Here is a 121,896-nt window from a genome sequence, read left to right as displayed (position 1 = left end):
TTCTAACAACAAACTTTGATTACTTTCAAATTATTTAAAAAATAAGACTACTATCAAAATTGTACTACAACGGATGAAAAAAAATTCATGTCCAAAGGCTTCAGAACCTAAACCTGGATGAATTAGCTTCCACTCTGTTCCACAACCTTAGACTAACCCGAGAATGCTGGGCCCCTTTTTTCTCCGTTAATTTACTTTCTTAATTTAAGAAATTTAGATTTAAGTTCCCACATTAATTTTTAACATCACTGAAAAAGTTGATCAACAAATGAGACAAAAATCAGGAGATAATATTCCTTTATTACATATATGACATATAAAAACAAATTAACAAAGCAATATATATATATTTTTTTGCAAGTCCACAGGACCTCAGGAAACATAAGTTCTGTATGTGAATTTAATCTTATGGCACTGTGAGTGTTCATGTATACTCAAATACAGAAGTAACTGTATGTATAGTTGTTATGTGTGGGTACAGAAGATGAAAATCAATGAAAAATGGTAATTTGGTAAATTATCACATACATTGTATTAAAAAATAATAGGTAAATACAGTGACCTTACACTGTTAATAAAGAGAAGGAGCAAAACTATTTCAACATTCAGGTTTAAATACTAAACACAAAAATAGAACAAATTCTGTGTCTACAATAACTTTGAAGTGTACACAAGTGCATCACAAGGAGGTGAGATTTTGTTTTGTTTTGTTTTTTGCTGGTCCTGGGGCTTGAATTCAGGGTCCAGGTGCTGTCCCTGTGCTTCTTTTGCTCAATGCCTGCACTCTACCACTTGAGCCACAGCACTGCTCCCAGCTCTTTCTGTTTATGTGGTACTAAGGAATTAAACCCAGGGCTTCATGCATGCTAGACAAGCACTCTACCACTAAGCCACCTTCCCACCCAATAGGTGAGATTTTTAAAACTTAAGTTCACTTCCCCTTTATGCAAACATATTTCTACACTTCTGATTTTTTCTCTTATTTTAAGGTCTTATTCTATTTAATTTTCAAGCATTTTATCATGGTCACTATGTTGGAATCTAACCTCTAGCCCAAAGCTAGGCTTCATGTCAATATACTCTTCTTTTATATTGTTTCTATACATAGTTTCTCCAGGTGTTCAGAGTTAAATCATACAATTTCATTTAGATCGTCCCTTTGTCCACTGTTTTAGTAGGGTGTTCATCCACACCTTCTTTTCTTCCGTCAACAGCAGTCTCCAACCATTTACAACACAAGTTGTAGGTAGTAAAGTGCTTTATACAAGAGAATACTATATACATATGGAGAGTCTCCATTCAACATTCTACAGACCAAAGTACATACACAACAGACAAGAGAAGGCTCTTTTTAAGAAACGCCTTTCCGGATAGTAGGGTTGGGGATTCTTTAAAAGGACTTTAATTACTTTAAGTAGCATCAAATGTAAGTAATATACCTGAAGCTGAGAGGAATCCTTATTAGAGATACTGCTCCCAGTGGATTACTAGGTATCATACTGCTATTAAAATATGTCACTAGTTATGTCTTTCATTTCCATAGAAAACAGATCTCAAGATTTGCCATGCCTCTTTATGAAACAAAACTAATTTAAACATGGATCCAAGAGAGACAGGTTGAGCAAGTTCCATTCATTGGAACATTTCTCTACGTTTTGGCACTTAAAATCCCAGTATCAGTTTTGAGGTCTCTTTTAAATTACATTTTGTGTTTTATACACAGAGAAACTCTAGTACTGTATACCTTTATGGATACTTGCACTCTCTTTTTAAAATATCCATGACTTTTCTTCCAAGAGATGGTTTCCAGAGCTGGACAAAACTTTTCATATTCACGACTAATTTACCTGTTCTTACATCTTCGTGTCCGGCTACAAGGTACTCCAAACCTAACAGAGAACAGAATTAGGAGCTACATAGTATTTTATGTTTTATTCAAGGGAGGGGTAAGACCATCAGTTTCATATATTTGTAATTCATAGTTTTATATAGTTTGGTTAAAACAGAGGAAGAACACAATTTCCTGGACAATTTTAGTGAGACTCTTCCGCAAAATAAAATAAACAGGGTGAGGGATGTACTTTAGTGGTAGAATGCTTGCCTAGCATTCTACCCTTACCCTGGCCCTTAGTTCATCGTTTAGTACTACCAAAAATAAATACATAGATAAATAAAAAGTATATGTGCACGTACATATGCAATAGTTTTGGCATATAATCTAATATCTAAAACAATAATCTTTTAAAAATACAATAAAGTTTTTGAAAATTAAGTCTAATTAAAAAATTTATTGTAAAGATGTGATGTACAGAGGAGTGTTTACAGTTTCATAAGTCAGGTATTGAGTACATTTCTTTTTCTTTTTCTTTTCTTTTTTTTTTTTTGCCAGTCCTGGGCCTTGGGCTCAGGGCCTGAGCACTGTCCCTGTCTTCTTTTTGCTCAAGGCTAGCACTCTACCACTAGAGCCACAGCGCCACTTCTGGCCGTTTTCTATATATGTGGTGCTAGGGAATTGAACCCAGGGCTTCATGTATACGAGGCGAGCACTCTACCACTAGGCCATATTCCCAGCCCCAGTACATTTCTTTTTGAACAGTGTCACCACTTCCCTCATTTTCTCCTTGATTTTTCCCTTTCATTTCCCCTCCCCCCTAATATTTTAAATGAATTTACTGTGAAACTATCAACAGAACAAATACTACAGGAATTTACCATGAATTTAAGGTATAAATGTAAATGGTAATTAATAAATCCATAAGTTACAGTGCAACTTTATAACAAATAGCATACAAAACAATTGCATACTGGGGCTTGAACTCAGAGTCTGGAGCTTGCTAGGCAGGCACTCTACCAGTTGAACCACATCTCCAGCCTATATTTTACATCTCTTATTGTTACATTACATTTTTCTATCTTTATGCTTTGACATCTACTTTTCTATCCATTTGAGGATACAAAGTTTTATTTTGTACATATAGAAAAGGAAAAATATACTTTAGTGCTAGTGCTGGTATTATAAAATATGAATGATAAGTGAATGTTCTCATGAATTAAGAGAGCAGTCTCTCTTTGCAAGGATACATAGTTAGATTGCTCCTTTTTTATAGTAGCAAAGGAAGCAAGTTGAGGTATAAGGTTTCAGAGTTCTTATCAGCTTTCTTTCTTTGGCCTTAGCTATTGAACTTGTGAAAATAGAAAGAAAAAAAACCAAACCCAAAGCAAAATGAAAGAGTGTCTGGTTTTGCTTTGGCAGGTTCCAATCTTCTCTTCAAAGCAAGTAAACATGTTTTCAAGCATTCTTTGAATAATTGGGCTTATGTTTTCAATTGTGATGAACTCAGTTGATTCTTTGACTCTGGCAGAAACCTGATTAGGAAATATAGTTCACTTCCTGGAGGGTGGCTCAGATAGTCAAACTTTTGTTTTTAATATCTTATTGAAAAACCACGCAGATTTTTTTTTCTTCTTCTGCCAAGACAATAGTAGAGTACTCATAAGGAAAGCCCCTAAGCACAGATCATTGGGAAATAGAACTTAAATTAATGATTCTTAGTTTCTTGTATTAAAAATCCAAGATTCCTGTTATCGCAGCTTATTTTCTGGAACTACATATTTTTATGATTTAAATGTCTTTTCTCCTTTCTTAATGTTAAATAAGAGCATAAGAAGTAGACAAGAGTGAAGGAAATATTATTTAACAGTTGAGAAAACATTAAAACTTCTCTATTATTTAGATTGCTTGGGGGGTATATTTCATCATTGCTAGTCTTTCTCTTCTTTCTCTGTACTTTGTTTCTTAAAATGTATCAATGACTGCAAAAACTTCTGATTAACATAACTGTGGTTTCCTGGCTTATAAAAGAAGAAATTAGATCCAGAACTTAAATTATGCACCTGTTTCAACAGTACTCTTAAGACATAGATGATGACTATATAAACAAGAAAAAAAACAGACTATAATACATAAACTAGGAAATAGAGGGCTTGAAATTATTTGTTTGTCTGTAACCTACTCTGTCAGAATTTCACTGCCATTTTCTGAGTGCTGAGAGCAGGTAACTGGGGATGCTAAGGTCAAAAACTTAAATCCTGTACTCGATTTGAAATAAATAGTCTACAACACAGTTTGAAGAGTGTTCATATGCTTGTAGAGTGTAGAGGCAGCTGTTTTTCACCTCTGCCATACATTTTAAGGTTCAAACAAAATTTTGTTCCATTGCAAGTTTCCCTAAAATGTATTCATTTCTTTTCTGCTGTTTCTAATTTAAAACGAGAATGATCACTTAATGAAAAATAATATGATGAGAACTTGAGAGTTCTTTTCTATCCAAGAGAAACAGAAGCTTCTCATGCGACAGTAAAATTAATTCAATATTATTTGTACAGATGGGATTTTACATTTGAGGTTCCTTGGGGAACAGGTTCTAATGTAATAGGACTTAGCTCTCAGATAACAAGCTAGTGGCAGATAAACTCATGAAAGTGATTTCTATGCAGTTGACCTGGAACCAATCTGCGACTACTCTTTTAGGACAGACGTATTAAATTGCTGGATTTTAAAAATATTTTACTACTATAGAGCACATACAAGAGAATTTTTTTATGTCAATTCCAAGAACTCCATTTGAATTTTACCAAGAATTCAGATGGTGGAAAGGAGAGATGCCTGTAATGAATTTGCTTTGTGGCCCAGAGAATGTAAGACAAACAGCAAATTGGTGAGACTAGGTAAGTATTAAGAAAGTCAAATGCTTACCAGGATTGAGGATTGGACAAGTGCAGCCTCTGTTTGTCCATGATTCTGGATATAATGTTCGCTTTCCTCGTAAGATCTTTAGTTTGGAGGATTTTAAGACTTTCTTAATCTTCACATTGACCTCAGCATGAGAACCTTTATCATGAGCTGATAAAATCTTTATTTTCAGCACTGTAACAACATAATTCAAAAAGTCAAAACACATATATTTCACCTTACTTTCTGAAATTTGGACAACTTAAATATTAATTCATTTCTCTGAAGTGAAAAATGCTTTCTTCTAGGTTTTTAAAAAATATTCAGTATGGGGCTGGGAATATAGCCTAGTGGCAAGAGTGCTTGCCTCCTACACATAAGGCTCTCGGTTTGATTCCCCAGCTACACATATATGGAAAACGGCCAGAAGGGGCGCTGTGGCTCAGGTGGCAGAGTGCTGGCCTTGAGCGGGAAGAGGCCAGGGACAGTGCTCAGGCCCTGAGTCCAAGGCCCAGAACTGGCAAAAAAAAAAAAATAAAAAAATAAAAAAATAAAAAAATAAAAAAATATATATATTCAGTATAATATATTATCATTGTAGAACTTCAGTATTCTGCTTAACTTGTGATTCCGTCATTCTCTTCCACCTATGGAATAGATGTAGCTGAAGATTTAGTAATAAGATTAAGCAATAAATTAAAGTGGGGAAAAAGACCACTAGAACTCTAGGAAACTACAACACTAGGAATCTAGAACACTAGGAAACAATTTTTCATATCATTAGGTAAGTATAGAAGATTGTGCGAGAATCCTTTCTTTTTCCCTTCCCTTCCCCTTCTCTTTCTTTCATTCACCCTTCCTTTATTTTTCCTTCATTCGTTTTTCTTCCTTTCCCTTTCTTTTTTTCCTTTTCTTTGTTTAGTTCTCTCTCTTTCCTTCCTTCCTTTCTCCCTCCCTCTCTCCCCCACCCCTCTCTCTTCCTTTTTTTGAGACCAGGATCCAATTTGGTAACCGATGGTTTCACTCATTGGCTGGCTGGCTCTACAACCTGAGCTACACCTCCAACCCCAAGAACGCTCTCTGGCTTGATCTCATATTTGGAGAATCAGGTTGTATTCTCAGAATTTATCAAATGTTTAGACTTGTAAGAAGTCTTAAGTATTATTCATCTTTTATATTTTAAGAAATTAAGTGAACAGGTCAAGTTCACTTGAGCAGTAAGATGGTTAGAGGTAGAGTTTGGATGAGATGAACATGTGAAGGGAATACAGCATAGAGCCTGGCCCATGTCTGATGCTCATTAAATGTTCAACCATGATTATCTCACCATCCTATAAGCTCAAAAACACAGAGCCTTGTTGGTTCATAACTATCACACAATAAATATTTTATAAAGGAAAAAACAAATCAGATGTTTTTTTCCATAAACTGAAAGATTGGACAGGGAAAAAAACATTTTTTGCAAAGAAATGTATATTAAAAATAGAAGAGTTTTGCTGGGTGCCGGTGGCTCATTCTTGTAATTCTAGATACTCAGGAAGATCACAATTCAAAGCCAGTTCAGGCAGGAAAGTCCAGGAGACTCTTATCTCCAATTAACCACCAGAACACTGGAGTGGTGCTGTGGATAAAGTGGTAGAGCTGAAGAGCTCAGAGACAGTGCCCACGCCCAGAGTTCAAGCTCCACAAGTGACAAAAAAAAAAAAAGACATGAGTTTTATTACATCTTTTAGAATGGGCAAATTATCTAAAGTAGAAAATTAATACAGCTAATTAAAAGACTGACCAGTTATGGGAGCATCTAATGTGGTATTAAAAACCAATGGACATTTTTCACTGAGCAAACTGACTTTAGACTAAATTGTCCTTTTTCTGGCTTTCAGAAGTTATCAAAAGTGAATGCTATTCCCTGTGAACTGCCTTCCCTTTATTGGGCACTATACATTTCAAAAGCTTTCTTCTATTGTTTAGCCAATTATGGAAGAGAGGGAAATGTTTATGTAACTTTAGATAGGATTTATATGGTTCTTGCCACTTTTTGATCTTTTATGAGATTAAATACAATGTTATCAGGAACATAAATATAGTACTTGGTTTCAGAAATCTCTACTTAAAATTTTTCTCTTTATTCTAATGCATATTTCAGGCCATATGAACAATGGTGCGATAAAAAGTTTCCAGTACTGATTAAGAATGTGTTAGCAAGATAATGCATCTTGATATATTTAATAGGAAATATAAATCCATTTAGAATTTGAAGAAATAGTCTTTACTTCAGGCTGTTCCATTTCCCTTTTTCTATATGATGTATTACCTGTCGTTTTGAAAAGTCCAAATCATTCAAAGAAGTTGGGGAAGAGAACTGGTCATCACAAACATTTAGTATCTTCTTCTGCCATTTCCTAAGTATCTAGTGTGTGCTAAGTAAGGTGGTAATACCATCAGCCAGGCCACCCATTTCCTTCAAATTCTGTACTTCATTTGAACAGATACAGAGAAGCATTTGAAGACTTCAGACTCACCATATGAATATTTCATTCCACAGAATGTCTTGGAGTTTCCTAGCACTTGTTCTTTACATTCACATTTACCTATGGAAAACAAATGGAAAAGTGTAAATTATTTAGGAAAAAAAAGGGAAAGAGGAAAAGAACAACAACAACAAAAAAGGAAAACAAAAGATCAGCAAGTAAATCCAGATAATACCCTTTAAACCTTGAAGGATCCCTACAAATAAGCAACCATGAAAGTCATTCAAAAGCAGTCGCTGTCTGAATTGAATTAGTTATCATCTGATAAAGTACTGACCTAATGGAATTATAGAAAGTAGTAACAATGCCACACCTTCAGTGCTTAGAATTGATGTTATAGTAAATGCAATCAAGTGTTAACATTCCATGTTGATGAATGGGAACAAGAAAAGTTAAAAATTAGTGTTCATGATGACAAAAGTCAAATAAAACAACTAGATGGTCCATTGAAGGTAACTGACTGGTAAAATAGAGTTGTATCAAGTTGGAGAAGTATTTGCTTAGCATCTGTGATATTCAAGACAAGAGTATAGAGATGAACAAGATACAATTCTTGCCTAAGCCTTACAATTTAGTAAGATGAATAAAGTGAGTATATAAAAGTGACAAGTGGCCTAAGGGAGGAACAACATGCTTGTGTGAGGGAAGATGGGAAAAGGCTTCCTAGATATGAAGAAGGATTTGAAATGGACTTTTAAGAAAAAACAGGAGTCAGACCCAAAGAAACATGGGCCCTATGGTCTCCCTCATAGGGAATAATTAGCACAGGTTTAGGCTAGTCACATCAGAGGATCACAAGAGCCCAATAGCTATACCCTTATGAACACAAAAGATGATGCTAAGTGAAATGAACACCATGTTATGGAAACGACTGTTAAATCACTGTTGTAATTACTTTCAACATGTGATGTGAAACCGTAGCTTCTATTATTGATGACCCTCTTGAATCCCCTTCCTGTGGTTGTACCTGCACTATCTCTGTATCTTATCTGAGTACATTGGAAACCGTGTATACTGGTATTAGAACTAGGAAACTGAAAGGGAATACCAAAATCGAGAGACACAGGGTAAAAATACAAAAGACTACAAAAGCAATACTTGCAAAACTGTTTGGTGTAAATCAACTGAACGACTCATGGGGGGGAAAGGGAAAGGGGGAGGGGAGGGGGAAGGGGAGAATGAGGGAGGAGGTAACAAACAGTACAAGAAATGTATCCAATGCCTAACGTATGAAACTGTAACCTCTCTGTACATAACTTTGACAATAAAAATTAAGAAAAAAAAACAGGGTATTTCCTCCCAATAGTTGAGATTGTATATTACAATTAATATCTGTGAGAGGTCTTCCAGGCCTTACAGAACAGCTTCAAAATACTTTTCTATGTAGACTATATATGGCATTTTCATTCTGTTCTGTATGAGTTTACTCTCGAAAATGTTCCTTGAGTATCGTGGCTAGAATTCATTTTTATATTCATAAAGTCTAGAATATATATCATCTCCATTTTTCCTGATCTGAAAATCAGATGTAAGTGCCCCTTTACTCTCCTCTCCCCACTGCATATCATAGTGCTCAATGGTGACAGTATGTCAGGGATTTTAACATTATTTTCTTCACAGTGTTGGGGATCAAATACAGGGCTTAGTGCACTCTGGATAAGTGCTGTAGTACTGAACCACATCTCTAGCCTTTTCAGGTACTATTTAACATATTTCACTCATTTATGAGTTTAACAAGTAGAAGTTTGATTAAGAGTAAGCAAAAAAATTAAGAGTGAAAGGTCAGAGTTTATGGAAGTGTCAGTGGTCCAGGTATTGGCTGAGAGTTAGTGGTCTAGAAACTGAGAGTCAACCATCTAGATACTTAACTGAGAGTTGCTATAGGTACTGGCTGAAAGTGAGCAGTTCAGGTACTGACTGAGTCAGGGTCCAGGTACTTACTGGGTTGAGAAGAATAATAGAGGGTATGAAGGGGAAACCTTTGTTGTTTTACTATTAGGGCTTGGCTTCAGTTTGTAAGCTAAGGAGATGGTCAAGCTGGGCACTAGAGGCTCAGGCCTGTAATCCTAGTTACTTAGGAGGCTGAAATCTCAGAATTGCATTTCAAAGCCAGGCCTGGCAGGTGAGTCTGTAAGACTCTTATCTCTGATTGATCACCAGAAAACCAGAAGTGGTGTTGTCGCTCAAAGTAGTAGAGCACTAGCATTGAGCGAGAGAGCTCAGAGACCACACTGAGGTCCTGAGTTCAAGCTCCATGGCCAACAACAACAAAAGAGATTTTCAAAGGTATCAGTTTGAAGAGGCTACATGAAATAAGAATTACATATCTGTGAAAATTAATCTGGCATTCATGTATCAAAATATTGGAAGGAGAGGAAAAGGAGGCAGGGATCAATTAGGAGTTAGTGAATTCAGTTATTACAAAATAACAAAAACTAACTTGAGTGACAAAATATAAGCCATGAAATATATGAAGAACTTTACTCATATTATCTTATTTAATATTTATGACAACTTTTTGAGATAAATGATAGGAATATTATTTATAGTTCTGTGGTAGAGTTCAGTTAAAGCCAGTTGTTTGCTATTTAGGAAGTAAAATTTCACATCTGATGTTTTCTATCTCACAAGAAATGGTAGTAGTTAGGACATTAAAAGGATGGGTGTAGAGTTAGAGTCTTTGCCTAGCAAGCGCAAGGCCCTGGATGCCAACCTAGCATTAAAAAAAAGTAAGGGAAGCCAGGTGCTCATGGCTCACACCTGTAATCCTAGCTACTCAGTAGGCTGAGATCTGAGGATTGCTGTTCAAAACCATCCTGGGCAGAAAAGTCCCAATTAACCAGCAGAAAACTGAAAGTAGAGCAATGGCTCAAAGTGATAGAGTGCTACCCTTGAGCAAAAGAGCGCAGGGACAGTGCCCAGGCCCTGAGTTCAAGCCTCACAAATGACAAAAAAAAGTTAAGTAAAGAAGAAAGGAGGGAGGAAGAGAAAGAAAAAAGGAAAGAAAGAAGGGAAGAAGGAAGGGAGGAAAGAGAGAGAGGGGAAAAAGGAGAAGGAAGGAAAAAAGAAAGAAGATACATTAAGGGTATCTTATTAGTACAATGCTTGTATTTGTATTTATTATTGTACTTGTATTTTATTAGTGTATTTGAAAAAAATTGTCTTTTCTTTTCTTTTTTTGGCCAGTCCTGGGCCTTGGACTCAGGGCCTGAGCACTGTCCCTGGCTTCTTCCCGCTCAAGGCTAGCACTCTGCCACTTGAGCCACAGCGCCGCTTCTGGCCGTTTTTTGTATATGTGGTGCTGGGGAATCGAACCTAGGGCCTCGTGTATCTGAGGCAGGCACTCTTGCCACTAGGCTATATCCCCAGCCCCTGTCTTTTCTTTTTTGGTACTGGGGATTAAGCCCAGAACATTGAAATTGCTAGGCAAGTGCTTTGTCACTAAGCTACATCCCAGCCCTTGAAAGATTTATTTTTAATAGAAACTGACTGTAGATCAAGAGATATGTAGTCACCTAGATTAGAGGATATGCTTGCTTTTGAACATGCTTCAGAAATTTATCATCAAAGCACCCAGGAACACTATCTTATACCCAAAAGGAACCTTGTTGTTCAGCAGGAAACTAAACAAAGTCTTCCTCTTTCTGGAGCTCATCCACATGAATCTCATAGGCTCCCGGGGGACATCACAGACCTAGCAGCTGTTATGGATGTGAGAGCCTGAGTCGTTCCTTCTGGTCCAGCACGTCACTTGCTGTGTGCTGCCAGTTCCCTTAAAACATGGCTGATGGGCTTAGTGAAGTCTTACAGTCCTCACAATCAAGTCTAGCATGTAACATGAGGGACTTGCAAAGAGTCATTGTTTCAACTAAGGATGAGAAACCTTTCAAAGTTAATTTTTTTTTAATTCAGACTAAGTAGCATTAAGGGAAATAAAAGGTAAAGATTTGTTTTCTTTTTCAAATGCCTAAAAGATAAATATGACAACTTCATATTACTTCCCCGCCCCCCTTCTTTCCTGGGCTAAAATGACCAATGGGTCACTGGTGGCTCATGCCTGTAACCCTAGCTACTTAGGAGACTGAGATATGATGATCACAGTTCAAAGTCAGCCTGGGCGGGAAAGTCCATGAGACTTTTATCTCCAATTAACAACCAGAAAAACAGAAGTGGCTCTGTAGCTCAAAGTGGTAGAGCCCTAGCCTTGAGCAAAAGAGCTCAGGGACAGAGCCCAGGCTCTGAGTTCAAGCCCCATGAGTGACCAAGTAAAGAAAAAAATGACATTAAACCATTGGGACACTTACCATATGATTTTATCATGTGATTATGTTAAGTGAAGAAACAGAATGGTAAATATACTGTTTCTCAAAGGTGGGTCTATGATTTTTGAAGGGCTACACATTCTCTAAGGGAATATAGTTAAAGGATGGTTTCTTCCTGATCTAAAGATTAGTGGATGGCTATAACTGGTGGCAGATATATGATATGTAATTCAAAACTTTTCTGTACATCTGAAGTACTTCATAATTCAATACTGGGAAAAAGCATTTTAGAAAAGTAGCAGATGCATAACATAGGTATTCAATAAATGTTGATTAGATGAATGAATTTATTTAAAAAAATCTACAAATTAGTAAGTAAATTATATATAGAAAAACTAACAGGAAAGGAAACCTCAATGGTCAAGAATTAAAAGAAAAAGACATATAACCACATAATCATTTAAATTATGACAATTTTAAAGGGTAAAACCCATTGTTACAGCAAATAGATTACAAACCATAGAAAAACAAGTGGCAAGCCAGATTGTGCTTGTGGCCCATACTTGATCAGTCCCAGTGGGGATCTCCTCAAGAGTATAAGGGCACATATAGGAGAAAACTTATGGTAAGCTGAGTGTCAGTGGCTCATGCCTATAATCCTAGCTATTCAATAGGCTGAGATCTGAGGATCGCAGTTGGAAGCTAGCCTGGGCAGAAAAGTCCTTGTGGAGACTCATATCTCCAATTAACCATTCAACCTGGAAGTGGCATTGTGGCTCAAGTGGTAGAGCATTAGCTTTGAGCACAGAGGCTCAGGAACAGCACCTAGGCACTGAATTCAAACCCCACAATCAACAAAAAATTCAAAAAAACCAAAAACAACTTATGGTGAGCATTATTTGTAGTGGCAGAAATTTAGAAATATCCTGAATGGGAAACAACAGGAGAATAAAAATGGTATATGCATTTAATAGAATAGGCAAATCTAAAACAAAACACATACTGAGATCAAAATTATTTTAAAGGGTAGTTAAGTTATAAAATAAGCAATAAAATAGTTAAAACTTGAAAACAAGTAATGACTACCAAGTTTATGAGTTTAGTTATTCTCAGGAAGAAGGAAGACTAGTGAGACATTGGTTTGGTACACTCAAATATATCTTTAACATCTGGTAATTCAGATGAAAGTTGGAAGAAAATATGGCAAAATGTGAGATCTGATAATACTTTAAATGTGTTTCTTATATAACTCTGTAGCTGTTTGTAAATGTTCCATAACACTACCTTTAAAGTTTAATTTGTACTTTTTGGTGATCCCCAAGTAAGATTTCATGCCCACATTTGTTGTTGTTTTGTATTGCTGACCATGAGGCTTGAACTCAGGGCTAGGCACTGCACCTGAATGCTTTTGCTCAAAGCTAGCACTCTACCACTTTGAGCCACAGCACCACTTTTGTGGTTTTTTGTTCTTTTTTTAGATAAAGGTCTCATGGACTTTCCTGCCCAGGCTAGCTTTGAACTGTGATCCTCAGATCTCAGCCTCCTAAGTAGCTAGGATTATTGCTGTAATCCACAAGTGCCAGGCTTCATGCTTACATATGAGTTTGTATTACAGAGCATCTTGGTTCATTTGGAGTAAGGCTCAAGTGGTAGAACATCTACCTAGCAAATGCAAGGACCATGTCCAATCCGCAGCACTTTTAAAGAGGTCTGGGGAGAACAATGTAGCTTCTTTCTATAAGAAAAGTATGGTCAGGTTCAATATGAAATATCTATACCAATATCATAGCATGTTCATCCAAAGAGGTAATAAGATAATGGAGTCAGAGGAAACTACAGATTTGGAAAACTCAAAGAGCTAGATTTATATTCTGAACAGTATTTCCTATTCAACTAATTTTGATAATTTGAATTGTGCTTATTTTGCTGCTTGGCTTGTATTTTATAAAGTTACTTTGTTTTATAGTTATACAAAAGTTATCAAGATGAATTCACAGTAGCTTTTGCCTTGTAGCTATTAATTTCCACTAAGTCTTGTAAGAATATGTTTCTTTTTAAAATGAATCTGTACAAACTTGATATATTTAGTCAGCTGTGTAATGAGTGAGTTTTAGAGAGAAGGTAATGTGCTGAAGTATTAACAGTAGGAAAACTAGATTTAAGGCAATTTTTTTCTTTCATGTGAGGTTTTGTATTTTCCAAATTTTCTGTACTAATGACTTATATTACCATAATAATCAGAAAATAGACAAAAGTGTGTTAGAATACCTTTAGGTTATATTTCAGTTTCATATTCATGGGGCTATTACTTTAACGAACAAATACAAATAGAGGTACCCCCAATAAAATCCTAAAACACACCTTCTAGTTTGTCACATTTACTCAAGACCAGGCATGGAAATTTAATATTGAATTTCATTTGTCTTACCTGAGTGTCGAAGTGCAGAAAATCCTTGCTCATCCTCCCATTCCCAGGTTGGTTCACTCTTATTGTGTATGGAATGGAAGTCAGGAATTTCCTGATACCAGTCTATGTCTGTGTTACTAATAAGATAGAAATGATTATTATTATTATTATTAGGAAGATGTGTTTATTTTGTAGCCATGTTAAATTTACCATGTGAAATCTGGTGGGGTGGAACAGCATATTTTCAATCATCTCCTCTAAATGCTTGAGATCATAAACACTGAGCTTCTAGAATGTGCTTCTCTTACAGTTGATGATGCCCCATTTTCCACATATGGCTACCAATAGGAGCAAGAGGCAAGGCCATATTGGTGTGTACCTTTTATTGTTGTCACCCAACACTATAGTGAAGATTTCTTTTCCAGTTTCATTTTCCACATGAATGGACTATTAAGTAAGGAACAGAAGTAACTGCCAGGAAATTTTTGTTGGCCTCCATCTGTATATATGTCTATTTGGAAGTTGAAGTTGCCTAGGACATCATTTCATTTGCTTCACCTCTAAATGATGATTTTATTAGGGAACATTTTTTTTTTTTGGCCAGTCCTGGGTTTTTGGACTCAGGGCCTGAGCACTGTCCCTGGCTTCTTCCCGCTCAAGGCTAGCACTCTGCCACTTGAGCCACAGCACCGCTTCTGGCCGTTTTCTGTATATGTGGTGCTGGGGAATCGAACCTAGGGCCTCGTGTATCCGAGGCAGGCACTCTTGCCACTAGGCTATATCCCCAGCCCTATTAGGGAACATTTTTGAACTTATGTGGTTTTGAATCTATTCATAGAGACTCAAACCTTGTCATCTACCTTCCAATACGTTCACCTTCCAGAAAGCAGTAATTTTTTAAGAAATTATTGTGACAGATAGTTTACTTTGCAAAATGCACCAGATGACCTTCAGAATCTTGGAGGAATCGTTTACTTGGCTCTGCAAACTGACAAAAAAATCTTCAGAGATGTGCAAATACTGTCTTTTCCAATCACTTGTGAATTTTCAAAAGAATCTGTGCTATACATAGATGAGAGTAAAAGGCATGCATGCTTACCTACTGATGCAGTCTCCTGTGAGAGGGTCGCAGCTCCCTGCACAATCACATGGTCTGCAGCCGTAGTCTCCAAAGCCCCAATAGCCCACCATACACCTGTCACAATGTGGTCCTGCCACCCCAGGCTTACAAGGGCAGTCACCATTGCTGGGGTCACAGAAGGTCACTGAGCTGAAAGGAAGGACAGCAGATCCAACTGGATGGCAGGAACACACTACAATGGAAAGGAGGCAAGAATGGATTGTAGATCATTGGTGTGGAGATTAGGCCTGGCAATCCCCAAATGGCTTTTCTTCATCACACACCTTTCTTCTGAGACTCCTGTTAGCCAGTTGGTGTATGCTCATGGTATGAAAGTCACCTAAATTACAGTAAGTTAAAACAGTCTGCTACACAAAGAACCACATAACTTATTAACTATTAATGGTGTTTGGTTGAGGTGATGAACGTGACCCAGTGAAGAAAACAGAAGAAGAAACTGTCATTGAGGAAAGAAAGAAATCAAACGAAGGAAGTTTTAAGGAAGAAGACAACATAGACTGTGTCAGATAGGTATTGACAGGGAAAAGAAAGTGGAGAATGAAAATGGTTTCCTGCATTTAACAACTGGAAGGCCACTGGTGTCCCTGAAGAACAATTTCAGTACAGTAGTTAGCAGAAGTATAAATGAGAGCTCAATTGAGAATGGGAGTAGAGGAGTTTATGCTGAGATATCTTCTGGTACAGAAAGGAGGTAATAACTTCACCTGGATGGGGATATGAACTCAAGTGAAGATTTGGATTTTTTTTTTTTTTGCCAGCTGTGTAGCTTGAACTTGGGGCCTGGGCACTGTCCCTGAGCTTTTTTTGCTCAAGGCTAGCACCAGCCTTTTCTGTTTATGTGGTAATGAGGAATTGAACCCAGGGCCTCATGCATGCTAGGCAAACACTCTACCACTAAGCCACATTCCCAGCCCCAAGATTTGGAATTTTGCATTGTCTTAAGATGGAAGAAATCGTAACAATTTTGATGTTGATGGTTGATGGGAATGATCCAGGAAAAGGAGAGAGGGTTAGTGGCCAAAAGAGAGAGGAGGGAATTACTGGAGGGTTACTTGAATATCCTTGGGTAGGGAAGGGGTGATGGAATCTGGTACAGAAGAAGTAGAGGTCTTAGGTAGGAGCATGACCAGGCCACACTGACAGGACAGGAGGCAGGGCCAGTGGACACAGATGCAGGTAATTGGGTAAATGCAGCATGAAAGGAAGCTAGCAGGATTTGTCTTCCAATTGCTTGCATTTTTTAAAAAATGAAATCTTGATACTTCTCAAAGGATCAAGTGAAAAATGCTGGCAAGATCTTGGTTCATATCCTTGTCTCTTATTAGGCCTTTGATTCTTTTTTTTTTCAGTTAAGATATTTCATTTCTTTAATTGTACTCATTTATTTTATTGTTAGTACAGATGCAATATACAGCGGGATTACATTTACATGCATCAAGTAATAAGTACATTTGTCATCTGTTCCCTCATTCTCTCCCACTCCCTCCCTCCCATCTCCACCCATGAATTGTATAGTTCACTTTTATCAATGCCCAGTGAGCTCCACTGCTGCACTTTTCACCCCTTTTCCTCAGATTCTGTGCCCTCCCCCCACCTTCCAACAGATATGCTAGTAAATATACTGTGAAGAATACAGAATTATCAGCAAAAGTAAAAACAAAGTAAGAATAGTCCTTTGTTTCCATATTGCTGGTGTTCATTTCGGCATGTGTATACGTTTGAAGAGGCACTTGGGTATTGAACCTTTTCCCTCCTAAGGTTACCTTCTTTTGGTCTAAGTATATGTACCTAGAATCCTGTATAACTTGTCATATCCCAGTGCAGTTTAGATCTAATTTCCACATATCACAGAGAATATGTAGGCCTTTGATTCTTTTTTGTTTTTTTTTTGGCCAGTCCTGGGCCTTGGACTCAGGGCCTGAGCACTGTCCCAGGCTTCTTTTTGCTCAAGGCTAGCATTCTGCCACTTGAGCCATAGCACCACTTCTGGCCGTTTTCTACATATGTGGTGCTGGGAAATCGAACCCAGGGCCTCATGTATACGAGTCAAGCACTCTTGCCACTAGGCCATATTCCCAGCCCGGCCTTTGGTTCTTTTTTTTTTTTTTTGCCAGTCCTGGGCCTTGGACTCAGGGCCTGAGCACTGTCCCTGGCTTCTTCCCGCTCAAGGCTAGCACTCTGCCACTTGAGCCACAGCGCCGCTTCTGGCCGTTTTCTGTATATGTGGTGCTGGGGAATCGAACCTAGGGCCTCGTGTATCCGAGGCAGGCACTCTTGCCACTAGGCTATATCCCCAGCCCGGCCTTTGATTCTTGAACCATGTTTTTGTTTTGTTTTACTGCAAAATCTGCAGCTTGTGATTGTTGTTTTTTTTTAATGTGTATATTAGTACATGTTGATTTTTTTAATTAATTAATTAATTAATTAATTTGCCAGTCCTGGGCTTGGACTCAGGGCCTGGGCACTGTCCTTGGCTTCTTTTTGCTCAAGACTAGCACTCTGCCACTTGAGCCACAGTGCCACTTCTGGCCATTTTCTATATATGTGGTGCTGGGGAATCGAACCCAGGGCTTCATGTATATGAGGCAAGCACTCTTGCCACTAGGCCATATTCCCAGCCCCTTGTGATGGTTTTTTTTTTTTTTTTTTTTTTTTTTTTGGCCAGTCCTGGGGCTTGGACTCAGGGCCTGAGCACTGTCCCTGGCTTCTTCCTGCTCAAGGCTAGCCCTCTGCCACTTGAGCCACAGTGCCACTTCTGGCCATTTTCTGTATATGTGGTGCTGAGGAATCGAACCCAGGGCCTCATGTATACGAGTCAAGCACTCTTGCCACTAGGCCATATTCCCAGCCCCAATGGTCTAGGCAGAAGTGATTTTTGTTTGTTTTGTTTGTTTTTTGCCAGTCCTGGGACTTGAACTCAGGGCCTGAGCACTGTCCCTGTCTTTTTGCTCAAGGCTAGCACTCTACCCCTTGAGCCACAGTGCCACTTCCCTTGTGATGGTTTTTTAAGGGCAGTTTTCTTTCTTTTCTTTTCTTAATTTACTTTATTGTTACTAGAGAGGTGATGCATAGAGGAATTACAATTACATGAGTCAGGAAATGAGTATATTTCCTTTCATACAGTGTCTTCTGTTCCCTCATTCTCTTCCAGTTCAGTCCCTTCCCTCCCATCTCTACCCACAAGTTGTATAGTTCACTTTCATCAATGTCCAGTGAGCTCCACTACTGTACTTTTCACCGTTTTTCTCTAGAGTTGTGTGCTCTTCCCCCAACCCTTCCAAAGACATTATACATAAGATAAAGAAGATAGAATCATCAAAAACTAAAAACTGGGGGAAAAAAGAAAGGGAAAAAGTGAAAGAAAACGAAGTCTGTTTTCATATCTTGGAGTAATTTCAGCATGTATATTATTTTATATAAATATGCAGAGGCATTGCATCTTTGTGTTTTCCCCAAAGAATATCCGCTTTTGGTTTCACTGTGTGTGAGTATCTAGAATCCGGTGTAATTTATCATATCCCAGTGCATTTAGATCTCATTTCCACCTATCAGAGAGAACATGTACTGTTTGTCTCTCTGAGCTTGTCTTACTTCACTTAACATGGTTTGTTCTAGTTCCTGCTATTTCCCTGCAAATGACATTATTTTATTCTTTCTAATGGCTATATAAAATTCCATTGTGTATAGGTACCACAGTTGTTGGATCCACTCATCTATAATAGGGCATCTGGGCTATTTCTATATCTTGGCTATTGTGAATAGTGCAGCAATGCACATGGATGTGCAGGTATCCTTATCATATCTTGGCTCATGATGTTCAGGGTAGATGCCTAGGAGTGGCATGGCTGGGTCATAGGAAAGGTCTATGTTTAGTTTTTGAGGAACCTCCAGACTGCTGCCCAGAGTGGTTGTACATTCCCACCAACAGTGCAGTAGGGTTCCTTTCCCCCACAGCCCTGCCAACATTTCTTGTTGTTTGAATTCACAATGTTGGCCAATCTTACTGGGTGAGATGGAATCTTAGAGTTGTTTTGATTTGCACTTCCTTTATGGCCAGGGATGATGAGCATTTTCAAGGTCAGTTATTTGAAATGAAACTCTAGCAAGGCATAAAACACAGATATAGAATAGGCCAGTTTTCCCTGCCATGTGTTATCCATTCTCTCACTTTTCCTCCTCAAAACTTTACTGATTATTTTGTCTTTAAACTCAATGTGGCTTCACATCTCCACTTCTCAACGGTGTGGCCCTTCAGCAAGATAACCACCGGTCATTTCAAGTCCTTTGTCTCTAAAAATGGAAATAAGAGCATACTTACCATACTTAGGGATAGGATGAAATAAGACAATATATGAAAAGCTGTTTGTGTCTGGTACATAGTTTATTAATAGTAAATTAATTAATGAATAATGCAACTAAAAATCTTATATAGGTATAGGTTCTATGCACGAGAATGGAATTCATAGCCTTGGAAGGGAAATGGGAGTAAACAGAAGATTCCACACAATGTAATGTGCTTGTTAGAGAGATATATAGAGATCCATGGCTGTTCCAAGGAAGGTGAAAGAGACCTAGGCTGGGAGAACTGCAAAGCCCTCACAAAGGAGGCTTGTCTTGGATATGAGACAGCTTGACAAGTTGACAAGGATGGGAAGGTAAGCACTTCACATCCAGGTTGGTTTTAAGATACTCCCTTCATTGTATTTTGAAAAATAAGTTTGCATTTTAAATTATGGTGAAAGTACCATAAAACTTAGCATGTCGACTACTTTTGGATGTATGATACACTCCCGCTGCAGTTTTTGTTCCTGTATCACATGGAATCTCTTACTTCTTTGTGGAAATGCTAGGTTCCTTCCTTCCTTGGTGCTCATGGTGATGCCTGCACTGCCTTCCCCATCTTGTCTTTTCTTCTACTTCCTCCAGTTCGCCACTCTCCTCTACCTTCTCTCTGTTCTCTCTGTATTTCATGTATCGCAGTGCATTACTTTCTGTTTATTTACTAGTCTCCCTTACTCATTGACAGAAGGAGCTTTATCTTACTTGTTGTTTTGGAGGCCTCAGAGTAGTGTCTGGTACATAGTAGATGCCCAAATAAGCACTTGTGGAATTGATTTGAAGGACATTCCAGGCTGTGGGAATCATGTAAGAAAGGAAATGACCTATTTGAGGAATGTGAAGAGAATGGAAAGCAGCTGAAGGGAGATGAGGCAGAATAAAAACTTGTAAAGTTGGGCGAGACTGTTTGTGAGTCCAGATTGTGGAAGGGCCCATTTCAAGAAGGTAAATTTTGTTTTGTGGGTATATTGGACAATAAGAAATTTTCAAGCAACTCAAGGCCTGGGCACTGTCCCTGAGCCTCTTTGAGCTCAAGGCTTTTTCTGGGTAGTTTATTGGAGGTAAGAGTCTCATGGACTTTTCTGTCCAGGCTGGCTTCAATTCGTGATCCTCAAATCTCAACCTCCCAAGTAGCTAGGATTATAAGTATGAGCCACTGGTACCCAGCTACACTTTAATTTTCATGGACACTTTGGTGGCAGGTGTAGATTAGACTTGTTTTAGAGAAATCAAAGAAATGAGAGCTAACACAGTCATGACAAAGGCAGTAAGTACAACTGGGAATGGAATAAAAGTTGGTATACGAATTTTTTTAAAAGATAGTGTTGGGAAGTTTGATGGTACATGCCTGTAATTCTAGTACTTAGGAGTTTGAAGCTATTGGTTCTTAAGCTAGAATTAGGATGAAGTTTGCAAAAACTCTTTACTACATGTAACCTCCCATCCTCAAACCTATATGCTTCCTTAGTTGGAAACAAGTCTAAAAGCAGCAAATGTTGCTTTTTCAGTTAAAGGTATAAATTATACTCTTGGGAAGAATCTCATACTCTTCCTTCCATCTACTAGAAAATGATAGTTATTAATGATAACTCTAATGTTTAAAAGTACCTGTAGTTTAAAAGATGTAGTCATTCCTTACCCAAGGGCTTCATAATATGGCCCCAGCCTACTTCTCTAGTTTACCTTTCATAACTCTTTTGCTTATAGCTTTTATTCCAATTAAATGATAATATTTGTGGACACACCCCATTTTTTCCATTTCTGTGTCTATATTAATTTCGGGAAATCCTTTTTCCCACATATCTTTCAAACTTATTCCCATTCAAGATATATCTCAAATGTCGGCCCTGAGCATTGTTCTAGTTCATCCATTTGGGGTGGTAAGGGTGCTCAAGTATGAGTTCTGTTGAGCAATATCTTGTTAGTGACAGAACATTTCTTTACTTTGGCAATATTGGAGTTTGAACTCAAGGCCTTGTGCTTTCTAGGCAGATGCCATACCCCTTAAGCCATACCTCCTCCCCAGCAAAACAGGACTTTGAAATTCACATGTAATGATAACTAGAAGAGAAAAATAGAGAGTAGCACTCTTCAGCCTCTCCCACCTCCCCAGATGAGAGCCCAGGGAAGCCACTCCAGATGCCTATCAAAGGGACAGATTTACCTTCTTTAGAAGTCATTCTTCTAACTGATTTTGGTACCCTGGATATTGTATATACATGTATTGGAACTAGAGAAGGAAAGGGGAATATCAAAATGGAGAGACAAAGGACAAAAGACAAACCAATGCAACAGCAATACTTATATAACTATATGCTGTAAACCAACTGTACAAGTCATGGGGTGGGGGATGGGGAAAGGGGAAGGTGGGGGAAAATTGAGGGAAGAGGTAGCAAGTTGTATAAAAAATGTATGCACTGCCTTGCACAAATAATTTTGATCACCAAGAAATAAGAAAAAGAACTTGAAAAGAAAAAAGAAGTCGGGGCTGGGGATATGGCCTAGTGGCAAGAGTGCTTGCCTTGTATACATGAAGCCCTGGGTTCAATTCCCCAGCACCACATATATAGAAAACGGCCAGAAGTGGCGCTGTGGCTCAAGTGGCAGAGTGCTAGCCTTGAGCAAAAAGAAGCCAGGGAGAGTGCTCAGGCCCTGAGTCCAAGCCCCAGGACTGGCAAAAAAATAAAATAAAATATAAAAATAAATAATAATAATAATAAAAAAAAGAAGTCATTCTTCATTCTAACACAACATAATATAATCCTGTCCTTTCTTTGGAACCTTCAGAGCTTTAAAAATAATACTTCTTCTTATAGCTGTGATGATGTTCCATTTTGCATTGCAGAATTTGGGTGCTTTCCCTCTCACCCTCTATCAAGCCATTGATAAGCTCCAACATGGGTCACTCTCACCTCTTCTCTGCTGTATTTAGTTTGTATATTTATAAGCCCACAGTATAGAAATGACTTTAATACCACTGTTTTGTTTGTTCTTTACTTCTGAGCTTAGTCATTTTTTTCATTTTTAATATTGTCATTATCATTTGTGGTACTGGATTTGATCTCAGGACCTTGTGCTTGGTAGAGGCATGTCTCCAGAAATGACTTCAGATGAAATCACGTAAAAAAGTTTTATGATTTTTGAGATGACTAACCAATAGTTATTATATCCTTTGTTAAGTCAGTTTGTTTCTTTTTTTTTTTTTTTTTTTTGGCCAGTCCTGGGCCTTGGACTCAGGGCCTGAGCACTGTTCCTGGCTTCTTCCCGCTCAAGGCTAGCACTCTGCCACTTGAGCCATAGCGCCGCTTCTGGCCGTTTTCTGTATATGTGGTGCTGGGGAATCGAACCTAGGGCCTCGTGTATCCGAGGCAGGCACTCTTGCCACTAGGCTATATCCCCAGCCCATCAGTTTGTTTCTTGATAGCAGCTAGGGAAGATTGAGTCAGAGGAGAGATACTATAGAACCTTATCAATGATAGTATAATGGCATCCTGTTACCATATTTTTTACTAATGGAAAATTGAGTGTTTCTAGGAGTTGACCTCTCTGTAAGACTCTGTATTTTAAAACTTACACACATTTCAGGAATGGCCAGAGAAGAATGTGATTCTATCACATGTGCTGGTGGATTTCTGTCAATGTGACTTTTTTGCATAATTACAAGATAAAAATACCAATGGGAAACTATGCAGAACTAGCTCTGGGCAGAAGGCCCAACACCTTTCAGCCAGCACAGTAAGACTTGCCTTGCATACTAAGTCCTGAAGTTTGCTAGCAGTCAATATCTGATGGCAGTTCTTATTTTCTTCTTGCTTGAGCGGAAGGCTTTTCTTAAGTTCTGGCTCAGTTTTGAGTCCAGCATATAATTCGTACTGCTTGTTGATTCAAACTACAACTAGAGCATGCACTTTTCATGAGGAATATCAGTTATGACTCAAAATGACATAAATCCTTGACTTCAGCTTTGCCTTCTTGTTATAGATATGAGCCCCATAAGTAAAGATTGAGCTATTACCTATCATTCTGAACCTTATTCTTTTTGTTATAATTTTCAGTGTTGGGAAAATGTCCTTAGAAGTTGAAATTGTGCTTTCCGGTGCAACCAAATATACTTAGGAGCTGTGTGGCCTATCCAAGCAGCAAATCATTCAATGTTTGAGTTACCATTTTCCCTTACCACAGACACTATTCTCACAAGCATATTTTTGAAAACACAAATGACCTATTCTGAATAGTTCATTTTACTAGGAGGTCCTATGGAAAGAATACCTAAAGGAATAATAAAAGTTCAAGGCAGATGAGATAGAGGAAAAGAAAAGTAGGGTGTGATCTGTGGTTCTGCTGTGTGCAAGGTGCTACATTATAGATCAGTGGTTCACAATGAATTTGTATCATTTGCTGATTCAAATTCTATCTTCAGATAGTTTGCATTAATACATCTATGCTGTAGAGTACTGCCTCTCTTTGGAGCATTTCCATACAGGAAAATGGACACAAAGCTGCTCTGAGGATCTTCAATCAAACAGCATATGAACACATTTTTTTTTTTTTTTTTTTTTGGCCAGTCCTGGGCCTTGGACTCAGGGCCTGAGCACTGTCCCTGGCTTCTTCCCGCTCAAGGCTAGCACTCTGCCACTTGAGCCACAGCGCCGCTTCTGGCCGTTTTCTGTATATGTGGTGCTGGGGAATCGAACCTAGGGCCTCGTTTATCCGAGGCAGGCACTCTTGCCACCAGGCTATATCCCCAGCCCCGTATGAACACATTTTTATACAACCATCTATAGCCATAGGCGGCAAAGCTAATATTTGTTCCAAACACAAGGGATAGTAATAAATACAGCGGTTTGGAAATTGCTTATAAGATCTCTTAAGAAGACAGAAAACAAAATAGAGGCAATATAATAATCTTAGTACGAGCAAACGCTTATGAGTCAGACCAGGTGAGTTCATGTTTTGAGGCTTATTTCATTATAAGACTTAATGAAACCTGATAATTCTCAATTTTCTCACTAATGATTTAAGAATAATGATACTTTTGCCACAGGGTGCTTTGAGGATTAAATAAGAAGTGTATTTGGCAATGTATTAGGCATTTAGCGGTAGGAAATGATAATTATTTGGGTCAAAGAATTATTATTTACTGTTGTTGTGCCAGTATGGTTGAACTCAAGCCCTGAGTTCTTACTTGGTTTTAAATTCAAGGCTGATGTTTTCCCTGGTTAACTGGAGATATGAACCTCTGTCTTTTCTGCCTGGGCTGGCTTCTGTGATCTTCAGATCTCAGCTTCCTGAGTAGATAGGATTATAGGTGTGAGCCATCAGCTCTTGGCTTGAAACAGTTATTTTAAAAATGCCATCTACTCATCCATCCTTCTATTAACTCACCTACTTGTAACTTTACCAGGGTTCTATTTTCCTTCTTTTTTGTTCTTTCTCTCTTTCTTTCCTTTCTTTTTGTTCTTTCTCTTTCTCTCTGAAGTTTTTCAAACAGTTCTTGAACTTTAGTTTGACTATAAACTGTGTTAGAAACTAAGGATACAAAGACAAATACCAAGACTAAAATCTCTTCAGTAAGAAGAAAGATGTAGGGGCTGGGAATGTGGTTTAGTGGTACAGTATAGCTTGCCTAGCCTGCATGAAGCCCTGGGTTTGATTTCTGAAAACCACATGAACAGAAAAGCCAGAAGTGATGCTGTGGCTCAAGTGGTAGAGTGCTAACCCTGAGCAAAAGGAAGCCAGGGACAGTGCTCAGTCCCTGAGTTCAAGCCTCAGGACTGGCATTAAAAAAAAGAAGAAGAAAGATGTACAAATAAGTAAAGGGCACTAAATGTCGTAACAGTCTAGTGTGGCTGAGAACACAGAGGAAAGAGCAATAACTAACTGCCTCATTGCAGATGTGGAGTATTGTCTTTTTAAAGGAAATAAATGACTGAACTGGCTTTTCAAATATCGTGCTTGCTTTATACCTGGGAGGAATGTGCTGGGAAACAGGAGCACACATTTTTTGACTACTCCTAAGTCCTTCAGAGTTAATTTACATGTTCCTTTCCTGGGATAGAATATATCAACCTACTATTACTCATTTTGTAGGCCAGTCTATGATGAGAAAAAGTAGGGTATGATCTGCGGTTCTGCTGTGTGCAAGGTGCTATACTATAGATCAGTGTTCTTCAGGACAAAAATGACAGCTTTTTACCTGCAGGGTAATAGTAAGTATGTAAATTCAAGGACAAAATGCCAGGAACCTTTATGACTCCATTGATTCGGATGGAATTGCTAATGCCTTCAGCGAGGAGGAAACCATTGCTGCCACTCCATCTTTATTCCCACATTCAGTGGAACTCTACTTGTTATCTAGTTGTTTTCCACTCTTTATACCAAACTTGTTGTAAGACCAGCCCTTTGGGTTTGGCATATTACCCCTAAACTCTCAGGACTCCTCAGTATTACCTGATGGCTCTAACTTTTGCTCCTCTGTTAGTAAAAGCTACATTGGGAGCAAAATACCCTGAAAGTATTTGCTACTGATTTAGCCTTTCTAAAAACAGAACTCAAAGTTCAAGGCCCTGAGCTGGGAAAGAGACCTTTCACCACCACCCTGTGGCCACTCCTTCAGCAGCGCCTCCCAGTCTCCCAACATCGTTCTCTCCTGAAAAGGCCAAGGCTCTACAAAACTTCTGATGGGAGAATTTTTAATAACAAAATTCATTTCAAAAGCTACCCAGCTGCTGGCTGAGGTTCTTAGAGAAACTATAACTGAACGGAGATGAGTACGAGATGCAGCTCCAAGCAGAGAGAAGACAGTATGAACTGTTACAAATATATTAAGTGTGAAGTAAAAGAGTAGATAAAAGGAGTCTTCTCTTTTTTTGTACTATTTACTCCTTTCCTTTTACTATCAACAACTCCTGCTAGAAGATGAATAGCCAGAAAAAATGATAAATGAACCTCACTCTGTGAAAGTTCCCACAGAACATCTTTCTATTGATCCTGGAAATGTTACATAGTATTCAGTGATAGTTAGTTCTGTAATAGTCAAGGTATATTTAATTTTGACTAAAATTATGCCTGAATAGCCTTACAAGGAAGTAGTAATCTAAATAAAGATTTTTGTTTCATTAACTGAAAATCTAATTAGTTGTCCATCTCACAAAAAAGAGGCAGATCCATTTATGCATAAGATCTGCATGAATCTTATTGAATGCTTTTTAAAAAGGTAAGGCAGAGCAACATTTCCTCGCTGTTTAAAATTTTGAATATATAATGCAGATAAATACTAAAGTCATACTCTTTATCTGTAGTTCTTTACTAAGTGACTGCTACTCAGACCCTCTATTTGATTTTTGTGTCATTCCTTTCCTGTTTACTGGTTGTAACTGGGCCAGTTACTATTTATTCCTGGGTCTATCTAAGAGATCTTATGCAGTTAAAGACAAACACAGTTTTATACTTTTGGTTTGCTTCTTAATTTCAGCTAAAGAAAGAATTTTTGAATATACAGACAAATGTTATTGCTGGAAAACTTTGGATATAACTGCGGACACTATTTTGAAGAATTTGGTTATATCATGTCTGTTCATGTTATTATTATTGAAGAAATACTACAGCCTCAGCCTTCTATGTTCTAAATCTACTTAGGCATCCCCTAACCACACATCCAGCTAGGGTCATTCCTAACTTTTTTCCTTAGGAGAAACAAATCTTATTGATTGTATTTACAAATCTCTATTAACTTCATTGATCTTAGCTCTCCCACTTTGAACTGATATGGTTAGTCCCTGCTAGAATATTCATGGTACCTCTTCTATTACTTATTATGGTCTTCAATTACTTATTTGCTTGGGGAAAATTTAGCTGTAATCTACTTCCATGGGGGTAGGGACTCCATTTTATTTTATGTTCAGTGATTAGAATTGACCTGGCACGTTCTAGGCACTAAATAGGTTTAGTTTTTTTTTTTTTTTAAATGACTGGAGACTAGAGTGCTTGCCTAGAATGCATGAAGCCCTGGGTTTGATTCCTCAGTACCACATAAACAGAAAAAGCTGCAAGTGGCATTTGTGGCTAAAAAGACGCTCAGGGAAATTGTCCAGGCTCTGACTTCAAGCCCCAGGACTGGCAACACAACCAATCAACCAAACAACAACGACAAAAACAAACACGAACAAATGTGTCACTTAGTAAATATATTTAAAAAAATTTTTTTAAACTAGCCTACATTGGTTGGACAAAGGGAATTTTGTTGTGATAGTTCCACCCAGGAGCGTAATGTATCTTAATCATCCTTTACCCCAGCATCACTCTCCTCTATCTTACTTCCCCTTCTTAAAACAATTTCAGCAGGTCTCATTGTTCTATTTTCATATATGCAAATAAGCTACCTTGACCATATTCATCTTCATTTACCTTCTTCATTAGCCCTCCCTGATCTTATTTGTATACCCCCATCAGAGCCTGATTTTACTTTTTAGTCATTCATTTTAAAAATAAATATTTCTTAAAATTTTAAGAAATTGATGTTCTTTGGTCTTCAGCTATCTCTTCAAAATTTTTGTCTCATTTCCATCTCTGTACGGTAAGGCCAAGAAGGTAGAAGCCACATCTTTACCTGTATATATCTGCAAAACCCTAGGACCATACCTGACCCATATGACCAACTCAGTCTTTGTGGAATGAATGAATGAACCTCTTAATAAGCCACAACTGTGATGTTTTGGTAAGCCTCTTAGAGACCCGACCTTCTATACGCTTTTAGTTTCTTTGCATCACAGCTCACAATACCAAGGTAATAGAAGCAGAAAACTTACACACAAAAACCTTTAGAAAGCAGAAATGGTCAAAACACAATAGATGATTTTTGAATCACTAGGTCATGATTTTCCTGCCTTTAATGTTTAACTCAGTCAGTTCAGTTTTATTTTTTCATATCTGGAATAAAAGCTCTGTATTTTAACTCCTCAGGAGACATTCTCCACCTGTACATGCCTCTCACTGAGAAAAATTTTGTTTCCTTTTGTTATTCAAGCTGAAATTTCGTTTTTTTCTCCTTCATGTAATTATATCTAATATAACTGTTTGAAGGTAGTAGATTTTGTTTTTGCCACCCTTCTGCATGCTCTCATCCCTTTAGAGTGTCTGTAGAAAACTTCTGTCTTCTCCCCTGAGAAGTTTCTTAGCTAATTGAGTATATTTATCTTTTCCCACAGTTCATTAGTATCTCTGTTTTCATTGGTGTATTGGGAATACTTTAGTCATCTCCTTTCTTTCTTTCTTTCTTTTTTTTTTTTTTTGTACTAAGATTCCTGAGGATGTATACAGTTCTTCAGAGTTGGATTTTTTTTTTTTTTTTAATGCTAGTCCTGGGGCTTGAACTCAAGGCCTGGGCACCCTGAACTTTAGTGTTTACAGTTAATACTCTATCACTTGAGCCACAGTTCGACGTCCAGTTTTCTGGTGGTTAGAGATAAGAGTCTCACAGACTTTCCTGCCCTGGCTGGCTCTGAACTGCAATCCTCAGATCTCAGCCATCTAAGTAGCTAGGATTACAGGTGTGAGCCACTAGCACCCAAGTGGATCAAGTTCTTTTGGTCAAACAAATCTGGGTTGCCACTGACTAGCTGTATGAACTTGAATAATCTTTGCTATCAAGTTGAACCTTGCTATCTTTATCTGTAAATTAAAAAGACACTTGTAACTCATGGACTGCTAAGAGAGATAACTTATGTAAATTGCTAGCAGAGTGCCTGCCTATAGTGGTCAATCAACAAATGCTAGTATTTGTTTTTACACCTTTACTAATTTGTCTGATTTTCTGAAGGCTTTGATGTTTTCCAATTCTTAATTAGTTAATGCTTGTTCTCACCAGATATAGAATGGCATATTATTTACTTATTCAATAAATCACATTTTCTGTTTGGAAATCATTGCAGAGAAGTTTATAACTTGCCCCACTTTTCTTCTCAACCTTGACTTTCATTATTTATCAATTTGAAAAGGTTTTCCTTTTTGTTTTTTTTTGTTTTTTTCTTTTTGCCAGTCTTGGGGCTTGGACTCAGGGCCTGAGCACTGCCACTGGCTTTTTGCTCAAGGCTAGCACTCTGCCACTTGAGCCACAGCACCACTTCTGGCCTTTTCTATATATGTGGTACTGAGGAATCGAACCTAGGGCTTCCTGTATACAAGGCAAGCACTCTTGCCACTAGGCCATATTCCCAGCCCCAAAGGTTCTCCTTTTGAAGGGTGAATTTTAGTATGTGTTTTAAATTATTTTTTCAGTACTAGAGATTGAAGCCAGAGCCTCACATTACTAGTGGAATCACTGGAGTCACACTCCTCTCTGTCCTCTCTCCCCCTGGTCCTTTTATGCTAGTCCTGGGGCTTGAACTCAGAGTCTGAGCACTGTCTCTGAGCTTCATTTTGCTCAAGGCTAGCACTCTACCTCTTGAACCACAGAGCCACTTCTATGTGGTGCTGAGGAATGGAACCCAGGGCTTTGTGCATACTAGGCAAGCACTCTACCACTAAGCCACATTCACAGCCCTTCCCCTGGTCTTTCTGTAGGTTTTTTTTTTAAGTGTGTGTGTTTTAAATATTTTTGAAAGAGTCTTACTATCTTTGTTAGGATGGCCTTAAACTCAAGATGCTCCTGCCTCCACCTCCACAGTAGCTAAGATTAAGGCATATATCACCATACCCATCTTATTTATTGTTTTAAAATGATTATTATAATTATCACATTACAGTAGGTCTATTTTCTCTATTCTTTTCACTTTTTTTTTTTTTTTTTTGGCCAGTCCTGGGCCTTGGACTCAGGGCCTGAGCACTGTCCCTGGCTTCTTCCCGCTCAAGGCTAGCACTCTGCCACTTGAGCCACAGCGCCGCTTCTGCCATTTTCTGTATATGTGGTGCTGGGGAATCGAACCTAGGGCCTCGTGTATCTGAGGCGGGCACTCTTGCCACTAGGCTATATCCCCAGCCCCTTCTTTTCACTTCTTAACTCTGTTTTGGTTTCTTAGTTTAAAAGAAAAAGCTAAGATTAAGGTTTTCCAACTACTGCTGTCACCTCACTGATTCTATTTAAAGTTTGCCTTTCCAAAACAGTTACTTCATATTGATTCTATGCTGGAGTCACTCACAGTTGTTTTGAATATAAACCAAAGACAGCCATACTGTTTATATAATACAAAATGAACTCATGTGGCGTTGCCAAAACTACAGTTTGAAAAAGAAAACCCACTGAGTTACTATGTGAAGGGACCTCTGCGAGTCCTAGGAAAAGATGAACTGGACACAGACACAAGAGTAAAAAATAGAAAGTACCTATGAGTTCCTAGATGTGTTGTTATGGTAAGGCATTCTGGATATAAAATTTACTTGTACGAAATTGAGAGGAAAGATTCACTGTACTACAGGGAAAACGAATAATTGTTGGATAGAAATATGAGTCAACAGAGAAAAGTAGAAATTCTTCCTGAGAACTTTGTGAGAAAGTACCCATGAGTAGACTGTGAATGATGAAAAGATAGTTCCCATTCAGGTACTTTCATTTCTATCAGTTGAGAAGTTTTCACCTAAGCCAGAAAGGAGAAAAGAAGACAAAAGGCAAAAGCGATTTGGATGATAGATTTTTTTCTTCACAATGATACTAAACAGTTAGGGTAACCATAACCAAGTAATAACTGATATCTTGGTAGATTTTTACAATATTTAAAAATTACGAAGCTGAGCACTGGTAGCTCATGCTTATCCTCCTAGCTACTCAGGAGGCTGAGCTCTAAGGATTGTAGTTCAAAGCCAGCCCAAGCAAGGAAGTCTGTGAGACTGATCTCTATTAACCATCAGAAAACCAGAAGTGAAGCTGTGGCTCAAAGTGGTACAGCACTAGTCTTGAGCACAAAAGCTGAGAGTCAGTGCCCAGATGCTGAGTTCAAGCCTGGTGACCCACGTTGACATAGAAATCAAGGACACAGCTAATTGGCTGTATACTAAAGAGAGAGTTAATTCTGTTCTGAAAAGCATTTCTTCAATCATGTTTCAAACATGTTCTACTAAAGGGAAATTTTCTATAGAACACTGTCAATGGAATAGTTATCAATATTCTACTCAATCAATTTCCCATCCATTTAGCATTTAACATATCCTTGGTACTAAAATGGAGAGATGGGGAAGGAGAGACTTCGTGATCAATGAAATCTCAATGAATATTAAAATACCAATGCCATAACATACCTACAAGAAGTTTATTGCTACATTCTAAAGTATGTCAGTATGGAAATCAAATAAAATGTCATTGTAGTAGTCAACTAATTTTATTACACTACAATAATTCAGTTTAAATTATAAGGTATTTATGAAAAAATACATTTATGCATTATGAGTAACAGGGAGTTCTCCAGTTAGAATTTCCAGGTATTTATTTTGAAATGGTTACATAGAAAACAGACATCTTGGGCTGGGGATATGGCCTAGTGGCAAGAAAACAGACATCTTAAAATTTCTGCCAGAAATGTTCTTGGAGAAAAAGAGAGGTTCTATATCAGACATTGTTGAGTTGGAGAAGATAACACATGAATGCTAAGCAGTATTTATGCTTATCAGTGTGTCAGAATAAAATTGTTTAGCCAGAGTTTCAGTAATCCTTTAGAATTTTCTGCCAGAGATATGGCTAATTCAGTGGTAGGTTAAGTTACAGATGATTGTTAGCTCACAACCTCTTATCCAAGGATGAAAATGAACAGTGCTCTCCCCCCAAAATAGATCTGGCATATGCATTTGTTCTCAGATGCCAGCCAGGAAACCAAAAGGCAAAATTGGAAATCACTAATCATGCTTGTAAAGATGGGAAGATTTCCAGCCCGAAGCTCTACTACAGGTTCTGAGTCAGGAGATCTAGGTCAGGGCTAAAGAATCTCTGTGTTTAGTAAGTGCTCCCAAATGATTCTGATCCACATCCAGATTTGCGAGCCAATGGTCACAGGGAGTAATGAGAAGTGCTTAAGTTTAGAGAAGTGGGCTATGAAAGTGGAGGTTAAGCCTGGTACAAAGGAAAGAAACCATTTCACTTGTACCTTATGAGGCTATCTGCCTTCCTAATGAAAAATAAAAAGGCCTAGTATTTTAAAATTGACCATGGTGGAAATAGTTAATCCATAGAAATTGGCAAATGTTACAAATTACCTCCCATCCCCCATCCCAAACACTGAAAATCACTATACCACTGTTTGGTTAGGTTATTCTTTTGTTTTTAATATGCCTGCCACAGAAAAATCTAGTAGATTATATGATACCAAGGTCTTTCAAATGAGTTCTGCTAAAAGAGATTATGCTGCTTCAAAACAGGGAGATAATACTGCTTGAAGTACTTCAGAACTAGATTGCCTTTGATCCTTTAACAGTTAGCTAGTTTAAGCCTCCATTTCTGTTCTCAGCTCTTGTTTCAGCTGAAGAGATTCATGTTTTCCCTTGTGTTTGCAGACCTTAAATGCACTGTCCTTTAATACATTTCTTTCCCCTTGAGTTGTAGAAATAAGTTCAGTTTCAATGATCTCTACTTGTCTTACAAAAACAAACAACATCTCTGGAATCCTCAGAAGTGATATCTTGGCATGAAAATGTGTAGTTGATTGTCCAGTCCCACAGTAGACTCTGCTCACGGTTGAAATAAAGCGGAAATCAGAACAAAGATGATTTAATTGCTCCCAGGAATAAATTTATTGGCCAGTAGATTTTGTTCAGGGCCTTGTTTATTCAGGTTTGATGAATTTATGATCACTAACTTGTACGCATAAGGGCCATCACATTTAGCACAGTACTTATCAGGAAAGTAAGAGAGAAAAACACTCTAGACTATTAATGGGACCAACACGTTTTTGGCTTATTTGGTGGGAAACTACCTAAAACTGATTCCCAAGATGAATATCATTGTAGTTATATCTGTTGAACACATTAATGGGCCTAGATAAAATGTATCATTACTTCATTTAATTTTATAGATCAACTGATTAAAAGCAACAAAATCACTTAGTTTGAAAAGCTGAACAGGCTTTATGTTTCAGTACTTTTAGGCACAAAAAAATATAAAAGCATCTATCAAAGAAATATTTGGGAGATTTCCTCAAGGAAGTCTTCCTTAAACTGTCCCACCCATACTCTCTCAAAGGTACTCTATCTTGTCAGTATACTGTCTTTCTGTGGAGTGGGGATCACAATAATTCTTATATCAAAGCACTCAGCAAAACTGAAATGAATTAATTTATACACTGTCCTTTGGACATTGAAAGAAAACAATATTCATTTGGCAAATGTGTTCTATTATAATACTTCATCATCACCACCACCTTATTGCACTGAAATGATCTATAATTGTCAAGTTCTCCCCATGTAGAATGTAAGATCTTTTAGGGAAGACCTTATCATTTGAACAGACATGATGTGTACCTCAGTGTCTGATAAAAAGGAGACACTCTATAAATGTTTTCTAAATTAAAATGAGCTGTAATGTATACTTTGAATACATTTTTCTGGGCTGCTTCTTCAGATTTTCAGTAGTTCCAACTTGAGATGATACAAACTGGAGATTGCCCAGGGCTCGTAATATTATGCTTGTCATTATTTTATTGTCAGAAATGTAAGATTTATCAATGTCCTTATTATAAGACTGTAGCTTCTAACACATGGATATTAGAAATCAATATGCAGAATCATCTAGAATGTGTTTCTTCAAATGAGATCTTCATATAAGTATGGTCACAAAATGAGACTTATGATGACTATCAACAAATTAGGCCCTGAGAAATCCTGACTTTAAAAAAACAACTTTGATTAATTCATCATTTCCTAAATTTGGAGGCTATTGAAAAATATTCCTTATGTAATTGCTACCAAACTCTGTTGGATACCTGGTTAAATGTGGTGTTCTAGTGAACAAATTAGTTAGTTTAAACAATTTAATTCTAGAAAACATACTAAAATACTTTCTTTTCTTTTTTAAATGTGCTGGTCCTAGGGCTTGGTTTGAACTCAGGGATTGGGCAATGTCCATGAGTTTTTGTACTTGAGGGTACCACTGTACCACTTAAGTCATGGCTCTAGTATTCTGGTGCTTAATTAGAGATAAGGGTTTTGACTTTCCTTCCCAGGCTGGCTTTGAACTACGATCCTAAGATCTCAGCCACCTAAATAGCAAGGATTATTGGCATGAGCCACCATACCTGGCTCAAATGCTTTTAATCTTTGTTGAAAAGCAGTCTACAGCATTCTCAACATTGGAGATGGGAGTTTTGTTAAGGTGCATTGTACATTTCTAATCAGCAATCAGATATACCAGTGAGGCTAGTCTGGACAGAACACGGAGGAGTAGTTACTTTTCTGCCCTGTTAAGCACAGTAGAACAAATATAATAAAATTATTATTTTAAATAACATTGTGCATGTTGTTGAAGGAACCACATGCTGAAATAGTTTAATTATTTTTTTTTTTTTGCCATTCCTGCTGCTTGGACTTAGGCTCTGAGCACTGTCTCTGGCTTCTTTTTGCTCAAGGCTAGCACTCTACCTCTTCTGCCTTTTTCTGTTTATGTGGTGCTGAGGAATTGAACTCAGGGCTTTATGCATGCCAGGCAAGCACTGCTAAGCCATGTTCCCAGCCCTGAAGGTTTTTTAATGTTCACTTTCCATTGTATCGCTTCCTTCCTGTCCTGATTTTGGGGTTAGAACATGGTGTCCTTGATAGGAAAAAGGAAGAGCATGATAATCAATCTCTATTTGTACTCCTGAGTTGTTTCTGTTGTCTCATAATTTCCCAGTGGCTAGGCATGTAAATACCAATGTAGTTATTTGAGCTGTTTATCCATTCGACATTCGTCAACCTCTGCATGCACTCTTCATAGTCATGTGTCACAGGCCGTGCCACACAACTTAGGTAGATCCCTTGAAATTCGTTCTTTTTAAAAATAAACTTTTTCTTGGAGTTATGCCAACATAGAAGCTGTACCCATTCTACAAGAGTTTAGTGTTTGTAGGGAGGGCATGAAATTATTGTTAGGTTCCAAATTAGTTAAACCACAGGGATGCATAGGAGCAGTGCCAACCGAAGTGCATTCATAATGAAACCAAAACCTGGGTGGGGTTTTTAATATGGCCAAGTTCCCCAGAGAGAATAATGGTAGGATAACCAAGTTGTATATAACTACTCTTTATTTTATTAATTCCAGTCCATATATTATCTAACCTTTATTCCATATATTATCTAATTTTTATTTCATTAGTCTTCAGATCCTCTTGAAACTTTCTCTCTTCCTCCCTCTCATTTCCTCTTCCTCCCACCCTTTCCCCCTCCCTTCCCCCTTTCTCTGTTTGTCTTTCTCTCTTTGCTGGACTTGGGCTCAGGGCCTGGGTGCTATCCCTGAACTTCTTTTGCTCAAGGCTAGTACTCTACTACTTGAGCCACAGTATCCCTTTTTTTTTCCCTAAGTAGTTTATTGGAGATAAGAGTCTCATAGATTTTCCTGCCTGGGTTGGCTTCGAACTACGATCCTCAGATCTCAGCCTCCTAAGTAGCTAGGGTGACAGGTGTGAACTACTGGTGCCTGGCTTCTTTTTTCTCTTTTATTCAACATCTTGTTTCCCCAAATGTGATGCCATAAGAAATGATTTTACTTCATGGAGAATGTGAAAGGAAACTATTTTTATGAATATTATACTGTTTTTGCCTAATTGTGTTGAAAGAAAATTCTTATCCTTTATCAATGAAGAAATTAAATTGATAGTCCGAAGTCTCTGTTGTTTGAGAATTTCACGACCTCTCTCCTGTGGACCAGGAAAGTGAAGGAGGGAATGACTCATCTCTTTTGTACAAAACACCCTTTATTCTAGGCCTCATGAGCTCACGTACCTTTGCAAGCATCTGGAGCAGAGAAGGGTCTTCGGAGGTCACGGTAGAAACCCGGCTTACAGCGCTGGCAATGCTGGCCTTCCGTGTTGTGCTGGCAGTTGTTGCAGACACCCCCGCTGCGATTCCCTGATGCCTCCCACACACTGATGTCAAAATGACAGGTATCAGCATGCCCATTGCATTTGCAGGCTGCAGAAAAGAAGCAAAGGAAAAACACAAGGAATTAAAAAATAGGATAATCAACCTTATCCTACTAATCATATTTCTAGCTTGTGAACAATATATACAGCACAGGAATAAAAATGTAAAAAGGAACACATTGAGAAGTCTAGCTTCACCATACCCATTATCTTATTTCCCCTTTCCTTCTGTAGATTATTACTCAATAGGGTAAAAAGTTAGTTTAGGATATCCAGGGAAGTCAAGGAAGTATAATTTGTCTATAAGTTAGTCTGGTTGTCTTGAAACTGTATTTTGGAAATACTGTGAGTGAGTAGCCGCCATGTCTATTTCCTTTTCTTTTTCTTTTTGGTTGTAGAGCTTGAACTCAGGGCATGGACACTGTCCCTGGGCTCTTTTGTTCAAGGCTAGTGTTCTATCACTTTGAGCTCCACTTCTGGTGTTTGAGTAGTTAATTGGAGATAAGAGTCTCATAGAGACTTTTCTGCCTGGGGTTGGCTTTGAACTGTAATCCTCAAATCTCTGCTTCCTGCATACCTAGGATTACAGGCATGAGCCACCAATACTTGGTGCTATTCCCCTTTTTGATGGTAACATTTCACCATTTTTAGTCTTGCTACTTCCCAAGGGTCATCACTATAGATCTCCTGACCTTGCCAAGAAAAGCCAAGGTTGTCTGTTATCATTTGAAAATGACAAGTTATGGCAGATCCAAGGCAGAGTTCATGTTCACTCAAGAGTCTGGAAACTTCTGGTGGGCAGGCATGAGAACCACTGACTAATCTTCCATGGAGTACTGTACCCCAGCTGTGCTCATTTTGGTGACTGAAAGACAATTAGCTCTAGACACCTTACTCACTACAGAAGAGGCTTGTTGTGTTATATAATGATTGCTCAATGGCATTGTTTTTTGGTTTGTTTGTACAGGTCCTGGGGCTTGAACTCAGGGCCTGGGTGCTGGCCCTGAGCTTCTTTGGGGGTTAGTGCTCCACCACTTTAGCCACAGTACCGCTTTCAGCCTTTTCTGAGTAGTTTATTGGAGATAAGAGTCTGATGGACTTTCCTGTCTGGACTGGCTTTGAACCATGATCCTCAGATCTCAGTCTCCTGAGTAGCTAGGATTACAGGTGTGAGCCACTAGCTCCTGGTGCAACATGGCATTTCTAAGATCATCAGTCAGTAGCAGCAAATGATTAGTCTTTTTGTTCTATGCATATTTAGATATGCAGTGGACTTCTGAGGAAAGGACCAGAATATCACTCCAGGAATTTATGAGGAATACTTTAGATTCTCTTGATGAGTGATTTATAATAAAAATCTAGATTTTTTTTTTGTGGATGTCAACTGTATTTGAAAATATTTATGCTATTGTTTTTCATTGTTTTCTTGATGTGTTATGGTATTTTGACCAGATTCATATTTTTTTAAAGTGTATTGCAAGATAATTTAAGATTCATGTTTTGAGGAAATCCTTTACATTTCCTAGAAATACAATAAATCAATTTGACTTGAAATTATGGACAGGAAGAAACTTCTTACAACTTTACCCATGGTACTTGTCTTTAAAAGTCTTTGTAAAAAATGAGGACATTATTAAGGACATGTGAATTTCAGCATTTAAAATTGCAAATAGAAAAGTAGTTTGTGTTCCCATGGTTTTTACTCTCCTATCTAATCTCCAATCTCAAACCTAGAATTAGTCCTACTAAAAAAACCCCAAAAACTCATCCTCGACTTAGTGATTTAACTTCAAATATGATCCGTCGTTGCATGTATAGTAAGCCAAAAGAAAATATGATGATATTATGGGAAAGCTATCTAATTGGAGTCTTAAGGCTTGGGATCAACAATCCCTGACTCTTTATTTATTAACTTTGGCAAGGCACTTAATGGGCTTCAGTTTCCAGGTCTCAAAAATGGGATGAACACCACTTGCTTCATTGACTTTGTTTTGAGAACTGAATTCAAAAGAGCCATTTTCATTAGAGTCCCACAACTCAGCTTTGAGAGTATAGCCCCGCTATAATCCTCAGTTGCTCTTACGTCTCTCATGTTTCCATTGTCTCCAGTTCTCAGGGAGAGTATTTAGGTCTCACAAAGTATCTGAGCCAATATGCAACATATTCTTAGCAAATCAGTCCTATTAGCATCTTTGCAAACTAGCGAATCCCAATGCTTGAAGTCATAATGGGTGGTGACTGTGTGGGTTATATAGTCTCTGACACTCACTACTTCCTATTTTGTTTCTAGAGATAACAAGGGGTTCATAGATAAGTTTGTTCTACAAAAAGACATTTGAGTATATGGTCTTGGTACTTACTTCTGCACTCATTAGGAGCCCCTGTTCTGCCATCAGCTGCCTCCCAGGGCCTGTCATTGTATAGGGGTGCGCAGTGCTGGCAGTTGCTGCCTGCTGTGTTGTGCTTACACATGCACTTCCCATGGACCTGCAAACAACATCAAGAGCTGTGAGACAAATAGGCCAGGAAGGGCATTTTTCCCACAATCTCATCCTATTGGCTGGCTTTAGCATTGACATTTGTTCACTTTCCTGAAGAAGTTAGCTAGCAGGAGAACAGATCCCCTCGCTAGTTTGTCTTGTGATTAATTAAAAAGATAAGTAATATTTTTTCTTGGCTATAGGACACACTATGCTAAGGAAGGGAAGGGAAAGGAAAGGAAGAGAAAGGGGGAAGGAAATAGGAAGGGGAGGGGGAGGGAAAAAAGGAAAGGAAAGAGTTTTGTTAAGAAGTATTAAGTGAATATGCTAAAGAAAATGGTCAATAAGTGCCTCATATAGAAAACAGTGTCGTCTCTGAGGCTGTGTCATGATGGGTAAGATAAGAAGGTAAGAACACCAAAGGAATATTCTAAGGACAGTCAGTAAATCAGGTGCATGCATTGAAGAGGTAGGTTCTGTCCAGATCTCTAAACTTCAGTCTAAAGAGGCCAAAATTTATCTTGTAGATGATGTAGATCTATTGAAGAGTTTTGAATATGGGAATGAACAAAAGGTACATTAGATTTACTGTTTTCTTCACTCCAAAGCAAAATTCATTCTACTTTTCTCCTATCCTGCCTATTATGATCTACCTTTCCTTTCCCCTTTTATTGTTTCTTCTCCACATCTCCCTTTTCCAACTTGTGCCCTCCAATAGTAGATGGCATCCACCTGTATTTTTTAAATAACATTCAGAATTTCAAAAGGTTGTTTGTTAATTATTGTTTGCTGCCCTCTTCTATCTGTTCTACTTTTAGCTACCATTTATTGAGGGCTATATGAAGACAGATGTTGAAAAATATTGTTAGTTTTCTTAGTCCCTTGTTAGGGACTCAACTGTTGTAACAGCTTCAATTTATTAGGTTTGGTCTGAGGTTGTCCAAGGCCTGTTAGTAATTTCATTCCACTCATAGGTTCATCTTGTCCCACAAATTCCAGGCCTCAAGAGGTCACAGGTATTTGGAGTAACACCATCAAACATTTGCATGTATCACAAGATAATGTGGAAGAGGTCGGTTCCCTTTTGAGAAAGGATTTTAGAGTATTCCCTTGCTCCCTCATTCCAAGAATTGGGATGAACCTCCCAGGGTCTGAAAGATGCTAATCCAGCAAATTTTTTTGCACACAGAAAAATTCAAGGAGCTGTCATTTTGAGAATTACCCAAAATAGCTGTAAATCATTACCTACACAGTTTGAAACAAGAAATCCTTCCTCAGCGATACAACTGTTGCTGTTCAAGCTTGAAAGATCACCTACTATTTGATTCTCGTGAAAAATGTGCAAGTAAAACTAGGACTTCATTGAAAAAAAAAAGAAACTTAGTAAGAAGTTAAACATAGTGAGCTCTTGTTGGGTACACAAACAAAAACTGGGAAAGAACAGGAAAATGGGGTCATATGATTAAGGTGTAGTTGGAGAAGAGTAGTATCTGGTTGTCTAATTGGAAAATTAAGAAGCTAACAATAAAACTACAAGTATGAATTACCTAAGATGTATGTATTATGGATATTGAAATAGTTCCAGAAACCTCTCTATTAATTCTAAGAATTCTTTTCTGTTTTGATGTCAAATTTTCATACTCACATTTAGTTGAGTTTATTTGCTACTGATATTACTCTATTTTGCTGGACTTTTGTAGTACATTTATCTTCTAGTATGGGTCTCTTACAAGCTTTGAGAGTAAGAAATTACTGAAACAGTATGTTAACTTAGATCCATGCTGCTGTGTCAGAACTTTATTATATGTTCAAGCAAAATAGAGATAGAAGGAAAATACTATTTCTTCATATTTGAAGCCATTGACATAAGAATTTAAGGGGGAAAGATGAAGTAATCATTATATTTTATATCCATCAATGGAAGACATACAGGACTTGCCTATAAAAGTTTTTATTGTTCCTTTCAAGACAGAGACTTTTAGTAGTTAGATATCATGTAGTTGAGGAAATTGGCTATGAAAGGAGTTTGTGGGAATGTGGTTACAGACAGCATTAAGCTTGTAGGATAGATAGTCACTTATCAGGATGTTGTAGAATATTTAAATATTAGATGGATGGTTGGCTTAGGCAACATTCATGGTCCTTGTTATTTTAAGGAGTGTTTTCATGTACTGTAGATGCTGTTATGTTACAGCCAATTATCTACAATTTTTTGTACTAGAGAAGATGTGAATAACATAGATGGCTCCTCTTGCTTTTTCAGCAGTGCAGAATGTTCCAGAATTATCTGACATCAAACAAGGGAGGGTCACACAATGTTTCTTCTTTCTTTCCCAATGTGACACAAACAGAAAGGTAAATAAATATTAATAGTTTCTGAAGACACTTTCATTTGTCTCTATATTGGTAATACTTAAACTAAAATTAAACTTCACTTACTTTTTTCTCTTTCTGCTTTCTTTCCTACTTCATTTTTCTCATTGTTTGTGGCTAACCTCAGACTAAATATTATTCTAGTTCCTCTTCACAGAAAGATGTACTTCATCATCTGGTGATGATGCTCCCCCCAGATATTCACCACAATGGAATTTCAAAGCAGAAAAGCAAGAGGGTTAAAGTATTGGCAGATTCATGTTAGCTAAATTCTATAAGGTATATCTGGTAAAAATTCAATTTCCGGTTGCTTTCCAAGAAAGATGGCCACAGCTAGTGTTTGGCTCTCTTGTTGTTTAGGTCTTACTAAAAAAAATGATAATGAAAATAGCTGGAAAAAGATTTTTTTATAGCTGAGCATTCAGAAATTCATGGATTTTATAAGTGAAATGATCACCTTGTATCACTATTGTTCACATGTACTTGGCTATATTTATTTTCATTCCTTATCATGCAACTTGGAATTCCAATGGAAAACAAATATTCTTTCTCTCTCTCATTGAAACTTTAAAGAAGTTTTATAAAAACAGAATACACACAGTGTTTGCTCTATGAGGCAGGAAAAAGGGCCAAAATGGAGACAGCAGCAATTCATGGGTCTCTGTTTAGCTATAAAAATTATTTAGAAAGTACAACAATGCTATGTGGCAATTTAAGACCAATGTAAAGGCAAAAACAGATTTCTAAGGAGATAGTAAGTTCCCTTTAGAGAAAAAGGATTAACTTCTAAAAGAATGAATTTCTTATACATGATAAGAGATAAAATCTAATAACAGGCTACCATGTTAGAACTTGCTCTTCTTGTTCAGGACCAAAACATGCACAACAATGCTACCTCAAAAATGTATGAATAGAAAGCATTGTGAGGAAAACATGTCTTTTCATTAATGAATAAAATATGGCCTTTTCCCATCAAATGCTATGTGTTTTATTTTTGTTGTTGTTGTTGGTCCTGGAGCTTGAACTCAGGGTGTCCCTGTGAGACTCACTGTGCTCAAGGCTAGTTAGTACCACAGCACCACTTCCAGTTTTTTCAGTTTATATGGTACTGAGGAATCGAACCCAAGGCTTCATGAAGCATGCTTGGCAAGCACTCTACCACTAAGCCACATTCCCAGCCCCGTGTGTTTTAATTTAACCAAAGTAAAAGTTCTGTTAGCGAAGATAAAGCATAATTGAGTTTGATGAAAATGGGGCCTGAAACATTGTCAGAATCAGGCAAAACAGATTAAAGGTCAAATATTTCAACTCCCTGCCTGATGATCTAGATAAGAAGAAGGCAAGCAAAAATTAAACCCTCTGAAATTTATTCTTTGGTCGATACTGGAACACTAGCTTGTATCAGAAAGCGTGGTCAGCCTGGTGGCTCATGGATGTAATTGTAGCTACTCAGGAGGCTGAGATGTGAGGATCATGGTTCGAAGCCAATCCAGGCAAGAAAGTCTATGAGACTCTTATCTCCAATTAACCACCAGAAAACCAGAAGTGGAGCTTCGGCTCAAAGTGGTATAGCACTAGCCTTGAGCAAAACAGTGCAAGACTAGTGTTTAGGCCCTGAATTCAAGCCCCATTACCACCACCACCACCACCACCACCACCAACAACAACAACACAAAAAAAAAGGAAAGGAAGAAAGAAAGAAAAAAGAAAGTCTGGTCAGTAAAATAAACATAGGTGTAGGGCAAAAGCAATTATGACTACAGAATAAAAATTGGCCAGCAACAGGTAACCGGAAATTCTTTTTGTAACAATTCCTTTCTTTAGCTCCAATAATGTTTCTTCAGGAGCTGTTCACAAAAATGTACTTACCCTCAGGTGGGGCATAAAACATATCAGCAGCCATTATCACCTTCTGTTCTCAGTCCTACAACTGGACTCAGAATAGTCTGGAGGAGGAAGGGACTTGCTGGCATAGACAAAGGGAATGTCCTAAGGCAGAGAGGAAGGAGCCAAAGACAAACTATGGCTACTTCACTAATTTGCCAAGAGCCTGCTCTGACTGACAGATCTGGAAAAAAAGCATGAATGGGGCCAATGCAAATTTTGTAAGAAAGTGTTAAGCTTTCAGCATTCTGTATGAGAATAAAATGCTTATCTGCCTCTCTCAGCTGGATTGTAAATTCTTTCAGGGAAGAAATTTCAATTTCTTTGAATTCCCGGTAACTGACATATAGTAGAGTTTCAGTAAATATATGCTAGTTTTTCATTCTGTTGATATATACTTAATGGGGCTTTGAGAATTTAAGTTACTGAGATTAGTCCCATTTTTAAAAACTGCTAAGAAGGCCACCAACTAGTTATGCATGTGAAGTGTGAACAAGATCCTTTCAATCATTTATCACATTCAGCTTTGTTCATAGTACTTCCTGTATAGGATGTATTAGCTCATATCTGGTATCTCTGGAAATTCACTGGAAGTCTGAGGGATATAAGGGCCATGGAGATGATGAGAAATAATAATGATAGTAATAGTAATACAGCATTGCTATCTGTGGCACTGTTCTAGGCCTTGTATAAACACTAACTCATTTGTTCACACACACAAAAATCTTATAAGGTATATATAATTACTGTTAGCCACTTTCACAAATGAATAAACTGAGGCACAAAGGCCTTAGTCATTTTCCCAAGGTCACAAAATCTACCAGTTTGACTCTAGAGTCCTTCAATTAGTCAATGAACTATCCTTTTATATGATATTGAAGTGTGAATTTGAGGGGCCCTTTTGACCAAGTCTCATTAGGGGGACACTAAATGAAATGATGAATATATCACAAACCAACTTGTCCTTCAAATGCTTGTCAGAATAGAAGGTAGTTCAGGGAGAAGCCAGGCAGTTCTGAGGGTAAACAATATGGGAAGATTGGTCCCAATTTCCCTCTGCTGATATGAATGAACAGCAAGTAGGGAAGCAATATCCTTTGCTTCCATGTAAAACTTTCCTGTCTGTGCACTGGAAATTCTGATGCCTCCTAGGGGAGTTTTCATGCCATTGCAGGCATGAATAAGTCATGGGAACCTACAGAATAAATGTACAGAGATGGCAAAAAGAACTTAATTGACGTTCTGCTAAAGTATGTTCTGGGGTTAGAGATTTAGCTCAACAGAAGAGCACGTGCCTGGAAAGTGCAAGGCCCTGAGTACCTCAGCTCTGGGGAAAAAAAAGTATGTTCTAAAGATAGCACCTCTTTTATATTACTACTCTCTCTGTCTGGAAAGGGATAGTAATATCATATAGGGTGATGATTTTACAGTCAATTTTAATTGAGGTATTGAAGAATAATAAACAAGATTGGAACTGGTGCTTAAAACTGCATTTGCTGAAAAACATTGGCTATTTACTTTGGCCCATAAATTAAAATCAAAAGTAAAGCTAAGCATCACAACTTCCTTCATTTTGTATTTATGTCCTTGGTCCTGAGACATTCTTTTCTGCAGTTACTTTAGAACCATTTTTTTTGGCCAGTCCCGGGCCTTGAACTCAGGGCCTGAGCACTCTCCCTGGCTTCTTTTTGCTCAAGGCTAGCACTCTGCCACTTGAGCCACAGCGCCACTTCTGGCCGTTTTCTATATATGTGGTGCTGAGGAATTGAACCCAGGGCTTCATGTATACAATGCAAGCACTCTTGCCGCTAGGCCATATTCCTAGCCCCTGGAACCATCTTAGAAGCCAGGCAAGAGCAGTAGAAGGTTGGACCACTTGTCCAGAATCAATGACTCTTAGTGTAATAAGGCCCCACTTGGCCAATCCTGAGATAATGGACTATGAGACCATCTGCTGCTACCTCTGACCACCAGAACAAATTTGTGACTGAGACTGCTTAACTATGTATACTTTTTGCTCCCTACCCCTAATTCTTTGTCTCCTTAAACCTGTAGCTCAGATCTATACCCCAATAGTACTTCAATCCCCTGAAGATGGACTGTTCTGTGGTTGCCTATGCTACATACTCTTTCTTTGCCCTTCATCGTGTCTCCTGATTTGACAGAGGGAGAGAGTGGCTGGACCTGACATGTGGAGCAACTGGAGTTTGGGTGTGAGGTCTGAAACTGCAGTTTTAAGAACTCAGTGCAAAGCTAATGTTTCAGGTGCATTTTTAAGATGAGGATTGCTGGCTTATTTCCATTTTTGCATAAATACATTTTGCATGTAATAAATTTTTATTTTATCTAGTTGAAAGTATCCATTTCATTGACTATGCTCTTTACTACTAAGAAAAAGAACATAGGAAATGAAGGGATACTTAGAAGCACACACACACACACACACACACACACACACACACACACGCTGTGTGCACTCCAAATTGTAGGCATTGATTCCAAATCAGTATGGTCTAGAAGAGTCTTATTTTATAGTATCACAGCTAGAACTCATTAGAATGGTAATTCTTTTTAAAGCCAACTGACCCAGACATTGGTGTCTCATGCCTATAATCCTACCTACCCAGGAGGCTGAAATTTGATGACTACAGTTAAAAGCCAGCCCAGGGGGGCTGGGGATATGGCCTAGTGGCAAGAGAGCTTGCCTCGTATACATGAGGCCCTGGGTTCGATTCCCCAGCACCACATATACAGAAAACGGCCAGAAGTGGCGCTGTGGCTCAAGTGGCAGAGTGCTAGCCTTGAGCAAAAGGAAGCCAGGGACAGTGCTCAGGCCCTGAGTCCAAGGCCCAGGACTGGCAAAAAAAAAAAAAAAAGCCAGCCCAGGGAAGTAAAATATATGAGCCAGGTAAGTGCATGGGATTCTTATCTCCAATTAACCACCAAAAAAACAAAACCAGAAATGAAGTTTTGGCTCAAGTAGTAGACTGCTAGCTTTGAACACAAAAGCTTAGTAACAGTAGTGTCCAGGCCTTGAGTTCAAACCCCAAGACTGACACAAACAAAATGCCAACCAAGAGATGTTAAAGTGTTCTCATTGTTTTGAAATGCAGAATTTGCTCAATAGTATCTTTTTTTTTTTTTTTTTTGCGAGTGAACAGTGCAGTTCCTGAGTAGTTTTAGGGAGGGATTTTCTTACCCTTTAGTTAAATTATTTCTTAGAACAAAACAAATTTTTCCTTTTGTGAGGCCAGGGATAAAGACCATTTTTTTTTATAACTATGGACTTATTAAGAGGTTCAAATATAGCACTTGTTTGGGAAATTTCATAACCAGAATGAACCTTTTTTTTTTTTTTGCATGGTTCCTTAATTAACACAGTATTTCTACTGCTAAGAAAAACTGTGAAATACTCTTGAAATGGGCAGAGGTATACATTTGAAGGCTATCTCTGTCTCTTATTATCATTGACTTACATTACATCTACGTTATAGTAAACTATATGGTAATACAAATAATTCTTGGCAAACTCACATCAGTTGTGTTTGATAGAATGCACATTGCCCCTCATACTGTCCTGATTCACAATTATTTATAAATACATTTCAGCAGCATTTATTTGCTTATGCATGTGTGATTCTTTGAATTTTTATTTGAATTGGTTGCAATAGTTTACTGATCCTTTAGTAATAGATTAAATGTCTGTTTAATATCCGTTTACTCTATCAGCGAGAGTTATGAATTTTTCTTTTAAAATTTTATCCATACTCATTTGTTTGTTTGAAACAGGGTCTGGCTATGAAACCCAGGCTGGACTTGAACTTAGTGATATTCCTCTTCAGCCTCAGGGATACTAGCATTACAGACATGAACCACCATGCCTGGCTTTGAAATTTTATTCTTCAACACTGCCATTTATTATCCTCCCTATGCTACCTGAAGTTTTGTTTCATTTTTTTTTGTTTTTAAATAAAAAAGTAAGTGAAAATTTACTTCTAGACATGGAATTTTAACATGCTTTACATAGGCAAATAGGTTTTGAAAACTTAGGTGTTCTGAAGATTGATATTATTAGTTTCCTCCTTTCTTTACCATCATGTACTTTAGCTTCTTTCTGGGAAATCATTTCTGCCATAAAAATACAAATAACAGTGAACTAAAAACTATAGTGCCATGAGGCTCATGAAGATGATATGTAGATAAGAGAGTATGATGACTAATTTGGGAGCTTGTTTCCCTCCTTACCACTACTTCATTGCATAGAACTCTTTCTCATTTGTTCTTGATTTCCAGTGTGTATCTGTGTGTGTGTGCGTGTGTGTGTGTATCCATAGGCACACACACGCACTCAAGGCTAGAGCTCTACCACTTGAGTCACAGCACCACTTTTGGCTTTTTGTTGTTATATAATTAGAGCTAAGAGTCCCATGTACTTTCTTGACTGAGCTGGCTTTGAACTATGATCCTCAGATCTCAATTTCCTGAGCAGCTAGGATTACAGGTGTGAGCCATCCATGCCTGGCTTCCAGTGAGTTTTAAAAATTATTCTGACTACTGGGCTTTAAAAATAATTTGGGTCCAATAGGTAATTTATTTGATTACAAATGAATTGGGTGAATGTATATACATAATTTGGTTTCAGATTTACATGTATTATCAATATAATAAAGTACAATTTTGCTATTTATTTATTTATTGCTGGTCCTAGGGCTTGAACTCAGGGCTTGAGCACTCTCCCTGAGCCTCATTGTGCTCAAAGCTAGCGCTCTACCACTTTGAGCTACAGTGCCACCTCTGGCTTTTTCTGAGTAGTTTATTGGAGATAAGAGTCTCATGAAATTTCCTGCCCAAGCTGGCTTGAACTGTGATCCTCAGATCTCAGCCTGCTGGGTAGCTTGGATTACAGGCATGAGCCACAGGCACCCAGCAGCATAATGTTTGTTAAGACATTTATTTCAGTGAAACAGTGATATGTGACAAGGCAGACACATGTTTCTATGCTTCTCACTGGCTGTGAGCAGCCATCTGTGGTATTGATAATTTTGTAAGACTCAAAGGTGATATTATGGATACCTAAATGGCCCCTGACAGAAAAAAGGATCCTTATCTTTGTAAGATAAGAACATCAAACTGACTCCCTCCCTACTAACAGCCAGGTTTCTCCAACTACAAATATCCATAGACTTTCTACAGTTCTAGTCCATAGGCAATTTTTTGAGTCTCGTGCATTTCTGAGTTTCCTGCCTTAGTACACAGCTAAGTGATTTGAAATTTCTTTTATGCCAAATTGCTGCCTGATTAACTAGGCTCAGTTATAAGGACAGCTGCAACAAGGCCATGCAGTTTGCTCCAACGCTGCTCATTCATTTGACCCCAGTTAGTTTTGTTTTCATAGTTTTACTTTGCACTTTTCTTTTTATACATCAGCTTGTCCAAGGTCACATAGAAAATCAGTGGCAGAACAGAGAACAGAACTCCCAAGAGATTCCTAAAATATTATATGCTCCATCTTAGAATAATGATGTCATCAAGGGAATTTTTAAAATTCTTCCCACAAATACCTAAAATAATTTCTTATAATATAATCTCATTGAGGGGAAAAAGGGACTGTCAAGTTTAATTTATCAATACCTGTTTAATTTTAATCATTTTAGTAAAAAATAGTAAACATGGATTAACAATATTTAACTGTTAAAAATCTTAATATGTTACTAGGCAAGAACATGGGAAAGTGGGTAAAAGCAAGAGCAAATAGACTCATTCTGTAAGCAATTTATCTGTTAAGCAGGGTTTGACATGAGAATGAAGGAAGGTTTTGTGAGGCCTTGTTCTATGTCTTTTAGGATTTAGATGAGTTTTTATAATGAGTTGGGGGCCAGGTAAATTCTATTAGAATTACTGTGGGGGTAGTTAAGTACTTTTCACCCCATTCACATCGCTTGCTCAATGTGTTCACATGGCTTTTGCTTATTTTGAAGGAAAATTCCTTTGCAAACTACTTTGCATTCTCTTTACAAAGTTTTTTTTTTTTTAGATTCATTCTAGTTCTCATTTCCAACTGTTTTCCTTCTCTCCTGACAGCTCAGTGTGACTGTCACTCAGTATTCTACCCAGTGTAGAGGGTATTACAAAAGTTGACTTGTTTAAGATAAATGAGCTCCTGATTGTAGTACAAGAAGCAAGTTGCTAGTACATACTTTCTTCCACAATTTTTTTGTTGTTGAGTTAATTCATTCAGATGATCCTCTTCATATTGGAAAATTGCCTGTTTCTAGGTGAGTTTTGTAAAACACAGGCTTTATCACTGAGCAGCTGATAGGAAAGATCAAAGTGGAAATAACTAATTTATCAAAAATGGGGATGGAGGCATGGCTCAGATCATAGAGCTCTAGCCAATGAGCAAAAGCAAGCATAAGATACTGAGTTTGCCTGGTCTCAGTTTGAATCCCAGTCTCAGACCAAAAAAAAAAAAAAATCTGCTGTTTAGCAACTCTTATCAGAGTAGACAGCCATTAAGAAATCTGTGATAATGTGTTATTTGGTCAGAAACAGCTATCACAATCATTGAAAACGTTGATCTTCTTCAAAGCCCATGTAGCTAAAGATAATGATTTTAAAACAGTTTCATGACCAGGACTTGAAAAGAAATAAGTATACTGATTCTTTAAAATTCTTATATAAACAGGTTTTTTGGTTTGGTTTTGTTTGGTTCATTGTTATTGTTTTTCAAGCTTCATACTTTCTTGTTGAGATAACATTCACATAACAAAAAATTCATCATTTTAATGTTTAAGTATATGACTCACTGATTTCTCAGTATATTTACTTTTGGGTCAATTATTGCCAGAATGTAGAAACACAGCTGATTTTTGTATTTTGAATGTATACCCTACAACTTTATTAAACTTGCTTATAAGATCTAATAATTCTTAGAGGTTTTTTTTTCTCTCTATAAAAGATATGTCATCTGTTAATAAAGACTTTGTTTCTTCTCCTCTAAGCTAGATGCATTTTATTTCTTTTTCTTTCTTAGCTGCCATGGTTAGAATTTCCAGTACAAAACTGAATATATGGTGCGACTAGGCATCCCTCTGCTTGTTCCTGATTATAGCATGTGGGGGGAAGCATTTGGTCTTGAACCATTAAATAGCACATTCTATGGATGACCTTTAGAATCTTGAGAGAATTCTCTTCTATTTCTAGTTTCCTCAGTAATTTTTTTTTTCATTTTTTACAAAAGAAGTTGGGTTTTGTCAAATTCTTTATCTGCTTCTCTTGAGAAGATCAAGTGCCTTTTTTCTTATTTATTATGATGACATCAACATTGATTTATTTTCTGATGCGAAACCTACCACAAATTCAAAATATATAGACATCTATATTTTCCTTGGATATTTATAGTCAAGGATATAATACTCTCTTCTTAGTAGGAAGTATAATTACTCTTTCTAATAATTAGAAAAATAGTGAATAAAATGTATTAGTCATGACTAGCTTAGTAATGACTATGTAAAATAAAAATATTTTAACAATTTGTTATCTTAACAAAAAGGCCTAATTCTATAGAATGACAATGTCAGAGAATATTTTTTAAAAACTTGTGGGAATCTAATATAATAAACTGGAAAAAAGTATAATTTATTATGTTGAGGGAATATCTGATGTATTTGAGTCAATCTATGTCTTACATCATTCATCATTCTGTCTCTTTCAAATTCTACAACTTACATAAAGTGGTTCTACCAGGTATTAGAATATGATGATAACTTAAAAAAATACTTTTGTGCTATCATAGGTTTTTGGTTTCTGAGCATTCTGTACAATACTGTATTTGAGTGAAATAATTTATTCCTAAAAATAGAACATTGTAAACTTTATCATTACCGCTATTTAACATCTCAAGCACAAAGAGTAGGCTCATGATTCTCTAGATCTCTGTTGCACATTAGCAGTTTAACTCTCTGGCAAGGCTGTTTCTATCTCAGTTCTGAACCTGAGAATAATACACAGTGGAAGGACTCAAATAAATTAAGAATACATAATCTCACACTGAGGCAAATTGGCAGGTCTTGTGTTTTGTTCATATTATGAATGTATTGTGTCACCGTTGGTGATAGATTAACATATCTTCAGAGCCTAATGGGAAAAGTGTTGCTGCTGCTGAAGCAAAACCCCAAAATGTTCTCTTGGTATAATAAAGCCAAATATATCCATTACCCATCCCCCAAAAGACATCCACTTTTAAATTAGTTACGTGCAGATTATCTAAAGTGATTGTTTTCATTCTTTCTTGTTTTCTTTCCTTTGGGAAATCCACTAATTATTGAATGAAGGACAAGAGAAAATTAATGCTAACTTCTCGGTCCATACTAAAATGTGGATGGTGTGATTATATTGTCCATTCCTGTAAGAAGAGGCTTTAGTAAGTTTTTTTCTTGGTAGCCTACTGGGGTGAAAGTAGAAGTAGAGTAGTAAGAAATATGAGTGTGAATAATTTCCCTATTACTATGTCTTTAGATAACCAAACTAACCTCTCTGTACTTTGATTTCTTTTATCATCAGAATAGGTATAAAATATGTTTCTCCCAAGTTATGGTAAATATGCAGTTTGTAGGTGGGTGCACATCCCAGCTATAATTCCCAGGAATTGGATGGTAATTCAAGACCAGCCTGGGCTACATAGAGATATCTTGTCTCAAAAAACCAAACCAACAATCAAAACAACACAAAACCTGTAATAAAAGATAGAGCAGCTAAATTTTGGTGATAAGAATTGTCTTTGCTCTCTTGCATCCTTACATTAGATAAAATGGTCCTTCATGACAATCACTTCCTAGACCCTTTCCCCTTCCCCTCCCTCGCTCTTGGCATAATGTAGATCCTTGTCTAGCACTACAATAAGAAAATGGATTTTGGTGTCTGTCACCAAAACATGGCTCTACCCTTTATTCGATTTTAGGAAGTCAGTTAACATTTTCAAGCTTAAGTTCCTCATCTATGGAAGAAAGTTGTGATACTTTATATAGTTATTGCAAAGAATAAAACCAACAACCTGGGCTGGAAATATGGCCTAGTGGCAAGAGTGCTTGCCTCATATACATGAAGCCCTGGATTTGATTCCTCAGCACCACATATACAGAAAAGGCCAGAAGTGGCGCTGTGGCTCAAGTGGTAGAGTGCTAACCTTGAGTAAAAAGAAGCCAGGGACAGTGCTCAGGCCCTGAGTTCAAGGCCAAGGACTGGCAAAACAACAACAACAACAAAAACCCAACAACATTTTCAGCGTGTGCACATAAGACCTGGCACAGTAAGTGATTAATTATAATTATTAGTATTTGTAACATGTGGCAGTTAAAAATTTCAAATCTATGAATGTAGTCAAACTAATTTATAGATGTTCATTTCCAAACATTAATGTATATTTTACTGTAGAGAAATATTAAATTTTTTATTTAATGATCTTACTTAATAACCTATTCATTATCTTACAATCTTCTGTTCTTTTCCTTAAAATTGTGAAGATTATCCAGGTATAAGTTACACATCCTTATAATCCTAGCTACTCAGGAGAGTGAGATCTGAGGATAGCAGTTCAAAGCTAGTACAGGCAGGGAAGTCTGTGAGACTCTTATCTCCAATTAATCATTAGAAAACTGGAAATGGAGCTGTGGCTCTAGGTGTGAGAGCTCTGGCCTTGAGAAAAAAAGATGAGGGGCAGCACCCAGGCCTTGAGTTCAAGCACCACAATTGGCACTAAAAAAAAAGATTATGAAGATTAAAGAGAGTTCTAAGTATACTTTTGGTTTATTCACAAAATAGTAACATTTTGTTTTTTGTGTGTGTGTATGTGTGTGTGTGTGTGTGTGTGTGTGTGTGTGTATGTGTGTGTGTGTGTGTTAGTCCTAGAGCTATAACTCAGAGCCTGGGCCCTGTCCCTGAGCTTTTGTGCTTAAGGCTAGTGCTGTACCACTCGAGCCACAGTACCACTTCTAGCTTTTTGGTGGTTAATTGTAGATAAGAGTTTCATGCTCCTTACTGCTCAAGCTGGCTTTGAACCATGACCCTCAGATCTCAGATTCCTGAGTAGCTAGGATTACAGGCTTCCAACTTAATGAATTTTTTTTAAAAAAGAAGATGAAAATTATGGTCTTAAATATGTTCTGAATTTATATGATGCAAGAAATGTGTAAACACTAATACATGAATAAGCATACTCAGATTCAGTTGGTAAAAAATTTTGGAATAAGACAATATGAATAATTCCAAAACCCGCCTTACGTAGCCAGATGACTAAATAACATTATTGTTAAATTCCACTAACATGGTTTCACAGGTCTCAGTGTTGACACTTAGATATAGAACACTTAGTCATAATATTGACTGTTTGCTAATGAGTTTCTGATAACAAAAGAAAGGCCACCTTCAGAAGTGTAGCTCAAGGCACTTAAATGTCAAATGGTACTGTGAGACATCTGTGTTAGCCAATGGATGATATTTTAGTAAAACTCCAGAATGTTCCACTTCCTTCTTATTACCATCCATTATCCAACAGCTGTAACATCACCAGCTGTTAAGAAACAGTTCTCCACAGCTGCAAGGAGAAAAAAGCTTAAAGTCTTCTCTTCACATAATTTCTGGGATCTCAGCAGGCTGGAGTCAAAGGAGAATTTTTCTTGCCACAACCTCCCTAGTCCTATATGTCAAGCAGCACACAACCTAACATTTAATATTTCACAATATAAGTTTCCTTTACCATAACCTGGCCATTATATTATTTATTTATTTGTTTGTTTTTATGTTGATCCTGAGGCTTAAACTCATGGTCTGGGTGCTATCTCTTAGCTTGTTTTCTCAAGGCTTTCTACCACTTGAGTCACACCTCCATTTTCCAACTTTTTGGTGGTTAATTAGAGGTAAGAGTCTCATGAATTTTCCTGCCTAGGCTGGCTTTGAATTGTGATCCTCAGATCTCAGCTTCCTAGCAAGGATCCCAGGCCTAAGCCACCAGCATATGGCTTGCCAGCATCTGTTTGAATCCTCATAGTAACTATAGAAGTACATATCCTTAGTTCAGAAATCTGTGACTCAGTGACATGGAGTGTTTTAGTAAATGCTGGCTGAGTCACATTCAGGTCTGTGTGACTTCAGTGCTAGGATCTTAAGCATTGCATTCTTCTTTCTAGCAAGATAAACAGAAGAGTGGAACTGGGAAAAGCTAGAAGGAATGATCTGGGAGGAAGGAGGGGTCATGGAAAAGGCAGTATTATTTTAATTGATTATTATTATTTAAAAAGACACAGGAGGCTGTCAATTTGTATATCTCTCTTCTGTTTCCCAAAGGAGCTGAGCCTAAAATCTCAGATAGCTTTAGAAATAAGCCAAGCATCATTTCCACTAACTTCCTTAACTATGATCAGCCATGAAAACGTCTAGCCCCTTATATATCAGATTTTTTTAAGTAATTACCCATCCCAGTAACAGTGTGAGCTACAGATGAACCAGCACAGGGTTCTCAAATGTAAGCAAGCATCTGAGCCATCTGAAGACCTTTGAAAATAGATTCCTAGCCACTTCAACCATACTCTTTGATTCTGTAGGTCTGAGTAGATGTTGAGAACCTTTTTTTTTTTTTTTTACAAGCTGCCAGATAATGCTAAACAACTTGGGGTGAGTCAGGAAATGAGGTTTTCTTTCAATGGAGACCTCTCACTCTAACTTCCTTCTGAAATGGAAAAACACTACATAATCCCCTTTACTTGGCTATTCAGTTCCTCCTTATAGGCTGATTTGATTGTTGACAGAAGATTGTATAGAATAATTTTATTTTAAGGCTTCTACACAAAGTCTGCTGAGTCTTGAGTGAGTAATTATGCCTTACTGAAATTTACAGAATAAGGAGAAATTTCTGGCATTCTTCCCCTTAGGAAGTATTGACAAGCCTTTGAAAGTTTACATTCAGAGGATTTATTAATTTTTTAAAAAGAAATGACGTTTTAAATGGATGCTTATGAGTGTTTCATAAAGCTTTTGATGATGCTGGCAATTTAGTTCAGTTGATCAAAGCTTTCCAGGTTGTCTCATAGGTCATTCACTCTACAAATATTTATGCTCTGCCTACTTTCTGCTACATTATGGGGTCTCTAGGATTGACTCTGTCCTTTTGCTCAGCACTCTACTTTGCCGTGGTCTTTGCTTGGATGATAAGAGACAGTTCAGGAAACAAAAGGCCTGTGTGCTGTACTTTCATTAATTCACTAGACATAATGGTGGAAATTTATGAGCAGACTACTTGACAAAAGCTTTTTAGTTTACAGACAGTGTAGTAGATTGATGTTTGCAGAACACATATGGGCTATTTTGAATTTGTACCATACCCGAATGAATCAAGATATACCAAAAGTATTCCATACTTTATGTGAGGCACTATTTCAAAGGTCCTTGTGTTTAGAAACCAGGAGGTATTTATTGCATGAAAGATGCATTCTTTTCAACTTCAGGAGCCTGAAATTCACTTCTAGAAGAAATAGATTATTTCTCTCTTTGTTCTTCATTACTTGCCTGCCTCCCCCTGAGACCATGACCTTTCTGAGGACAGAGATTGTATGATTTTTGCATCCTCAGGATTTAATTGTCCTATTCATCTGAGTTACCCCACTGATGCTAGTGATTCAGCCCAGCCAGCACACATTGTCATGCTAGCTAATTGATCCTTAGCTCCTTGTAGTTCAGCCTATATCGGGCTGGGAAAAATAAGAATATGGAATCTACCCTTTAGCAATTCAGTAAGGGTACTCTGAGGCCTTTTTACTTTTTTGTGTGTGGGTTTCTTTGCTCAGAAATGTCTGAACAATATATGAAATTAAAGGATTAGAGTGTTATCTTACCTGTCTTCCCCTTGCTTAATCCTCATAGATAGCTCTAAATGTGTCCCAACAAGACACTTGGTATCTGAGACCCTCGGTTTCTTTTCTGGAAGTTGATGAAGTGTGGACAAATAAATGATGATACTAACTTTTTATCATCTTCCTATTTCTCTGATGCTATCATTCAGACACTTACTGACCACCTACTTCTGGCTCAGCTATCATATTAAATCCTGAGGATGCAAAAATCACACCGGCCCTGTCCTCAGAAAGGTCATGGTCTCAGGGGGAGGAGGCAGGCAAGTGCAAATTCAGAGGAAAGCACAAAAGACAGAGAGGTTAACTGTGCCTTCAAGTTCAGGGAACTGGGGGCTCTTCACAGAGGATCCTTCTTATTCATTCTACTAGCTAGAAAGCAAAGAGACCAGGCATTAAGTTGATGCTCTCCCCCCCACCCCACACTTCAAAATCTACTCAACAATAGTCTCTATTTACTGCCAAAGCCAGCTGCAGTGCAGTAATGCCACTAGTATGATTATGCAAGCCTCTTGGTACTGCTCACCTTACACTTCCTATCTCAAGGCCACAGTACTAAAAACTGCTATGGATGTTTTCCAAGGAATGTAGTTATCATGCTTGACTATGATTCTAAAATTGAAGATTCAAAAACAAGTTATGAGGTGCTTTACAGGATGATTGTGGCATTGGAGAAGAGAAAGAAACAAGAACACTATGTTGGCATATACCTACATTCAGGAAATTTAGACAACCAATGCCCCAACCCGAAGGTAATTTGTGGTTTCTTTTTCATAGATGAAGACCTGTTTTACCCACCACATGGAATGTTCCTGGGGCCTTGACGGGTCTGAAGCCATCAACAGGTACACACTGATCGGCGTGGCCATTGCAGAAACAGCTGCCCTTGACAATGAAATCATAGATTGCATAGTGTGTAAAATGCTGAGGCTTTGCATTCAGGTCATTTCGGTGGCAGGGACAAGACTGTCGTTTTAGCAGCTGCACGCGGAGGTTAGTGATCTTCAGCTGCTCCTGTACTTTGGCACTATAAGGGTTCTCCACATCATATGGTGGTGACAAAGCTCTGAAAATAACCTGTAAAGAGAAAGAAAATACCATGTATACATAGGACTGTATGCAAACCCCAAACTGTTTGCCCAGTGTACTCCCAGTTTAATTTATATGTCTCATTATCTGTGAGTGATGAGATAACATAGGCCATGGTCACACCCTCTTATTCTAAGGAACAGATGTGTGGCCTGTCTAGATAAAGAATAAGTACACATTTAAGTAGCCAGCAGAGATCTGACTCCTGAGATGAAGGCAGCCATGTATAGATTAAGGGAAAACATTTTTAGCAGAAGGAACAGCAAAATTAAATGCCCTGCAACATACTTGAGCTTGACTTGTTCCAAAAAGAACAAACAAGATCAGTGTGAAACAAGGTGTGGTGGTGCTCTCATGTAGTCCCAGACACTCGGGAGATAAACAAGGGAAGATCACTTGAGCCTGGAAATATGAGACCAGACTGGGTAACATAGAGAGAGACTCAATCTTAAAACAAAAACGAACAAACTCACTGTGACTTGAGATGGAGGGGCAAGAGAAAAGTGGCTGGAAAAGACAGAAATCAGCTGCGAGGCAACATAAAGCCAACACTTTAGTGGCTAAAGTTAGAGATCTTCAAACTAGTAGAAGCCATTGGAAGGCTGTAGGCAGAGAAGATATCAAATCTGAACCGTTACTTTTGCTGGAGAAGACTGGATTCTAAAAAGAAAAAACTAAGGGTGCTCAGTGGTAGAGCATATGCTTAGCATGCATGTGGCCCTAGGTCCAATCCCCAGTACCTAAATAAATAAGTAAAGAATTTAAACAGGAAGACTAATTAAGGAGCAATTGCAACATTACCCTTAGAAACTTACATTTTTAAATGAAATCTGATCAGTTATTGATCCAGGCTACTATTTCTACAAACACTTTAAGGTTACCCTTTTCTAGAACTGTCTTTGAAGCTTGTAGCACATTTTTTGCTTCATATCCTTACTTGTAGTAAAAATAGTTCCCTTGAGTATAGCTTTGATTTCTGAAATAGTCGAAATCCTAAAGTGTCAGGAGAAAAGTGACCGATCAAGTTGGCTAGCAGCACTTAAAGAAGGTTGATGAAGTATGCTTGTTCTGTAGTTTATAGACTCTGGAGGCAATTTAAAACTGGCTCTGAGAAGGTAACTGGACGGTTACTGGGCAGCTTTGGGGCATGTGTGAATTAATATCTTACAGGAGGGTCACACAGAGGCTCTGGGTTGAGTGGCACAAAACTCTCTAATGGATCTGTTAGCTGGGGAGCAAGGGCTGGTGAAATAGGAAATATTTTGATAAGCAAGTAGTATGAACATAGAGTAATTATCAAATATAGGAAAGTTTATTTTGAAAAACTCCCACTTAGGAAGAAGGGACCCCAAAGTACCTTTATAGAAAAAAATGTTTTAGGAATAACTTGGGTATAAAAAATGGGTCACATAAATTTTTTTCTACACAAAAAGCATTGAAAAGGCAAATAAAGTAAAGAGAGAGAGAGAAAGAGAGAAAGAGAGAATGAATGAATGTAGAATCATAACTTCCAGATCTAGAGGTAACAAAATTGTCCTCAGCAAAACATCATTGCAGGAGGCGGTAATGCAAGGTACTCCAGCCTCTGTGAATCGCCAGAATGATTCTCTAGAAACAATAGCTGGATCACTGCACTCACTTGCCTACTCTCCACCTCCATCCAACACCCCATTTTCTTCAGAGTAAAATACCACATCTTCAATGATTCTGCCTGATTTTTACTCCTAGTAGTATCACTTGACATTTTATATGTAGTTGTTTATTTATGTATTGTCTTTCCAGTGTACAATTTCATTTCTTAGGGGCAATCACTGTGGTGTCCCAGGTTAGTCCTTGACACACAGCAGATACTTAATACATTTTTGGTAAGTGACTTAGTTACAAAATTATTCTTTCCACTTGGGTAATATATGAGGATTCCAAATAAAACATCTTTATATCCTACATAGATTGGCACACAAGTTTCATATTATAGCATCAGAAGGTGAGAGGTAAAAACTTGTTTTATGTAAACAGTGCAATAATTAACCCTTGTTTGTATTTGTATTTTTCTTTAGCTAGAAACATGTAAAACTTATTTTAAAAGCTGCTTCTTAAATAATATTTATCACACCTACTTACAAGTGATGTGGTAGAAATCAACATATTTGGGAATAAATTTTTCCAGCAAAATAATATGTCATCTATTTGAGAGCCGGTGTAGAAATAAATAGTACTTTTTCCTTGTAAAGGTAGGAAGCAGAACATGATTTCATGTTTTCATATTTTGAAAGACCAAAAACTCTTAAGGCACTATGGGCTTAAATGGGACTTATTTTAAGATGTCATTGCAAACACTACCATTTTTGTCAGATGTTCATGAAGAACTCTTGCTCTAAATAGTATAAATGATATGGCTACCCTACTGTTTTACCAATCATAGTAACACAAGAACAAAGGAAAGAATAACCCAGTGCTGACCAAAGAAGTATTCTGCTAAAAAGTCTATGGTACACTTCTGTATGTTGTCTGCCCACCCTTTCCTTTTCCTGAACATTAGTGGCAGCTGTTTGGTCTCTTGGTTCCGGTCACATATTTACCCTTGACATTTACCCTAGCGCTCTCTCCCTCTCCCTTCCCTCCCATCCCTCTCTGTCTCTGGGAGTTGTTCAGTAAAAGCAAAGCTGGAGGAAGATCTCTCTCAAGGTTTGGGGCAGTTGAGAAGCCCTTTTTGCTTCCTGATCTCAGCCTGTGGAGGCTGAATGGTGGCTCTGTTTGGGCGTGCATGACAACACAGTTGGCACGCTGCTATCAGTAGGGAAGGGACATCATGACCCCGGAGGCTGCCTGCTGGAAGGGAGACAGCAGAGTGCCACAGACACAAAAGTCAACGGGAATTTAAACCATGAAATCTATTTTTTTCCAGAAAGGAGACGCCTTAATCTGATACCCTGGGAAGTGGATCTAGCCTGGATCAGGAAACAAAGAAGCTCCTGGCAAGTCGCCTGTTGGGTCCCACCCAGATTTTCTCCACATGTCCCCAGAAGAAACCTGTGGGGCACTACTGAAATGAAGAAAGACAAAATTTAGACATCCCTCCATCTCACCTCAGTCTTTTCTGGGTTTTGTCACCGTGAGGACCAGGATGTATCTATGGGTCTCTGTCTCGGATTGCTTCTGAACATACACCCCAAACAAGGTATGTTTTTAAAAGCCAAGATCAAGGTTTTCTGACTAGGATCAAGCATAGTTTGACGCTTTTGGCCTGTCCATGCTATTGGCCAAGACCTCACAATCCTGTCTCCTTAAGTAATTTTATTATATTTTATTAGTTACTGTTACTTCTCAGTGGGGAAAAAAATCTGTCATTTGAAATGTACAAAACAGTAGATAACCTAACAAGATGATCCATCCCAGAAACAACCAGCAATTCTAGGAACTCAGTAACCTTTCCACCTAAATGTCCACATCCTATATACACACCTAGTTAGTATCATATCAGCTGCTCTGTATACCTTGTGAATATTCTTTCAAGTTGATAGACACATCTCTACATCCGTGGTTCTCGCAGTGTGGCCCTCAGACCAGCAGCATTCCTAGGGAACTTGTTAAGCAATACACATTTTTGGCTCCTATCCTAGGTTAACTGAATCAGAAACTGCAGGACTGGCCTATCCAACTGTGTGTTAAAAAGCCCTCCAGGTGGGCTGGGGATATAGCCTAGTGGCAAGAGTGCCTGCCTCGGATACACGAGGCCCTAGGTTCAATTCCCCAGCACCACATATACAGAAAACGGCCAGAAGCAGCGCTGTGGCTCAAGTGGCAGAGTGCTAGCCTTGAGCAAAAAGAAGCCAGGGACAGTGCTCAGGCCCTGAGTCCAAGGCCCAGGACTGGCAAAAAAATAAATAAATAAATAAAAAAGCCCTCCAGGTGATTCTGATGTACAGTAAAGTTTACTACTACCCTTGATATTAGCTAAAAGTGCTGGAAGCTGAAAGAAAGTCTGAGAAACAACGTTACGTAATTTTTGACATACACTTAGAAAACCAGTGCATGGAAATGACATCATTTATTTAGCCAGGCTGCAATTGTTAGGCAATAGAAGTAAGTTCTTGCCTACTTCTCAGGGTAACAAACTCTGAGGAACTAAACAATGTTTAGCTCGAATATGGACTCACATCATAATTTCCTAAAGCTAAAGTTCCAAATGTGAAATCAGTGTATCAAAGATAACACATTTAAAAATAATCAGTTTTCTGAATGAATCATGGACCCTTTTTGCTGCTTTGTCTGTGGAATCTTCACATTTTCCTGGTATTCCTGACTTCTCTGAGCCTAGGGTCCGTCAAATTTCACCTAAGGATGTACATTCTTGGCTCAGGTTCTACCATTTCTAATGCCCTGCTTTAATGAAGCCATCCTTTGAAAGTCCTAAATAGGTTAAAAATACTTAGGTTAACTTTCATTTGTAGAATTTACACACACACACACACACACACACAGCTTTTTAATGTCCTTTTAATACTCTAAGAGGAAATTTAAACAGTATCAGCCCATTAAGGACAGAGTAAAGAGTAAATATCAGGCTAGAGGCATGGTTTAAGTAGTAGAGTGCCTACCTAGCAAGCATAAGGTCCTGAGTTCAAACCCCAGTACTGTAAAAAAAAAGTCAAATAGTAAATATTAGATACACAGAATCTAAGAGAGTTCATATCTAAAATTTTATTGCCTATGCTGGATCATAATAATCAAAGAAACATGGAGTTGGGGATTATATCTCAGTGGTAGAATACATGCTTTACATGTGCCAGGCTCTGGGCTCAATCCCCAGCACAGAAACAATACAATTTTTAAAAAAAAAGAAAGAAGAGAAAACTACACAAACTGTAGTTGTCATATAAAGAGTTCCTTTTTGCTACTAGCTTGCAGAGCAGTTCAGGTGGATTATCCATTCTGTGGATGCCTTTGGAGTTGTGTTTTCCATGCTAGCACCTGCACACTCATCTATTGTGAGCTCCTCTTTACTTGTCTGTGTCTCTCAGTGTTCAGAGGGCAGGGATCTTGCTTGGTTGGCAGCTGTATCTTCAGCAGGTCTCATAGTTTCTGCACATGGTAGCATTTCATAATCACTATTGGATGCATAAAATGTATAGCTTTTCCTCAGATTTCATTTAAAAGAAGCAAAATAGAGAAAAGAGTTAGAAGAACTAAGAAAGCAAGATGCTCTTATCACAAATCCTGCACTTTGAATCAGAAAAGCTTACAAGCCTATGTGAAAATAGGTGATGTATCTCAAAACAGCTCCATGGATTCCTTGTGTTCTTTTTTTTTTTTTGCCAGTCCTGGGCCTTGGACTCAGGGTCTGAGCACTGTCCCTGGCTTCTTTTTGATCAAGGCTAGCACTTTGCCACTTGATTCACAGTGCCACTTCTGGCCATTTTCTGTATATGTGGTACTAGGGAATCGAACCCAGGGCTTCAAGTATACGAGGCAAGCGCTCTTGCCACTAGGCCATATCCCCAGCCCCCTTGTGTTCTTAAGAAGGATCAGATAGGTATGAGCAAACCCCCAAATAAATATTAACCTTTCATCTTTCCCATGTCTTCTGGACTCAGTTTCTTATTTACCAAAAATGGGGCTTTGGGAACAAAACGGTATTTGTTCTTTTGCTGCTTTTTTATTTACTCTCTTCTGCTTACTTTGGATTCTTATGACCAGTTTCTTGAAATGGAGCCTTAGATCACTGATATGAGACCTTTCTTTTCCCCTAAGTCATTTTTCAGTTGCATTCCGCAACTTTTGTTGTTTTGTCGTTGTCGTTGTTGTCCTCCTCCTCCTCCCCCCTCCTCCCCCTATAGGTTACTCAAAAATATGCTAATTTCCAAACATCTAGGGATTTGCTATTACCTTCTTGTTATTGATTTCTTTTTCTTTTTTTTTTTTTTTTTTTTGGCCAGTCCTGGGCCTTGGACTCAGGGCCTGAGCACTGTCCCTGGCTTCTTTTTTTTTTTGCTCAAGGCTAGCACTCTACCACTTGAGCCACAGCACCACTTCTGGCCGTTTTCTATATATGTGGTGCTGAGGAATTGAACCCAGGGCTTCATGTATACAAGGCAAGCACTCTCGCCACTAGGCCATATTCCCAGCCCCTTGTTATTGACTTCTAATTTAAAGAAAATACTTTGTGTGATATGGATCATTTCACACTTATTGGTACTTGTTTTATGACCCAGTTATTATCAATCTTAATAAATGTTCCCTGTGCCCTAGGAAATGTACTGAAATCTCCAGTTATAATAACCAACTTATATATTTCTTCTTGAACCTTTTGCTTCATTTATTTTGCAACTCTTGATTGGGTGCCTAAACATTTAATGTCATCTTGATGAGTTGACCCTATCAGTATGGAGTGTCCTTTATTGCTCGTAATTGTCTTTGTTCTAAAGTCAACTTTAAATGAGTCAGATAACCACTAATGTTTTCTTTTGACATGTCTGTGGATGGTAACTTACACCATCATTTCAATTTAGGCATGCAATTATATTTAATGGGTATTTCTTGTAGATAGCACAGTTAATCCTTTAAAACATTTAGTAATCTGATAATCTGTTCCTTTGACTGGAGTGGGGTTTTTTTGTGTGTTTGTTTGCTTTTTTTAAATCGGTTGTGGGGTTTGAATTCAGGCACCTGGTCACAGTCCCTGAGCTCTTTTGCTCAAAGCTAGCTCTACTGCTTTGAGCACCACTTCAGTTTTCTGGTGGTTAACTGGAGATAAGAATCTTATAGACTTTTTCTGCCTGGGCTAGCCTTGAACTGTGATCTGCAGATCTCAGCTTCCTGAGTAGCTAGAATTACAGATGTGAGCCACCAGTGCTTGGCATTGGACTGTTTATGTCTTTTATATTTAATGTGATTGTTGATGTGGTTATGTTTAACTATGTTATATTTTCTTCATGTCTTCCTTTATTTTTCTGTCTTCTTTTGGACATTGTGTGTGTGTGCGTGTGTGTGCATGTGTATGTGTGCGTGTGTGTGCATGTGTGTGTTACAAGGGTTTAAAATTGAAATCTCATGCTCACTTAGCTTGCTTGCTCAGCTGGTGCTCTCTAACTTTCCTTTAGTTATATATTTTAAATGATCCTTAAGAAGATGTACAAAGGGTTTACTATTCACAGCTTCATTTTTCCTACCATGTTCCAAGCTAGGTTTCTGCTTTCCTGGCTAGGTAGTCTTTTGAAAGGTGTCTGAGGTTTCAGGTGTTCTTAAGCCATTGCATACAGTGGGGATCCCAATTTCAAGGAAGGAGAAGGCTGGATAAGGAGAAGACACAATTGACATGTGGGCGTTCTGCAGTGGAGCAGCTGGTGGATTTAATTTTAGAACAGATGTCCTTGACTGTACCACTTTAAGTGAAGCACCTACTTGTCTTGGAGAAGTGTGTCTGTCTTTTGGGCTGCATGGTAATCCTTTTGCTCACACTCCATGGCCTTAGGCACCCTGCTTCATCAGATAGCCCACCTTTGAAAGTGGGGGAGTCTTATCTCCTGAGATAGGACAGTATGACCCACTAAGGCTCTCAACAGAGCAGGCTGAGGAATGCAGTGCACTCAAGTGACTTACTTGTACGATAATAACCTCAACTTGTAAGTACACAAAAGCCTCTTTGCATGTTTCAAGGGCATATTTACAGTTTTAAACTGATGAAAAGGCTGTTTCTTAAATATCTTCAAAGGGAAGAAGAATGACAGAAGTGCAAGGAGGAACAAGAAACAGTAGAAGACCAAAGTAAAATTAAAATGGAGCTAAAAATAAAATTTAAAAGAATTACCCCAAATGTATGAAATCCTAATATTTCCTTTGCCCTCAGCCCTTGGCGTCAAAGGACATGAGTGTCAGCGATCCGGTAATCAGTGATCCAGACCAACTAGGGGGAAACTGAGGCACAGAATGATTAAAGTAACCTGCCAAAAGCCAACCAACAGGTGGGTGACAGAGGTAAAATGGAATCTAGAAACTTCCAATGGTTTTTTCCATCCTATCACACATCTACTTTACAGCTAGTTATTCCTAATTCTTGGTCCAAATGAAATTTAAAACACTGGATTAAAGAAAATATCACATATGGTTCATCCTACCTGTACTTGTCATACTAATAAATGCATGAGTTTAACTATATCCTTTGAAAACATACTGATTCATACGAATCATACTGATTCGTTCTTGGCAAACAAAGTTGGAGAAAGAAATTTTAAAAACAAATCACTGAAAATCTGAATAATAAATAAATTGGTTGGTGTGTAGCCTTTACCTGGGCACATGAATTGTTCTCACTTTCTTTGGGATGCAGCCCAATCACTGAATTGAGCCTTGGGGCTGAATTCATTGATAGGCCTCTTAGATGCTGATTATCTACCTGGGTAACATCCGGGTACTGATGACTTTGATTTTTTTCATCAATGTGCTTGGCCACATCTTGGATAACTGGTATCTTCTGTTTGCCTGCTCTATTTTGGAAATTACATAAATGATCTCCCTATTTTACCTGCCAATTCCTTCCTGCTTTTATCCTCCCTCTCTGTACCCAACTTCTCACTCTGACCACAATGAATCTCTCCTTGTTCTTAGAAACCTGCTGATGCTCCCTTCCCAGCCATTGTCCTCCAAATGCCCTTGGCCTGGAACACATTTCACACCATTGGCCTTCTGGGTGTCATCTTAGATGTCACTTTATTCAAATTTTACTCATCATCCCTCTTCATCACAGTCTAGATTAGATTCTTCTCCATGTGTTAGTTCAAGCACCTACACCTGATATTTCTTCCAAACTTAGAATGTACCATGTCTACTTTTGTTTAATTGCTTTTATTCCTCTCTAGACTACAAACTCCTACAAATGCAGATGACATTGTCTGCTTGCCCACCAGTGCATAGGCAATACTCAGCACCTATAAGAAACACAGATTAGTTGAAAACTTACAGTCACATTTAATAGTGACTTTAGTTGTCAAGCTTATTTTTGTTTAGCATTATTCCTTCTCATCTTTCATGTACAGAAACTCTGAGATGTTAATTTATTTAAGATCATCTAACAAGTAAATTGCAGAGCTAATATTTGAACAAAGGTTATTGGAGTCCAAGTTCAGAGCTATTATTGTACATCATAGTTGACTTTGTTCAGTTACAGAATATTTGAAGAAGTGCAGGTGGTCAGGGAAATGAAAGTCTAGGCGGTTCCCTTCTAGAGCATCAACATGGGAAAGAGGAGAGCCTGACTCACGGGAAGGCAGTGCAGGCAAAGAGAAGTAGTGCTAAGGGGAATAGCTCATATGAAAGGCCAAGCAAGCAATATGGGAACAAAAGCTAACATGAAAAGCCACACTTGGAGGTCCACCATGGTGAGATGTCAGAAGGGAGAAGAGCCTGAAAAACTACAAGAAAGGATCAGTACGCAATGTAAGAAAATAAATTTCATTATCATAGAAGCCCAAAAAAGAAGAATGTAAAGAAAGAAATGTAATGTGCAATTACGAAGAAAAGACAGAAGAATGTGAAAACCTTACTGAGTTTGGGTGGATAGAGATAGCTTTGGGAGGTTGGAGAGACTGAGGGACAATTCGTGAAGGTTTCAGAAAAGCACATGGGACAAGAGAGGCAACCATTCAAGAAGTGAGAGATTAGCCAGGCACCGGTGGCTCATGCCCATAATCCTAGCTTCTCAGAAGGCTGAGTTTGAAGCCAACTCAGGGCAAGAAAGGGAGACTCTTATCTCCAATAAACTACCAAAATATTAGGAAGTGAAGCTGTGGCTTCAGTGGTAGAGTACTAGCCTTGAGCAAAAGAAGATAGGAACAGCCCTCATACCCTCAGTTCAAGATCCAGGAATGGGGGAGAAAAATGAAAAAAAATGAAGTGAGAGATGACATTTTGGCAGCTTATTCATTAGTTGAGAGATATTTGAGTTGTTTATAGATTTGGGCTATTGTGAATGAAAGTAGAAAGAACATTCACAGCGGAGCCATTTTGAGAATGTAAACAATCACTTTACATGGGTACTAAGGAAATGAAGCACTAGGTATTCTGTAAGTAAAGGTTGGTAAGAAGCTGCCAGACTTTTCTCCCCTAAAGTTGTGTGCTGTATTGTATTTCTATTAATGGTGTATAAAGATAGTTCTAGTTGTTACACATCGTCACCATCATTTAGTAATACCAGTCTTCTTAACCCTAGCCTTGATAGTAAATGTGAAGAGTATCTCATTGTGATTTTAATCTGCATTTCCTTGTTGACTGATGGTGTTGAGCTTTTTTCCAAGTGTTTTTTTCTAACTCAGGTATAATTTTTTAAAGAAATTACTATATATAAATATATGTTAGGCATGGTTTGTAAATGTTTTATCCCAGTCTGAGGCCTTAAAAAAATCCTAGCAGTAAAAAAAAAATCTTAACTGTTTTTTAAAATGGTTTAATTTTTATGAAGCTGTTTATCAGTATTTACCTTTTAATGGTTTGTTTCTTGTGTCCCGTGTATGAACTTTTTGCTTGACTCAAAATCATATCTACTTTCAAGAGCTTTACAGATGGTAGCTCTTACATTAAGTCTAAAACCCAGTTTGAATTAATTTTTCTGCATGTGTAAATTATCTATTGAGGATTTTTTAAAATTCACATGTGATTGTCTAATTTATTCTAGTGTCATTTGTTTTCAAAGCTAATCGTTCTTTGAATTCCCTTGGCAACTTTGATATGCATTTCCTTCTGCTTCTTTTGTTTGAGCTTCTTTTTTTTCTTTCTCCAATTTGTTTTTTACCTCTCCTCTGATTACATGGATATTAGAACACTGAATATTGTTCTACAGATCCCTGATGATTTTACTGAACTCTCTCTTTGTGCTTCTCTTAGAATGTCTATTGGTATGTCTTCAAGTTCCCCAACTTTTCTTCTTTTTCTGCACTGTCTAACCTGCTGTCAACCTCTTGTGCTATACTTTCATTTCAGATATTGTATTGTCATACTTTTCATTTCTAGAAGTTCTATTCCTTTTTTGTGTTTTCTTTTTTTTTTTTTTTTTTTTTTTTTGCCAGTCCTGGGCCTTGGACTCAGGGCCTGAGCACTGTCCCTGGCTTCTTTTTGCTCAAGGCTAGCACTCTGCCACTTGAGCCACAGCGCCACTTCTGGCCATTTTCTATATATGTGGTGCTGGGGAATCGAACCTAGGGCTTCATGTATACGAGGCAAACACTCTTGCCACTAGGCCATATTCCCAGCCCGTGTTTTCATTTTTTAACATGTTTGTGTTGAACACATGGAACATACTTACAATAGCTGCTTGAATGCCCTTATATGCTAATTCTACTAGTTGTGTCATTTCTGGTAGTTTCTATTCATTGACTTCCAGTTTCGTAACCAGAAATTGCTGGGTATGGTGACATTTGTCTATATTTCCAGATATTTATGGTATGGAGATTTGAAGGATCATGATTTGAGATCAGCCCAAGGGGGGAAAAAAAACTCCTGAAACTACATCTCAACAAACAAGCTGATGTGATAATGTATTCTTGTAATCCCATCTATGAGGGTGGTGTAAGTAGAAGAATCCTAGTCCAAGGACAGCCCAGGCAAAAAGCTCCAGACTTTATCCAAAAATTTCGAGCAAAAGGGTTGGTGGTTTGGATCAAGTAGTAGAGCCCTTTTGCCCAGCAAGCATGATGCTGTGGGCATTAGGCACTGTGAATGGGTAGGTTCTTGCTCACTAGATCTTTTAAAAATATTTCTTTAAGAAGAATTACACTGTCTTCTGACATGCAATTGATTTCCTTAGGATAGATTGATCCCTTTGAGTACTGTTTTTAGAGGGGTGTGTGTGTGTGTGTGTGTGTGTGTGTGTGTGTGTGTGTGTGTGTGGTGTGTGCCTCTCATGTTTGTGATGTAACTGTTTCACAAGGCATGTGCTGTAAAAATCCTGACCATCTCTGGACAAGATAGGATACCTTTGCCAGTTTTTTTTTTTTTTTGGGGGGGGGCAGTCCTGGGGCTTGAACTCAGGGCCTGAGCACTGTCCATGGCTTCTTCTTCATCTTCTTTTTTTTTTTTTTTTTTGCTCAAGGCTAGCACTCTGCCACTTGAGCTACAGTGCCACTTCTGGCCTTTTCTACATATGTGGTGCTGAGGAGGAATCAAACTTAGGGCTTCATGTAAATGAGGCAAGCACTCTTGCCACTAGGCCATATACCCAGCCCCCTACTTTTGCCAGATTTTTTAATGTTTATTATGATGAATCAATCCAGTGTATCCTTTACTCTAGAGTAATTTTACGGTGAGGCCTTTTGACATCCTTCATGAGAACATTGCTGAATGCTTGTGACTTAAAAGGGCCTTTCCAGTATGGTGGGAAAATGAGCTATTTCGAGCCTATGGGAACACTAGAAATTATTCAACTATTACTTTCTGGGGACTCTTCTTCCAATCTTGTAGTTTTAGCTCACACACATAGTCAGCTTGCTATTCAGCCAAAAATTTGAGAAGACCTTTTGTACAGACCTCTGGAGTTGTCTCTTTAGGCAGCCTCCCTCCTCTCCAGTGTTCTAGTGTCTTTTAACTGTCTGGGCTTCCTTCAGCACCCATCTCTGTATGCTCAACTCAGTGGACCACTGAAAATGGTTTATTGGCTTGGAACTGTCCCATTCACAAGCAGAGGCAATAATAGAGTTCGCCATGTCTCTTTCTTCTTTCTCAAAACAATCTTTTTTTTTAAATCATAAAAGTACCTCTATTTCCAGATGTCCTATTCTTTTTTTTTAATTAAACTCTTTTCTTTATTGTCAAAGTGTGGTACAGCGGGGTTACAGATTCATATGTAAGGCAGTGAGTACATTTCTTGTTCAACTTGTTACCTCCTTGCTCATTTCCCCACTGCCTCCCCCTTTCCCTTTCCCCTCAAGAGTTGTGCAGTTGATTTACACCAAATGGTTTTGTAAGTATTGCTTTTGGAATGGTTTGTCTTATTGTCTTTTGTCTTTCCAATAATTAAAAACCAATTATATTATAGAAGTTGTCTTACTTTCTAGTTTTAAATTGTGGAAATACAAATCCTATAGCAGTATTTTCTCATGAGAAGATACAAAAATCCATTTAAAATCTATCATTTTTAAGATGGTACAACTTATAAAATATCAGGAACGAATCAAAAGATATATTTGAATACAAACATGTAATTTTTCTTTCTTTTCCTGCCCATCTTCTACTTCCCTTTCCTCCATAAAATATTGTGGTAGTTGATCTTGAAAGCCAACTTGATTGGATTGAGAAGCACCAAGGAGATTATAAAGCTACTTCTGATTGTCTTTGCAAAAGTATTTCCAGCCACGATGAAGGGGGAAGATCTGTCCTGCAAGCAAGCAGCAGCAGCCCATAGGCTGGGGCCCTGGGTAGAATAAAACAGGGGAAAAAAAAAAAAAGAAAGCACAAACACTGTGTCTTTCTAATTTCCTGCTGCCACAATGCAAGCTGCTCTGCCTTGCCACTCTCTACCTGCTATGATGGATGGAAACATCTGCAATAGTGAGCCAAAGTAACTCATTCCTTTCTTTAAGGTATTAACTCAGATGTTTGTTCACTGAAACAAAGAAATGACTAGCATAGAAAAATGGTACTAAAGCTGGGTGCTGGTGGCTCATGCCTGTAATCCTAGCTACTAAAGAGGCTGAGATCTGAGGATCAAGGTTCAAAGCCAAAATGGGCAGAAAACTCCTGATGAGACACTTATCTCCAATTCATCACTCAAAAAATGGAAGTGTGCTGTGGCTCAAGTGGTAGAGCACTAGCCTTGAGCAAAAGAGGCTCAGGGACAGCACTCAGGCCCTGAGTTCAAGCCCCACAATCAACAACAAAAAAAAAAAGGAAAAGGAAAAAAAAGAAAAATGGTACCGTGTTTAGATGCCTTTGGGATTGTTTCATAGGAAGAGTTTAACAAAGTTTAGAGAAGAGGGCAAGAGGAGCCCTAGAATGTTGTGAGCAGATCATGAATTATTCTGGTGGGAGCTCACAAGACCACAATGAGGATTGGAATGTAGACATTAAAGATTCTCTTTATAAGGTCTCATGTGAAAACAAGGACTCCACTGGGAATTGGACTTGAGGCTATTTGTGTTCATTGTGGCAAATAACTTGCCTACATCTTGTCCATGTCCTGAGACTTTGTGGCAACTTGAGTTTAAAGGTGACAGACTAGGTAGTAGGGCAGAGGAAATTTCAAGGCAGCCCAGCATTTAGGCTGTAGCATATGTTTACTGGCTTTTAGTCAAGTTTACAATGAGAATTATGACCAAATTTTACAAGAAGTGCTTTTACGTTGAAGCCCAGGCCAGTGTGGCTACTGAAGAAGTCAGATCCATTAAATAGAAGCCATGTATTAAGGCTCAGGAATTGGCCATTTTCCTCTCCCTCCCTCCCCCCTCCCCCGGACCAGGGACACAGGGCACATTTAAGGATGTAAAGAGGCCACACTACAGGTGTGGCCCAAGGGGGACCTGATTTCTGCTCAAGTTGGCATCAGACCTTGGTGTTATCTACATGATGCTAGTTATACAGGCATACAGAAACCAAGAGTTACAAGAGGTTTTTCAGAGGGTTTTTTTTTTTTACCCAGACTTCTAAGGAAAGGCTAAGGCCAGGCAATGTGTGTGAGAGTCAGAATACCTGCAGGCTTCCTCCGAGAGGGCAACGTGTAAAGCTGGGAGAGGGAAGATGAAGACATAGTGGAAACTCCAGGATGTCAGACATGCCACGAAAGAGGAACATCTGCTGAGGAAAGCTGCAGGCAATGCACAGCCCAGGCCAAGAGCGAGGCCCTGTGGCTGCAAACAGCACAGCCAGAGAGCAGGGGCTGCCTAAGACCCTTTGGTGCTCACATCATGACACCACATGCTCTTGATACTGGACACAGATTTCATATTTGCCTTGCTGGGTTTTGATGTTGATTCGGCCTCATTTTTCCTTTCTCCTGCCCTCGCCCTCCTTTTTGGAATGTAATGTCTATGCCATTGAGTGGAGAATGTAACTTGTTTCCAGATTTTTTGTAGGTATTCACAGTTAAGAGTTGGCTTTCAGCCTCAGAGGAAAATTTTGGACTTGGGCTTTTAGACAGTGTTGGAATTGTTAAAACTCAGTACTCTTGGAGAGAGACTGAATGTAGTTTGCATTCTGAGAAGGCCATGGCCTTTTGGGAGCCAGGAGTTTAATGTTATGGCTTGAGGAGATGTGTTTGGGTATCAAGTTAAGAAGTGTACTTGTGGTGCTTTATCTTGATTGGTGAGAAGATTAGTGAAGCATACCTCGAGTACAGTATGTCTATGATGGTATTTCTCAACAGGATTAAGCAAGAGTGGAAACCCTGCCTTGAATGTGGGAGGCGCCATCTTGTAGTCTGGGGGGAATAAATGGGAATAAAGGGGGAAAAGGAGAAAACCAGGTCATGTCCTGCCCTGCTTCCTTGCCACCACAATGGGAGTTGCTCTGTTCCACACCTCACCATCACAGGCTGAAACCTCTGAAATCATTTGACAAAGTAAGTCTTTTCTAACTCTCAGTCTTTTCTCAGGTTATATGTTACCATGATGGAAAAGTCTAACCCAAATGTAGAGTATTCTATTTGTGATTTTTTTTCTCTTGTGCAAAATATAGTTGCAGGCATTGTTTTCTATATAATTTGTTGTATTAGGACACATACTTGACATCTAAATAGCAGGAAGTAGAGTGTTGGAGATATCCTTTTTCCCTGAAGTAGAGGAAAACTACAACCGTTTCTTGAATGTAAAGTTCCTAGGCTTTCATTTTGGCCTCACTGTCATTCAACATGACCTGAAAAAGCTATTTATACTCTTCTTTGCCTCAGCCATGTAATTGTTACATTGACATATCTTAATGAAGAAAGTAAAACTAAGCATGTAGTAAAAGCAAAATTTGCTGAGACAGGGCAATGGAGATATCCTTTTAAATGAAGTGTATTAAGAGTCAACCTTGGGGCTGGGAATGTGGCGTAGTGGTAGAGTGCTTGCCTATCATGCAGGAAGCCCTGGGTTCAATTCCTCAGTACCACATAAACAGAAAAATCTGGAAGTGGCACTGTGGTTCAAGTGGTAGAGCGCTGGTCTTGAGCACAGAGAGGCTCGGGGACAGAGCCTAGGCCCTGAATTCAAGCCCCAGGACTGGCAAAAAAAAAAAAAAAAAAAAAAGCCAACCTTGTTTTTTATACATATATAATGTTGAAAAAAATTTTCCAGAGTACTACAGAAAATCACAGTTGGCCTTAATTTGATATTAAAAGTACCTTTCCTGTTGAACATAGGTTGTGCCTTTTGGGGATTTCCATAATGCAAACTTATACTAGAATGTGATTTCAATTTTTATACAAGAGACTTTATCAAGAGCAAACAAATGTCTTGATTAGGGGTTTTGTTTTCTTTTCTTCCTTTTTTTTTAAAAAATTTCTTTTCTAAGAATTAAACACTATGGAGAGATCCTGCTACCAAACAAATAGACTTCAAAGGGACCTCCCACCTTGCACTAAGCCGCAGACAAATATTTGCTGTTACTGTAGTACACGGGTAGGCTAGGGCCACTCTGCCCTTCACTTGTAGGAGACCTTGAGTAGCAGTATTAATTACCACCATGAAAAGTTTTCCCAGTAGAGATTAATCTCACATATCTTTCCCATTAAGCTTCAGTCTGAGGTATGAGGATTTGTTTCAGGAGTTGAATTAAGGAGAACTGAGAGCTGAATCAGGAAGAAAGACGTGCAAATAAAGCCTAGCAATTGGTCTTTGAAAGACAGTAGCACATAACCTCTGTTTTACTTACATGTAGAAGACACCCATGAAAATATTTTTCTAGACATTTTGCCCTCCACAATGTTAAGCAGCTTCTGACCTCTATTTCTGAACATATCTCTTTCCAATTATATCCCTTTTGACTCAAATGCATTTCAGAAGTTTTTCTATAACCTAAGCAATATTCAGATTTAAATGTCATAGTCTTCCAGTACAGTTAACATAGCTGATTAAGCGTAGTGGGAACAGAGACACAAGAAAGGAAAATGTCTTGTTTTTGACTCTTTGATGTAGCCTCTTACATAGTCATCTCTACTGTGGGTAAAAGGATGAAAGACTGAAGGTCCAGTGTCATTATATGGGGAGGTGAGCGGGGAAGGAAGAGTCACTTTATATCTGAAATACACTGTAATGATATCATCTGCACTCTATTATTTACATCATGAGAAAATAGTATTTGTGGTTGCAATGCAACTAAATGGATAGGGAGACTGGCAGGTAAACAGGTTAAGCTGAGGTAATCAAGGAGTGGAGAGGTGAAGAAGCCACAGAAGTCTCAATACCTGGTAGTTACTTGTGAAACAGACATGGTGCTCCCTGTTCCCTAAGAGCAGTTGGGCTGAACAATGACCAGAAGGTTTACATGGCCTTTGAGGATGACAGTACCAGGTGCAGCTGCATACACCACAGCATCAGCTGGACCATTCAGAATCAGCTAAATGAGTTACTAAGTGGGTTTTTAAGAGAGGACAGCTAAAAAGAAGCAGAAATAACATATCTCTGAACTGTAAATTATCATGGCTGTAAATTTCCACATGTGCTTGGTATATGCTTTATCAACTCCTTGGAAAACAGGTGTGTTTGAGTTCTGGCTACAGTATTTCAAATTGATGATTCTTTAAACATATTGTAAGTCCCCAACTTGAATAGGACCTTAAGAAAGATTTTGAAAAGCATATATGTTCAGTTTGTTCATCTTAGCAACAAACCTGTTATATAAAATCACATAAAAAATCCTTAACAAATGAATAAAGGCAAGTCTAGAGGGAACCTGGAGAAAAGAAATGCCAGATACCTCGCTCCTTGCTCACTCTAAATTTACTACAGATCAACCTCTCAGCAGAGTCACTTGGAAATTCCTTTATGAGTCTGAAATGCCAGCAAGGTGTAGGTGGATGCATTTCTTTCAGTTTTGATAAGATATTTTATTTTAAACTCAGGCTTTTATCTTACCATAACACTGCCATCTAAAAATATCTTTAAAGACTCAGCTCCTTATCTTGTACTTAACATCCATAGTACAATTTTAAAATAATTCGCAAACTCACAATGCATATAACTAAATACAGAGACACAAATTGTCCTTTTTTATTAAATTTAATCATTTGTCTCCAAATCTAACACTTCCTGCTCTGTTCTTGCTTGTTTAGGAAGATGGTTGGGCCACTGTTTTAATAAGATGTATGCAATTCTTTATGTTGGTTGACTCTGCTATTAAGTGACCAGTCTCAATGTTTTTTCTCTAGCTAAATGTCTGTCTGAAAGCACTGAGTAAAAATGGCAGAACGTTGATATTGGGTAACACTGACAGCAGAACACAGTGCAGGAACTTAACTTAGAATTTACAACCCTTACAACTGGCTTGTTTCTCAAAACGTACTTGTGGGTCAATTGCCTAGCTATTAGAACCACTAGCAATCAGAACATGTCTGTTCTCTACAGTAACCCTGGAGTCTCAGAGAATGCTAGATGCATAGTAAGCCCCAATATCTACTGAATGACCAAATGAATTCTCCCAAAGTTTCTATTTCAGTGATAATGCAACATTATATTATTAGTAGTTAGAAGTTATACAGTGCTTAGCCATTTCTAAAACACACTTCCCTATGCCTCATTTTAGTCTTTCAACACTGACCTAACTTACAAACGAAGAGTCTAAGATCCTTACAGTAATTTCAACCACTTAGGCTACTTGGTGGCTCAAATGTGCCAGAGAGCTGGAACTACAGTAGTGTAGGGGAGGTGGGGAACCAACCAAGAGATAGAACTGCCAGAACCTGGTGATCAACACATGTGGGAGTCTAACTCCTGTACTCATACTGTCATGTAGCATCTGGCACTATTAGAAAATACAGATAAAAGGGAGGCGATGACCCACATTTGTAACTCCAGTGAAAGGCATAGGTAGGAGGATTTCAGTCTGAGGCTAGTCCTGGGAAAAAATAAGAGACCCTACCTGAAAAATAGGTATGGCATGGCTCAAGTGGTACAGTGACTTCCTAGCTAGTGCAGGGCCTGAGTTTAAACCCTAGTACTGTGAAAAAGAAACAAATACTTATACTTTCATCATTCAATTCAAAGTGCTCAGAAAACCGCAATTCATTTTCTTTTTATTTCTGCCTTCCCTTTCTATAGCAGTTAACTGACTTCCTTATGCCTAATGGTGAAGAAGAATGAAGGTTGGCATGGTGGTGTACACTTAGAATCTCAGTATTAGAAAGGTACAGGCAGGAGGGTCAAGATTTTGAGGCTAGCCTGGGCTATACACTGAAACAATGCTTAAAAACAACAACAAAACTTAGCTCCTTTTGCAGTAAGAAAAAAGATCTCCCCCAAATAGTTACTCCAAAATTAAAGATGCTTGCCTTGCTAACAGGAAGACTAATTGATCTAGCAGTGGTACTGCTTGACCTAAGTCCTCTGCTATGAGAAAATGAACATAAAAGATTGTCTTTATTGTGGTGTTTGAACTCAGTGTCTTGAGCTTGCTAAGCAAGTGTTCTGCCACTTGAGCCTCACCTCCAGTCCAAGGATTCTCTTAAGTCATAATTTGTATATTCAGAGTTGGGTGAGACCTTAAAGGACTCTGGGAGAGACCTCTGCTTTTACACATGAATCCTCTAAAATATTTCCCAAAGTAAAGTCTCCAGATTTTGCTGAAATATATCATAGGATGAGAAATGGAAGAGTGCTCACTTTGTCTTTGGATACATTGAGCTTTTAGAAAGTCTTTCTTTGGTCCTACTCTGGCCTTCTGAAAGCATCAGAGTCCATTTAATCCCTCCTCAAACATCTGAAGAATGCTAGCAATTCTTGGACATCCATAAATCCTCTCTCATAGGGGAAATATCCTGAGTTAATTGTTAATTACATAACAAAGTTTCTAATTGATCTCACCAGTTCTGCTCAGCTCTCTCTAAACAGGAATATCTTGACCTGAGCATGACATTCTTGCTATGCTTTAACTAGAGAAGAGGACAGAAAGACTATTCTCTCCATTGTTTAGAAAATTGTTCATCCACTCATGTGTTCTAAGGCCACAGTAGCTTTTTCTAGGCAGTCATGGTAAGTTGTTGACTCACAATGAAATCACGGTCCACTAAAATGTTCAGGTCTTTTCCACACATGCAGCAGTAGGTCACATCTCTCTGATGGTAACACAGCGGATATTTGAAAGGGATACTTTGTATGTATTGCTGTCAGGCTTATGCTCATAAGTTCTGCTTCAAGATCTTTCACATGTGCTATTATGTTATCCTACCCAGTTGTGCTGATAGATCTTTCAACACTACCCACAAGGCCAAAGTACTTGGCCTGCAGGGCCAGCCTCATCACCATCTCCTCCCATAGCCTCTTCCCCCAGTGCTCACCACACGATACTCTAACCCTTCTGCAGATTAACATTCTTATTCATGGACACTTTCCTTTCTATTTTTTGTTTTTGTTAGTAGCAGGGTTTGAACTCGGGGCCTTGTGCTTCCTCAGTTTGCTTGCTTGCTTGGCTGGTGTGCTACCATTTAAGCCCTGATTTTTTGCTGCTTAATTGGAGATGGAGTCTTTTAGAATTTTCTGCTTGAGCTGAATTGGAATTACCCCTACTACACTAGTGGTGTGAGCCATTAGTGTCTATCCTAACGCACATCTCTATGGAATTCCCTTCTCCACCTTTCAGTTATCATCCATGTTTTAGGAGAGAGCAATTTAGAAGTCTTAACAGATCAAATTCCTTAAAGACAGAAATATACTGCAATGAAGTACAGCTAATAAGGAAGATAAACAGCTTAGAAGTTTTTTTAAAAAAAATTGGCAAGAAAATGTTAGTTTGCCTTTTCAAGAAAATGCTTTATGCTGCTTTCTTAAAAAAAAATCCTCTTCAAACAAGTTTCCCCTCCTTGCTCTAGAAAAGCAGGTGAGTTGGAGTTGATTTACTTAAAAGAGCAGTTCTTTGGGAGAGAGAATAACTAGCTTGTTAACTTATCTGATTGAACCAAATAACCACACAGGCTGTTCAGAGACAGTGTCACAAAGCAACTGTGTCACAAAACAAAACCACCCTTGGGTCACCATGGGGCTGTGACAGGAGCCCAGCTGGCAGTACGATGGAATATGAGCATGAGACATTCTTCTCAATCACTTGCAATGACATTGATGAAAAATTGAACAAAATCCTAACCAACCTCTACAGGCACCACACATTGTTTTATCTGAGAGGTGGTGATAGGGGCGGACCTTTCTTTGTTCCAGGCTTCTGCTGATTAGCAACAGAGCCTGTGATTGGAATTTGCAATGGAATGGAACCCATGACATCATCATTGTTGAAAAACTATACTTGACAATTGTCTGCCTGAGGATCTGTCATCCTAAATGGCTAACTTAGGAGACACTTGGCGAATTGTCTGTCAATACACACTTTTAGTGTGCCTATACACCCCATCCTCTGCCATAAGTGATATGAATCACAAAAGCAATGATAAGACGTCATCCATAATATTAACCACATTGCCTCAAAGTTCATTTATTTGATAGCCATGTATTTAATATACCAGATAGCAAGTTAGATGCTAAGGTAATGTTCTCAAGGTGTGGTCTACACTTCCTTGAGGAGCTCACATAAGAATGTGATGACTACTGGGTAGAGGTGAAACTATGGATACACATCTATGAGGCACCAGTATAGTGCACCTAACCCAGAATTTTGGCAGTGGATGAGGCTTAAGAAAATTTATTAAGCAACAGGCAAAGGCCTAATATCCGTCATCTACAGAGAACTCAAAAAACTAACCCCCTCTAAGCCCAGTAAACCAATTATTAAATGGGCAGAGGAGCTAACGAGAGACTTCACAAGAGAAGAGATAAAAATGGCAAAGAAACATATGAGAAAATGTTCAACATCCCTGGCAGTAAAGGAAATACAAATAAAAACAACCCTGAGATACCACCTCACTCCAGTTAGAATGGCCTATACTCTGAACTCAGGCAACAACAAATGCTGGAGGGGGTGCGGGGAAAGAGGAACCCTTCTCCACTGTTGGTGGGAGTGCAAATTAGTACAACCACTTTGGAGAATAGCATGGAGGTTCCTCAAAAAGCTCAACATAGACCTACCCTATGACCCAGCCATACCACTCCTAGGCATCTATCCTGAACAACAGGTCTCAGGATATCAAAAAGACATCTGCACATCCATGTTTATCACTGTACAATTCACAGTAGCCAAAATATGGAAACAACCCAGATGCCCCTCTACAGATGAATGGATCAAAAAAATGTGGTACATATACACAATGGAATACTACATAGAAATTATAAAATATTGGTATTCGCAGGGAAATGGTCAGAACTTGAACAAATAATGTTGAGCGAGACAAGCCTAGAACACAAAACAAAGGGGCATGATCTCCTTGATTTATGACTGTTAAGGTGGGGGTGTGGGGGGCAGGACACCAGAGACCAGGTCTGCGAAACAAAAAAATTCTTGTCAAATGGTATTTCCCACAGGTTTGGGACAGCTACCTTACATTATGTAACTAAAACCAAACAACTACTAAACATAAAAAGGTCTAAAATAGACCTCTCAGTGGATCACAGTAGCTCAAAAGCTATGTATGTATGATTATATAAGACAAGGATAAGAAAACTCTATTATTGATGTTATATTTAAAGTTCTAGGTGAATTTCCTTTGGCATATGCCACGTAGCTATATGTTTTTGGTACACTGGGTGTATATATGCCTACCTGATCTAGGAAAGGGAAAGAAAAATGAGGGTGTAAGATATCACAAGAAATGTACTCACTGCCCTATTATGTAACTGTACCCCCTTTGCACAATACCTTGTCAACAAAATTTAATTAATAAAAAAAGAAAATTAATTAAGGATGAATAGGACATATCTATGGATTTATCCATCCATCCATCCATCCACCCACCCACCCACCTGAGTGACACCTACATGAAAAAGAGGAACTAGTGGGAAGGAAGAAGCTTGAAAGCCAAGGACACATGAGTCAGAGGCCAAGAAAGGCCATGACACCTAGAAATGATACAAATAATTCTACAGACACACTGGAGGCTAAAGCATGAAGAAGAGATAGGAGACTATAGATTTAAAAAAAAAAACAACTTCTCTCTCCAAAAGCACCCCTCAGTGGACTTCCATTCTGAGACTCCTCAACGCTGATAGTCCTCAGAGAGGGAGCTGTTGGTTTTATTCACCCACACGTATATTGGGATGGAAACAAAATAATGGTTCTGGAGAATGAAGTGTCTGGCTTTCCTGAAACAGCCATTGTTTGATGTGTCCACATTTACCTTTGTCTTTGTTTGGTGCTGGAGATTGAACACAGGTTGAGCTCTTCCACTGAGCTACAAGTCCCAGCCTATCTTTATTTGTGTGTGTGTGTGTGTGTGTGTGTGTGTGTGTGTGTGTGTGTGTGTGTGTGTGTGTGTCTGTACTGGAGCTTGAACTCAGGGCCTAGGTGCTGTCCCTGAGCTTTTTTACTCAAAGCTGGCACTCTATGGCTTCAGCCATACTTTCTACTTCTAGCTTTTTGCTAGTTAATTGGAGATAAGAGTTTCTTGGGACTTTCTTGCTTGGGCTGGCCTCAAACTGAGATCCTCAGTTCCCAGCCTCATGAGTAGTTAGAATTACAGTCATGAGCCACTGGCCTCTGGCTCTCAGCCTATCTTTAGTTTTTATTTGGAGGCAACAGGGAAAATCAGAAGGCTATTCATTGGGACATAAGCTATGAGATAAATGTAAGTATCAGGAAAGCAGACTAAACAATAAAGGAGAATAATCACAGTTTTCTTTCTTCAGAGAAAGCTTTTTCAGAAGCAACCAAAAAAACTAATGAATATGATGTCATGTAGAAAGTACTAGAATATTTTTCATAATTATTTTTTGACACACGAACTGTGATTACCAAGTATAAAATAACATCAACGAACATAAGCTGAGGCCTGGGAGATTTCTGCTCCTTTGCCAGTGCAAAAGAACAAGGAAGAGAAAAAAATATGATCTAGAAAGAAGGGCATTGTTTTGCTTTTTCTGCTCATTAGCTAGAGAAGACATCAAGGAAATAATTTGTGTCTTAGAGATAAAATGAGAGGCGCACAAAAAAAGCACATACAGCGGCACATTCCTCTAACTGTCTCTAAGTGTTGGTTTTCTATTAAACGTTAAAAAGTTGGTTTTTAAAAAATTATGTACACAAAGTGAAGCTGGGAAAATGTAAACATTTTTTCTTAAATTATATTGTCTAGCCCTCTGCTTTAAGTAGCTGCTTTCCAGCAGATCAAATTTCCTAACATGCTAGCCTGGAAATGGTAGCTTACACCTGTAATCCTAGCTACTCATGAAGCTGAGATCTGAAGATGGTGACTTGTAGCTAGCTACAGCAGCAAAGTCCATGAGACTCTTATCTCAAGTTAACCACCACAAAGCCAGAAGTGGAGCTGAGGTTCAAGTTGTAGAGAGCTAGCCTTGAGCACAGAAGCTCAGAAACAGCACCCAGGTCCTGAGTTCAAGTCCCAGGATTAGCACGTGTGCACACACAGAATTTCCTAACATACTAAATAAAAATGTGAGCAATGCTATGCTTTAGCTTTGTTTCCCAAACTGTGATTGTTCCAGAGGTATTCCCCAAAATTGCTACCATAGCTGCAGTTTTGAGAGTCATAAAGAGATGAAAAGTTGGATAATTTCAAATGAAACAGTCAGTTATGGCAGTGCATGCCACCATCCTGAGTCCAAAATGTGAGACCAGCCTGGGCAGCCATAGACAGACTCTAATGGAGCAGAAGAAATATCAGCCATACCACTTCTAGGCCTCTATCCTGAACAATAGGAACCAGGATATTACAAAGACACTTGCACCTCCATGTTCATTGCTGTACTATTCACATTAGCCAAGATATGGAAACAACCCAGAAGCCCCACTACAGATGAATGGATTAAAAAACGGTGGTACCTTTATACCTGGAATCTTACACTGCCACCAGGAAAGGCAAAATAATGGCATTCTCTGGAAAATGGGTGGAACTGAAAAAATCATGCTGAGTGAAACAATCCAAGAGCAGAGAGACAAATGGCATATGGTCTCCCTGATATGTAGGTGTCAGAATTAAAATGCAAAGAGATAGAGCAAACCAAACAGGTCTCAAGATACCAAAACGTAGTAAAAATTAGCAAAGGGTACACAGAATGAGTGGAAAGTGTGTGAGAATAGTAACAATAATAACAACAGTAAAATAGCAGAGGGAACCATCGCTATATTGGACACTGAGAAAAGAGAATCAAGTATCTCATGGGTGGGATTGGGAAGGAAAGAATGAGTGAAAGAGGGAACGGATGTTGCTAAACAAAAGAAATGTAAAGCATATATCACCTGAAATGGAGAAAGTGTCTGTATTGTTAAAGATCATAGACTTCCTATGTAGAGTAGAACGACAATTTTCATCATTGTAAATGTCAAGATGTTTACTGTGAAATATATGTAATAACTTAACCCCCCCAAAAAAGAAAAAAATGTAAAAAAAAAGAAAGAAATGTACTTGCCTTACATATGAAACTGTACTTTGGCAATAAAGAAGAAAAAAATTAACAAAAAATTTAAAAAAAAAATAAGCAGAAGAAGGAAGAGAAGGAAGTGGAGGAAGGAGGCCATTAAAATCTCTTAAGTCCCTAAAAATCAACATTCCTCTTTCAGCATGGCATTTTCAAAGATGTTTTTCTCCTCTAATATAATTACTTTTGAACTATTCTTTTCTTTCCCCTCATCAATGATAGTATTTTTTTTTCTTCACTTGTTCTGGTTCCTCTTTAGAGAACTTTAAAAGTTGCCACTCCTAACTTCCCCTCTTCTTTGCCATTTTAGAATTTATACCTATTCTGAATTTTTCTCATTGTACTAACTCAATGGCATTTAATTCATGTTGTTGTTTAGTCACTGGGCCTAAACTTAGATTGGCTCTTGTGTATGCTTTAGGATTTTAAATGTTTCCAGTAATGGCAGCATCAATGGACAAAGTTTAATCCTCAAGGCTCAGTGTCTTGACCTTCCTCTTTTCTACACCCACTCCCTGGATGATCTCATCCAATTTCGTGGCTTTAAATATCATCTCTTGACAAGGCCACAGTGATACTCACTAAACACCATATTGGAAATGAACTTTACAACTGGTCGGGGGCGGGGGAAGGGGGAGAAAATAAGGAAGGGGGTAACACTGTTCAAAAGAAATGTACTCATTACCTTACTTAGGTAACTGTAACCCCTCTGTACATCATCTTTACAGTGACATTTTTAAATAAATAAATATCTTTTTACACCAGGCACTTGTGGCTCATGCCTTTAATTCAAGCTTCTCAGAAGGCTGGGATTTGAGGATCACGGTTCAAAGTCAGGCTATGCAGGAAAGTTCAGGAGACTCTGACCTATTAACCACTAGAAAACTGAAAGTGGTGCTGTGGCTCAAAGTGGTAGAGTGCTAGCCTTCAGCAAAGGAGCCCAGAGACAGCAGTAAGGCCCTGAGTTCAAGCCCCAGGACCAACAAAAAGAAAAAACATCATCTCTTCCCCATTGACTCCCATATTTATGTATTTGGTCCAGATTTTTCTAATCTCACAGATCAATTTGTGTTCTCAGTATCTCCACTTGGGTGTGTAATAAGGAACTGATAATTCTCTGGTATTTCATGTCAAACCTGTTCTCCCCATAGTCTTTCCCATCTGTGCAAAGGGGTATTCCATCCACCAGGTCCTCAAGGTGCAAACCTCCTTACTTCTTTCTCTTATATCCTATATCCAACCTATCCACAAATGTGGTGGCTCTTTCTAGAAAAGAGATCCAGGATTCAACTATTTTCCTCATTTTCATTTTGCTATCTCTATCAGATCTAGCCTGAGTTATTGCAACAGCATTCTTCCTAGTCATTCTGCTTCCTGGCTTGCCCTCCCTACCTCTTTGGTCTGAATACACAAGGCAGTTATCCTGTTAAAAACAATTACAGCACTACTCTGTTTAATATATCCAGTAGCTTCCATACTACTACTCAGAAGAAAAATAATGACATTACAAGTATTTCTGAAACCAGTTTATACCCTAAATTGGAACTTTCTTAAGTGGGAAAGAGTACCAGGTGCCAGTGGCTCATGCCTGTAGTCCTAACTACTCAATGAGGATCACGGTTCAGAGCCAATCCAGACAGAAAACTACATGAGACTCGTATCTCCAATTACCACCAAAAAATCTAGAAGTGAAGCTGTGGCTCAAGTGTTAGCCTTGAGCCAAAAAAAACTCAGGGACAGTGCCCAGGCTCTGAATTCAAGCCTCAGGATGGGGGGAGGGTGGGTGGTGCAGGGAGAGGAGTAAAAGAGGATGTTAAAAAATAACTAACTGACTTTAATTGATCTAGCAACAAATTTGTCCCATCCTGGCGCATCTTGAAATTTTGTCCCCATCACCTCTCCAATCTCACCTATTCTTCTGTATCTTCTTCCTCCCCACTGCTTCAGAACCAGCTGCTTCACTTCCTGGGGCTACCTGTGGGCTCTTTCCCCACACATGCCTATAACTCATTGATTTTCTTTGGAACTTTATTCTAAATTCTTGAGAATTTCCTTGGAAGCTCTACTTTAACATTAAATTATCCCTCCTTCCCATATCTATCTTCTTTCCACTACCCAATTGTATACATATTTTACTTGGTTAGGACCATGCATTGTAGAAAGTAAGCCGAGGGCAGGAATTTTTCACTTTTTGTTTTGTATCCCCAACTCATGGCACAGAGGAAACACTTCACAAATATTTATTTAAAAAATGAGTGACTCATGACTTCTTTGAAAGGACCAGCATTTAGTCTCCAACACCATCAGTATTCACAGTATTATTATTTTACAGTTATCTTCATATAATTCAGTTCAACAATGTCTTATGGGCATTTGTTCCTTATAGGAATCTGTGCTGGGTGCAGTGGTTGTGGAGCTAGAAGCCCTAGACTAAATCCAGTGATAACAGGGACAATCAAATGCTAAGCAGACTTTTTAAAGTAGTTAGCAAGAATATTCATTTGGAGAGGGAAAAAAATCTACCCTTTGGAATCAATAAATCAAATTGATTGGACATTTGGGCATTTACTGTGTAGCTCCTGTAAATAATTATAATGATAACTGCTCTGTGAGTTTTCTCTCTTTTTTTAAAATTTAATTTTATCGTCAAGGTGATGTACAGAGTGGTTACAGTTACAGACATAAGGTAGTGAGTACATTTCTTGTCAAATTTGTTATCCCCTCCCTCATTTTTCTCCCTGTGAGTTTTATTTAAATGAAAGGCATTTTTTAAAAAACAAAAGCATGCTGCTATAAATCTCTAGCTGTGTCCCCCAGAGGAAGAGAGAAGTTCAAGGCTGGGTGTAATCACACTACTGTATGTAAATATACACAGCATTTGATTTTCAAGGAAGTTCAACAAACATAGCTGAGCATGTTCTTTAAGATGATGTACTAATACATTAGATGAATAACTTAAAAGTAATAAAATCAATGGTGAAATAAAAGTATATTCTCTTTCCCTCAAAAAACAAATCAGTCAAAAAGGCATGTGAAACTAGGAAACTTGATGAGATGGGTGGGAATAAGATAAGTGTGCGTGGGAGAAAATGATGGAAAGGGTGATTCTGATCAATATGCATTGTACACATAAGTGGGCATGTTCAATCAAAACCCCCTGCACAACTGTTTGAAGATAACAAAAAAGGAGAAAATGATGTGAAATGGCATTAAAGAATCATACTTATTCCTATATAGCTTACTTTAAAGGATAATAGATAATGTTAAGTACAAATAGTCTTCACTTGTTACAGGTAAGTTTTTCTTCTTAATGTAAGAAAATACTAACTTTTATGCAAAGTATATACAATCTTCTATGAATCATCCATTAGGCTGTAATATGCATACAATTCCTAACAATTATCAGAGCAATTTGGTTTTAATTTTCATTTTTCTAATTTGCATTTTGAAGTTATAATAAAGCCTAATCATATGAATAATTTTAAAACAAGTTAAATTATCCCAGTATACACTTAGCTCATCATCTGTTTGGTTCTGACCAAGTTATTTTGATTTACCAAATCTCCACTTCTGTGTCTCTAAAATGGAGTTCATCTTTCCTAACCAATGAGGTTCTTGTGACAATAAGGGATACGGTACCCTTACAGAGTGAATGGCACCTGGGAAAGATTCAGAGATATTAGCTGCTGCTGAAGAGGTACTCATGAGCAGAAGTCAGTCATGGAGGAAAACAAGTAGTTAACAAATGAATAGTGCTTACAAAGCATTGTACTCATATTACTTTGTTTTATCTTTTAAGTTAAAAAATTCTAAGTGTAAGCTGGGTGCGGTGACTCAAGCCTGTAATCCTAGCTACTTGTGAGGCAGGCCAGGGGTGTGGTGAGGATCAAGGTTTCTTTGTCATTCTGGAGGGAAAAAAAAAGTTCACCAGATTCTCATGTCAACTGATGCCCCGGACACAGTGGTGTCATCCCAGCAAGTCTGGGAAGCACAAATAAGTGGATCACAGTCCAGGGCAGCTGAGGTGTCAAGTGAGACTCTGTCTCCAAAAACAAACAAACAAAAAACCCCAAAAACAATGCAAAAGGGGCTGGAGATGTGGTTCAAGTTTTTGAACTCAAGCACCTCCCCCCTGCCAAATACCCTCTAAGTATAGCGTAATATATAAATGCCTATGAAAACCTGATTGATTTAGCATTTTCTATATGCTTATGTTAGTTACATTGACTTTATCACTGAGTCTCAAAACTAAATCTTTTAATGGACCGAGGAGACGAATAAATGCTTAGATCTTGAAAGGCATATTTTACTCACAACGTATTTGGGGGTGATGATTGTATGCTGCCTCCTATTATTTAAGGAATCAGTCCATAAATGATCACATTAACTGTCTTACCAGTAGACTGTAAGGACCATGAAGGAAAGGAACATACAGTTTTTGTGTCTTTCACACTACCTGCCTTGGCACAAGGCAATTTGAACCTAGTATACTTAGTGCAAATAGCACTGGGCTAGAAGCACAGCTTTTAGCTATGCTGTTGTAGACAAGTCACTTAAACTCTATTTAGGCTTCAGATCACCCATGGATAATCTTTTCCATCCATAGCATTAAGATTACTTTTCAGTTGTGCATAGGTGGCTTGTGCCTGCAATCCTAGCTGTCTGTGGAGACCTTTTCTCAAGATGGACACAGTGGCACTTGTCTGACATCTCAAGCTATGTGGGAGGCTAAGATTGAGAGGACTGCAGCGTCAGGCCAACCTGGGCAGAAAATTCTGTCCATGTGGCTGTCTTCACAGAAGAGAGCTAGAGACTGGTCCATGCCTACGATCCCAGCTATAATGAGAAGCCTAAAACTTCCGGTTTCCAAGGTGACCTTTAATTATAGACATTGTTCATCCATGAACACTTGTCACTAACTCAGTCCTTTTTCTGTCCATTCTGAAAATCACAAATCCTGTAATATATTTTAAAAATAGCAAACCCCTCTGTTGGTCTTCTCCATCCCCTAACCTCTTCTTTGTTGTTATTGTTGTTGTTACTATTTGTTACATTCTAACACATGGCATGTTTTACTTATATCCACTCCAGTAGGAGTGTAAGCTTAGTGAGGACTGATATTTTTATGTTTGGTTCACTGCTATATCTCTAGAACATGAAATGGATTCTGACACATAGCAATTCAAAACTTATTTGAGTGAACTGTTTAAAATTGTTTAGAATTCCTTATTGTCCTTCCCCAACCATAACTTCTCTCATGTTTCTATCAACTCAGCTTCTCTATATTAACTGGGCCTTCTACTCCCTTCCTTAGGCTTATTCATTTTTCCCTCTCTGACATGTAAGGGTATTCTCCTACCCTTTTCCGGTAGGTTATACCATCCATTCATTCATTCACTTTCAGATTTATGCGATCTAAGCTGTGTGCTAAATTCTGGGAGCACAGAGACAAGGCTGACACAATCCCTACCTTCCTTGTCCATTCAAGGATTGCTTGGAAATCCTTGAGGTACTGTACTCCCTCTGTTCTTGGCTTCTCTTACCACAGCTCCTGAGTTTACTTTGACACTGTGATTACTTTGGTTGCTATCCCGTTTTGAGTCAAACTCTTTTAATAGCAAGTTAATAGAGCAAAGAGCAAGGGATGTTCACTTTCAATGAGACCATATCTGCATCACTTTCATGTTGCTTTTGAGCCCATGGAACAGGTGCTCATCCTGAACAGTGATAGTCAAACTTCTTGATCCATCAGGCCTGACTGTGTGGGACCTAAGAATGACAACTTTTAATGGACAAACTCTGTTTTGTTTTTGTTTTTGCAGTACTGGGGTTTGAACTGAGGGCCTCACCCCTATTAGGCTGTTATGACTGCTGAACCACACCTCACTGGAAGTTTTCACTGGTTATTTTTAGGATAGGTTCTCCTTTCTTGTTTGGGTGTGCCCCAGAGCTGCACTCTGACTACTTTAGGCTTCCTGTCATTTCCTGGATCGCAGGCATGTGCCTCTGAGTCCAACTTTCTTCTGTAGAAATGAAATTTCTTGGGCTTTTCTGCCTGGGGTAGTTTGGTACCACAATGCTTGCAATCTCAGCCTCTTGAGTAGATAGTGATGACAAGAGCCAGCCACTGAGTCCAGCTATGGGTTAAGAAGGAGCCTCATGAGCTCTTCTGGCTTCAAACTTTCATTCTCTCATTCTCATCCTCCCAAGTAGCTAGGATTATAGACATGTGCCCCTGGCACTAGGCTCACAGAGCATCTTGAAGTCATGCCAAGCTCTTGGTTTGTCTGTACCTTTCACCAGACATTTGGGAGTACTTAGTTCCTGCACCCAAGAATTTTCCCCATTATGCTCTGTGGATCTTGAGATTCCTAAAGATAGTCACCTGGAGTTCTGCAAAGGGAAAATCCAGTAGCCTAATACCGTGAGGAACGTCATATCCTATTTCTCCCTCTTGATGATACAAGGTATATCATCTAAAGTAATGATGTGATTGCAAATATTTAACTTTGTTATATCCAGTTGCCATAGTTTGAATGTGTCTCTCAAAAGTTTATGTAGTTCTCTTCCAGCAGTTCTGGAGGGGATGGTCAATAACAGAGAGAAAGCATAATTTTATGGAACAAATACAGACTTCAGTAGATCATAAGACTAGTGACTTAGTCCTCCTGTCACATAACTTAGCCACCGGAAACAAACTGTGCCTGATATATCTTTATGTTAGCCTGAATAGTAGGATAATATCTACATAAGTTATAAGCAGTCTTATATAGAATGCAGCAAAATCAAGTCTCTGATTTGTTCTGTTTTGTTTTGTTTTGCCAGTCCCGGGCTTGGACTCAGGGCCTGAGCACTGTCCCTGGCTTCTTTTTGCTCAAGGCTAGCACTCTACCTCTTGAGCCACAGCACCACTTCTGGCTTTTTCTATATATGTGGTGTTGAGGAATCGAATCCAGGGCTTCGTGCATGCAAGGCAAACACTGTACCACTAAGCCATATTCCCAGCCCACAAGTATCTGATTTATAAGTAAATAATAAATGAAATTTGTGACTTTGGTCCTTAGTTTGAGCCCAGGGCCTGTTTTTTGCTCAGCTTACTTGCTCTGCTGGCACTCTACCACGTGACCCACAACTCCTGTTTCAACCTGGGATCCTCCCGATACCAGGCTCCTGAGTAGCTAGATTACAGGCACAAGACACCAGCCACCAGTGAGATTTGAGACTTCATATTTGAAATGAGATTAATAGTCTTATGTTTTGGAGCACTCAACTTCCAGAGATACAGATGGATGATGCCAGAGTTTTATCTGATAATTTAATTTGCTGCTCAACACTAATTTCGATCCTAAAGTGTCAGAATAGAGGCAAGTTAGCAACATTTCAGGGAGACTTCTGTGGTCCTTATCTTGAAGGGAGATTCTCTTCTGATCAACTGAGAAAGGAAAGATTCGTTCCCAAACTTATCCTATGAAGGGATGGAATTCTGCGATGTCTTAAGGTACGCTTATGGGGGGAACTAAGTGGCACTGGATATTATTCTTACCATTAAAATATAAGTCTGGCCCCAATGCTGGTGACTCATGCCTGTAATCTTAGCCACCTGAGAGCTGAGGATCCAGGTTCAAAGCCAGCTTAGGCAGAGAAGTCCATAGGACTCATACCTCCAATTAACCAGGAAAATAATGGAAATGGAGCTGTGGCTCAAGTGGTAGAGTCAGCCTTGAGCAAAAAGTAAGCTAAGGGACAGTGCTCAGGTCCCGAGTTCAAGCACAAGTGCCAACACACAAACACACACACACACACACACACACACACACACACGGTGAATCTGTTGCATTAGCAATTACAATGAAAAACATTTATAAATGGGATAAAAGAGTATGTAGAGATAACTAACAAATTTCAGTCTCTGTCTTCTTGGAATCTGATATAAGCACTAATGGCAAGAAGTCACCAATGGCTTTAAAGGACACAGAGTTTGCTTCCAATAGGTTAGATAACTGTTACTTTATTCATCGTTAAGTAGCTATTGGACCGTTATGATCAGTTCAATGTGATATCTCTAAGTGAGCATGCTTGCCATCTGTTTTTCAAAACTGTGTTTTTGCTGCTTCACCAATGCACACTGCCCAGTAGCACTGAGACGTGAAAAAGCCAATATGCATTTGTGGATCAATTCCAAAGCAATTTGAGAATTCTAGCCACTCACTTGTTTTCCACACAAACTGTTCTCCACTTAAGAAAACAATGGCTCTAACTTACTGTTTCTTTTCTGTCCTGGTCTCTTTAAAAAAAATGTCCATCATGACAGGGGACAGAAATTGGCTCTCAATATTAAGCAAACAAGGGCCAGGAGAAAGTGGCAACCTTCAGTGAGCAGCTTGTGTGGCTATGCAGTAGCAAAAATCCAATTTTGGCAACCACATTGCAGGCATGCTCACTTAGCAGATAGCTCATGGATTATATACAAGTCCAGCAGCTACTTACAGATGACTAAAGTGGAAGCAAAACCTGCCTTCTTTAAAGCCAAACTACCTACTGTCATCACATTCCAAGAGGACAAAAAGCTAACATCTGTGTCCTTTCTTGGTTTTGGTGCCAGCAGCATTGTTCTTGGTAGCGTTGTCAGGGTGCACACAGAGGTACAGGTAGCCTGTTCAAGTCTCTATGTGTTCATGAGAGAAGAAGTAAGAAGTTCCCAAAGCAATCTTTTCAGCGGGTCTCTGGCAAGCAGTGCTGCCCCACAACCCAAGGCAGAATTAACACAGAACACAGTGCCTGACACATACCAGGAATTCAACAAATGTTTAGTAATGACAGCCATCCGGGAAGTTTGTGAATAGTTAGTTATATAAATGACTGCTAGAAGAGTGCTTATCTTAGTGTCTGTAGCCACTGTAATTTGTGTATTGGACGTATGCCTAATGCTTAGTCCAGGCTTCGCAATCAAAGCACTATTGCCATTTGGGGCTAGATAATTCCTTGTTAGAGATACTGTCTTGCTAAACCTTGCCTAAGGTTTAGCAGCAGCAAGGTTTAGCAGCATCCTTGGTTTCCACCCACTGGATGCTCATTTTCTACCCCTCCCTCCCCCCTCCAGAACAAAAACATCTCCAAACCTTGCCAAATGCCCCCAATGTCTGGGTATGCGTGTTGAGCTCACACACCTAGTTAAGAACTACTTATTAATCTGTATATTAATGACATACCAGGATTAGAAAGAATATTGCCTCTTCTTTTTTCTGAATCACTATTTTTTGGTCTGTTTACTAAAAGTATTAGAGTCTGTTAATCTGCTTTCATCTACTTTCCTCTGAATGTAATCATATATCTGGGGTGGGGGGAGCCTTTTTAGGCACCTCCATTTATGTTATGAAAAAGGAGGGGGGCTGGGAATGTGGCTTAGTGGTAGAGTGCTCTCCTAGCATGCATGAAGCCCTGGGTTCCATTCCTCAGCACCACATAAACAGAAAAAGCCAGAAGGAGCACTGTGGCTCAAGGGGTAGAGTGCTAGCCTTGACCAAAAAGAAGCCAGGGACAGTGCTCAGGCCCCGAGTCTCAAACCCCAGGACTGGCAAAAACAAACAAATAAATAAATAAAATAAAAAGGAGGGGCCTCACTAGGCACTGGTGAATCCTAGCTACTCAGGAGGCTGAGGTCTGAGGATCCTGGTTCAAAGTCTTCAACTAACTACCAGAAAACCAGAAGTGATGCTGTGGCTCAAGTGGTAGAATACTAGCCTTGAGCTGAAGAGCTCTGGGACAGTGCTCAGGCCCCGAGTTCAAGCCCCACGACCGACAGAAAAAAAAAGGGGGTGGGTGGGCATTTACCCCTTAGGAAAAGGAATAATATTAAGCAAAGAAAAAAAATGCTTACAGATGATTACAGTTTTGCAAAATGACTACGGACTACATTGTGGTCCAGGATAGACCCAAGTCCTTTTTATGTTGGGACCCATGTGTAGGTGAATCCAAAAGGAAGCTCATGTTAAATGCAACTACATTCATTTCTTGCTCTGAGCTCTTAGAATCTCCATGATAAAACTCTACTGTCACACAAAAGTATCTGTCTAACAAATAGACTTTTCCCCTCTGTTGGCTTTGTTTTTATTTATTTCCTTTTTATGTTAAAACAATATCAGGAATATACTGGTGAGGCTCCAGGAACAAGCTGTCTCAGTAACTCTCCCCCTTCAGAAACAGTATGTAGTCCTGCTCATTGAAGAAACCAGTAGCCTTGTAAACGTCTAAAGCAACGTAATGATATGTGTCTAAAAAAAAATTCGAATCTTAGAATTCTAACTGAAATCCAGCCAATGGGCAGTCTGCTTGAAAATGACTGCACATCCATGTCACAGAGTGAGGAATAATTTATGACAAATAAAGCTCATGAAAAATTCTAATTTCATTCATGTTGCTACAGGTATAGCTTCATGCTTTAAAAAATGTGGGCTGGTAACATTTTTCTAGCTCATTTACTTACAGTGTAGAGTTAAACAGGTGTCCTTACCTCTCCTCCAGTGCACGGAAATGGGTTGGAGTAGCGAGAGGTACAAATGGCTCCCTTCTTGACAACATCATCTTCCAAGCCAAAGGTGGCTGAGCAGTTAGTTGCAAAATACTTGTATGGCTTCCATGTCTTTCCAAAGTCCTGGGACCGGTCTAACACCATGGCTGCCGGCCTGGGAGACTTGAACACCATAATTAGGTGAGTGAAGTAGAATTCAGCTTCCAGATCTAACTGGATCTTTTCTCTGTGCACATCCTCTGCAGACTGCCACCATGTGCGGGGAAATCGGAAGGAGGAGTCGGCCATGGCCGATGGCAGGTGAGCCAGGTGAGGATGGGCAGCATTGCACTTGTCACATTTGGGCGGCCGGCAGGTGAGATCCGTATTCTCGCTGTAGAAGCAGTACAGCTCAGTAGCGTTCTGACCACAGGTGGTGTCTGCCCAGAGTTTTCTCCCTAAAGCCAGATTGCCCATCCGAGGGTTGCAGGCTTTTTCACAGCGGGAACTTGCTCCAGCTACTCCATTCAGTCCTAAGAAGGGAAAAGCATATGTCATTCAAGACCAGTCCTTTGGGAACTCATTCCATCAGTAACAGTCAAAGTAACCCTAAAGACCATGAAGCTTTCCATAAAGGGGAAATTTTACCAAGCTTAACTGTGCATCCTGTTGTTCATTTGTATACAAGTGTGTGAGTTTGATGCTCACATGTAAAGTTCACAAAAGAGAAAAACATCATTTCTGGTCAAAGATGAAGGAGAGAAAATGGAAACAGTAGGGTGAAAAATGTTGGCCTAATAGTTCCAAATACTTGACATTCTCTTCTTCAAAAGAAAATGCAGCTGTTTTTGAAATAATGACTGAAACAATATAAAAAGTAATGTATTTAAGATCACCTAAGTTAATATTTCAAATATAATTGAGTCAAATTGAATTTGTTTTTTTCTATCTCACATGCTTATGATGAGAATGCATTCAGGAAGAAATGTAGAATTCTGATTTCTTGATACCTTTAAACCAATGAGGAGATAAATCCCCAAAGAAAAGCAATTTGAGATGTTTAACACATAGACAATAGGACATCATTGAGGGAGGTAAAGCTAGAAGCCACTGGATCGTAAATGTGCAAAATCTATTTCTAATATTAAGTAAATATAATGTGAAAAGGCTGCCAAATGACAGCTTCTTGAATGCTTCTACCTATGACAGGCTATGTAGTGCTTATCTGTTTGCTTAACAGGAGAATGTTTACAGTCTGGCAGCCACTAAGAGGGCCTTTAACTATTGTCTGTGAACTAAAACACCTTCTTAAACACCCTTCCTCCCATACAAAGGTCCAACAGGCCTTCATGCTTCAGAATTACTTAAAATGATAAACATTATCTGCTCATTCTGACTACATATCATAATCCTCTGAGTTTGTCCTTTCAATTATGAACACCCTCAGCAAAGAGAGAGAGAGAGAGAGAGAGAGAGAGAGAGAGAGAGAGAGAGAGAGAGAATCATTTATTTTAAAAGTTCTAGCAGAGAGGTAAAAGAAGGAAAAGGAAATCAAACCTCAACTTCTGGCTAATTGAACGTTCCTGCTTAAGCAGGAACACTTCAGAACTGTTATCACTGTGGTGTGAGAGGAAGCCAAATGACAGCTTTAGCTGGAAAGGAGCAGTTCACACACTGACAGAATCACCCCCTCTGCGGTACTGCAACCAAAATAAAGGGCTTCCTTAGATGGTATTTTTTAAAACATCAAATTAAAATGTGCTCCATGTCTGGGTTCTGTTTGCTATTATTCTGACTGGGGGCGGGGGGGGGGGTGCACAACAGCTGCCTGTGGCCAGAATCACACAAACACCGTGTGCCATGACTCACCTGTGAAGCATTGGGTGGCTGGAGGGGGGGGGGGGGTAGTACTGCCTCTACAAGTATTTTTTAATTTGAAACGCTTGTTCGGTGCTATTTATTTACAACAATTGATTGCTCACGTTGGGGGTGTTTTTGTTTTTGCCACTGAATTGTTTGCAAAGTGAAAATGGTTATTAAAAAAAGTTCACTGTTTGGGTTGCACCTAAGGGAATATAAGTAGGAAGAATTAAATGCTAGACCTTTGATGGCTTTCGGAGAAAAGTACTGAGTAATTAGACAATGACCCTAGACTAATATAGGCAGGAAAAAAATCAATAATCAAGAATAAAAACAATAAAAGGAAGAAGAGAGCAAACTACTTGGAAATCTCTAAAGAAGTGTTCTGAATAGCAAGGACGGTGCCCCGGGGCTGACTGCTTTAGGATGCATACTCTTAACTCTAAAGCCTGGATTTTCCTGGCTGCCAGGGGTTTGGACAGGGGAGAGGAAGGACCTGAAGGGGGGAGAGGGAGACAGACTAGAGGAAACACAACAGGGAGACGACCGAGAGACAGAGGAGAGAGATGCGTGCAACTATACTCTAGATTCCGAGCCAGCAAAGTGCTCCGGAGTGGCTGGTTGGCCGCAGACGCAGAGTCCCTTACCCCCTCCCCACCCCCACCCCCACTCCCCACAGTTGCATTTACATCCATCGGGAAACCAGGTGGCCTGCAGGAGGAAGGGAGAGGAGCAGAGGGGCTCCCGAATTGAGAAACAGCGAGCTGAGAACCGGTGGCCTAGGTAGGGCCTTCCAAGAAAGCCCGGACGGGAGCAGGAGGGCGATGGGTATCTGCCGCCGCCGCCCGGCCGGTTGTGCAGTCACGAACACGGGGTACAGACCCGCCTCCGACCTCCCGCAGGGCCCCGGCCTGGGTACCAGATTCCCCGGGGGCGGCCAGGTAGCTCGGTGCACACCCAGAGTGATCAGAACCTGCGGAGCCCAGCCCGGAGCCCCACTGCGTTGCAGCCTCGGCCCCTCGGAGAAGACGTGCAACCTCGCTCCAGGTGGCCCTACCTGGTCCCCTAGTACCCGGAGCGAGGTCGGGGGGCGTCGGGGATCGCTGTACTGGAGACACCGGCCCCTGCCCACGCGCGCCTAGGGTCGCCGGACCACCGCTCCCTCCTGACTCCTCAGGCCATGGAGTGCCGAGGATGGCGAGCTGGGTCCTTTGTTCCCTTACCAAGTGCAAAGGCAGTTTCCCCCCAAGCCAAACCCTGGTTTGAGTTAGACCCCCTAAGACCACGCACACCACACCCCCCCAGGCCGCTGGATCCCTGGAAGGGCGCACCCAGGATACCGGCTGATCCGGGGGCCATGTAGATCATTTAAAAAAAAAAAAAAAGTCAATAGTATTTGAAACTGCGGAGCCGGGGGGCGGGGATGGGGAGGGGGGAGGCGGAACATGGCCACTCATATCATTCCGGGAGCCGAGTTCTGTGCTTCCCAGCCCGGGCTCCCCAGCTATCCCCCGGAGTCCCGAAGCGCGGAATCGAAGGAGCCGGGGAAGGGGGTGGGGGCCCGGCCGCGTCTCCACCCACCTGCGGCCACCGCGGAGCAGACCCAGAGCAGCAGCAGCCGCGCGCGGCTCCCCATGGCCGGGGCGAGCCGGGAGGCAGCCGGGACCTCTCGACTGTAGGCTGAAGCGCCAAGCGTCCTCGGGAGAACCCGAGGCTCTTTATTTCTTCTTCTTCTTCCTCCTCTTCCTCTTCCTGAGGCGCCAGGCTCGGTCAGTGGGCACCGGCTGCGCGGAGACGCGGGCCGGGGCCGCGCCGGGTGGCCGGGTGACCCTCGCGCACCGGCCTGGAGGGGCGCGGGCACCTCGGGGGTGGCGGGAGCCCCGGGATCATAGCCCGCTCGCTCGCCCTGCCCTGGCGATCGGCAGCCCCGGGGGGGTGGGGAGAAGTTGGGGGTGTGTGTGGGGGGGAGATCGGTGTCCGCAGCCGCCGCTGAACTTTGCGAGACCTTTCACTTCCCGGCCGCCACCTCCCGGGCGTCCTCCTCCGCCACCGCCACCGACTCCGGCTGCCGCCGCTCCGTCCCGTCCTTCTCCACCGGCAGTTCCATGGGATGCATTTTTATTGCAACGACGCCGCGGCGCTCCGGTGCCAGCCCTCCTCCTCCCCTTGCACCTCCACCCCTTCCTCCCGCCCGCCCCCCCTCCCCCCCCCCCCCGCCGCGCTTGACAGCCCGGGCGGACCCGGCCGCCGCTGCCGCCGGGGGAGGGGTCCGCCCCACCTCGACCCACCGCCCCCGCCCAGGCTAGGGCCGCCCGCCCACCTCCGCCTCCCGCGCGCACGCGCGCGCGCGCTCTCCTCGCGGCCCGGCTCAAGCCTAGCATCCCCGCCCCCCCCCCGCCTGACCCCCCCGGGTGCCCTCCAGCACCTCCTGCCGGACTCCCGCCCCCCACCCCCCAGTGTCCTCCAGTATCTCCTTGCCTGACCCCCCGGGTGCCCTCCAGCACCCACAGGCCTCCCGTGGGAAGCATTCTCCCACCTTCTCCTAGAACATTCCTGAGAGTGGTTGACTTTGCTGAGATCAGGTCAGGGCATGCCAAGGGGCTGAAGAAGAAAAAAACAACAACAACCGCGAAACAGGCTACTTTCCACACCCCCCAGCAAAAAGAAGCCCCCTTGTTCCTCTCCCACCCCTTCTCCCAGGCCCAGGACCAGCGATCAGGACCCTAGTTCTCACTCCTGGCCACGGGAGTGCTTCACTAAGTAGTGTTCGCTGCTGCCCTTGGGGACTGGGGGGTACGGCTCAGCTGCACAATTACTGTCCACAGGAGCTGAGGGTAGACCTGTTTTCGGGTGAAAGGAGTTTCCAATCACATTCAGAGTGCTTGAAGGCAAGGGTCACTGACTAGCTAGTGGGCAGTTCAAGATCACCCGTGACTAAGAGGCAGGGGCTCCACAAAGAGAACTCTAGGGCCCTTCCAGCACTCTCCTGCTGCAGAGTATGGTGTGCTGGGGAGCAATAATGTGATGAAATAACTTATTCAGAGCAATTTAGTAGCAACCACAAGCAGCTAATTGTAGATAGCATTGCTCAGGGCTGGTGTTTATGGAAAGAAATTAAATAGCACTTTAGACCGAAACTTTTGTAACTTCTGTGAAAATATAATTCTGCTTACACATCCAGGGGAATTGGCAAAAGTTAAGTCGAATGCAATTTTGTATTGCAGCATTCAGTGAGTGCGTTTGGATACTTTACAGAAAAAAAAAAAATTCTGCTTTCCAGATACCATTGAGTTACTACAAATCCACAGTGTCACGGATGGAGGTAGCTCAGAGCCCTGAGGGATATGTAGATATTATTTGTAATGATCCAGCCCAGAATATATAACCGGTTTTTGTCCCTCAGGAAGAACAGGGTTGAGGTTGGAACAGATATTAAAATCGTTCTTTTGGCCAACTCTAGGAAATGGGAAATGGTAACATCACCACTTTAGAAATCATTTGAATTTTCAAACATTGACAATGTTGGGGCTCCCTTCATCTCTCACAGATAGGCTCCTAATGAAGTCACCAAGAATCGCTTCTCCATCTCTGAAGCACTTCAGCTTTTCTATTAAGTAAATGATAGAAAATTGTAGCAGCCCAAGGCTCTTAGCACAAATACCAATCCTGTGGCCATTGGGAAAAAAGAGAAGATACTTACTGAGTCTACTATGTTTAGGCTGAACTATTTCACTTCAACAGCATTTACCATCTTCACCTGTCATACGTTTATAACACAGTTCAGTTCCATTGCTCTATAACTTGTCTCCTTTAACAAGACGGTAAACTTCTTAGTGGTAGATCTGTATTTGCTATGTAGTATATACAAAACATTACTATGTTGGGTTTTTCTTTTGTTTTTTTTTCTTTAGATTTCTCATTCTCAACTGAGAACATTTGCCACATATGCAGTAAATGGTCTTTAAATGTGTTTGAGTGTACTATGTTAAAACTGTTGTTGTATACTAAGAATGGGGACTCGAGGAAAGCCAGTGAAACAAATGATTTCTCATATATAGTCATCCTGGTTCATATATCCCCATCATTCTAATCAATTTCATTTGCTTAAGCTCTGTGTAATTTGGACAAGTTATATTTTCATTTTGAAGCGGCTATCTAAGGAAAGTTTACTAACTTGTGGAAAATCTTGCCAGTGGTTTGTCATTGCCTATGATTTTGTGCTTTAAAAAACTTCAGGAACGGACTTGGAATTTTGTAAAGGTTATAACTTAGGAAGTTTAGCAAACACAGAAGTTTCAGCACATGTTTTCTGAAGCCACATAATTTGCAAATTCAATCTAGAATACTCCTGAATTGGAGGAATGCTAACAGGGCCCTTAATAGCTAAAATAGATGGTAAAAAGTTCACACACGGATGCTATAATTCATGAGAAATCCCTGGGCCTTCATTGAGATTATCTGTGCAATTATAATATGGCTGATCCTTGTGATAGTGAATCTTGGTTGTTAATTTGATTGGACTGAGAATCACCTAGGAGACTAGTAAAGCATGCCTCTGGGTGTGTCCATAAGGGTGTCTCCAGAGAGGATTAGTTAATGAGGACTCTGACCTTATGAAAGGATTAATCCCTTCAGGGATTCATAATAAAATGACATTATTGGGAGGTGGTAAAAAGCAGGAGGAGGGGCTTGCTCAGAGAAAGGAACCTGCTAGTATTAAGTCCTTAGTGCTATATCTTGCTTTGACCCATCCTGTGTCTCTTCTTTTCTCTGCTTCCTGGCTACCATGATGTGAAGTGCTCTACTCTGTCAGGCCTTTCCTGCCATGATTGACTGAACTTTCTGAAAGCAAAATAATTCCTTTCTCCTTTATATGGCTTATGTCCAGTATTAAAATTGTCACAGTGACAAAGTCTTATGGTGTCTTTTTGAGGCCACAGTATATTAGAAGTAACCATTTAGAATGAAGCAGGACTCTGTTAAATGCAAGGGAAAAGTTGAAGCAATCTAGCAATAAGGAGAATAATGAAACTGCAAATAGCAAAAATAAGGAAATCTCATCCTAGTTGAAGGCCTGTCAGTGCAGAGGGAAGGAGCATCATGGGCTATGAAAGTGCCACTCTGTTATAACTTAGTACAGTAAGTGAGCTTCCTTGGGTTTAGAGGAGATTCAGAATCACACAAGGCCATCACACCCAACTTTCCCCACCCCCCCCATCAGGGTCCCTCCCCCCATGAAGTCTCTGTCTATTGACCACCCACCTCCTTCTGTTCTGAGCATCCCAATAAACAAAAGCCTTAAAAGCAGCACTGGTATTTACTGGTGCCATCTCCCCTCTTAAAATTCTCTCTTTCTAGCTTAGTCATCTGTGACTATAGAGAGTAAGTCCAGTTTCTCTGCTGGTACATATTTAAAGATTGGAAAAAACAGGTTTTTTTCCCCCAAATATAATTTTATTGCTATTCTTAAAGTGTTCTACAGAAGGTAAAATCAAGTTTTATTGCTTCGCATAGTGATCATCTTCTCTATGAGTGTGTTCATCATAGACATGATACCTAAACCTCACCATCTGTGTCATCCCTTTAAGGATACACTCCCATTTCCTTTACACCATGTACTGAGAACTCAGTTCCAAGTCTCATCAGTATAGAATATGACACGATACTTGATCGCTTAACTGAGACCTAAGATTTGTAATTCTGCACCCAAAAAATGCACTCACTAGCAGCCTCATGATGGTGGCTGACATTTTGCCTGAAGTCAACTAAAATCTTTTTTATGCATTGATTTCTGGTAGCCATAAATAAAAGGAGAGATACATTTTGTGTAACCACAGAGAAAATTTCCAATAAAATACATTGCGTATCATAAACATTTGCTCAAATACTGATTTAAAGAATAACTTGACAAGGGCTGAGAATATGGCTTCATGGTAGAGCACTTGCCTAGCATGCATGAAACCCTGGGTTAGATTCCTCAATACCATATGAACAGAAAAAGCCAGAAGTGGTGTCTGTGGCTCAAGTAGTAGAGTGCTAGCCATGAGGAAAAGAAGCTCAGGGACAGTGCCCAGGCCTGAGTTCAAGCCCCTGGACAGGAGAAGGAGGAGGAGGAAGGGGAGGGGGAGGGGGAGGGGGGAGGGGGGAGGGGGAGGAGGAGGGGGAGGGGGAGGAGGAGGAGAAGGAGGGAGGGGGGTGGAGGAGGAGGAGGAGGAGAAGGAGGAGGAGGAGGAAGGAGGAGGAAGAAGAGCTTGTCAAATTCAAGATGGTAACTTTAAAAACTGACTTTAAAAAAAAAAAGAAAGAAACATTCAGTGTTTAATGACTCTTCAGTAATATCATACATATGTGGCACTGTTATATATTCCCAAGGAAAGACTTTGAAAATAGTGATGTTTGCTGGGTGTGGTAGCTTATGTCTGTAAGCTACTCAGGAGGCTGAGATTGAGAGGGTTGAAGTTTGAGGCCACCCCAGACAAAGAGTTTGTGAGACACCATCTCAGTCAATAAAAGCAGCTACATAGGAAGTATAAATAGAAATAGAGTACAAGCCTAGGCATAAACATGAAGCAATTTAAAGAAGAAAGAGAGCAAGGCACCAGTGGCTCATGCCTGTAATCCTAGCTGCTTAGGAGGCTGAGATCTGATCAAGGATTGCAGTTCAAAGCCAGCCTTGGCAAGAAAGTCTGTGAGACTCTTATCCCCAATTAACTGCCAGAAAACAAGAAGTGGCACTGTGGCGCCAAGTAGTAGAGGGGTAGCCTTGAGCAAAAGGGACAGTGGCCAGGCCCTGAGTTCAGGCTCCATGACTGACACACACATGCACACACAAATAGCACAAAAGGACTGGGCGTTTGGCTCAAGTGATACTAAAATGCCCATGTAGCAAGAGCAAAGGCCCGAGTACAAACCATAATGCCACAAACCAGAAAAAAAGTGCTATTTTTAGTATACCTGGTATCCTTCTTCCTTCATGGAACTATAAACATTATCTTATTATCCTCATGGCCTCAGTGTGGAGGCAGGAACATGAATAGTGACCACTAGGCAAAGTGAAAGGAAGGATATAAGTGCCAAGCTCGGATAAGAAATAAATAAATGCACACTGCAGAGAGAAACTGGGTTTGCAGATTTAAAAAACAAACAGGGGTCAGGAGTGTGGCCTCATGGTAGATTGCTTGCCTAGCAAGCACGAAGCCCTGGGATGGGTTCCTTGGTACCACATCCACAGAAAAAGCTGGAAGTAGCGCTGTGGCTCAAGTGGTAGAGTGCTAGCCTTGAGCAAAAGAAGCTTAGAGACAGTGCCTAGGCCCCAAGTTCAAGCCCCAGGACTGGCGAACAAACAAAACCCCCACCAGACCCTTGTTTATCTACCCAGCTGTCTACAAGTAAAAAAATTCTCCACTTTTGGACTAGAAGACCATTTGGAGATGATCAAATGGAGAAATGCTCCCATTGAAAGAATCCTGTGTATTCTACCTGGCCCATGCCCTTCAAATGCCCTTTACAAACATCATTTTGGGAATTTCCTTAAGCTTTAATCTAAACCTCCTGCCAATGGCACTGTTCCTTACCGCTGTGCTTCCTGGCCACAGCTGTTCATTCCTGGGAAGGGAGTGAGGCCTTTGAAAACACATGTGCTCTTCCAGGAAGGTAACCAGTACTTTTCTTTAAAAGTAAATGCACACATGCTCTCTCATGTTCAGATTAATTATATGGAGCCTAGAAAATTTAAGCAAACAAGAAGAGTTCTGTTGTTATTACAGAGACAGTTACTATTGGCAGCAATATATGCATCCACGTGGTGAGCAATTGTCCTGTAACATAGCTGGCAGCTAAAACTTTCTACACATATTGAGCTTTCTGGCATTGATTAAAAGATGCTCTGAGACAAATGACTACTTTTTTGTTTAATGTTGGGAAATAGAGAAAAGAAGCAAACCCCAAAAGCCTCAAGAAGATTTGAGACCAGTAAATAGTGTAGCAGTGATTCCTTTATTTTTCTCTGTTTTGTACAGCAGTATAGTGGTTAATGTATGAATTATAGGAGCCTCACTCCTCCCTCTGCAGCTTACTCGTTGAGTGTGGGTGAGTTTCTTAATCTCTCTGTGCATGCCTTCCACTTTTGCTACATGGCAATCCTAAGTGTCAAATCCATGAGGTTATTCTATTAAGTGAATTAATACATATCAAGTGTTTTAGAAAAGCACAAAGCACACAGTAAGCATCTTACTTTGCTAAATTCACAGAAGAGTAAAAGTTTCTTTTGACGTGCCCTGAGATTCCATCTTCAAGTCATAGATCAGTAGATTCAGTGAGCATTTGCTAAGAGGTAGCTTTGGCTTAGCTGCTTTCCATCTGTAAAAGGCTCTCCACGGGGAGGAAAGTGTGTAGCAGTCTTCTCTAGCTGCAGGGAGAAAGGGATTCACACCCAGGGGGTGCCTCTAATTTGTTAAACTGTCACAGTGACTTTTTAAGGTAGGCGTCCAACCCCAGTGGGGGAACGGAAGCTCAGAGTAGAGTAACTGAACGCAGGTCATGTAGCTGAGGAAACGGACAAGTCAGAATTTGAACTGTGGTTGTGAGCAGAGCCACAGCCTGGCCCCAGACTGTGGCCTCAGCCTGTGATCCTTTGGTCTCTACCTCCTGAGAAGTGGGGATAACAAGGGTGTACAACCATGTCTAGTATCTAATTTGTATGATTAAAAAAAACAGCATAGGGCTGGGAATATGGCCTAGTGGCAAGAGTGCTTGCCTCCCATACATGAAGCCCTAGGTTCGATTCCCCAGCACCACATATATAGGAAATGGCCAGAGGTGGCACTGTGGCTCAAAGTGGAAGAGTGCTAGCCTTGAGTAAAAGAGAAGCCAGGGACAGTGCTCAGGCCCTGAGTCCAGGCTCAGGACTGGCCAAAAAAAAAAAAAAAAAAAAAAAAAGGCAAAAAAACAGAAAAAGATACTAGAAGTTATTTAATCACACTCCTTTATTGATACAGAAAAACGAAGGCCCATTGAGATGATACATTTTAAAGGTATTGTTCCATAGGCTCCAGCCTAGTTAAGGTTATACACTGCTAGTTGGGGTTAGTGACGAAGCTGATATTGCAGATTTAGCCTTGTCTATACTAGGATCAATACTAAAAGCATGTTCTTTCCCACAACACTCATGTTCAGTGATATGTATCCTATTTTTATTTTTATTTTTATTTATTTTTTTTTTTGTGTGGCCAGTCCTGGGCCTTGGACTCAGGGCCTGAGCACTGTCCCTGGCTTCCTTTTGCTCAAGGCTAGCACTCTGCCACTTGAGCCACAGCGCCACTTCTGGCCGTTTTCTATACATGTGGTGCTGGGGAATCAAACCCAGGGCTTCATGTATATGAGGCAAGCGCTCTTGCCACTAGGCCATATTCCCAGCCCTGTATCCTATTTTTAATTGAGGTAGTCAAGTAATTATAATACTAGGTTCAACAAAATTAAATAGGATTTCTCAGAATTTTAAATATGCTATGTCTATTGTAAATCTCTGAGAAATATATAATTATAGTTGAAAGGATTGCATTCCATTGCATAAACAAAAACACAGCCCCATAGTTTAAGCAAATTGAGATGGATTTTTCTCACATACAAGAAGACAGAAGTTATACAATCTCATAGAGTAGTGCTGCTGTTCCAAGGAATAATCAGGATTTTTTTTTGGTGGTTTTCTTCCTCAAGGTCACAAGATAGCTGCTGCACCTCTAGGATTTGTGTTCTCATTTTAGGCCAGAGAAATGGAAAAAAAAAAAAAAAAGAAGGAAAACAGATATAACCAACTGAACCTCACAAAGCTTTCCTGATAGCCTCACACATTAGTGATATATAATAGTGCAGAATTGTGTTAGATGGTCTCTTCAGATCACAGGGAGGTCTGGGGAGCACACTGCCACCTTTAACCAAGATGAATTCTATTAGAAAGAAAGGGAAGTTGGTGTTAGGAAGACTACTAGCTAGATAATGTCATAAAAAGCTAGCAGCTTCTCCAGTGCATTTGGGCCAACACTTACTAACATGTTCCATGACTATTCCTGTTGGCAGATGGGTTTGTGCTGTTTGGCTTGGCATCCAGGCTTTTGGTGCCTTACCAGTTCTTGTCTTGGGCTTCTTGCCACAACAGTAAACTTCCTGCAGTCTCTGAGATGGTCAACCTCCTCTTCTTTCCTTCTGGCTCACTCTGGTAGGTCCTTGGAAATTCAGTTCTAACCATGACTGCTCTGAAATCTTTCCTTCCTATTCTCTTCCAGAAGGGGACCCCTCCCCACTCCCCACATTGCTTCATAATACCAAGCTATATTTTTGCATAGCTCACTCATTTTCGCAGTGAAAAAAAAAACCCCACAACTCAGGAAGCAAAATTGCTTACAATGGTATCTATAGGTAGCATTCTTATGAAGAAGGTATGGAAAGAAATACATCAACCTAGAGATGATTTTTTTCCCCTAGCAATTACATATATTCAACACAATTACATTTTGCTTTAAAAATACAACTTAAGAGAGGATGTTTTTTAGTCAGTTGTGGGACTTGAACTCAGGATCTGGGTGCTATCACTGAGCCTTTTCTGCTCAAGGCTAGGGCTCTACTTTTTTTGAGTTACAGTGTCACTTCCGGTTTTCTGGTGGTGATTAACTGGAAATAAGAATCTCAAGACCTTTCCTGCCCAGGCTGGTTTTGAACAGTGATCCTCAGATCTCAGCCTCCTGAGTATCTAGGCTTACAGGCATGAGTCACTGGTGCCCCAGAGGGCAGGGTATTATTTAAAAGCACAAAGCAGTGACTGAAGAGTAACATGTAAGGTAGTGATGGGACATGATGAACCTGGGAGGAGGAGCTGTGTGGTAGGTGGAGATTTTAGCTGGGCCCTCACAAGGGCAGCATGGATGGAAATGTGAGTAAATGTGAGCCTTGTGGGTGATGGTCACTTAGATGGCTTAGATGTGAAGATATGAAGTGCCTTCAGAGGATGAGAAGAGATTTTCAGGAGATGCGGGAGGATTCATGTAAAAAAAAAAAAAAGTAGAAAGAGGCCAAACAGATGAAAGCTTTAGGGAATCAGGCCATTTGGTGTTGGGAAGTTCTACCATGCAGCCATCACTATCTAGAATGGCACACGATGGATCGGATAAGAGAGGACAGGGAAGGAGGCTGATTGACGACAGTATGAGGACACTTGGGTCTGTAAAATGCCTATGATCTCTTTTTTTTCCTTTTTTCTTTTTTTTTTTTCCAGTCCTGGGGTTTGAACTCAGGGCCTGAGCACTGTCTCTGGCTTCTTTTTTTTTTTGCTCAAGGTTAGCACTCTGCCAACGTGAGCCACGGCGCCACTTCTGGCCTTTTCTATATATGTGGTGCTGAGGAATGGAACCTAGGGTTTCATGTATACAAGCCAAGCACTGTTGCCACTAGGCCATATTCCCAGCCCCGCCTATGATCTCTTAAAGCAACAATTCAATTAAAATCCAAAAGTTGTCCCTAGGTGAAATTTTAAGATAAATGATCTAGTACCATGTCTTTCACACTGTGTAAAGCTACATAGGCTGCTAAAAACCTCCAGGATTTTTTGTTTGTTTGTTTTTGCCAGTCCTGGGGCTTGGAACTCAGGGCCTGAGCACTGTCCCTGGCTTCTTTTTGCTCAAGGCTAGCACTCTGCCACTTGAGCCACAGCGTGACATCCAGCCTTTTCTGCTTATGTGGTGCTGAGGAATGGAACCCAGGGCTTCATGCATGCAAGGCAAGCACTCTACCACTAAGCCATATTCCCAGCCCCTTGCCTCCAGGTCTTTATAACCTTGGATATTGTCCAATTCTAAACTTGGGGTGCAAACACAAGCACCTTTCTATGTCAAATCTCACATGATTACAAATGCAAATTAGAAAGCAAATTATGACATGATTGTATTTAGCCCTAAATGGAGCCCACTGCCTAGAGGGCTTCCTTTTTGCCATCCCTTGTTTAGTGATATTGAACTATAACAGTGCCCCATCCCCAGACCTCAAGGTAAGAACTTCATATGAATAACATTTTGAAAATCTGTAAATGAGTTGTAAAAGACATTGGAAGGCTATTGCCACTCAATATTACAATAAAAATAAGTTCTTTATATTTCTGCATACTTCAGAACTTAGATATACCTTAGAACTTTCCTACTCCAAAATGCTGTTAATCACACAAATATACCTTACTCAGTTTGAGGAATTGAAACTCTAAAGCCAAAGTCAGTACAAAAACATTTAGTGCTTTGAAGTCTATGCATGTAGCTTTTCCCTCTGACAGAACTTATAGATGTTTCCTTTGTTATAAAGGGAAAATATACCATTTCACGGCTTTATACTTTCCTTCAGGAATGTTGAAGTCAATGTTATTTTCAATGGAAGCAGGGAAGAAGGAATCTGCTTTAAAAATTATTTACTATTGACAGACACTGGTGGCTCATGCCTATAATCCAGCTACTCATAAGGCTGGGTTCTGAGGATCAAGTTCAAAGCCAGCCCAGGCAGGAAAGTCCATGAGACTATCTCTAATAAACTGCCCCCCCCCCAAAAGCTGGAAATGGAGCTGTTGCTTAGGTGGTAGAGTGCTAGCCTTGAGCAAACGGAGCTTAGGGGTAGTGCCCAGGCCCTGAGTTCAAACCTCAGGAAAGGGATGTGCATGCACACACACACATACACACAAGACTGGCTGTTGTTGGAATGCATGGTTGGTATGCATTCTAAGTATTATGCATATAATATTTCTGTTATGGTTTTGGTAATGAAATTAAGTAATTTTAACACTTGTTCAATAATGCTAAATTTCATATTGAAAAGAGTCCTGCTGTCATAAGAGATTTCTCAGTCCACTCATGACCCTATAGGAATTCAGTCATGTGGACTACTATAGTCTCTGGCCACTCACCCACTCAACAGAAGGACAAACTACTATCATTCATTCTGAGAAAGAAAAAAAAAGAAAGAAAACAACCCATAACCAAGAACTACAGACTTGAGGTAATAACTAGTGAAAGTAAGTAGCTTTGAAATTTTTTTCTCTTGTTTTATTGTCTTGCCTTGCATATAGCACTTGTAAATACACTGAGAGTCAAATACACTTATAGTTTCCCAGTGTGTACTTTATATTTAATTGTCCCTTTGTGGACACAAAATACCCTGCAAGCAGTATACAAATGTGTAGAATTTGTTTGAATTAAATTTGTTTAAAGTAAATGGAGTTCTGTCTCAAACTAAATCCTATGCCAATCTGGGTGACTTTGTTCTTGTGTGTTCATTTGACAGAATTTTTTCCCATTATAATCTGCAACAATGCATGTTTTACCTTATTAGATATTACACTTTAAAATGTCAAGTTTCCTAATTTGGTATGTGAAAAATGATATTTTGATCTGCATTTCTATTTTGATTGCACTTGAAACTGCTAATCAGTATTATTTCACCTTCCCCACTAACTACTAAAGGCAGAATTTTGTAGCTTCCTAAGGAGGTTAGACCTTTCTTCTTTTCTAGTATGTGCATTTAAACATACCAATTTCCTCTAAGCATTGCTTTTTCTAAGCCACACAAAATTTCCATTTAATTCAAAGCATATAAGTGTGTGTGCCCCAGTACTAAAGCTTGAAATAAGGGCTTCAACCTCTTGATCATTTTTTAAAATCACATCTAGTGCTCTACCACTTGAGCCAGACTTCTAGTTCCAGCTTTTTGCTGGTTAATTGGAGGCAAGAATCTTGTGAATTTGTCTTTCCAAGTTTGATTTGACCTGTGATCCTCAGATCTCAGGCTCTTGAGTAGCTATGATTATAGGCATGAGCCATCAGTACCTAGCAAATTCAAAATATTTTAAGGTGTTCTTGAGATTTCTTATTTGAGCCATAGGTTATTTAGAAATATATTGATTTGCAAGTATTTGAAGATTCTCCAACGATTTTTATTCATTTCTATTTTAATCCCATTGTGGTCTAAGAACAAAACTGTATCATTTCTGTCCTTTTAAGTGTGTAAAGTATGCCATAAACCAGCATGTAGTCTACCTTGCCATATATTTCATATGACTTGGAGAAGAATGTCTGTTGCACTATTGTTGATGGAATAACCTAAAAATTAAATTACACTTAAAAGTATATACTGTAAGAAACAGGTTTCAATTCATGCTTTCCACACCGTTTTTTTTTTTTTTTTTTTTTTTTTTGCCTGTCGTCTCTTTCTAACAATGAAGAGGATGTGTGAAAGGAAAAGCAGGGTGAGAGGGTGAATCAGAAATGCAAAGAAAATGTGAAGAGGAAACACCAATCACGTCACTAGTCTGAAATTTTTTCCCATATTATATATGATGTTTTTATACCTACTGAAAAAAAAGAAAAGGTTATTGACCAGGAATTTTAAAATCTACATCTGTATTCTTGAGGATTCATATTTTATAATGCAAAAGTCATATCTTAACCCTTACAAAGAGCATTTATCAAGTCTTTTGCTTTGCTTTCTCTTTTCACAGTACAATACCAGAAGCTCCTAGTGGTAGAGTAGTTAAAAGTAACTATAGTCCAGAAAGTTTGGCTGATTGCATAGTGTTGTAGTTTTAAGAGCTGCTTCAAAAGCCATCAGGCTATTTGGAAAAAAACCTTTTCATAGCAAATGTGCTCTTCCTTTAAAATGTAAACACTGAGTCAATCTTGCAAGCAAACATTGACTGCACAGTTGGTTTAAGTACTCTGCTTATAACAATGCCAAAACGTGAAACATAGGTTTACTTTTTAACTCCAACACTGTTCAAAGATCACTTATTGGCCTCTGAAGGAACAGGTGGCATGCCAGTTACAGTTTAACAAGTAGCCTTCGGGTGAGGTATAGTCATTCAGATACCTCTGGATGCTCTTGATGCTGTCATGTGTGGCAGGGTGCACTTGCTAAAACATTTTCTTCTAGACCTGGAATCCTGTGTCTGTATCCCTATTAGATTCTAGGCAAGTATTCCTGACTTTGCTTCTGAGTCATGGATGAAAATTGCAATCTTACAACAGAGAGAGCAGTTTCTTTTGCCAAGAAATCACACTTTTCATCTTCTAATGACATGAATATCTATTCCTTGAAAAGTAAGATAGCTTTTTATATATACATATATGTGTCATATTCATTTGTCTTCTTCATCATAGAATGTTACACATTCTTTTCTAACAGAAATGCCATTAATTGTAGTAGGCTCTCCCAAAGAAGTCAACTCAGTTGCTATTTCATGGACATCTGTTGGGTTGGGGTTTGGGTTGGGTTGGGTTGGAATTGTGTTATACTTAGGATTAATTTGAGAAGTGTTTATATCTTTAGGGAATTGAATTCACATTTTTACAAACATGATATAATTTCCCATGTAATTAGGTCCTCTGTAAAACATTTGAATACAGATTTATAATTTTCTTCATAAAAATCTTAACCAATCTTTTATTAGACACATTTCTAGAAATATTTTTTGGTTATTTTTATGACATATCTTTTAAAATGTAGTATTTTCTGCTGTTGGTGGTGTGTGGAAATGAAATTTTTGTATATTAATAGTATATTCGGTAACAACTACACTTATAAATCTAATTGTAGTCTTTTAGATTTTTTTCGTATAAATAGGCCTATCATGTACAACTAAATTTGTTTCTTCTCTTCCAATATTTGTTTTTTCCCCAATTTTATTTGTTTTTCTGTTCTAATTACATTGGTTAGAACACTTAAGAATATTTTGAATAGTCCCAGGTGATATTTTGAATTGTTTTGTGAAGTAGGTGATGTGTCTAAAAATGTTTAGTTACCCAGCACTAGATTTTTTTATTTTTATTTTTGGGCTGACACTTGAGCTTGAACTCAGGTCTAGACACTGTCCCTAATTTTCTTTTGCTCAAAGCAAGTGCTCTATCCCTTGATCCACAGCGCCACTTCCAGCTTTTTCTGAATAGTTGATTGGAGATAAGAGTCTCATAGACCTTTCTGCTTAGACTGGCTTTGAACCTCGATCCTCAGATCTCAGCCTCCTAAGTAGCTAGGATTACACGTGTGAGCCTCCAGCACCCAGCTAGATTTTAAAAATTAAATATTTTTGTTGTTATTGCAAAGGTGATATATACAGACATTACTATTTCATAAATTAGGTAATGAGTATCTCTCTTTTTGGACATCGCCTCTTCCTTCCATCTCTCCCAGTTTTTCCCTCCTGTCCCAGCCCACAAGTTTTATACTCCATTTTCATGCAGTGTCTGTTCACCCTTTGTTCCTCTATTTCTGTGTCTCCCCTTCTCCCTCCCAAAAGACAGATAAATGAATGAATGAGACAAAAAGAAAAGAAAGAAAGCCTCGTTTCCATTTCAGCACTAGATGTTTTGTATTGAGAGAATTTAAGCTATGTGAGTGGCACTGTTTCTAGAACCATTTCCTGTCTTAAATCTTTTTCTGTATCTTTACTTTTCCAACAATTTGATTTGCTCACTATACATTTTCTAAGTTCATGTTTCACATTTGTCATTTCCAGTGACAGATGTGTGAGCTGAAAATTGTTGTGAAATCCCCTACTGAGAAATTATCTTTCCAAACACTGCCTTATGCAGGGCTGCTATATATACAGGTTGCTTCATGGTATGAAATCAAGGGCACCATTCACACCAGTGTTTCTTTGAGTGTTTTGGTCTGGAATGGCACAGGGTGTGTGACCCACAAAGCTGAACCTAGTAGTTCTGTCCGGTCTTCTTGATGTTATTTCTTTAGTTAGGACTATGAGATCTCTCTCAAGCAAATCGTGAGAAACAGCTAATGCTTGACTCCTCAACAGCTCTAAATGTGTTTTAAAACAACCCCTTTTACTTTGGCTGGCTGCAAGGTAAACATGTCATGTCTGGGAGGTATAGTACTATAATATAACTTTTATAGACAACTTCCTCTTTATCAGAAATCAAGCATGTATTTGATGTCCTTTGGTTTAGTGTTATGTAATTTAGCAAACTTCAAATCTGTTTATATAAATACAATGAAGATACAAATAAAGGGGAAAATGGAGACATTCTTCAGAAAAAAGGACATCTATACATATATATTACAATTACAAATCTCATTAGTTGTGCTGATAATATTGTTGTAAGATATAGTAAGATGGTAAGAATTATAATAGTAATAATGATGAATCCATGCATTCTACCTAGTTATTTGGCTTAGTTCCAAGTTTAAGCTGCAATGAAGCTCATTTCGGCCATAAAAGATGACTTCTAACAGCTGGAAATGTGGCTTAGCGGTAGAGTGCTTGCCTAGCGTGCATGAAGCCCTGGGTTCAATATGTACATACATGCATTACAATACATTGTTGTATGATATATACATACACAAACTTTATATATTGTGGAATGCTTTACCACTCATAATTTAGTATGAGTGGAAATGGCACAAAGGGAATACTTACAGCATAATGTGCAAAGTACATGCATGTAACTCAGTTACATTATAAGAGAAAAGCACTGGGGTAGCTAAAAGAGTATAAAGCAATCATGACACCGATAGAAAAAGAAAGTTTGGATGCTCTGAAATAATGCTAGAATGAGAGCTAGACAAGTGGCAAAAAAAGAGACATTGATAAACAGTAGAGTGTTAGAAAGTTACTTAAAAAAATAAAATATAAACAATCCCAATGGATAAAGTATATGAGGCTCACTGTTACAACAAAATGGCCCAAAACAGCAACTATGATTGTTTCATCTTTCTAACCAGTGCCATTTGCTGGTTGAGAACTTACTGAGAATACTAAGATCTTAATAAATATTTGTTGAAAGTAAAGGAAGAATGATCAGTTAGATAGCTATGTGGCCAACTTAAAAATATCCCAATTCATGAGTGTCTGGTGTGGTTAAGGCAAAGCTGTTTCTGAGTTTTGTGGGTGTGGTGGACAGTCAACAAGGGTGATACATCAGGGAGGATGGCAAACAGATTGAGGACAAGCTATGGAAGTGACCTCACTGTGGGTGGGCCTAGGAAGTCAGTTCTCATTCAAGCACATTAGTTCTGGAGAGCTCTCCTACGACTGGGGAGAAGCTGACAGAAACGGAACCAATTTAATCATGAAGCAACTAGAAAACATCAAGTAGATAGAGAAAATGTTGAATGGGGAGGAAACGTTTTTAGATATTTTTTTAAATTTAACTTTCTGCACCTTTGATTTCCTCTTCCACTGAGCTCTCTCTACCCCTACCTCAGGAGCTGGAGCAAGACAGGGATGTTCCTCTGTAAGCCACTGGGAAAAAAAATGAACTCCAAAGCTCCTGGTCATAATTTTTACACTAGATAACATAGTAGTTACATGATAGCCAAGAAGCAAGATGGCTTCGAAGTGTTTTATTCGGTCAGCAATTATCCTTCCACTCAGTCCTACTTACTGACTGTAGTCTTCCCTGCCAGCAAAAGCCAGCCATCTAGAAGTTTCTAAATCACTCACTGTTGTAATATACAAGAAAACATAAACTATCTAGGAATCTGTAGGAATAAGGAACAGTGGTGACACAAGGCAGGGTGAATGTGTTACCATCCCCCTTGATCTTTCATACAATAGATAAAAACAACAGTCACTTTATCAAGCTGTGGTAAGATTAAATGCCACCAATGAAACCCGTAGAACAATGTTTGGCACATAATACACACTTAATAAAGGTTAATCATTATTTATATTTTTACCAGGTGCACCAGAGTTTTCCTTTAAAACTTTTTTTTTCACTGATTAGCCTATAGAAAATGTCAATATTGAAATGTTATCATGTCTTCCATTCCTTTAGCCCGAGAAAGTAATTTGTAGCAAGCACTTACATTTCTGTAAATTTTAAGTAACTTATTTGGATATATTCTGGGTTACAATAGACTAACCTACCATAACTTGCTACTATGTCTGGACATTCTAATTACTTTAATGAAAGTGAATTACATGATTATTGATCATGATGTCATGATCATGGGGGAATGTGTAAGGAGTCTAGCGTCCTGACTTTACGCTGGAATCCCAGTCAACAGCACAGTGGTTTGGGACATGTAACCTATTCTTCATGCACCTTAGTTTTTTTTTCTGTCATTTACAAATTGAGATGTTAATACTATCTACCTCATGAAGATTAAATGAGTCTTTTACATGTAAAGTCCTAGAAATTAGGCCTTGCACATGATACGCATATGTATACATGTGAGCTATTGGTTTTGTGCTTTTTTTTCTACATTGAAAAAGTACATTTACCAATTGACTTTCATAAACTTATCATTACAGCATCTATAAAGAAAAATTCAAATTTCTCCACACTAAATGCCTCAAATCTATTTACTACCCAGTTAAAACTCAAGCTTTTCTGTCTAGTTTTAATATATTGTAGTTATTTATCACCTTAATTCTATTTTAATCCCAGTTGCATTTAGTTAGGGTCATTGCCTTTTATTACCCAGGCTATTTCTTTTTCCAAACTCCAAACATACGTGTTTATAGCCAATTCCCCAACAAAGTAAACTATTCAACTATAACAAATGTGATACATACTTAGAATTTTTATCTTTTCACTCAGACACTGCTACACATCATAAATCTTAGGGGCTTAAAATATTTTAAAGTACATGTTTATGTATTTAATCTTCATGCTTAACTACTATGTATGAAGTATTGAAATTAACAACAGGTTCCAATCAAGCAGTGGCATATGGTAGTGACTCATCACATTTTAATGCTGCTGAATTTGTGGGCTTCCTGTGTGAATTAGCTAAGAGATACAGCAATTTAAAGTAGAATGACAAAACCCTTTTCCATTTCCTGCTGAAATTTCCTTTTAAAGAAGTGTTTTACAAACAATACAACTCAGGAACATTTGGCAAAAGAAAGTCTGGGAATTAGAATGCACTTAACAAACATCTTCTAGAGCTAAAATTTTGAGATGAAGGAGCAAATGATTTGAATAAATTACTGTTGTGAGCTAAGAAAAGATGCATCACTTTTTTTTTTTTTGGCTGGAATCACCATCTCCTAGTGATTTCCCAAAAATGATGCACAAAGGGAAAAAGGAGCAGCGCCTGCTTCACTTCACTGTCTTTTGAAACATGGAGCTGTTTCTTTGGCCACATACATGTGTGATGGCCACATATTTGTATATCTGCAGGAAAGATGATATTGTAGACATCAAGGAAATAATGGTGTTCAAAAGGAAACACCCTATCAATGTTACCATGGCAAAATGGAATGGCCTATAGTGTTACCTGGCATGCTGTTGGCACTGTCATAAACAAACAAGTTAAAGACAACGTTCTTGCAGGAGAATTGAAAACAAGGAGACATGGTATGTTTTTTCTTTTTTAAAAGATAAGAAAAGAGGGCTGGGGATATAGCCTAGTGGCAAGAGTGCCTGCCTCGGATACACGAGGCCCTAGGTTCGATTCCCCAGCACCACATATACAGAAAACGGCCAGAAGCGGCGCTGTGGCTCAAGTGGCAGAGTGCTAGCCTTGAGCGGGAAGAAGCCAGGGACAGTGCTCAGGCCCTGAGTCCAAGGCCCAGGACTGGCCAAAAAAAAAAAGATAAGAAAAGAAGCCAAAGTGATCAGCTATCCTACTCATAACTATGGGAAAACTATACATACTGAGCAAAATGAGCATTTTCAAAACTGGGAGAGATTTCTGGAATACATGGAGGGAAATGATCAGAAAAAGAAAGGAAACAAAGAAAATGTTTCCTGAGTTCAGTTAAGATACCAGGATGCTCTGACCAGAGGAGCACACTTTGTGAGAGGAGCCTGGGCTGCTGGGCCCTATTTCCAATGGACTCATGGTATAACAAGTGCAAAAGAAAGGCCTCTGGACTATGCAATCAAGATGTAAAATGTGAATCTCTGCAGTTGACATAAGAACAGATCCTACATCCAGTATTGCCTGTGTTGAGATATAGTAACATCTTGTTGAATCCCTCGGTCTGATCCCAATGCCTAGCATTGAAACCTACCTGTCTACCTACCAAGTGTAAGTGGCACTGGGCCACACATCAGTGATAAGAGCACCTTGGGAAACAAAATGAAGAATGGATTTGGGTCACTTCCAGGAAACTTCCAGAGGCATAATAGAAAAAAAAGAGAGAGAACTAAAACTTCAAAGGCTTTTTTTTTTCAAGTTAATATAAAGAAGCCAAAGTGTCTGGTGTGGTAGTACACTACTGTAATCCAGTACTTAGCAGGTGGAGGCAGAAGGATTGTGAGTTTGAGGCCAGCCTGCCCCCTTACATAAGAGAGACCTACAGCCTTGAAAGCAAACCAAGCCAATCAGAGAACGAAGCCAGTGTGATCGGCTATCCTATTCTTATTTACAGAGAAACAAACTTATATTACTGAGGTTATAGATAAGACTTTCTTTGACTTCAACTATGTTGTCTCAGCAAACTGAGTACTTTCTTCTATTTTGCACTGGATTTTAAACTGCACTTGTTTCAAACCAATGAGGCTATCCAAAAATGTGTCCTGCTCTGCTTCTATTCTGTGATTTATAAGGAATTAGCATTAGCACTGCTTTAGAATGTAAGTTGAAAAGGGTATTTTACTTTCCACCTCAAAGTAATTTTTAAACCACATCAATTATTTTTCATGCGCAGCTGTTTTTTATCCACAAATTATTGCTTGAGGCATTTTTGCTTTACCCCACATTTCAGAAGAGAAAGAATGAAGGGGAACCAGCTATTCTACAAATGTCTCACATACAATAGATCGGTCCAACAAAAGAGGGAGATATAAACCAAAACTTTTAAAACATGGACTCTATAACCTACTTCACTTGAATTTACTTATCACTAAAGAGCTGATTCCCAAATTGACTCTCCTGTACCATTTATTCATTCAACAAATATTTACTGACATGCTGGGAAACACTGTCTGCTTTAACACATGATAATTTGCCCATAAACCAAGAATGATGGCCCATGCCTAGAATCCCAGCACTCAAGGGTCAGAGGCAGTAAGATTCTAAGTTCAGTACCAGCTTGGGCTACAGAGTGAGACTCTGTCTCAAAAAAAAATGCTTTTCACATAATACAGTGAAATAATACTACAAACCCGTATACAACCAAACCCATTGCCTAGATGGTTAAAAAAAAAAAAGGTGAATGGAATGGAGATGATGATGTGATTTAGCCAGGTTAATAAGTGGCAGAAAGACTTCTATAAGGGTATGTATAAAGGCTGTGAGATACTGAATGTTAATGTTATATGGGATAGTCCTGCCATATGAGAGCAAAAGAACAGAATTTTGCACTGCTTGGTAGCTTAAATTCTTCCAAACCAATCTTTCTGGGCATACAAAATTCTTTTACAACTGGATAGTCATTTAGCATCTACCAGCATTATGATATCTGCTTGTTCGTTCAGCATTACACTGTGTTCTTGGTACTGATCTAAAGATTTAACAAGCTTTCATTCAGGTAGTTCCATAAAAACCTGGTGGCAGAAGTATTATCATTCCCTCCACGTTACAGAGAAGGAAATGAAGCGGGGACAGGAGAGCAATTGCCTCTGGTCACATGGCCAAGCCAAGACCTTCCTGCAGATGGTCTGTTGGCACAGGCCACACAGACTCTGAGCTCACATTTCCCAGGGTAGATGGCCCTCCCCTTGCTGGCCAGCTTAAACCGTTAGATGAAGTTGAAACATTTCAAAAAATTTTCTTATTTTCAGTGCTATTTGTGATGTAGATTTGCTGTGTACAAATTTAGATTTCATGCACAAAATGTTATGGAACTTTAAGGATTTGAGTATAAGTGAGTTAAAGTGACCACAAAGTACAGTCATGTAGTACTTGCTTAATACTAAAACCAAATGATGTCTGGCACTTAAAACTTCTCTTAAAACCAGAAACGGTGCTCTTGCTTTTTTGCTCTCTTTCCTTTTCTCTCTTACTCTCTCTTGCTCCCTTTCCCTCTTTCCTTTCTCTTCTTCCTTCTCCTCTGTCTTCATGCACCTTCATTTTGTGCAGGCCACAGTTGGCTGTCCCCCCAATAAACTCTTTTCTACCTGAACCATGAATAAAAAACCAGGAATGGTGGTATTCACCTATACTCTCAGCACATGGGAGGCTGAGGCAGGAGGATTGAAAGTCTGTGGCCAGCCTGGATTACATAGTGAGACCCCTGTCTCAAATAAAACAAAAACCAAAAGCAAACAGATTCTCATAAATAAAGCAAATCTGATTTGACCAATCTAGTGGTTCTACATATAAAAACAAATATATTCACTTGTGAACGTTTTTAAACAATCCAGTAGCTCAGATTAGTATAGTATTAGTATTAGTATGTGAACCAGACACTTACTTTAGGGGTCAATTTTCTCTGTAAGTTTTAAGAATGTTTACAATTGTGAAATTCCATTTGGCATTCTTTAAAAAAAATGCTATGCTTAGGGGAGTAGAGACCACAAGGAGTGCAGTAATACTTCTTCCTCTAAAGCCAGGTTCACATCTTCCTAAATATTGGTTTTTCTCATTCATTCTCTCAGTGGACGCTGACCAAACATCTCCTACGGCATCTGCACGCAGGTGCTTGCTGTCTCACATTTTGGGAGGATGGTAATTTAACTGGGGTGGCATTTAACCAGGAGTGCAAATGTATTTTCTGTTTTGCTAAAATCATACTATATTGAATTCCCTTTTACACCCAATTATTTCTTGTGTTGTCTAAGAAAGAGAAAAGGCTACAAGACTTTCAGATATACTCATGAATGCCAAAACAAACAAAAAAAGATGATGGAAGTAGATGCAGGAAGCAAATAACACTTCATTTAGAAGACCATGTTGTTTAGTCCTCATGGAGGCCTTAACCGAAAGTCTAGCTATCATCAGTGTGGAAACAGAGAAAGCTCAGGTGGGACTGGGATTGGAGCTCATCGAGAGAACATTTGTTTAGCATATTCAGGGCTCTGGATTTCATCTCCAGCACTGCAAACCCAGTCCAAAGAGAAGGCTCAGAAAAAGCAAAAGCAGAAAAAAAAAAAAAAAGAAAAAGAAAAAGTAAGTACTTTTACCTATCATTGGCAAGAATCCTAATCTGGGATCCATACATGAGCTTAACGAGGGCTGCAAATCTGCAGAAACTACATGTAACAGTATCCATGAATTCATAGGAAAATTTCTAGTGTTCACAGCTATTAGGGTTATTATTAGGTGCTTATTTCCTTTAACAAGTTACAGTTGCTGATTGAAGAAGTCTTTATTTGTTCAAGATCCAATGCTCAATAAACTGAGATGTACCTTTGGGTTCGATCTGAAACTCTCTCCTTTCCATTGACTACAATGGAGCTTGAGAGGAGGGCTCTCAGCACCTACTGTGGAGTCTGCTTCATATGCCTCACTGCCATTGGGAAGAAAACTATTCCAAATGAACATTTTAAACATCTCTTGGAGTCCCTTGGTATTCAGTTGCCATTATTTCTATTACCCCATTATGAGCTGCGGATGCCAAGGACAGAAGGAGGAGCCCAACAGACATTCCCCACCTTCCTGGGCATGTGTAGTAGAGAACACCCTCAATTTTCTCCATTCTCTGTATCCACTTGACAAATCAATAAAGCGTGCCCAAACCCATCTTATCCCAACCAGAAAGATCTCAGATTAGAGCTAATGTGTGAAGTAAAGTGACACCTAGTGTTAGTTAAGTGCCACTGAACTCTAGTTATGATAGAGGGTACTTCATATTGTTTGGCCAGCTCTTAAAGACATAGTTTTTGTTGTTATTGTTTGCTTTTTTTCTTTTTCTGTGCCAGCCCTGGGGCTTGAAATCAGGGCCTGAGTGTTGTCCCTGAGCTTATTTGCTTAAGGTTAGCACTCTACTACTTGAGCCACAGCTCTACTTCCAGCATTTAGAGGTAAGCGTCTCAGGCTTTCCTGCCAGGCCTGGCTTCTACCTACCACCCTCAAATCTCAACCTCCTGAATAGCTAGGACTACAGGCATGAGCTACTGGCACCCAGCTTGCTTTTGTTTTTAAGAATAATAGCAAGTCACTGTAAAAACACATACAGCTCAATTTTTTGTCTTAGAAGGAAAGTGAGACCAATGGATTCTGCTAGAATTTGTACATGAAAATTCAGGAAGATGGGAATTCCAGGGAAAAGTCCTTAGGACATACTAGTTACACAAAATAGTCTGAGAAATTATTTTTTTTCAGAATCTATTGGCAGCACCAGGAGCGGTATTAGCCTGGCGGCAGTGTAGGGGCAGTAATGTGGTCGTGGTGGGTATAGTGGCAGTGGGTATAGAGGCAGTAGTGGAGGGTGTAATGGTAGTGGTATAGTGGTGGTAATGTAGTGGGTTTAGTGGTGAAATAAGGTTACTGGGTCTTGGTGCCATGTGATGGATAGAGAATTGGGCTTAGCTGGCACCATCTTGTCTTCATGGTAGAGGCAGATTCCACCCCCAAGTGATGGGTGTGCCTGAATCCCTAGAGGCAAGGGAAGGGACTTACAGGATAGGTTACTGGACCTGTCAGTCCTATGCTTCCAACTTGGGAGACTCTATAGCGTTTTCTATTCCCTTACCCCCTGCCCCTGATACTACTTAGGCCTGGATGCACTCAGGTGCCATTGTACCATGTCTCCTGGCTTGCCTCCAATCACCATGGCATTCCACATCAGCTCTCTGTTGGAGTTGATCTGGTTTGTTGGTATTGTTTATCTGCTCTTTCTTTGCTTTACTACTGTTATGGCTCAGGTTTCTAACAGTGTTAAGAGTATTCGAGGGGCTGCAGGTCTCTGGAACAGGAGTCCACCTGCAGTCATGGGCTTTCCAATAGTCTCCTGATTCGACCCTCTAAAATGTCGCTTCTGTGTTTCTTGCAACTGAGTTCAGGTACAACCGTGGCAGTGGCAACAGCAATGGTAACAGAGTGGAGCTGAGGAATTCTAGAAAGCAGCAGGGGAGGAAAAGATGGAGAGCAGAGGCAATGGAAACAAGGGGCCACAGAAGTGTACAGAAGGGGAGAGCAGAGAGGGAGCCAAGACTGAAGAAAAATAGAAGATAGTGAAGAGCCAAATATGAGAAACTGTAGAACCTGGCCATGAGGGAGTTATCAAGTCTTGAAAACCTAAGGGTCTTGACATCTGAGGGCTCTGAGAGCTGCAGTACTAACCTCCCTCAATGGCCATGGTCTCAACATCTTAGGCCCAAGAAGTTGTAAGAGCTCAGGGTTTCAATACCCAAGGCCTTCCAGGAGATAGTAGACACTGCATGCTTCAACTAGAAGTCCAGAATTATAATAGCTGCCCCATGAGGGGGCCAGTTGTGTTTAAAACCCAGCTAAATAAGCTTCCATCCTGAGTACCTAGAGCCATAGATCTCTAACTTCTAAAACCTGAAGCCATAAGCCTCCAGCTCTTAGGGTCTGGAGCTAGAAGCTTCTGTGCCTGCCCAAATAGCTCCAAGATCTTGGGCACTCAAGAGCCTGGACTGACAAAAACAGAACAGCTTCTCCTCACCTATGCATAATTTCTTGGAGCAAAAAGACCCCAGCCAGCCAGTTGGTAAAAATAGCTTCTATACTATTGTGAAAAACAGATCCTTCTATGTTTCTTTTTATTCCTAAGCACACAAAAAATAGTCATCAAATGTTCCATAAGGTATAAAATGAAGTATTAGAATTATGTTCTTTCCCAAGTTGCTAAGAGATGGGAAACTACTTAGAAAAGACAT

At 39.3% G+C, this 121,896-nt stretch overlaps 1 protein-coding gene across 1 annotated transcript; it reads right to left on the bottom strand.

Moving 5' to 3' along the window:
- Positions 1–922: 922 nt before the first annotated feature.
- On the bottom strand, positions 923–97,309 carry Ntn4 (netrin 4). The gene is made up of 10 exons (XM_048358010.1): positions 96,761–97,309; positions 93,323–93,852; positions 56,876–57,154; positions 38,802–38,928; positions 36,302–36,490; positions 15,032–15,245; positions 13,954–14,069; positions 7,255–7,323; positions 4,757–4,927; positions 923–1,889 (listed from the first exon to the last, which is right to left on the bottom strand). The coding sequence occupies exons 1-10, from the start codon at positions 96,813–96,815 to the stop codon at positions 1,747–1,749; spliced, it is 1,893 nt and encodes a 630-aa protein (XP_048213967.1). The 5' UTR covers positions 96,816–97,309; the 3' UTR covers positions 923–1,746.
- Positions 97,310–121,896: the final 24,587 nt, after the last annotated feature.

Source organism: Perognathus longimembris, chromosome 1 (genome assembly GCF_023159225.1).
Source record: "Perognathus longimembris pacificus isolate PPM17 chromosome 1, ASM2315922v1, whole genome shotgun sequence".
Taxonomy (NCBI): Eukaryota; Metazoa; Chordata; class Mammalia; order Rodentia; family Heteromyidae; genus Perognathus; species Perognathus longimembris.
The sequence above is the reverse complement of the archived record's forward strand: the minus strand, read 5'-3'. Positions and strand labels throughout refer to the sequence as shown.

Excerpts from the sequence above, each read along its gene's own strand:
- Ntn4 (XM_048358010.1), bottom strand. The coding sequence starts at position 96,815 with ATGGGGAGCCGCGCGCGGCTGCTGCTGCTCTGGGTCTGCTCCGCGGTG. Across the intron at positions 36,491-38,801 it reads GGCTCCTAATGAGTGCAGAA|CCTGCAAATGCAATGGGCAT; the intron begins GTAAGTACCAAG and ends TCTTTTCTGCAG. Across the intron at positions 14,070-15,031 it reads ACAGGAGACTGCATCAGTAG|TAACACAGACATAGACTGGT; the intron begins GTAAGCATGCAT and ends CTATCTTATTAG.